At 41.2% G+C, this 144,179-nt stretch overlaps 1 protein-coding gene across 2 annotated transcripts; it reads right to left on the bottom strand.

The window, feature by feature from the left end:
• Positions 1-42,384: 42,384 nt before the first annotated feature.
• Positions 42,385-114,714, bottom strand: LOC126297761 (uncharacterized). 2 transcript variants are annotated; one of them, XM_049988935.1, is made up of 5 exons: positions 113,851-114,714; positions 112,962-113,078; positions 100,444-100,513; positions 49,087-49,161; positions 42,385-48,968 (listed from the first exon to the last, which is right to left on the bottom strand). In XM_049988935.1, the coding sequence occupies exons 2-5, from the start codon at positions 113,076-113,078 to the stop codon at positions 45,820-45,822; spliced, it is 3,411 nt and encodes a 1,136-aa protein (XP_049844892.1). In that variant the 5' UTR covers positions 113,851-114,714; the 3' UTR covers positions 42,385-45,819. The 2 variants fall into 2 exon arrangements, with proteins under 2 accessions (XP_049844892.1, XP_049844893.1); XM_049988936.1 differs by lacking the exon at positions 113,851-114,714 and adding an exon at positions 113,352-113,513.
• Positions 114,715-144,179: the final 29,465 nt, after the last annotated feature.

Here is a 144,179-nt window from a genome sequence, read left to right as displayed (position 1 = left end):
GAAGGAAGTGGTTAGTATCTTTGATGTGGGAGACTAGGTCTTGGGCACTTGGTTGGAGGTGTTGGTCAACAACAGTGAGAATCTTGCGGTGGGAGCACAATAACCAGCTACAATGGGGCACCTGGTATTGTTGGGCTTGTGGATTTTGGGGAGCATGTAGAAGGTGGGTGTGTGGGGTGTTGTTGGGGTGAGAGGGAAGATGGACTAAGGTGAAAATTTCTGGGCAGGGCCTATGGATTTTAGGAAATGTTGGACTTAGGGATGTGATCACTCTGGCAGACCCTGTAGCTGGAGTAGTCATACTGTTGGTGGAGGCCTTCCATCAAATAGTCACTGCAACTCATCACAACAGTGGTGGAGGCTTTGTCTGCATGGAGAATGATTAGGCCTGGATCTGTTTTCATATTGTGTATGGCTGTATTTTCCTCTGCAGAAGTGTAATGCTGTAATGAGAACTGCACAGTAAAAGTAGCTTGTGGAGGGAATTGAGGTGGTTTCGGGGTGTCTGTGCCATGGAGAGGTGTTCTTGCACTACCACGTTCAAGAGGCATAGGGACTGGAAGAATCTGAAAAGCTGAAGGTCATTGTGAAAGAGGGGTGGGGACCAGAGAAGAGAATTTTTATGGTTAGGCTGTTGGAAAGGTGGGGGATTCCATTTGTCAGACGGCATTTAAGGAACAGGATGTGGCACTGTGTTTTAGCAAGGGAAAGGGATGTTTTTCCAAACTGATGAAGAAAGATAAACAAAGGGTCCATTGGGGTAGGGATCATGTTCGGAAATGGGAAATAATGTAGGAAATGGGTGAGCTTTCAGGAATTCTTTACCTGCAACTTGGTCTCATCATTCTTCCCCAGGTCCCTTCCTAAGAACACTAAATCACAGTAGAAGAAAGGACAGCCACTCACAATCTGAAAATAGATCCAGACCTAATTGTTCTCCCTGCTGACAAAGGTTCAAACATCACTGTTTTGATGAGTCACAGTGAGTACTTGATGTAAAGCCTCTGCCAACTGTCTGACTGCTCCACCTACAAGCTCTGTCAGAGTGATCCTATCCTCAAAGTCCATTATAAACTCTGGTCCCTACTGAATCCATATGCCTTTCTCAGAACCTGTCACCTGAGTCCATCTTCCTCTTCAACCCAACAACACCACATACATCCACCTTCTACATGCTCCCCAAAATCCACAACCCAACAAACCCACGCACCCCACTGCAGCGTTGCAAGAATTTCTGCTCTTGTTGACCAGCATCCCAATGAATTGTCCAAAACCTAGTCTCCCTCATCAAAGATACTAACCACTTCCTTCACAGACTTGCCACCATCCCTAAGCCTTTACTTCCTGGATCCCTACTCATCACTGTTGATGCCACCTCCCTATACAACAATATCCCTCATACTTAAGGCCTTTCCAATAATGAACCCTACCTCTCCCAACACCCTTCAGATTCCAAACCCACCACTTCACTTCTTGTACACCTTACCAATAATATTCTGACCCATAACTACTTTTCCTTTAACAGCAAGGCTTACAAACAAATCTGTGGCATAGTCATGAGCACCCACATGGCACCCTCCTATGCCAACCAAAAAATCAGCCATTTAGAGGAAACCTTCCTAGCCTCCCAAAACTCCCAACCCCTAGCCTGGTTCAGGTCCACTGATGATACATTCATGATCTGGACTCAGAGCCAAGATATCCTATCCACATTCCTCCAAAACCTCGGCACTCCCTTCTCACATCCATTTCACCTGGACCTCCCCTACCCAACTTTTCTGCATGTTGACCTCCTCCTCCCTGACAGCTTAATCCACACCTCTGTCCACATTAAAACTACTAACCACTAACAGTACCTGCATTTTGATAGCTGCTATCCCACCCACAAAAAAAACAGAAACCTTCCATACAGCCTAGCCACCCACGAATGACTTATCTGCAGTGACGAGAACTGCCTTGCTCAGTATGCTGAAGGCCTCACAAAGGCCTTTGCAGACAGACAATACCCCCAAACCTAGTCCACAAACAAATTTCCCATGTCATATCCTCACACACTGACAATCTTCCCACAACCCCAAAGAATCTGCTACAAAAGAACGCCCACCTTGTCACCCAATATCAGCCTGGATTGGAACAACAGATCTATATCCTTTTCCAGGGATTTGATTGTCTATCATCGTACTCAAGATCTTGTTCACCCTTCCTAAAGTGGTGTTTTGAGCCCACCCAGTCCCCAAAACATCTCAGTCATCTATATGCCACTCCCACTCCCACCTCTTGCCACAAGGTTCATATCCTTGTGGCAGACCAAGATGCAAGACATGCCCAATCCACCCACCCAGCACCTCCTACTCCAGTCCTGTCACAGGCTTAGTCTACTCTATCAGAGAGAACGCCTTCTGTCAAAGTACCCATGTCATATACCAACTCTGCTGTAAACAGTGCACAGCCTTTTATATTGGTATGACTACCAACCATCTGTACACCAGGATAAATGGCCACTGCCAAACTGTTGTCAAGAACAAGAAGGCAGCTACAGTAAAACACACACACACACACACACACACAAACAAACAAAACACATATGACCTTACATGGTGCCAGCTAGACCAGCAGTGCCAATGCTATTGCAGCAAGACTGGTTGTAGTGGGTGTAGAGTATCAGGTGGGTGGGCACAACATGCTGAATTACAATGGCTGCTTTGCAACCCTAGTGGTCAGAGTCCTTCCATCCACCATCAATTTTTCTGAACTACACAGAAATGAGTTGTTATTAAACATGTCCTCCATTCCTGTAATTGTCCTGACTCAATCTCAGGTAACCCATTGTCCCTGCACCCTACATACAACAGTTTCCCCCTTCTCCATCCTTTCATTCCCTTCCAATTCATGTCCCAACATCACCTTCAGTATGCACCACTTCCACCAGCCGTTACAATTGTAGCAGCCCATATACTTGCCACCCTCCCTCCTGCATTCATAGCCGGTGAATCAGCTCCCTCCCTCCGAGCTGCTAGACATCCAACCCCAGTCCCTCTTCCTGCCTCCCTCTACACACCCACCTGATACTACACCCACTACAACCAGTCTTGCTGCAATAGCATTGGCACTGCTAGTCTAGCTGGCACCACGTAAGGGCTGGCTGAGTGTGTGTGTGTGTGTGTGTGTGTGTGTGTGTGTGTGTGTGTGTGTGTGTGTGTGTGTGTGTGTATTTTACTGTAGCATGTCCAAAAGCTACTAAGTTTGCCTTTCTTTTGTGTGGGCCTATTGACAATTCAACATTACTTCTTATCAGTTAGTGGTCTCCTTTAACTGTGGAATATTTATATTGTATACATAATGAAGTATGAGCAGAGTTTTTGTTGATTAAATTCAGATTATGAACAACAATAATACATCATAGCACAAAAATTTAAAATCTCAAGATTTTGTTGTAAAAAGTGCAAATTTTGTGATTAAGTATCCTTCAGTTCTAGATTCTTAAATTATGTTGGTGTTCAGTGCACTTGCACTGTTGGTGTATTACTAATGACCTAGGTAAACATTAAAGGTTGCTGTATGTGAATTTCACAAGTGCTGCTGAAAACCACATCTTCAACACAGTCTCTCACATGTAACACTAAAGTGCCAATAGTTTTATGAATAATGTGACTTATGGTGTCTTTACTATCATGAGCTGAGGTGATACACAGTGCAGGCATATGCATTAACACTACTGGGGTTAACCTCAATTACTTCACTGTGGAAAAAAAGAAAAAGAAAACCATTTTACATAAACCATTCTAAAAATATTTTTCAGTAATGACACACTAGATGATGTTAAGATTCAAAGGTTTTCAATAAAGTGACAGTACACTCCAAGTACATATTTTTCAACTCTTTCTGTTACTTTGTGCAAGTAAAGTCAGCCAGTGGAACAAAATATTTTCTACAACACAATAATTTTTGCTTTGCTTTGAATGTTATTATGTTAAAAGAACAAAAGAGAATAGAAATATAATGAGCTTAAAACAATAAGGTTCATTCCTATGTAAACAATAACTTTTGACTTATGTCTTTTGATTATTCAAAAGTTACCAAATATTACTGATCAAAGAGTGCTGGAAAAAAAAAGGGTCAGCACTGGAAGAAAATGACTGAAATAAATGCCTACATAATTTCAAAAAATCAAAAGTTTATTTTGAAATCTGCCAACCAAACATTCAGAATGCCGTCAATGAAGTACACAGGAATTACTCAGTTCACAAAGGGTCATGAACTCAGTTCATAAATCTTACGGTGCCTAGAGCCAAATGAATGCAAGTGCAGTTTTGAGTGTAAGGAACTGAGTGAAGCACTGAATGGAATTGATGGTTCTCTGTTGAGATAAAATTAAGGTATTCCAAAAGTCCAGCAGCTGCTGAGACCTAGCAACAGATAAAAGTACTAGCTCTGATTTCTGATGTATTACTTAGAGGCCAAATGAGATAACTCCACAGAACAATTATTCTGCAATTGCTGCCCCTCTCAGACAGGGTACTATGATTAAGTGATATATGTGGATGCTGATATGGATTCTAAATTTGAAAATGTTTTAGATGGTAAGATTTTCAAGTATAATTGTGGGGAAAATCACAAACAGTATTAGGTAGTAGTGTAGTATCCACAGAAAATTGCCAAGTCATGTGACTTTGAACCATAACAAAGCAAAAGTTATGAGACAAGAGATTTTGGTCACCTGGATTTTGGAAGTAGGTTACATAAAATGCCAGAGGCTCCTAAACACATCAGGGAGCACAGACCAGAGGCACCAGGGTGGTGATGGTCAAGTATAGTGATAGCACTATAAGCTGCAAAAACAAGAGTGATATAACTGCAGACAAGCAGAAAGGGTAAGAAAGGGATAAAGGAAGAGAGTCTTTGGAAGGGGCACCTATATTTCATGAAGAGCCTACAGCAGGACTAAGACATGATTTAATGACAGATGCCTCACTCCTCCCACTCAGTCTCTGAAGCATAGTGCACAATTAGAAGCAATGTGATGGTGAGGGCCCTTTGAAATGATGCCATGGTGGTGGTGGTGGTGGTGGTGGGGGGGAGTGGGTGTAAAGGGGGGGGGGTCTGAATAAAACTCGGAAGCAGGACACTTCGAGAGGTCTATTGCAATCAGAGTAGGAAGTTGAAGGTAGTATCAGCCAGGGCAGGTGAAGAGTGTTATCTGCAGTAGTTGCAGCACAGATGATGGTATCCTAGTCATTAAGCTAGGGACTTCTGCTTGTCATGCCATGCCATGAGATCTCACGTCATGGGTGCGTGTTCATTTAGCAGTGATGGTTTCATTTAAAGCAGATGGAACAGCACTTGTAGGTCACCATCTCTGTGTAAAGACTTGGTCTTTTCATGGGTACAGTTCCTTTAGAGCAAGTTTATCGTGAGGTGAAACTCTTTTCTGAATAAAGTCAGAGCTTATAACCTTGAAACCTTACCTACTGTAATAAGGAAATTTTAACAACATAGTCAGATCAAGAATCCCTCTCACTTAGGCCAACTGATTACTTCGCTTCTTCCAAAAAGGGTTACTCTATCCGAAGAAACACTTACATTGGGAACATGATGGTGGGGATTAAGGACACGAATGAGCTTCATTATCACCAACAAGAAGTAATTTCTTTGTCACAGAAGTTCCTGCAAACATCACCTTCCATCTTCTGGCGTGAAGTACACTGAAGCATTTAGTGGTAAATGTGGTGGGGAAACAAGAAAACAATCATCATTGTAAAGTTCTGCCATTGTAGTCCAGTCAACAAAAAAATGAAAGGGAAAAAATTCATGTAGTCACAAATTTTTGTACAGCGTACAGTGGGAGGAGGAGGTGGGGGGGGGGTGTCAAGAACAACATACTAAAAAAGCTAACTGGTGGAGTCTCAGTGTGGGGGTAGAGAGGTGTGTAAAGTTCACCTCTTTCTGTTATTCTTGAATATCTTGACAACAGTTGCTTCTAGTGAAAAATTTTTCTATACAAAATTAAACTACATCAAATTTTTTTACAAAAAAAGTTCTATCCATTTTTCTTTGGAAATAATAGTCTCCATGCTGCAAGGGACATAAAAATGCAGGTTATTGAAAATAGTGTTTTAATGGTACAAAAATAACATTTATTTATTAAATGAAGTGGTTTAAGAATAAATATTAAAGGTGTGTACCACAGCTAAAAACCGTACAGCTGTATTAATGGCTTTAGTGAATAAATTGTGTTCTGGGGGTGTAACAGGGTGGTAAAGGGTGGGTAAGATGGAGGTTAGAAGCATAAGGGAAGGTTGGACACTGGATTGTGGTCATGCACTTCCTTCTGTCACAGGTCTGGAAACTGAAGAGAGAGTAGGTTATTTGCCTTTCTCTCTATTGGATCATGCCACAAAAAGCAACTGCAGGATATTCCACAAAGCTATACTGACCCTTCCACAGCTTGCCTCATGAATCATTGGCAATGCAGTGTGCAGACATGATGGGAGTGTTTATTTTGCACTAAGTGCATTAACATTACATGGAATACACATATGAATTACTAACAATACTCACATAAGAAATACATATGGGCACAATCTAAGTAAATCTCTGCGCACTGTTCTACACTGTTAGAGGGAAATTGATTCTTAGTCATCTTTTATGGCAGCTGTGACATCTTCCAGGAAAGGTAACATTCCTCACCATGAGCACTGCTCACTTATCAGCTTACAGACGAACCATACCTCCCCAGCATTTCCTGTTCACTTCTCTCATGTAAGTAAACAAAAGAGCTTCCCTGAGCTTGTGTTTATATAGTGGAGTTATTTTCAGTTTACTAAGTGAGTATTTATTTGCAGCTGTTAATTAGCTACTAAGTGCCATATAATACCTCTAGAACAGTTAATTAGCTGCTCTGTAAAAACACTCCACAGCTGGAGCTGTCAACTATCGCATTGAAGAATTCATCCTAAGTGTAACATGCTGGCAATATGTTTTCAGTAACGTTGATTTCACTGTGCCCACTATCGGCAGCTGGAATACTTTTCACAAGATGAGCAGTACTGAATACATCACCTCGCCTAGGCTCTCTCAACATCTGAAGATGTTCAAAGGCTCAAATTTGCTGTCTCTGCACTAGAAGTAGGTTATCTAGGTGTTATGGAACATCAGATATACCAACACAAGTCAAGCAAATCATTACAGCACATTACTGATCTCAATTTGAACACAATTAGTCATATTCCATCAGAGGTATTGACACACCCACCTTGCAAGATATACTGTGGATGTGTGGTAAGTGGCTCCACTCAGAGCAGCTCACTCCACAAGGGCCAGCAATTCCTTAATGGAAGAAATTTATGCAGTCTATCTTTAACACAAGTAACGGTGACAGAAGTGCAGTGACTTTCTCATCATTCATTAACTCACCACCAAGTGACTAAAACATGTTTACACGATTTTACAATAGGCCACTGACAGAAAGCAGTCAGTCGCCACATTTACCAATACAATCCCTTTTCCATGAACACTTATCATATTTCCTGGAGGAACACTACAACAGCTGTACATGATAACAAAGAATCAATTTCCCCTCTAGCAATGTTCATAGATTTACATAAAATGTGTCCTTATGTTTTTATTGTGACCGTATTATTAGAAACTCAGGTGTGTATTCAGTGTAGTGTTAACACACTTTGTGGAAATGAACACCCCTTCCTTGGGATTACATTCAGCTGTGAAAGGGTAAAAATAACTTTGTGAAATACCCTGCAGCGGCTTTTTGTGACTTAATGGGGTAGAGAGAGGGTGGGAACTTACCTGCTCGCCAGCCGTTGTGGCAGAGCGGTTCTAGGCGCTTCGGTCCAGAACCGCGCGATTGCTACGATTGCAAGTTCAAATCCTGCCTCGGGCATGGATGTGTGTCATGTCCTTAGGTTAGCTAGGTTTAATTAGTTCTAAGTTCTAGGGGTCTGATGACCTCAGAAGTTATGTCCCATAGTTCTCAGAGCCATTTGAACTTACCTGCTCACTCTTCAGTTCACAGATCTACAAAAGAGGGAAGTGCATATCATAGTGAAATATTAATTTCATAAACAAGATCATTTCAAATGTACACACCTTTTGTAGGCACAATTCTGACTGTGTGTTTGACAGTTCTAAAATTTTTGTTATTTATTTCATAATAGAGGGACAAAGTTTCCAAACTTTTACAAAAGTCGGTAAATGCACAGATGGAAGTTAAATGTTTTGTTAATATAGATGTACACCCCCTCAGATGTATAGTCAGGATTGGAAACTGGTGTGGGCTTGTAATTAATACATGGTGCTCAGGCTTAGAAAAAGAAACCATATCGGTTTATATGCTCATGGGGATACCATTGTGAGGATTGCCAGGAGGATGACAGAAGATAACTCCTATAGCCCCACACCCCTCTTGAAGGAGAAGGGAAAATTCAAAGATGAAGGAACTAAACCATTTAGCATCTACTTTAAGCAGTAGCTTGGAACAGAAAAGAGAGATATTTTTTGGTTGCAGCTCCAAGAGCTCTCAGTCTCACCATTCAGGTGATATGGCAACGTAATTTTATTTGCAAGGTTGCTTTGCTGATGATGATTCAACCTATATCAGCATGAACCACTCAATTCTTGTCGCGTCAGCTGTAAGGTGATGGATGAAATAGGCAGACACTTTGTAAAATGTAAATAATAGAAATTACTCATGTTCAGGCATGGGGCACCTTGTACATCTCCTCCCCTCTCCCTGAAAGCATCAACCTTGGGTGAACCCTACAGTCTCAGGGGGGCTGTAAATATACAGGATAAAAATATCTGATTTTCATTTAACAATGCAATATTTTAATTTCATTTAACAATTCATACTTGGATTGTGAGAATAATTGTTATGTCACTGTGCAATGTCTACATTTGTCAACAAAGGACTGTGACTGTGGCAATGTTACAAACATAACTGAAGGTGCTTTCAGACACACCTTTGAGAAGTACAAGCAACTAAAACACTTGTATGACAATGATTAGGATACAATGTAAAAATAATCAACACATTTTTACAGGTTAAGTTTTTAAATTTTTTTTACTTTTATTTATTAATGAAGGAAGTGAATGATTGTTGTTGTTGTTGTTGTTGTTGGGATGTTTAAGGGGGACTAAACAGCTAAGGTCATCAGTCCCCCATTCCAAAAAAAAACCGGCGAAACAAAATTTACGGAACAGGTAAAACCCCAAGGGGGGAGGAGACGCCCCTCCCCCCAGTCACTGAAAGAACACCAATGTGACAGCGAACACTAGAGACAAGAAGAGTACAACGAACACGGGGCAGAAAGAAACGGAAGAAAAGAAGAGGGTCGGAGACTGGTTGACTGACCATGGGAACAAAAATTGGGAAAGAGTCAACCATCCGAATACACACATTAAAATCTGCGACCAATGAGACACTCGAGGACAAGATACACAGAAAGGAAAAGGGACAGGTCCCCCCTAAATGGAACCATAAAAAGGACTACCACGGATAAAATTTAAAACGTCGTCAGCCATGGAGGCATCGTCGCATAAAACCAAAGGCAACGTGCCCGGGAGATTAAAAGTCTGCCGGAGGGTGCGCAGGCGGGGACACTCCAACAAACTATGGGCGACCGTCAACCGGGACCCACACCGACACAGGGGGGGATCCTCCTGACGCAAAAGATATCCGTGCATCAGGTAGGTATGGCCGATGCGGAGCCGACACAGGATGACAGAGTCCCTGCGAGAAGCCCGCAGGGAGGACTGCCACACATCGGTCGTCTCCTTAACAGCCCACAGTTTATTCGGAGAAGTCAGGCTACGCCACTCGTCACGCCACATCTGAAGCACCTTACGGCGCAACACCAGCTGCAAATCACGAGCCGGGAGGCCGATCGCCAAAGTGGGGGCGTCGACCGCCCCTTTGGCCAGCCTATCGACACGTTCATTCCCCGGGATGCCAACGTGACCTGGCGTCCAAACAAAGACCACCGAACGACCAGAGCGGGTAATGGCAAAAACAGACTCCTGAATAAAGGATACCAGAGGAGAAGAGGTATAGCAGCGGTTGATAGCCTGGAGGCTGCTCAGGGAGTCACTGCAGATGACGATGGACGTACCTGAGCAGGAACGCATATGCTCAAGAGCGCGCAATATGGCCACCAGCTCTGCAGTAAAAATACTGCAGCCAGCTGGCAAGGAGCGCTGTTCAACATGGGCAGTGTGAGCAAAAGTGTAGGCAGGACGACCATCCACCAGGGAACCATCAGTGTAGACAGGCTCACAGCCTGAAAATGAGGCGACGAGCGCAAGAAAACGGTGACGGAGGGCCACATGCGGAATCGAGTCCTTGGGTTCCCGTGCCAAGTCCAGGCGGACGGACGGACGGCTCATACACCAGGGAGGCGTGGGTGCACAGGCCCGGAAGGGCGGCAGAAGAGGGAACGACCCCAGTTCAGACAGCAGGGACTGGACGCGGACAGCAATGGAAAGCCCAGACCTAGGTCGCCGGTCGGGCAGAGGGAGAACCCTGGCAGGGAAAAGCAGGCGATGATTGGGATGGCCCGATGAGCAATGCACATGGACAGCATAGTCGGCGAGCAGTCGGTGGCGGCGAATCCGCAGCGGGGGAACCCCGGCCTCCACCAGCAGACTATCCACGGGGCTCGTATGGAATGCGCCAGTTGCAAGCCGAACCCCACAGTGGTGTATGGGGTCCAACAACGTCAACACTGAGGGCGATGCAGACCCATAGGCCAGGCTCCCATAATCAAGCCTGGACTGCACAAGGGCTCTGTACAATCGCAACAGCATGCTGCAATCTGCACCCAAAGACGCATGGCTCAGGCAGCGGAGGGCGTTGAGGTGCCGTCAGCACTTTTGCTTCAGCTGAAGAATATGAGGAACCCATGTGAGCCGGGCATCAAAGACGAGTCCTAAGAAGCGGCTAGTGTCCACCAATTCAAGTAGGTGACTGTAAAGTTCCGGATGAGGGTGGACAGTCCGACGCCTGCACAAGTGCATAACTCGAGTCTTGGCCGCAGAGAACTGAAATCCATGAGTCAGAGCCCATGATGCCGCCTTGCGAATGGCTGCTTGCAGCCTGCGTTCGGCGACTCCTGTAGTCGTTGAGCTGAATGAGATGCAGAAGTCGTCGGCATACAAAGAAGGAGACACCGACGACCCCACAGCTGCAGCCAGACCATTAATGGCCACTAGAAATAAGGAAACGCTCAACACCGAGCCCTGCGGGACCCCATTTTCCTGTATATAAGATGAACTAGAGGCGGCACCAACTTGCACCCGGAAAAAGCGGCGCAATAAAAAGTTTTGAAGAAAAGCTGGGAGCTGACCACAAAGACCCCACTCGCGCAACGTAGCAAGGATGTGATGCCTCCATGTTGTGTCATATGCCTTCCGCAGATCAAAAAATACAGCAACGAGATGCTGACGGCGGGAAAAGGCCGTACGGATAGCAGATTCCAGCCGCACTAAATTGTCCGCAGCAGACCGGCCCTGATGAAAGCCACCCTGGGATGGAGCGAGGAGACCGCGTGACTCAAGGACCCAACACAAACGCCGCCCCACCATACGTTCGAGCAATTTGCACAAAACGTTGGTTAGTGTAATGGGACGATAGCCGTCCAACGCCAGAGGGTCCGCACCGGGCTTCAAGATGGGAACGATAACACCCTCTCGCCATTGCGACGGGAACACGCCCTTGCTCCAAATGCGGTTAAAGATGGTGAGGATGTGTCTCTGGCAGTCCCTGGAGAGATGCTTCAGCATCTGCGCGTGGATGCAGTCCGGTCCTGGCGCTGTATCAGGGCAATTGGCGAGGGCAGCGAGAAATTCCCTCTCGCTGAAAGGAGCATTGTATTTTTCAGAACGACGTGTGTGGAACGATAACGGTGTCCGCTCGGCGCGCTCCTTTAGAGAGCGAAAGGCAGGAGGGTAAGTTGCAGTCGCAGCGCTCATAGCAAAGTGCGTGGCAAGGTGGTCAGCAATGGTGGCAGCGTCCGTGCAGACAGCGCCGTCCAGGGAGATTCCAGGGACACCCATAGGGGTCTGGTATCCATAAATCCGCCGGATGCGGGACCACACGAGCGACGGGGAGACACGGGAGCCCAAGGATGAAATGTACCTCTCCCAGCATTCCTGCTTACACCGTGCAATAAGACGACGGGCCAAGGCACGGATCTTCTTAAAGGCGATGAGGATCTCCAGAGACGGGTGCCGCTTATGATGCTGGAGAGCCCGCCTACGGTCGCGAATAGCCTCAGCAATCTCCGGCGACCACCAGGGGACAGACTTCCTCCGAGGGAGTCCAGAAGAGCGAGGGATGGCAGTCTCGGCTGCAGAAATAATTGACGAGGTCAAGACATGGACCGCCTCGTCAATGTCACTCTGTGGGAGAGAAGCAATGGTGGCAGCGGAAGTAAAAGCCGGCCAGTCAGCCCTGTTGAGAGCCCAGCGGGGCAGGCGCCCAGAAGAATGACACTGGGGCAGTGACAAATAGATGGGAAAATGGTCACTACCACACAGGTCAGGATGCACTCTCCAGTGAAGGGATGGGACAAGTCCGGGGCTGCAAAGAGAGAGATCGATGGCCGAGAACGAGCCATGGGCCACACTGAAATGCGTGGGAGCACCGGTGTTCAAGAGGCTAAGGTCGAGCTAAGCCAACACATGCTCCACAGCGCGACCGCGGTCATCGGAGACAGTCCCACCCCATAGAGGGTTGTGGGCATTGAAATCGCCCAGAAGCAGCAATGGCGGCGGGAGTTGAGCCAGCAGCGCAGTCAGGACATGTCGGGGGAGTTGCCCATACGGAGGAACGTAAACAGAGCAAACAGTAATAGCCGGCGAGAGCTCAATCCTGACAGCGACTGCCTCTAAAGGCGTCAGAAGGGGTACTGGTGAGCTACAGACAGAGTGGTGAACAAAGAGGCAAACTCCACCTGAAGCTCGTTGACAGTCAGTGCTGTTCTTATAGTATCCCCGATAACCGCAAAGGGCAGGGGTCCGCATTGCTGGAAACCAAGTTTCCTGAAGAGCAATGCAGAGAACAGGGGAAACACTCAGAAGCATCCGGAACTCAGGCAGGTGGCGGAAATAACCGCCGCAATTCCACTGGAGAATGGAAGCAGGAAGGGGCTGGGAGGGCGTGAAGGCGACTAAGAGGCAGACGGCGCCGCAGAGTCAACGGCCGCCACTGAGCGAGAGTCAGCTGTGTCCATAGGAGAGGTCCCCGAGGGTTCCGTGAGGGCGAGATCCGCAGCAGAGGCGAGGATCTCCACCGCATCCCCAGAGCCGGAGCTATTGACAGCAGGCGGTACTGAAACTGCCGGAGCATCCTTCTTCTTGGACACGTTCCGTTCCTTTCTCGCGTCTGTCCTTTGGCTTAGAGGGCTGGGAGAGTTTCTCTGAAGGAGCGTCGGAGGCTGACGACGACGCAGAAGCCCTACGACCAGCAGGTGGATGAACCTTCAGCCACTGGCTGACATCCGGCAGGGTAGCAGAAGAAACGGAAGAAGGGAGGGCCCCGAGGGACCCCTTCCGTGAGAGAGGAGGCAGCAGAGACGACGGCGGCGGAGACGACGCCGGCAGAGAAGGGGGAGGGGGAGGGATCGAGCCCCCTGGTTTTGGAGCAGATGTCACTCCTGAAGCATGTGCGGGGGGAGTGACAGAAGGGGGTTTGCCCCCAACTGCTAAGGGGGCAACAGAGGAAGGCTTGCCCCCAGACACGAGGGGGGCAGACAGAGATGTACGGCCCCGAGGGCCAACTGAAGGCGGCACAGAGGAGGCGACAACTGCCACCCGCGAGGGCGACGATAACGTAGCTGCAGCATAAGAAGTGTGAAGAGGGACAGGATGCAACTTTTCAAATTTCAGTTTTGCCTCGCGATAAGTAAGCCGGTCCAGGGTCTTAAATTCCATAATCTTCCGCTCCTTATGAAGAACGGGGCAGTCCGGCGAGCATGGAGAGTGGTGTTCCCCACAGTTGACACAGACAGGTGGAGGCGCACATGGAGAATCGGGATGAGAGGGGCGTCCGCAATCTCGACATGTGGCGCTGGATGGGCAACAGGAGGACATATGCCCAAACTTCCAGCACTGGAAGCACCGCATTGGGGGAGGGACGTATGGCTTGACGTCACAACGGTAAACCATTACCTTGACCTTCTCAGGCAATACAGAACCCTCGAAGGCCAAGATAAAGGCACCGGTGGCCACCCTGTTGGTCTTGGGTCCTCTGTGCACACGACGGACAAAATGCACACCACGTCGTTCCAAGTCAGCTCTCAGCTCGTCATCGGACTGTAACAAGAGGTCGCGATGGTAAATAATCCCCTGGACCATATTTAAGTTACTGTGGGGAGTGACGGTAACAGGGATGTCTCCCAGCTAATCACACAAGAGCAACGCCCGTGACTGGGCTGGGGAGGACGTCTTGAGGAGGATGGACCCATTCCTCATTTTAGACAAACCCGCCACTTCCCCAAACTTATCCTCCAGGTGTTCCACAAAAAACATAGGCTTTGTCGAAAGAAAGGAGTCACCATCAGTCCTGCTGCAGACAAGGTATTGTGGTACATAAGGCTCCTGCTTGGCACTAGATCTGCGTCCCTCCCATGGCGCAGCCAACGAGGGGAACGACTGAGGATCATATTGTGCAGCATCGAATTCAATTCTGCCTCGCTTAGAGATGCTGTTGGCAGTGCGACCACCAGATTGGTGAGATTTATTGCGCTTCATTGCGCCACATCCGCCCAGATGCCACCTACTCCGAACGAGGGCTCTCCCCAAGGGAGCCACCCAGCCAAAGCAACGGGTACTTGGCCGATATCCCATTGCCCGGAGTCCCCGTGCCCCAGACAAGATGGGCACATACTCCTTGGCATGCATGGGGAGGAAACAGCTCTGGCATCTGTAGTGCGATCCCTGCGTGGTCAGGGGGCTACCACCAAGAGGGTACATGACGACCCCACCACAACGGACTGGCTACCGTGCTGGATTTTAGGTGTTGAAAGGGTCCACAGTTGCCGTGGGCGCTAAGAAGGGGATTGCGCACAAGACGAGGAGGCAACCCAGAAGACATGGGGTGTAAATCCCTCCACACGACAATAGATAGCATGCAAGATGGAGGTGCACGATGGACCAATAGAAAAACACCACGTAAGGCATCCTTCCCCAAATGGCACGCACTAACAACGGAAATTTTGAAAATGGCAGGTCAAACCCAAGTGGGGACCATCACATAAGGCCGAAACTTTGGAGACTCCTTTTAGTTGCCTCTTACGACAGGCAGGAATACCGCGGGCCTATTCTTACCCCCGAACCCTCAGGGGGAGAACTGAATGATTGACTTCTAGCATTATTAGAGAAGGTAACACACCCATTGTAGTTTGTAATAGAATAATAGCCACATGATATTGAAAGACCTCCATATCAGACTGTAGTCAATCTGTTTCAGAATGACATGAGTACATAAGTGCCCCATGTCCTTACAGTGTGTGTGTAACCATCAGACTGGCACAAATATATTGCCAACCTGACTTGAAGGTAGACTGAAATAACAGAACAGAATTTTAAAACATGACTGTGTTTTAACTTAATCATTGAGGGTTTTAACTCAAATTTATTTCAAGTTTGGTACCACCACTGATTATGTCATCTAAGTAACATTGTAACTATCTAATTGAGCCAGTAAACAAACTAAAAATATATTCATGTGCAGAAGGCATCAAGTCAGCTACTTGATTAAAACTTACTGAGCATCAACCAGAATCACATGTGAAATTAGATATGTTTGACTAATGGAACTATTAAATGACAACACTAAAACATGTTGCTTCTCATTGTATTGATGTATCTTATAAATAAACAATAAATCATTTACAACAAACACCTGAAGGGTTATTTCTTCAATAAAAATGTACTTGATTGGGAAAGCAAGGTAAATAAGTCCAGGTAACTGAACAGATAAGAGTGTAAATATAACCCTTGGCAATAAAACAATATCAGATGAACAAATAAGCACAATAATATAGGACTACTGTTTGAAAGTCACAAAAGCAAGAAATTCATAAGACAAATACGAAATAATAGTTTTAATTAAAGAAAACAATCCTAAGCAAGATTATAAAATTACAGCTCATGACATTAGGAGAATAAATGTCATCTTAACTTTTGTGCTGTAACTTTGTCAAGGCACATGGAGAGCTGAAATGGCTGTATGTGTTCTACAAAGTAAATTGCTTGTGAAACATCAGTATATAGTCACACTCAGTATTAGAATAGTAAGCAGGGTGGGAGTCATTGCAGGAACAGCTATATTAAGTAAAATATAGTAGAATTCTGTGATATGAGTGGATGCTCAATCTAGTGATCTAAGGATGCTCCTTTACCATCAACTAATCCAAGGACTTGAAAAATTCAGTGTTGTTAGTATCCAGAAGAACTGATTAGGTGGGACATGCACTGAGAGAGACTTTCAATTCTGGGGTGAATAACAGGAATGGTTTGATAGTGGCACTCCAAGTTATTTTTCTCTGCTATGGGCTGCATGCAAGTGATAAGGGTTCTGAGCTATAGACCTAGCATCAGCTGTAGGAATCTCATGGCATTTTAAGGAGGTTGCCAGAACTTCTTTCTTTTGTTGAAACAAACCTGCAGATTTGTCTAGAATGGAGTACAATACATATTGATCTTCTTTACCCAAGTGTTCAAGTTTCCTTTCAATTTCCACTTTTACAGGTGATACAACTGACATAGAATTTATGTAAACTGTTCTTTCAGGCTGTTTATTTTCTTGATATGCTGTTATCTGATCAGTACTCACTTCATGCACTTTGGCAAGTATGGTGCCCTGGGGAATTTTTAACATCTCCTTCCAAAATTAACTAGGCTCACTGGCAAAAATGCACACCCTTCTGCCATATTCATTCGAGACAAGCTGCAATTCACATGCATGCATTTATCATCTAAAACTACAGTTCTTGTTACTGGACCCATCAAGAAAATATCTCCTCTTAAAACATTTTCATTCTCTTCTATCCAAACAGTTTTACCAGTTTAACTTCAGTGATGTGGCACGTGGTTCAAGGGGTTGTTGGAATGTGCTCATGCAGTCTGCACTACCTCACATTCTTATAGTGGGAACATTGCCAAAATAGTGGACATTTCCCCCACTTTGGACTTCTTGTTTTCTGAAGTTAATACACCTTGAAAATGGTGCAGGAAATCATTGCCTAAAATACACTCCTGGAAATTGAAATAAGAACACCGTGAATTCATTGTCCCAGGAAGGGGAAACTTTATTGACACATTCCTGGGGTCAGATACATCACATGATCACACTGCCAGAACCACAGACACATAGACACAGGCAACAGAGCATGCTCAATGTCGGCACTAGTACAGTGTATATCCACCTTTCGCAGCAATGCAGGCTGCTATTCTCCCATGGAGACGATCGTAGAGATGCTGGATGTAGTCCTGTGGAACGGCTTGACATGCAATTTCCACCTGGCGCCTCAGTTGGACCAGCGTTCGTGCTGGACATGCAGACCGCATGAGACGACGCTTCATCCAGTCCCAAACATGCTCAATGGGGGACAGATCTGGATATCTTGCTGGCCAGGGTAGTTGACTTACACCTTCTAGAGCACGTTGGGTGGCACGGGATACATGCGAACGTGCATTGTCCTGTTGGAACAGCAAGTTCCCTTGCCGGTCTAGGAATGGTAGAACGATGGGTTCGATGACGGTTTGGATGTACCGTGCACTATTCAGTGTCCCCTCGACGATCACCAGAGGTGTACGGCCAGTGTAGGAGATCGCTCCCCACACCATGATGCCGGGTGTTGGCCCTGTGTGCCTCGGTCGTATGCAGTCCTGATTGTGGCGCTCACCTGCACGTCGCCAAACACGCATACGACCATCATTGGCACCAAGGCAGAAGCGACTCTCATCGCTGAAGACGACACGTCTCCATTCGTCCCTCCATTAACGCCTGTCGCGACACCACTGGAGGCGGGCTGCACGATGTTGGGGCGTGAGCGGAAGACGGCCTAACGGTGTGCGGGACCGTAGCCCAGCTTCATGGAGACGGTTGCGAATGGTCCTCGCCGATACCCCAGGAGCAACAGTGTCCCTAATTTGCTGGGAAGTGGCGGTGCGGTCCCCTACGGCACTGCGTAGGATCCTACGGTCTTGGCGTGCATCCGAGCGTCGCTGCGGTCCGGTCCCAGGTCGACGGGCACGTGCACCTTCCGCCGACCACTGGCGACAACATCGATGTACTGTGGAGACCTCAGGCCCCACGTGTTGAGCAATTCGGCGGTACGTCCACCCGGCCTCCCGCATGCCCACTATACGCCCTTGCTCAAAGTCCGTCAACTGCACATACGGTTCACGTCCACGCTGTCGCGGCATGCTGCCAGTGTTAAAGACTGCGATGTAGCTCCGTATGCCACGGCAAACTGGCTGACACTGACGGCGGCGGTGCACAAATGCTGCGCAGCTAGCGCCATTCGACGGCCAACACCGTGGTTCCTGGTGTGTCCGGTGTGCCGTGCGTGTGATCATTGCTTGTACAGCCCTCTCGCAGTGTCCGGAGCAAGTATGGTGGGTCTGACACACCGGTGTCAGTGTGTTCTTTTTTCCATTTCCAGGAGTGTAGCATCAAGCTCATGGCCATGTTTCTAAACCACTTCAAATATGAACTGATACTTCCATCTATTTCCATTTCCACATATTGAAAACATATTGGATAAATAACCTTTTTTCCCAATCCCCTCGGCCCACAATGCGGCAGTTTTAATTCTCAACCATGAGTAGATTTGATGAACAAAACACTTACGTGTGCATCTGTATCTATAATAAAGGTAGACTGTTTACCATTGATTTTACCTTGCAAAGTTACATTTGCCACCTCAGTGAGCCCTACCTCTTACTAGATTCTCTTTGTAGAAGGCAAGGGGCAGTGTCAGAACCACTCCCACATGAATTTCCCATATTCACATTCCTTTTTGCACCTCTGTAACCTATCTGATCAGCTGAGCAATGCTTTTAAGATCAACAGTTTGCTCTCATGTGTCCAGTCTTTCTACAATAGGTGCATACTGGTGCCAAACACTCAGGAGGCTTGTGACCTGGGCATTTTCAATGAGCGGAGCACACTTCGGCAATGAATGTATGTTTAGCAAAGTTTATCCTGGTGAGAGACTGGACAAATTGCCATGATTCCTCACATAAAAATGCAAGTCATACAGCCTTACTTAGTGTGCTCTGCAAAGCACACTTTACCTCAGCACCTATCTGTGGGCCAATCCCACGAATAAGTACATCTACACTGCAACCTTCAGCTTCACTGAGTAGTACATCATTCCTTTTATTACTTGCCCCTAGTACATGTGTATAACATCACACAGCTCATATTTGGTCAGCAAAGTGGAATAAATCCTCTCTGGAGTTTTGGTATTGGGTGGAAAGTTGGTTGACTGATTGATTGCGATGGGTTATGGGGCCAAATGAAGAGGTAATAACAATCACTAAAAACACACAGTAAAGGCATAAAAGATGAGACCAAATCTAAAAAAAAATGGAAAAAAGAGGGCCATCATGGGACACAGACCGAGAAGACTGTAAAAGAAGTCCCAACCACAACCAACCTGCCCCTGCTCCAAGACTACAGTAGAACCTTATGCCTGGAAATAAAAACCACTTTCACAGAGGAAACTGAGGGCCAGTTCAATCATCCATGGATCATCAGCTAATATTAAATTTAAGGAATTGGGAAGACTATATCTAACACGAAGGGCCGAAGAAAGGAGACATTCCACCAATATGTGAGATATCGTCAGTCTGGCCCCACACCCACATAGTGGAGGTGGGTCATTACATTGGCGGAAACAATGGCTGAGCCAGGTATGACCAATGCATAAACAGCATAAAACAGTGGACTTCTTCTGAGAGGAGTGGAAGGAAGAGTGCAAAACTGCAGTAGACCCCTTGATTTTGCAGAGTTTATTACTAAGAGCAGTAGTGCTCCAGATGGCATTCCACTTTTGGGCAAAGAGAGATTTGACTTAGATCCACATATCCATGGTATGAAAGGAAATGGAGGACAAGTATCTGCTTCTCTAGCCACACGGTCAGTCAGTTCATTCCCTGGGATGCCCACATGACTTGGGGCCCAGAGGAAGAAGACAACTGAACAAGCGGCATGCTCAAGGGCAGAGAGAAGATCATGGATAGCAGAGACCAAAGGGCGATGAGAGTAGCTTTGGTCGATAGCCTGCAGGCTGCTCATGGAGTCTGAACAAATTAAAATACAGTGGAAAGAGACACAAAAAGGGGGCTCTGTGAATGGCTTGAAGCTCTACTGTGAACACACTACATGATCCCAGCAATAAATGGTGTTCAAAGTCAATAGGAAATGTGAAAGCGTATCCCACCTTATCGATTGTCTTAGAACCATCAGTGTAAAAGATGGTGGCACCCTGGAACTCTGCAAAGATGGCACATACAAGACCCTGGTAAACCACAGGAGCGACAGAGACCTTAGGACCCTGGAATAGGTTGGCCCTAATCCGAGGTCTAGGCACCATCCAGGGGGGGGGGGGGGGGGGGGGGGAGTATGGGAGCAGAGTTTAAGGGTGCCACCATCTTTTACACTCATGGTTCTAAGATAATCAAGAAGGTGAAATACACTTTCACATTTCTTGCAGTCCAATGAGTGGAGATGGACATCCCAGCAGAAAGAAGAGAGATGCATGCCAACTGGCAATCCCATACGTGCGGGTGTTAGGAGGGAGACACAACTCATTGGCGAAGACCACAGGGTACAGAGAATGGTCAGGGAACTGGCAAACGGTGATTGCATAAGAAACAAGGAATTGGCTCCGTCAGATGCGTAGAGGGGGAATCCCTGCTTCTGTGAGGAGACTATCAACACAACTAGTGTGAAAGGCACCAGTAACCAGATGCATCCCACAATGATGGACAGGGTCAAGGAGTTTCAAAGTGGAAGGAGCTGCTGAGCCATAAACCTGACTACCATAATCTAGTCTGAGACAAGACCAAAGCATGGTAAAGATGGAGAAGAGTGGAACGATCTGCACCTCAAGATGTGTGGGCCAGGAGGCGGAGAGCATTAAGCTTCCGCATACACGTAGTCTTTAGGTGGCGAATGTGGGGCATCCATGTCAGCTTGTTATAAAAAATAAGTCCCAAGAAACAGGACTGTGCTACAACATCAAGGAGCTGGTTGCCTAAATAAAATTCTGGATCAGGATGTACTGTGGGTCAATGACAATGGGAGAAAACTGGAAGCCATGGGCAGTGGCCCACTCAGAGGCCCATTGTATGGTGCATTGGAGCTGGTGCTCAGCAGATGCTACTGAGTGCGAGCTGCATCAGATGCAAAAATCGTCAATGTACAATGCCGGGGTAAGCAGAGGCCCAACAGAGGTCACAATCCCATTGACAGCAATGAGGAACACTTAGCACAGAACCCTGTGGGATACCATTCTTGTGAGTCTGAGGGGCACTGAGTGAAGTGCCAATTTGATCACAGAAGAGCCAGTGAGATAAAAACTTGTGGATAAAAATCAAAAGGGGACTACGGAAGCCCCAGACATGGAGAGTAACTAAAATGTGATGGCACCATGGGATGTCATATGTAGGTCAAGGAAGACCGTGACAAGGTGCCGGCGGTGAGTAAAAGCCTGTCAGATGGCTGATTCCAATCAGAGTAAATGGTCAGTTGGAGCTCGCCCTGCCTGGAAGCCACAATGATATGGGGACAAGAGGCCCCGAGATTCGAGTACCCAACATAATCTGAAGCTGACCATCCTTTTGAGCAATCTACCAAGTACATTCATCAGGTGAATTGGCTGGCTGCTGTCTAGAGACGTTGGGTTTTTCCTGGGCTTAAGGACAGTGATCACTACACCATCTCGCCATTGTGACAGAAAAGCACCCGTGAGCCAAATGTGGTTGAAGACCCTGAGGAGCTGTTGCCTCTGGAGAATGTCTAAGTGTTGGATCATCTGGTTGTGGATGGAATACGGGCCTGGGGCTATGTCTCGTGAAGAGACAAGTGCCTCCACCAATTCCCGTTCAGTGAAGGGTGCATTATAGGGCTCAACATGGTGTGGGATGAAACAGTGAGGAGTCTGTTCAACTCTGTGTTTCTGCTGGAGAAAGGTAGTGGGGTAGGAAAAGGATGACGATGCCATCGCAAAGTGTGTCACAAGGTGTTCTGCAAGGACCAATGGATCAGTGCACAGAACACCTTGGAGGTTCAGACCCTCGAGAGTTGACTATCGTTGGTTGCCCAGAAGGCTAGTGAGCTTGGACCAAACCTGCGATGAACAGGCATGTGTCCCCATGGAGGAAACATATCTATCCCAGTGTTCCTTTTTACTCTGCTTAATACGGTAACGAGAATTAGTACGCAGACGCTTAAAAGAGAGGCGGTAGGTCTGTGAAGAGTGTCGCTTAAATCACTGCAGTGCCCGTTGGCAGTCCTGGACAGCAACAGGAACATCCTTTGTCCACCACGGTACCAGTCGATGGGAGGGAAGGGGGGGGGGGGGATCTGTGGATAGGGGGACAGCAGTGCCAGCAGCATGAAGAATAGTGGCAGAGAAGCCTTGCATGACTACATCAATGGAACTCGAGAGGGAGGTGTCAAAGTTCACAGCAGACGTAAATAAAGGCCGAAACGTGAGAAAATTTCAGTGGTCCCAGACCCTCCTCAAAGAAGAAGGAAAAATTCAGGGATGAAGGAACTACGACATTTAGCATCTACTCTAGACAAAGGCTCGGAACGTAAGAGAGAGATTTTTTGGTCACAGCTTTGAAACACCTCAGTCTCATCAGTCAGGTGAGATGGTGACATGATTTAATTGGCAAGGTGACTTTGTTAATAATGATTCGGCCTATTGTGGCATGAACCGATCAGTTGTTGCATCGGCTGAATAGGTGGACTTTTTGTAAAATTTAAATAATAAAAATTACTCCTGTTCGGGACCTGGGGCATCTTGTACATACCCATTCACGTTGGTTTTTCCCATTTCTTTTTTATTTGTGACATTAACTACAAAGAAAGCTACATTATTGTTCATTTTGTACAAAAAAAAATAATGTACTATAACATAAGACTTTATTATTATACTTCATATACAGATTTGATAAGCAGAAGTGCTAAATAGCAACAAATGCTATTGAAATACAATACTAAACACACTATTGATCACTTTCAACAATGTCCTTATGCTCCTTCTAGAATGTTAAAATGTCTTCTAAGTTTTAAGACTTAAGTTGTCCTTTCCCTTACTGACCACATTATTCTTTTTCAAGATGGCTCCTTTCCTCACTTCCTGGCTGCAGATTTGGATTTATATATCACAAGCTTTGCAGAACAGACAATAATACCTTCTTCTTAGACTTTGTCTAAGACATCACTCACTGAGCAGCTATTTTTGAAAATAACTTAGATCATAAGGCTTTTAGTGCACTGGACTTGAGATCCTTTGCTTCCTAATCTTTATTTAGTATCTTGACAGTGCCATATTGTTCGTGCACTTTACAGTATTCAGCCAATGAAAGAACATCTTCCTTTTTTTTCCATCTACTGTACCAAACTATGTCAGGATTATAGCTGTGACCACGAACAGGGACATAATGTACCAGCTTACTAAATTGTCTGCTTTCTTCCATGAAGGTCATTAGTGTGCACATCATACTGTATTTCTATTTTAACTGGTAGAGGGGACAGAAAATGAATCAATTTCATTTGGGCCATTTTCTGGCTGGGAAGCCTCAAGGTTTCTGAGAAAATCCAATAGGGCAAAGGCTACTTGGTAGCATCCTTTCGGTCCTCCTGTTTCTAACCAAGCATAAAAAGCAATTCTGTTTCGAATAGAATACATCAGCTATGGAGAGCTTTCGTATTGGCTAATTCTGTTGTATATCAAAACATACTATAGGCACATGGATTTTCCTCCTCCATTAGTGGTAGAACATCTTAAGACGAAGCTTCTGCAACCTGTGGTCTGCTATTGATTGATTCTTTTTCTCCAGATCTTATTCATTTTGAAAGTTTGTCTTTGGACATATTTGATGTTGCTTGAAATGTTGGGGGCACATAAGGGTACAGCCTGGCCATCTTCTTCTCTTATGCTGTACATTATCAAAACTGTTTCTTTCTTGATGTTCTTTCTCCCAGATAAGTTCGAGCAATAATCAGGAGTTAACGTTGTTGTGTAAACCACTAATTTATTTCTATCAATACTGGTGGCAAGTGTTTGCCTACAGTTATTTCTTCCTTTCTTATATGCAGGAAACACTTACACATTACCATCAACACTGATGCCCTAAATTGTTATTTTCCCTCCAGGCCTCTCAGAAGCAAAGTACAGTTTACGTTTATACACTTCTGCTTCAACTGATCGAGTACAAATACCAAGCTATGCAAAAATTCTTAGTTTTCAACACCAAATAACAACTTAAACACTGGCTTTTGACAAAACTGTTTCAACATATGATACATGACAACACGATGGAGTTGTAACTGTGGTAACACTGGCAGTACAGGTGTGGCAGCAGCAGTGGCAACAGCGGCGGGCAGGGATACCTCAACTGTCAGCAACATACGGGCGTCGTTGAGGGTTGCACGTAAGTTGCCTTTAACCTTTCAATGGACACAATTGAGGCACACCATAGAGACACACAGTTAAAGTTTTGTCATTTTGTTGTAAAGCGAGCTGAGGATCCGAGTATCGAAGCAGTATTGGGGCTGGCAAGTTTCGATTGCGTGTCTCGGAAGTGTCACTCGTAGCTAAGCCATACAGTCCTGAAGCTGCTGGATGTAAGTTGGGACACTGGTAGTAGCGGGGAGAGTCATGAAGGAAGTGTCAGGTCAGCAGCACAAGGTTGAGGATATAAAACCAGTACTTGGTAAAAATGTTTCTGTCACTGATAAGTCAGATAGATGAACAGTATTTAAAAATCACTTTCTGACCACAGATGGTGAATTAAATAAAAGCTTGCATTTATACAGGGAATCATATAACTCTATTGGAAAATGGCTTTCCAAGACTGATATCTAAAATACTCCTCCGCAATACTGACAAGGAGGGAGATTGAGTCAATAATTTAACTGCCAAGCTAGTGTCATCAGGGAACAGAAATATTTTAGAATCACCTGTAATACTAGATGGATATGATGGAGTACATAGCAGAATGATAAAGTACTGTGCTGCACATGTTATCCCTGTGCGTAGCCATATTTGTAGAAAATAACGTAACACTAAATCACAGTAAGACTCAGTCTTTAGAGTTTCTACCACACAGTTCAACAAAACCTGACATTTTAATTACACAGAGCACGCATATGATTAGTGAGACTGAAGAGTTCTAATTTGTAGGTGTTCACTTTGATAGCAAACTGTCCTGGAAAGCCTATGTTCAGGATCTTGTTCAGAGACTTAATGCTGTCATTTTTACTATCAGAACAGTATCTGAAGTAAGTGATAGCTCAACATTAATAGTAATCTACTTTGCTTATTTTCATTCACTTATGGCGTATTGCATTATATTTTGGGGTAACTCTTCCCATTCTCAAAATGTATTTGTGGCTCAGAAATACAGGCAATAAATGGTGTAAGTTTCTGAACCTTTTGTCAGCGCCTGTTCATTTGTCTGTGTATTCTACATTGACCTCTCAATATATATAATCTTTAATAGTATCAGCTTATTCCCAAGAGTTAGCAGCTTTCACTTAGTTAATACTAGGCAGAAATCCAATCTGTATTTGGATTGCAGCTCCTTGATCAGTGCTCAACAGGGGGAAATGGAGCAACAGGCACACAAACACAACAACCAGTTTGGCACACTGGCACAGGACACAGGTGCAGGCCCAAGTGTGACAGTCCAATTGGATGCTGGGCTAGACAAAACATTCCTGGACAAGGGCAGCGGATGCATGGATACGGAGGCATCCCAGGTCATGCAGGCAGTCAAAATCTGGTTTGCAGATGGAAGGGGGCGGTCATGGTCTTTGGAGCCATGGGTGAGCACAGAGTCGGAAATAATATTACACCAAATGTGTAGGTCTGGGCAATGGATCTGGTGGTGCTGGAGGAAATGGTCGAAATACCGGTTCTGATGTAATTGAGCTAGTGTGGGGTCAGCACTGAGCTTCTGCAAGGGCCTCATAATCTAACAGAGGAGTGGCTGGGGCAGTAAGCAACGATGTTATCAATGCCAACTACATGGCATATACCAGCAGGAAACTGAACCACATACTCATGGTAAATGAACTATTGGGGAACATTTTGGGAAGCATCTTTCTGACAACACTCTGTCATAAGAGGGTGATCATCAGTAAAGACAGTGAAAAGGTATCCCTCAACAGAAGGGCAGAAGTACTTCATTGCCTCACATATGGCAAGCAGTTTCAGATTGAACATGGCCCATCAGTGTTAAAGTTCGGACAGCTTAGCCAAAGAGAAGGTCAGCAGGTGCCAGTGGCCCCAAAGTGCTGTTGGAGGACCACACCGATCGCACATTGACTCGCAACAGCGAGAGGGGGAGAGTTGCTGGGTGTGACAGGAGGGCCATATTGGGGATGTGCTTAGTGCTCTCAAAACTGCCATAATAGGTGGTGTCGACCATTGCATGGATTTGGGACTCATTGTCCAGTTGCCTTGCAATATGGCAGTGAGAGGCCCCTGAAAAGAGGACGTATTTTTAAGAAAACCACAAAAGAAATTAGGCGTGCCTAGCAATCTGTGAGGCTCTTATATGTTGTGGGCCATGGAAATTCAAAGATTGCATGGACTTTCTCAGGTAAGGGTCAGAAGAGGAGATGGGTATGCCCTAAGAATTCAATTTCGGCTTCACAGTGATGCATTTTTCTAGTTTGAGAATGGCCACTCCTCTGTCCAGGTGCTCGCGGTGTTTGGGTATGTCGTAGGAGCATACAAGAATATTCCCCCAGTAGGGGGAGAAAAAAAAAAGTGTACCATGGAGGATATTGCCTAAGATACATTGCTAAGTTTTTGTAGTGTTACGTAAGCTTTCAAAAAAAAGTCCGAAATATGTGATAATTGCTGTCTTATCAATGTCCTCTGGTTTGACTAGGATCTGAGAGGCAGCTTTCATGCAGTCTATCTTACTAAACATAGTGGCACCAGAAATTTCTTCACTATAGCTTAATAACAGTGTGACAGAATAATGGTTGGGAATGGTTCTCACATTGAGCCGCCAACAATCACTGCACCATGTCACGTCCTTATGTACCAAATGAAGTGCGGAGACCAGGGGCTTTTGGATGGGCAGAGCATTCCAGCAGTAATGCAGGTTCCCTATTTTTGCCCGTGCAAACCTACAACTGTCTGACAGAACAGTACATGCCTGGCAGTGAACCGATGGACCCAGAGTGGTTGCAGTGCAATGTACAGCACCATGTCGTGGAGCACCCCAGGGGGGGGGGGGGGGGGGGGGGGGAATGGGGGGATGGTGACATCAGCCGTGGTGAAAGTCCAACGCAATTCAACACCACAGCTGAGATCAACAGATCAACATGAGGGAGATGTGGACAGTAGGTAGTGATGACAGAGCCATTTGTAGCAATGAGGGAGGGAGGGGGGTGGGGCTGGACAAGTGCAGGAGCTTGAGCGGGAAGATGGACAGGTCCAAGCAAGTGTCAAAGAGCTAAGGGATTGGTGATGTGGGGTTACGTTCTTCCTAATCCAATACTACAATTATTGACTGGTTATAAAATAGTTTTTTGGTTCTCATTTCTGGAAAAGCGTCTACTGCATGCTGTCCATACCTTTCATTGGGTGCAACTGTTTTGGAGTCTGTATTTTACATCTCTACCACAGTACACCTTTTGGAAGCTTTAGTAGCTACCTGCTGTCACCGTTCTTGGACACAAATCTCTCTGCAACAATGTTCAATTTTCTCAGTGACCCCGAAATCTTAAGCTCACTCATTGAAGGAATGTCCACTTAGCAAGTGTTTATGTTAACTGTTTGTATCCCTGTGTTGTTCACAGCTCACTAGTCCAATAAACAAAGACAAAAAAAAAAAAAAAAAAAAAAAAAAAAAAAAAAAAAAAAAAAAAAAGGAGAAAATTTGTGGGGTCACAATTTTATTTTACAGTAGTAAGGAAGTATGCCACAAAGAGTTGTGACCAGTGGAGCGTGAGAAGGGGAAAGGGGGGGGGGGGGGGTTAAAGACACATCTCCAAAACTGCAGCTTCTAGCGAAAATGTTCCCCAGTACTAAATTAAACTACATTAAATTTCCAGTAAAAAGAGGACCTATTCATTTTTTCTCTAAGACTAACAGTTGTTGCAGAGGATGGAAAAACCACAATTATTAAAAATAGCATTTCAATAACATTGATGTTTGTTGTTAAATGAAGTGGTTAAGAACAAATGATGGGCATTTCTTCAAAAGTCGATAAATGCTCAATTGTTCAAAATTCATATTGTTATGGGGTACCTCCCACATACCAAAATTTCACAAGTTCTACAGATTGTCCTAGCAGATGACATTCCCCTTCCAGTTGCACCTAGATGCTCTCAAAAGCACCTGCACAATAGTGGACACCTACTGACAGGAACATCTTTCCCCCACTTTCAAAATCTACTTACCAGGGCTTCTGTCTGTGTGCGGGATAGGCATGTGCTGGTAGTGAACAGTCAATGCAGCATCTGCACAAATACTACTACTTTAATTGTGGATTGGGGCTTCCAATGAGGATCCCAGGGTCGCTGCATGATGACTATTCGAGAAGAAATCAGGAGAGTTGATCCTGTGCATTGCTTAGGCAGACAGCTTGTGAGTGCCACAGTTTTCCGAGCAGGACCAGTACAAACCAGCAGTTTATTGCTCATGTACCGTATCCCGATTTATGGAGGATGTTAATTCCACATGCAGCAACACATGTAAATGTCCTTTATGTTGGACTGCTTTGTACCAGTGCCAAGTGTCTACGTGGAGTGTCCCATTCAATTCACATAGTTTTTGATCTTCCTTCACACACAGCAGTGCCTAGTTACTGTATCTCTTTTAATTTAATTTGTCATTTCTAGTGTCCTCTGCTTGGGACAAACTTTCAGTGTTAATGCAGAACTTTCCAACTTGTGTAAATCTTAGTGAAGGCTCCCACCTACGAAAGTAACATGTTTGTGTTTCTGTACCAGAGGTTATGAACTGAGAACCTTTGCTGTGCAAATTACACCTCAATTGTGTATAGATATCTTTCCTTTTATGATATTGTTAAATAATATGTAGTGGTTTGTCTACCTTGATAAATAGCTTGTTGTTGTTGTTGTGGTCTTCAGTCCTGAGACTGGTTTGATGCAGCTCTCCATGCTACTCTATCCTGTGCAAGCTTCTTCATCTCCCAGTACCTACTGCAGCCTACATCCTTCCGAATCTGCTTAGTATATTCATCTCTTGGTCTCCCTCTACGATTTTTACCCTCCACACTGCCCTCCAGTACCAAATAAGTGATCCCTTGATGCCTCAGAACATGTCCTACCAACTGATCCATTCTTCTAGTCAAGTTGTGCCACAAACTCCTCTTCTCCCCAATTCTATTCAATACCTCATTAGTTATGTGATCTACCCATCTAATGAACATTCTTCTGTAGCACCACATTTCGAAAGCTTCTATTCTCTTCTTGTCTAAACTATTTATCGTCCATGTTTCACTTCCACACATGGCTACACTCCATACAAACACCGGGTGAAAACTTATTAAACCCCGGAATAATATAGATAGAGAGGTAAAAATTGACACACACGCTTGGAATGACATGGGGTTTTATTAGAACAAAAAAAGTGCACAAAATGTCCAACAGATGGCACTGGACAGCAAAATGTCAGTGACTGTGCATGACAATTGTGTATAAAAGGAGCTGTAATGAGAGTGAGAGAGTGAGAGAGAGAGAGAGAGAGAGAGAGAGAGAGAGAGAGAGAGAGAGAGAGAGAGAGAGAGAGAGAGAGAGAGAGAGAATCAGATGCACCAGCACTCGAGCATGTTGCTGTTACCTGAAAAGGAACTTTTAGGGAAGCTGTATTATCACAATGGGGAATGTGCTAGTTCAGCATTACGATCCTATCACCATAGGAAGGGGATTTGAACGGGTATTCCAGTCAACATTGTCAAAAGCTTTCTCTAGAAATGCTAGAAACAAGTGCTAGAAACGTAGGTTTCCCTTTCCTTAATCTTTCTTCTAAGGTAAGTCGCAGGGTCAGTATTGCCTCATGTTCCAGCATTTTTATGGAATCCAAACTGATCTTCCCCGAGGTTGGCTTCTACCAGTTTTCCCATTCGTCTGGAAAGAATTCGTGTTAGTATTTTGCAGCTGTGACTAAAACTGATAGTTTGGTAATTTTCACATCTGTCAACACCTGCTTTCTTTGGGACTGGAATTACTATATTCTATATTTAGCCTGTCTCATACATCTTGCTCACCAGATGGTAGAGTTTTGTCATGGCTGGCTCTCCCAAGGCTATCAGTAGCTCTGATGGAATGATGTCTACTCCTGGGGCCTTGTTTCAACTTTGGTTTTTCAGTGCTCTGTCAAACTCTTCACGCAGTATCATGTCTCCCATTTCATCTTCATGTATGTCCTCTTCCATCTACGTAACATTGCCCTCAAGTAAATCACCCTTGTAGGTTACAGTACGCTTGTTCGCCCAATGCTTGAATACTGCTCAGCAGTGTGGGATCCGCACCAGGTAGGGTTGATAGAAGAGAGAGAGAAGATCCAACGGAGAGCAGCGCGCTTCGTTACAGGATCATTTAGTAATTGCGAAAGCGTTACGGAGATGATAGATAAACTCCAGTGGAAGACTCTGCAGGAGAGACGCTCAGTAGCTCGGTACGGGCTTTTGTTGAAGTTTCGAGAACATACCTTCACCGAAGAGTCAAGCAGTATATTGCTCCCTCCTACGTATATCTCGCGAAGAGACCATGAGGATAAAATCAGAGAGATTAGAGCCCACACAGAAGCATACCGACAATCCTTCTTTCCACGTACAATACGAGACTGGAATAGAAGGGAGAACCGATAGAGGTACTCAGGGTACCCTCCGCCACACACCGTCAGGTGGCTTGCGGAGTACGGATGTAGATGTAGATGTAGACCCTCTATATACTCCTTCCACCTTTCTGCTTTCCCTTCTTTGCTTAGTACTGCTTTTATATCTGAGCTCTTGATATTCATACTAGTCTTCGTCTTTTCTCTGAAGGTCTCTCTAATTTTCCTGTAGGCAGTATCTATCTTACCCTTGGGGTTTATGCTTCTACATACTTACATTTATCCTCTAGCCATCCCTGTGCTTAGCCATTTTGCATTTCCTGTCTATGTCACTTTTGATACGTTTCTATTCCTTTTTGCTTGCTTCTTTTACTGCATTTTTATGTTTTATCCTTTCATCAATTAAAACCAATATCTCTTCTGTTACCCAAGGATTTCTACTAGTCATCTTTTTTTACCTACTTGACCCTCTGCTGCCTTCACTATTTCATCTCTGAAAGCTACCCTTTCTTCTGCTACTGTATTTCTTTCCCCTGTTCTTTCAGTTAATCGAGGTCCCATCTTAAATTCCTACCTTTTTACAGTTTCTTCAGTTTTAATCTACAGTTCATAACCATTAGATCATGGTCAGAGTCCACATCTGCCACAGGAAATGTCTTACAATTTGAAATCTGGTTCCTAAATCTCTGTCTTACCCTTATATATTGAATCTGAAACCTTCCAGGGTCTCCAGGCCTATTCCACATATACAACCTTCTTTCACGATTCTTAAACCAAGTGTTAGCTAAGATTAAGTTATGCTCTGTGCAAAATTCTACCAGGCGGCTTCCTCTTGCATTCCTTACCCCCATTCCATATTCACCTACTGCTTTTCCTTCTATCGAGTTACAGTCCCCCCCACAAGTATTAAATTTTCATCTCCCTTCACTATCTGAATAATTTCTTTCATCACATCACACATTTCTTTAATCTCTTATCTGTGGAGCTAGTTGGCACATATACTTGTACTACCGTGGTAGGGGTGGTCTTCGTGTCTATCTTGGCTACAATAATGTGTTCACTATGCTACGTGCGCTCTTATATATATATATATATATATATATATATATATATATATATATATATATATATATATATATATATATATATATATATATATATATATATATATACTCATGCATTACCACTATTTGATTCTGTGTTTGTAACCCTGTATTTACCTGACCAGAGGTCCTGTTCCTCCTACCACCGAACTTCACTAATTCCCACTATATCTAACTTTAATCTATCCATTTCCCTTTTCAAATTTTCTAACCTACCTGCCCAATTAAGGGATCTGACATTCCATGCTCTGATCCACAGAATTTCAGTTTTGTTTCTCCTGATAACAATGTCCTCCTGAGTAGTATCTGCCGAGAGATCCAAACGGGGAGCTATTTTACCTCCAGAATATCTTACCCATGGGGACGCCCTCATCATTTAACCATACAGTAAAGCTGCATGCCCTTGCGAAAAATTATGGCTGTAGTTTCCCCTTGCTTTCAGCCGTTCACGGTACCAGCACAGCAAGGCCATTTTGATTGATGTTACAAGGCCAGATCAGTCAATCATCCAGATTGTTGCCCCTGCAACTACTGAAAAGGTTGCTGGCCCTCTTCAGGAACCACACATTTGTCTGGCCTCTCAACGAATACCCCTCCATTGTGGTTGCACCTACAGTACGACTATTTGTATTGCTGAGGCACGCAAGCCTCCCCACCAACGACAAGTCAATGGTTCACGGGAGAGGGTGAAGGGAGGGGGGGGGGGGGGGGGGCACAATAGGTTGACATGTAAAAATAGTATTTCAGATGGAAAATAAACAAAAGACAGAAGATAACAGCAAGTGCTGAAACATGTTTGGGTAACAAAACCATAAACGGTGTCTTGCACAATGTGGAGTTTCTCTCCAGTTTTTCTTGGCAAACACAGTCAATAAGAAGAGCTAAACATCAAAAGATGAACAATAACACTGAAATAAATTTAAGTTTTCATTCTGATGTTAGCTGTAATCCCATTTCATTTTGCTGTAATTTTTACAATGTGCTTCACACAAAACCAGCCTCTATAAACATACTTCAAAATTATCTTTGTCATCATCAGTGTGATAACACTTACATAATTAGAACATTCTACATTCTGCCAAAGATTCCCTTTATACGAATACCATTTCCTGGAAGCATGTAGACTGCAAAGCAGTTACCCATTCATAATTATTAAAATGTGTGTGTCTTTCCCACCATGGATTCCCATTTGAGTTCAAGAAGGATATCCGCAATACTCGTGTATTGATCGAATCTGAGTGAGAAATCTAGCAGCACACTTGTGAAATGCTTCAGTCTTCCTTTAATATGACCTGATGGGAATACAAAATCAGTACTCTAAACTGGGTCAAACTCATGTTCTATACGCTGTCTCCTTTTTGGATGAGCTACATTTTCCTAAATTCTTTCATGAAATAGAAGTGAGCTTTCACTTTTCCTACTACTGTCCTTATGTGCCGATTCCATTTCATATCGTTTTGCAATTTTATGCCTAAATAGTTAATAGCCACAACTGTGTCAAGCAGGACACTACTGATGCTTTATTTGAATATTCGTTTATTGCTTTTGTTATCCATCTGCATTAACTTACATTTTTCTACATTTAGACCAAGCTGCCATTCATCACGCCAAATTGAAATTTTGTCCTGCTCATTTAGTATCATCCTAGTTGTGCAACGACTTTACCTGACCGTACAACACAGCATCAGCAGCAAACAGCCACAGAATGTGGCTCATCCTGTCCATAAGATCGTTTATGTACGTAGACAATAAGAGTGGTCCTATTACATTTCCTTGGTGCACTCCTGGTTATACCCTCGTCTTTGACGAACACTTGCCATCCAGCACAACATGATGGATTTCATTACTTAAGAAGTCTTCAAGTCTTATCTGGGAACCTAATCTCTCTCCTTGAACCAGAAATTTAAGAATATGGAAATGCATTACTTTCTTGCCTCAGAGAATTTAAATCCACAGCAACTGAAGTACTACAAACTGACAGTCCTAGTTACTAATAATGCTTCCTTTAAAGTTATTGGCAATGTGAACAGTTTTTTCTTGGTAACTAATGTTCTTTCCATATGAATGAAATGGGAGAGGATAAAAACAGAATTTCTTTGGTGATGTAATGAAAAAAAAAATTGTATACCATAAGAGTTCATTGCTTCCTTTCATGATCTGATGTGACAGTGGTGTATCTGTATGTCTTTATAGGGTGGTTAACAGCAACATCAATTTAAAATTGTTAGCAAGAAAATGTTACGCAAAGTTCCACACATACATGGAGTTTTCAGCTTTAAATTCAGGTACTATGTTAGTACATTATATAGATTTTAGTTTTGTCAACTACTTTAATTTTCAGATTAAAAATAGTCATAAACGAACATCAACAACGGAAGAGTGAAAATAAAACTGCCGTGTCCACAGATGAAAGCACCTATTAGTCTTGTGTGTGTGATCTTATGGACAGCACCCTTACATCCTTTCAGTATTTATACAGAATTCAAAACTGACTCATGAGAAATTTATGCATATGTTCTCCAATGTTTTTCTGTTCACTTCTTATACAGAGCACAACAGCGCCAAGAGCTGGACAGATTCTGTCGCACATGAAGTATAATTTTGTCACTTACTTAGCGAAACCTTGTATACATTCTCCAAATAATTTCTTTTTGTGTAGAGAAATTGTGGAAGTTCTAAGAGACAAAAGTGGAAGTTCTAAGAGACAAAAGTGGAAGTTCTAAGAGACAAAAGTGTCAAGATGTAAGAGGAAATATGTCTTTATTTCCAGTAATGATTATTATTTTTACACATTTAGATGTATAAGCATATTCACCACAATTTGTCAGCAACAGTTTTTGGTTCTCAGACGGTTACAATATTAATTACCAAAGAAATGTGAGGGGATCTATACTTTTTCATTTTTCATTACAGTGCATTAAAACTTATTACATGAAATACTTTTCTGTAAGACATAGGTGCTGAGTATTCTTCACATTTAAGAACAGATGATTTTTACAATGCTAAAGGAACATATGACACACAATATTACTATGAAACAAACAGTTACAACTTATACAATTTTGTACATCGCTGAGGCACAGCAACTGTATCAGAATACAGCAGTTAATAGCATCAAAGAAATTATTACATAAAATATCCACAAACAAATGTTTTACAATTTAACAAATCTACTGGATACTGGGTTTAACTAATGCTGGGCAACAGCTACATGAATTGACAATCTTAAGAAAAGAGCTGTGCTTCAGTATCTCTTAGAACATTCTACCAAAGGAAAAACCTAGAGGATCATAAGACACACACATCTATACTTTCAGCTTTTCCCAGGCCAGTGCCATTACATCAGTGGACTGCTGCCAAAATACTGAGAGTTGGGTTGCTGCAACTACCTGGCAACATGCCCTACTGGCATTCAAGAAGCCTCTTTCCCGGGAAAACACACACAACCACCAGAAGGAATACAACTTAAGCCAGAGGGTACTACTGTTATTTCACAAGAGAAACAGGATATATTACGTTACAGCAAATGGCAACTGGAATGTTTAATGATGAAATAGCTGCCAGATGTTCACAACAAATGAGCAAGGAGACAACAATTAAACACACTGAAACTACTACTCATTAAACAGTCAATTGTGCAGGCAGCAGCAAATATACAATCTGTTTAAATGTTATATTAAGCTTCAGTGGCACCCAGTATTAGTCAGACACAGTCTGTCACTGTAATGCAGTCAACATGGGCATAACAAAAAGACTGGAATAGCAATATTAAAATAAATCAAGTGTTTAAGAATGAACACGAAGCAAGTAATTATCAATGTAATTTTAATTGTGCTGAACTTCTGTGGTGGTATCTACCACATACAGGGTGTTAGGGGTGTAAGTACACATATTTCTGTTAATTACTGAGGACACTGTACTGAACATTACATCAGTATTTACTTAATTTGCAAACTAATAATTGTATATATTGCGAGTATAGCATTTTTAGATTGGTTAGTACCACCAATTACTCCAGTTACTTGTGGCACAAGAAAGCCATTACTGTTTCTTTTCCCCTTGGTAGCAGGTCGGGTACTGAAGTGTGGACACAAAATAGATAGCCTATACTGACATGTGTAATCCATTTCACAGTGTGGTTATCGTGCAGAATACATCAGGTTGACATAAGGTAGTAAATTATCTACTGTGTTTGTTGGAAAACAGACACAGAAAAAACAACTAACACACTGAAGTGGCTAAATATTAAGGTCTCAACTATCAAAACATATGTACGTACATCCCTAAATCCCTAACACCCTGTATAATGATGGAGTAAAGCACAAACAGACCAACTGTATAAAATTTCTCAGTTATTCAAAACTTAAAAGGTTTCGGGCACCTATGCCCAACATTGCTTGCTTCAAAGCACATAGCCTCAATTTTTTTTATAAATTATGAAGTGTTCACATGCATAGGGGAGAGGGAGAAGGGGATAGTCCAAAACTGGTATGCACATCAGAAGTCAGTGTAACACCAACTTTTTTTTGCCTGCCAATAAGTAACCTTCCACATAAACCATTCTCTTTGCTTTAATTTCAGCATGGAAGGTAACATTAATCACTAAGACGTTTCACACACTACAGCACGAGATTACATCTGTTAACAGAAGAGACTAACAGCCATGAATGTAATCTGCTAATGTGGACATTGATACACGAAACAGGTTACTACTTCCAAAAGAAAGTTACAGCAGGCACTGTTTAAATAAAATTTCACCATAACATAATAATTCACGCAACATAAAAATTATCATTAGACTGTTAACCAAGAAGACAGCTGCTACACAAATTATAAATGTAAAATCTCAGTGGCTCCAAAAGATCAGGTATGTGTTAATAATGGATCCAAACTGTTCCCAGTTTATACAATTACTACACTGTGTAACAAATGGAGAGCTGAAGCCACAGTAAGAGCCAACATTACTCCTTCATTAAGCTGATACAATCTGCTGTATCTTTTCAATACCTTGTTGTAGTAACAAGCTTGAAATGCTCCTATATCTGTTTTCTGCACAAATTAGTACCAATGAAAAATGTGTTATAATTTTTACACTTAGTCTTGGAATACTGAAGAAAAACTGTCACGGAGTTCATTTAAACAGTGAGTAATGGTTGTTACATTTAGTGAAAATTTTCTATTCAAAAATGTTATTTTTAACACACTTTAGGAAAGTGTGGACAGATAATGTTTGTATTTTGAATATTCTGACAGTTACCCATGCCAAACAAAACCTCTCTCAGTAGGTATTTATACTTTATGACTTATGAATTCTTCTCATGGGAAACATAATATGTAAGGTTTACTATATAAACATTTTACTGTCCTGTAAAATGCCCCACAAAAAGTCTTTATGCAATTACCTCTACATGCATATGTCTTATACAAGATAAGAAAGAACATGTGATGAAGGTGGTTGTCAAAGAATGAAGAAAGTAAGAGGTAGAAAGCTATCTAACACTAGATTAAGTATAGCAATACAACTGGATTTTATGCTGTATATTATGTCACACACATTCACATTTACTTCAAATTATTATACATTAAAATTGCTAACTAGTATGTGTTTACAAAATTCAGTGGTGTCAGATACAAAAATTCAGTTATCACTGCTAGTAAAGAAGATAAGACTTCTTTCATTCTACTCTCTGCCATATACTTGACACTTAACCACTCGAACATTACCATAAACTGTTCAAGCTATAGTCTGATTGAAATTACTTCTTAGATGAAAACTTCACAACTTGAAACCAAGTTCCTCCAGTCAGACCTCTCACCACCACTTGTGAACTGTCTGCTGATGCCTATGTGCCATAACAAAACTCCAGATCACTTGCAGTGTTCAAAAAGTGCAAAGTACATGGGCTGTACATTATTGAGGCCTGCCCACATTCTGTCACCAACCACAGCTGACAACAATCCATTCTGAAAACACTGCAAGCTCACTCGCTGTTTAAATTAGGGTCAAAGGACAGCTGCTGTGGCAATGTCGCATAGGGCATGTGACAGGCATCAACAGCAATTAAGACTATAATTTGGTTTCTTGAATCTGTCACCAGTGCCAAAATGTTTAAATACAATGAATGAATCAATATGTATTTGGATCTAACTTCAATTCATCAGTTAATTATTGGGAAGGAATTTGTCTATATTTGCAAAAATACAAATAATTCAGGATTTCTCTACCCACTGGACCCTCCACCACCGTCTTCTTCTTCTTCCTCCTCTTCCTCCTCTCCCCCTTCAGTTTTCTCTGCCTCCTAATACCTTTTATTTCTCTTTGTTGATATCTATCTACTGTTCTGTAATTGGACATTTCTACAAATGGCAATCACAAAATTTCGACAGACGACTATTGTGCAAGGAAGGGAAGTACAAAGGAGCCGTGGCTAACTGGAGGAATACTTAAATTGATTGATGCAAAAAGGAAGTACAACAATGTCCATGATAAAATAGAACTACAGCAATATTTCTCACTTAAAATGCAATAAATAAGAGGTTCTGGGAAACTAAGCTGAAATGGCTGCATGTAAAATGTGAATAAACGAAGAGAAATGGTCATCAGGGCAGATTCAGCACACAGAAAAGACATTCCATGAAATTAGAAGCAAAGGAGTCAGCATTAAGAGTGCAAGAAGAATTCTACTGTTACATGCAGAAGTGAGAGCCAATAAGTGGAAAGAATACATTGAAAGCTTCTAAGAGGTGGCAGCATGATAGAAGAAGAATAGGAAGTCAATGTGGACGATACAGACGATAAAGTATTACAGTCAGAGTTTAACAGAACTTTAGAAGACTGGTGATCAAATAATGTTGAAGATACAGCCAACATTCCTTCGGAATTTCTGAAATCATTGGGGTAAGTGGCAAGCAAATGACTATTCAAGTAGGTGTATAAGAATATAAAGATTCCAAGACTTACCAAGCGGGAAAGCGCCGGCAGACAGGCACATGAACAAAACACACAAACACACACACAGAATTACTAGCTTTCGCAACCGATGGTTGCTTCTTCAGGAAGGAGAGGGAAAGACGAAAGGATGTGGGTTTTAAGGGAGAGGGTAAGGAGTCATTCCAATCCCGGGAGCGGAAAGACTTCCCTTAGGGGAAAAAAAGGACAGGTGTACACTCGCACACACACACACACACACACATATCCATCCGCACATACACAGACACAAGCAGACATATTTAAAGGCAAAGAGTTAAGGGCAGAGATGTCAGTCGAGGCGGAAGTACAGAGGCAAAGAAGTTGTTGAAAGACAGGTGAGGTATGAGCGGCGGCAACTTGAAATTAGCGGAGGTTGAGGCCTGGCGGATATCGAGAAGAGAGGATATACTGAAGGGCGAGTTCCCATCTCCGGAGTTCGGATAGGTAGGTGTTGGTGGGAAGTATCCAGATAACTCGGACGGTGTAACACTGTGCCAAGATGTGCTGGCCGTGCATCAAGGCATGTTTAGCCACAGGGTGATCCTCATTACCAACAAACACTGTCTGCCTGTGTCCATTCATGCGAATGGACAGTTTGTTGCTGGTCATTCCCACATAGAAAGCATCACAGTGCAGGCAGGTCAGTTGGTAAATCACGTGGGCGCTTTCACATGTGGCTCTCCCTTTGATTGTGTACACCTTCCGGGTTACAGGACTGGAGTAGGTGGTGGTGGGAGGGTGCATAGGACAGGTTTTACACCGGGGGCGGTTGCAAGGGTAGGAGCCAGAGGGTAGGGGAGGTGGTTTGGGGATTTCATAGGGATGAACCAAGAGGTTACGAAGGTTAGGTGGACGGCGGAAAGACACTCTTGGTGGAGTGGGGAGGATTTCATGAAGGATGGATCTCATTTCGGGGCAGGATTTTAGGAAGTCGTATCCCTGCTGGAGAGCCACATTCAAGGTCTGATCCAGTCCTGGGAAGTATTCTGTTACAAGTGGGGCACTTTTGGGGTTCTTCTGTGAGAGAACCTCTCACAGAAGAACCCCAAAAGTGCCCCACTTGTAACAGAATACTTCCCAGGACTGGATCAGACCTTGAATGTGGCTCTCCAGCAGGGATACGACTTCCTAAAATCCTGCCCCGAAATGAGATCCATCCTTCATGAAATCCTCCCCACTCCACCAAGAGTGTCTTTCCGCCGTCCACCTAACCTTCGTAACCTCTTGGTTCATCCCTATGAAATCCCCAAACCACCTCCCCTACCCTCTGGCTCCTACCCTTGCAACCGCCCCCGGTGTAAAACCTGTCCTATGCACCCTCCCACCACCACCTACTCCAGTCCTGTAACCCGGAAGGTGTACACAATCAAAGGGAGAGCCACATGTGAAAGCACCCACGTGATTTACCAACTGACCTGCCTGCACTGTGATGCTTTCTATGTGGGAATGACCAGCAACAAACTGTCCATTCGCATGAATGGACACAGGCAGACAGTGTTTGTTGGTAATGAGGATCACCCTGTGGCTAAACATGCCTTGATGCACGGCCAGCACATCTTGGCACAGTGTTACACCGTCCGAGTTATCTGGATACTTCCCACCAACACCTACCTATCCGAACTCCGGAGATGGGAACTCGCCCTTCAGTATATCCTCTCTTCTCGATATCCGCCAGGCCTCAACCTCCGCTAATTTCAAGTTGCCGCCGCTCATACCTCACCTGTCTTTCAACAACTTCTTTGCCTCTGTACTTCCGCCTCGACTGACATCTCTGCCCTTAACTCTTTGCCTTTAAATATGTCTGCTTGTGTCTGTGTATGTGCGGATGGATATGTGTGTGTGTGTGTGTGTGTGCGAGTGTACACCTGTCCTTTTTTTCCCCTAAGGGAAGTCTTTCCGCTCCCGGGATTGGAATGACTCCTTACCCTCTCCCTTAAAACCCACATCCTTTCGTCTTTCCCTCTCCTTCCTGAAGAAGCAACCATCGGTTGCGAAAGCTAGTAATTCTGTGTGTGTGTTTGTGTGTTTTGTTCATGTGCCTGTCTGCCGGCGCTTTCCCGCTTGGTAAGTCTTGGAATCTTTATTTTTAATATATTTTTCCCATGTGGAAGTTTCTTTCTGTTTTATGTATAAGAATATATGAAGACTGGACACGTACCATCCAACTTAAGAAAACTATCATACAGTTAGCTTAACAGCTCATGCATCAAAGCTGGTGGTAATAAGAATTTATAGAAGAATGATAAAGAAAATTACGGATCTATTACATGACGGACAGTTTAGCTATAGGGAAGGTAAAGGTTCCAGAGAGGCAGTTGTGACATTGAGTTCGATTATCGACACACGATCTTCACGATCTTCATAGGATTTGTTGAAATAAAAAAATTGTTCAACAATGCGAAGTGATGTAAGATGTTTGAAATTCTCAGAAAATTCGGCGTAAGCTATAAGGAAAGATGGATAATACACAGTATCTACAAGACTGAAGAAGGAAACACTAAGAATGAGAGACCAATAATGAAGTGCTCTGATTAAAAAGTGTGTAAGACAATGATGCAGCCACACCCACTGACTGTTCAATCTGTACATTGACAATGCACTGATGGAAATTAAAGGAGTGTTTACGAATGGAATTAAAACTTAGGGTGAAAGAAGATCAATGATAGAATTTGGTGACGGCATTGCTGTTCTCACTGGAAACTAGAAAGAATTACAGAACACACTGAATGAAATGAGCAGTCTACTGCTCACAGAATACAGACAGAGTAAACTGAAAAACGACTAAACTGGTTAAACGTAGCAGAAATCAGATCAGTGATCAAATTAACATCAACTACGGGGACTAAAAAGTAGAGGAAGTAGCGGAATTTTGTTGCCAATGTAGCTACCTTGCTGCCTTGGCAGCAAAACTGCCCACTGTGGACAACACCAGGACATAAAAGCAGACTAGCACAGGTGAAGAGAGCACTGCCGGGTAAAAGAAGGCTCCTAATAACCAACAGCGATCTTAATTTGAGGAAGAAGTTTCTGAGACTAGGTCTGGCACACAGCACTGTACAAAAGCTAATCATGGACTGTGGGGGAAGCTGAGAAGAAGAGAATCCAAGTGTTGGAGATATGCTAAAGAATGATGCTGAAAAATCAGATGGACTGATAAGAAATCAGGAGGTTCCACATAGAACTGACATAAGGATAGGAACATGCGGAAAACACTGACAAGGAGAAGGAAGCACGATAAGGCATGTGTTAAGATACCTGGGGATAACTTCCATGGTACTACAGGGAGCTGGAGAGGGTAAAAACTGTAGAGGAAGGTTGTGATTTGAATATCTTAACAAATAATTGAAGAATTTGGGTATAAGTGCTACTTTGAGATTAAGAGGCTGTCACAGAGATAATGTCATGGCAGGCCACATCAGATCAGTCAGACAACTGATGACATGACCAAAAATAGTTTGAATTACTTTGTGTAAGTGGTGCTCCACAGCTTCAGAGTATTTGAAAAAGAAAGACATGGCTGATATGAAACTTCCTGGCAGATTAAAACTGTGTGCCCGACCGAGACTCGAACTCGGGACCTTTGCCTTTCGCGGGCAAGTGCTCTACCAACTGAGCTACCGAAGCACGACTCACGCCCGGTACTCACAGCTTTACTTCTGCCAGTTCCTCGTCTCCTACCTTCCAAACTTTACAGAAGCTCTTCTGCGAATCTTGCAGAACTAGCACTCCTGAAAGAAAGGATGTAGCGGAGACATGGCTTAGCCACAGCCTGGGGGATGTTTCCAGAATGACATGGCTGCTAAGAAGCTGCTATACAACCATCCATTCAATGACTAGTTTTGATAGCTTGAACATCATATGTTAAATATAATCAGTCATGCTGGCTTTGTAGGATGAGCCTTTGTCATTACATGCCATGAATCTTCAAACATCACAAGCATTTATAAACATACTGCCGCCACTGGCACAGTTCAGTAATAACATGTGCAATGGCTTGCCCTAGTAATCCAGTATGACTGGTGGACACACAGAGGATCATATGACATGAACTAATCACTGAATAAGTAGTCACTGACTATGTAGCCACACTGCAGCTTCTATGTGGTCATGTCTTCCTATTCTAGATCATAATACTCTTTTCAATTCTCATTATTTCCTCTCCTAATCCAGCTTAATTTTCCACTATCCATAACTTACCTCATCTCTGAACTTAAGCTGGAACAGCAATTACTAGTGTACCATCTTTGGCCACTTGCCCACCTTTTCCCTCACTTTTTCATCACACAAAAATGGAAGCTAGGAAGGAAGATTACTGTTGAACAACCTGTCAACTATATCATCAGATGTAGCACAAACTCAGATTACGGAAGAAAATCAGCCATAATCTTTACTAAATCTGGATGGCCGAACAGGGATTTGAACGTCATTATATAGGCTGCATTCCTCTTAGTGTATGTTGCGAGTGACATATCCACCCCCCCCTCCACCATACCAAACCTCCCACCAAATGAATAACTTTTTCCTGCCAGAACGAACATCTATTTCCTAAAGCTAGGAGTGCTGTCCTCTAGTTTTGTAAATTTCAGTTGAGAATAATAGGAGTTGTACATCCCTAAAATAAGTAGTGCCTTGTCTTTCTATCTCTCTTATTCATATTTCAACTTTATTATAGAAAATAAAATAAAAATTCACCCCAGTCACCACACACACGGTGAACATGTTTAGGTAAAGAAATCAAGAAAATGTGTTCATCCATAAAAATGATAAGATCCCATTCCAATCATTAAAAGCTGCTAACACAGTTAGTGAAGAGTGCTACAAACAAAGGGATGTAAAAATGCATGTCTCATTAAGCAATGAGTTGTATTTTAAAGTTAACAGTTGACAGGCTGAATTTTTTGGGTAATGCCTAATGGTATAAGAAGAAAAATTCCATTCAGGAGTGACAGATGGTGTAAGCAGTACTTACCTTTAGGAGGCTCAACTCCTAAAGCAGTTACAAGAGAGGTACAAACATTAATCATGACAGTACTCCTTGCTCAAATGCAGAAAAAGAGCATTGTTGGGGGGGGGGGGGGGGGGGGGATAGGTCACCAAGAATCTTGCTTACTCAGTAATTCAGTGCTGAACGCCTCCAAGGCAAACTGTTTGCCTGAGTGTATTCGTGTCTTTTAATCTTACTTTACTACACGACTCAGGATACCCTACCGGCTCTTTTATAGCATCGGCCATTTGGATCTCCTCACTCAACACCAATTTTAATGAAGTCTGGAATAAAAAATTGCTCTGAAACACACTCTTTCACACTACCACCTCTCCCTCCTCCATTAGTGCTTATTAAAATTTTTAAATCTGATTTCTCTCCTTCCCAGCCCTATTTTACTCTTTTTTTCTATCACCTGCTGATTTTCTTTTCTCATCTCTATTCACCTTTACTTATGACACCATCATTCCCTTGTCTCATAACTAAACTGAAGGTAGCACAATGTCTATTGTTAATATCATCAGTCCCCCTTTCCGACATATGGTTCTTCATCTTTGCCTCCCTTTCTCTGGGGTAGGTCTGTCTCTCAACCTTCATTCTTATTTATACCTACCCACTCTTCTAGCTCCAACTATTTCTTCTTCCCTACACTGAAGAAGGAATCTGTGGTTGTGACAGCTAAGAAACACTATTTTCATGTGACAAGGGTGCTGAGAGTTATGCCTCATGAAGATAAGTGCTAGCCAACATATCTGCATCCCTGTGGATTTGATGTTAGTAAATTTTCTTTCATGCTTTGTGACAGCTGACAATGGTGAAAGATTGTTTCCACAACAGAAGAGAGCACAGAGATATAAAGAAGCAGCAACAAAGAATCCAAAATATTGAACAGTGGGTTATTAATATGAAGTCACAATTCAGGGTAACATATGCTACAAATCAGTTTTATCAATAATTAGCAGTCTCCCAATTATAGTTGGTTAAAATAATATTTAACCAATGTTTTAGTCTTAAGAATATCTTACACACACACAAACACACACACACACACACACACACACACACACACACACACACACACACACAACCACTTCTAATCCTGTGGGAACTTAAAATAGGTCCACTTTCCAGACACTCAAAACCACTACGCGAGATTTGCAAGTTCAGAATTTTTTTTCCCACAAAAAGACGTCAACATTTGTTACGTTAGATTCATTTACTTAATGTCATTACTCATAACTGTGCCACAAACTACTACTGCACTGCTCATTTCTAAGAATATCAGCCTTCCTCTTCATGCTCTGTGCTACCAAATACTTAAGCCACACACATCTTTCAAAAAGAATAATTAAAAAGCTTATAACTGGGTGGCTACATGTTTCCATGGTCTACTGCCTGTGAAATTACACTTAAAGTAACTTGTAAAATTCACATTCACACTCTTACCCAATCTCTCCAATCACAGCATATGGCTACAGCTACAATTCCAACACTCTCCAGCCAAATGTGTAGCACCAAAAATACCAAGTTTCAAGTAGGAGCAGACAGTTTATTTTCCTTTTTAGTTCTTCATTAGTACTCAACGATGAACAAATGTAGTCCTACGTTTCCTTGTCTGTCAAATTTTCATTGATCTTTGGCTACTTTGGAATACCAAATGTACCCAAAATAGATTCACTGTGCAGTCACTTCTTGACCTTTACTTTCTTCCTTAGTCTTTCTTCTTCTAGCCCTGCTTGTGCGTTTGGTACTACCTGCTGAATTCAGTTTTTTGTTTGGCACACTTCCTCCTTTATTGATGTCAGTGGATATATCCTGCGAAGAAACTGAAGGAACTTCATTTTCAGTACGCTGTTTGCTATCACCTGTGTTTCCCACAGTAGTCTCATTGCCAGTAATGAAGCATTTCCCATTTCCTTGTGAGCTTATTCCTACATCTGAAGTTGATATTGCCTGTGGTGCACCCTTCATTTCTTTGTGAAAGTTGACACCTTTGGGGCCAACCACAGTTTTCTGTCCTTTCTTTGGACTACCTTTATTTGTTCCATTGTCAACAATTTGAGAACTATTTTTCTGAAGAACTACTGCTCCTTTCACTTTCCCCTGTTGGCAACCTTTGTTTAGTTCAACAGCTGCAGCATGTTTAGCACACAGCGAGTTAACATCTTCATGAAATTTATCAGTAGTTTCTTCACACCTGTCATGAGATGTGCCTTTGATATTATTATCTGATTTTGGCACTTTCTTTTCATTAGCCATTGTACTTTTCTCTTTTGTGGCTTTGCAGGATTTACTTAATGTTTTACTAGTTTTAACTGAGCATGTAGTAGGTACTTGGCTGGTTTCTGACTTCCGTGAGGCCTGCGAAACACTGTTAGAGATATTTTCTGTACTGTTGTTAGGATCGAAACCTTGTTTGTTAATGGGTGCTGAACAAGCATCAGATGGGCTTTTTACTTTTCCTGGCTGACAGCATTTGCCCCCTTTGCCATTTAAAGGACCCTTTCCTCCCAGTTTACATATGTTAACAGGGGATTTCGTTTCACCCTCCTTTTGATTTTTACTTGTGCTGCAGCTACCTGACTTAAAAGCTTTAATTTGGTCGTCCATTTCTGTCATAGTGCTTTTATCTTTTGCTACTTTATACGATGAACTAGAAGGTGTAACAGTTTTCAAAGTGAGTGAAGAAGGTGCCTGATCACAATCAGATTTCTTGGAAGAAAGTGGAACATTGTTTGTAACATTTTCTGTGGCACTGCTATAGCAAAATTTGTAACTGTTAAGAGCTGGATAATGGTTCTTCAGAAGAACCCCAGGTGGGCGTTTTGCTTTTCCACACTGACTGCATTTACTTCCTTTACCTGAATTGTTCTCTCTTCCTTCTTGGTAAAATGGATTTGGATATATTTTATTTTCTTTGCGAGTTTTGCTGCAGTTACCTTGTGTATAACATTTTGATTTCAATGCTCTTTTTTCATCCATTTCTCTAAACAGATTCTGTGTCTGTGCAAACAGCTGCCCTCTTGTTGATCTACCATGTGTTTTGCCATTTCTGGTTGGTTTAACACTGTTAAATGAGGATGTGGTAGCCTGATTGTATTCAGACTTTTGCAAAGGCTGTAAAATGTTCTCAGCAGATATATCTGTATTAGTTCTAGATGCTAGTTTACCTTCTGCAGCGACACTAGCAGCATGCTTACAAGCTGCTTTTATGGTGTTCAGTCTGCAATAGGTTATGGGAGCCTTTTTAAAATGAGATAGTAACTGAGCTTCTACAGCTTCCAATTCATCAGTTTTATCACCATTATAATCTGCACACGACGTTTTTATAAGCAAATTCAGAAGATTTGCAACAGCTGAAGTTTCTTTCTGCTCCATTCGTGGAGTAGCACTGCTTCGTGAGTCCTTTGTGCTCGAATTTGAACCATTATCTTTACTAGCTGCACTTCCTGTTGCTCGAGCCATGGGAATTCTCTTTGCTTTTGTATAATTAGCATTCAGTGTGTTACGAAATATGTCTTTCACATCTGTACCACGTGACAGCTTATGTTCTCTCTCACTGGGTCTTCTCTGTAGGTTCTGTGACAGAAAGCTGTCACTAGAAACATTTGTTCTTGAGGCATTTTTGAAAACATGTGCCCCATTAAATTCAGCAGTTGTATACCCTGGATGTTGACTTTTGTTTTCACAAAGCAAAGCCTGAGTGTTTTGTGATATGCTGTGACTGCCACATGTAGCAAAGTTCAAATTTTTACAAGCATCTGGAGCACCATATAAACATTTATTCCATGGCTTAGAAGATAACAAAAGTTCTTTTTGTCGTCTTACTGTCTCAAGTTTCTGCTCAATACTTTGTTCAGACAGTGATTCAGCCTGGAAATCTGAAACACTAGATTCTTGTTTTTTACCACACTTAAAATGCAGCACGTGTTCTAAATCAAAATCAGGACTAATTTCATCACACTTGTATTTTGCATTAAGCTTTTCTGATATTATGTCATCAATGTCTGCAACATCTGATTCATCCTCAACAGCATCAAGGTCATGCAGACTGCTGCTTAAATCTTTCTCCATCACTTCTTTATCTTGTACTTCTGAATCATCACCCTTGCGGATCTCTAAGCATTCCAACAAGACCTCCTCTGGTTGTTGATCAAATGAGATAACATCTTGGAAATCACCTACATTTAAATCATTCAAAAATTTCTCAAAATCATTTCCAAGAAGTTCTTCCAATGTGATCCGATCAGAACACAAATCTTTAGCTTCAGTGAGACAGCTAGTTGATACTGGCTCCTCAGGTAATTTACAAGTATGCTGTGCAGTTCCAACATTTGGCTGTCTTGATTTTCCACAATTCTGGGCACCACAAGACAGTGCGGCTTTGTTCTCCACATGGTTGTTATGCAGTAAAACACTTTCCATAGCATTGACAGATGGCTGCAGCTGTTCTGGGCTGATATCAGTTTGTTTTATTTTCTCCAAGTCTTGCTCCCCAGAACACACTGGTAATTTGTTATTACCTACCACCTTGGTGGTGGGCTGTTCTGAGCCTAGATCTGGTGTATTAAGTTTGTCGAAGGATTGTGCTTCAAAGTATTGTGGTGCTGAAGATACATTTACTTGTATTTTCTGATTACTTTGAGTTTTTCCTGCGTTCCTGCAGCTCATTAGTTCTTCATCTGCAGTTGCACAAGCAACTTCTAATGATTGTATCATTTTAATAAGTTCTTGTTCCTCAAAGTCTAAAGAGCCAAGATCCAATCCTTCAATGTCAAACACATCAGCATTCCTTGTAGCTGCTCCATCTCTCGAGGCATTTTCTGGAAAATGAACTACACCATTAAAATTGTCGTACATAAATGTGTTATGTAAGTTACATTTCTAGCACAAGTAGAGTATGAATTACATTCATTCATAGTACTCCTTAAGTTTTCATACCTGAATTTTCCAGTAATCGTGGACCACGAGGAGTAATGGCTGAGGCAGAGCCACATGAGGCAAGAAAATCTACATCTGAAAACAAAAATACACCAAAGACTCAGTCGCTCAAACTGACAGAAACAAGATTATTACAAACTATTAATAAAATGAAGTGAAATGTTTTAATGGAATCCATACAAGGCTGTAGTCCTATCTTTTAGTTATAGTATACAGAAATATCATGGCAGCTTAAAGTGCAGGATGTTTCGATCTGTGGCTGTGTAAGACACTGTTAATCATCAGGCCTGAAATACCACCTGTTAAAACAACAAACAACACTGTCAACCAATGCAAACACAACTGGTGCTGTAGCACTAGTGAATGCTTTGTGTACTCTTGCTGTTCTCTATGGATGTTGCTTGTTATTTTCTTTTCTTACACTGAAATTAGTAAAGAGACTACTCCTGGTCTAGGACAGTACGACCCTTACAAGAACAGAAGGCACTGGTGATTCTTATGTCCATTAGGTCTGTTCTGCTTTTGCAACAACAGAAAACTTTGTTTTGCTCACATCTGACAGCCACGTTATAGGTTAGTCGACTGGTTGGTTGGTTTAAAAGAGGGGGGAAGGGACTGAACTACGAGGTCATTGGTCCCTTGTTCCTAATAATACAATGCGACAAGTGAAAGACTAAAACAGACGAGACATATAACACAGAATGGAAAGAAAGGAAAAATTACAAAAATGAAGGAAAGGCAAACAAACACTAAAAGGAACAAAAGAGGACAAGAAAACATCAGAGTAAAACAAGAAAGCAGAATACAGTGGCTGGCCAACCACAAGCCTCTCTGCAACACATTAAAACCTCCACCCTAAAACCACGAGGGTGGAGGACACAGAGGGACAAAGAACACACTTAGATCAAATGATAAAACCCACCCTCACGAATAAAACGTAAAAGTAAATCAGCCAATGAGGCGTTGCCAGATAAAATGAGCGGCAATGAGTACGGTAAACCAAGATTTCGTCGCTGGGCAGTCAAAGCGGGACAGTGCACCAGAATATGGGCCACTGTCAACCGGGCACCACACCAACACTGATACGGGTCTTCACGGCGCAAAAGGTAACTGTGGGTCGCCCCAGCAAGGCCAATACTGAGCCAGCAGAGGACAACTGATTCCCTGCGAGAGGCCCGCACCGCAGACTTCCACACGTTTGTAGTCTCCTTAATGATACACAGATTGTTGTGCGTACTGTTATGCCATACCGTCTCCCAAAGCCGAAAACCCCTAAGTCAGAACACAGGTCAGGTTCAGAGATGCCCATCTCCAGAAGCGGTTTCCGCATAGCCTGTTTGGCCAGCCTGTCGGCAAGTTTGTTGCCTGGGACGCTGATGTGTCCTGGGATCCACACAAACACCACTGAACGACGGCACCAGTCCAGGGCAGAGATGGACTCCTGGATGGACGCCACCAAAGGATGGAGAGGGGTAGCACTGGTTGATAGCTTGTAGACTGCTCAAGGAGTCAGTCCATAGAAGAAACGATTCCTTGGGACATCAACGGATATACTGAAGTGCACGAGATATGGCCACCAGCCCTGCAGTGAATACACTGCAGCCATTGGGCAACGAATGCTGTTCAATATAGCCTCTGTAGACGAAGGCAAAGCCAACATTTCCATCAGTCATCAAACTGTTGGTGTACACTACTTCAGAGCCCCCCAGAACACTTCAACAATCAAGAGGAAGTGACAGCGGAGAGCCGCAGGGTTAACGGAGTCCTTAGGGCCACAGGAAAGGTCCAGGTGAAGCTCTGGCCTACAGCTACACCGCGGAGGTGTACGTGAATGGACTTCAAGGAGAGGTGGTTAAGGGAAGGACTCCAGTTCAGACAGAAGCAATTGCACGTGAACCGCAATCGTTAGCCCTGACGTGGGCCACCTATGCAGGGGTGAACTTCCACGGTTGGGAAAAGAAGATTTTAATTAGGATGTTCAGGAGAGCTACGAATGTGTGCAATGTAACTGACGACCACTTGCGCACATCTGATCTTCTATATAGGGACTGCAACCTCCACCAGTACGCTTGTCACCGTACTCGACCTATAAGCTACTGTCGGTAGACGAACTCCACAATGGTGCAATGGATTGAACAAACGCAGTGCTGAGGGCACTGCCAAACCATAAATCACACTCCCATATTCAAGGCGGGAGTCAACAAGGGCACCGTAGAGCTGCAGCAGCATGGAGCAATCTGCACCCCCATTGGTGTTGCTTAGGCAGCTGAGGGCATTGAGGTGCTGCCAACACTTGGGTTTAAGCTGACGAAGATGAGGAAAGCAAAGTCAAACGAGTGTCGAAAACCAGACCTAAGAATCGATATACCTCATTAAGGTAAAGTGCTGGTTCCAGATAAATGGTATGACAACAGAAATGCACAAACATGTCTTCATGGCGGGAAACTGTAATCCATGGGCTAGAGTCCATGACTGCGCCTTGTGGATGGCTCCCTGGAGGCGAAGCTCAGCAACACCAGTACTGTAGCAGCAGTATGAAATGCAGAAGTCGTCTGCATACAGAGAAGGTGAGACGGAAGGGCCGACAGCTGCTGCTAGACCGTTAATGGCCACTAAAAATAAAAGATACACTCAATACAGAGCCCTGGAGGACTCCATTCTCCTGGATATGAATAGAACTATGGGTGTCACCAGTTTGGAAAGTATGGAATGACTGGAAGTTCTGGATAAGAATCGGGAGCGGGCCCACGAGAGCCCACTCACACAATGTGGCATGGATATGATGTCCCCAGGTCATGTTGTATGCTTTACGTAAGTCAAAAAAAGATGGCAACCAAGTGTTGGTGTCTGGAAAAGACTGCTTGGATGGCAGACTCCAGGGACACAAGATTATCAGTGGTAGAGCAACCCTGGCAAAAGCCACCATGATATGGAGCCAGTAGGCCATGTGACTCCAGAACAGAACAGAACCCAACCCAACCGCTTACACATCATACATTCCAACAGCTTACAAAGAATGTTGGTGAGGCTGATGGGCCGATAGCTATCTACATCGAGCGGGTTTTTACTGGGTTTGAGAACCGGAATGATGGTGCTCTCCTGCCATTGTGATGGAAAGACACCATTGCACCAGATCCAGTTGAAGATGATGAGGATATTGTCACTTGTAGTCAGATGAGAGTTGTTTAATCATCTAACTGTGGATCCAATCAGGACCAGGAGCTGTGTTGGGGCAATGTGCAAGGGCACCGAGGAGCTCCCACTCTGTAAATGAGGCATTATAGGATTCACTGTGGCATGTAGTGAATGAGAGGACTATCCCTTCCAGCCGCCACTTGATAGTGCGAAAGGCTGGGGGTAATTCTCCAGCACAGGTGCTTGGCAAAGTGCTCGGCAATCACGTTTGTGGCGGTAGATAACATTTCATTTATGGTAACACTGGGAACACCTGTTGGGGTCTGGTACCTGAAAACATTTTTGATCTTTGCCCAGACTTGGGAAGGTGATTTATGGCACCTAACGGTCAAGATGTATCTCTCCCAACACTCCTGCTTCTGTCATTTGAGAAATTCACGAATTCAGGCATGGAACAATTTAAAAGCTATGAGGTGGTCCAGGTAAGGGTGCCTCTTATGCTGATGTAAAGTTTGCCAACGCTTCTTAACAGCTTCAGCAACTTCTGACAATCACCAAAGGACTGCCTTACACTGGGGTAACCCTAAAGAGCGAGGGATCGTATTTTCTGCCACAGAAAAAATTGTAGTCACTTGCTCGACCATCATATCGATGTTACCATCTGTGGAGATTCAGTGGTGACAGCAGAGGTGAAAGTTTCCCAGTCCGCCTTGTTTAAAGCCCAACAGGGCAGGTGCCCATGGGCCTGATGCCGGGGCAGTGACAGGAAGATGGGGAAGTGGTCACTACCACACAGGTCGTCATGTGCTCTCCAATGGATAGATGGGAGAAGTCCTGGACTGCAAATTAATAAATCAATAGTCGAGTACCTACCATGAGCCACACTGAAATTTGTGGCAGCCCCAGTATTTAAGAGGCAGAGGGCAAACTAAGACAATAAAGTTTCGACATCTCTGCCTCGGGCAGCAAACATGGTGCCACCCGACAAGAGGTTATGGGCGATAAAATCTCCTAGAAGCAGGAAAGGTTTACGGGGTTGGTCAATCAGTGCAGCTAATACATTCAGGAGGTACTGCATCATCTGGAGGAAGATATACATCACACACAGTTATACCTATGCGATCCTTATTCTGATAGCCACTGCTTCAAGAGGGGTTTGACAGGGCACAGTGTCAGTACAGACCGAGTTTAGTACATTAACGCAAACTTCACCTGACACCCGATCATAGTCACTACGGTTCCTGTAATACGCCTTATAGCCGTGGAGAGCATGGGTCTGCATTGCTGGGAACCAGGTTTTCTGGAGGTCGATGCAGACACCAGGTGTAAAGCTGAACAGTTGCCATAGCTCAGCCACGTGACGGATAAAACCACCGCAATTCCGCTGGAGGATGATATCATCATGAGACTGGGAAGGCATGGAACATTGAATGAGGCAGTTTACACCTCAGAGTCACCTGCTGCTACTGACTTACTGCCTGAGCAGTCTATAGCCATTGTGTCTGAGTGTCTGGCAAGATCTAGGTCCTAAGCAGATGCCAGAATCTCCAAACCATCCTTAGATGCAGAGCTTGTAGGTATCGGTGGCGTGGTTCCACCTCAATTTCCTTGGTCTTAGGGGTCTCCTTTTTGGATTTCCCTCGGTGCTCCTTGGGTTTCCCTGGCTGGGAGGAGTTCACTAGCTCAGTCTCCGGGACTGAGGATGAGTGTGAGGCCCTACAACCAGTCTCTTTTGAGCTCTTCAACCACTGACGGGTGTCATCTTTCCCACTAGCAGAAACCAGGGAAGGGAGTTACCCACGGGACCCCCATCCTAGCGAGAGAAGCTGAAGAAACCTTACACTTCTCCGGTTTAGAAGTGGGGACGGACGACCCCAATGCTTGGGGGTGTTGGGGGAGGGGGGGTGTTGCTCCCAAAGTAGGTGGTGCGGGAGCAACAGATAGGGAAACACCCCCCACCATCAAGGGGGCAGGTGTAGTCTTCCGGCTCTGAGAGGTGACGGGTTGGCAGAGCTGATGGTACAAAAACTGTTGTAGCGATGGTGTACGACAATGTCATACGTACAGGATGCAGCCATTCAAATTTTCTCTAAGCCTCAGTGTAGGTCAGTCGGTCCAGGGTCTTGTACTCCATGACTTTCCTTTCTTTCTGGAGAGTTCTGCAGGCTGGCAAGCAAGGCGACTGGTGCTCTCCGCAGCCAACACAGATGGGAGACAGGGCACATTGAGTATTGGGATGTGATGGGCGTCTGCAATCTCAACATGTGACGCTGAAAGTACAGTGGGAAAACATATGGCCGAACTTCCAGCACTTAAAGCACTGCATCGGGGAGAGATATGGGGCTTTCCATCATAGCTTTAGACAATCACCTTCAACTTTTCGGGCAAGGTGTCAACCTCGAAGGGATGGCACTGGTGGCAACCTGATTATTCCTTGGATCTCAGTGGACACACAGGACGAAACGTACACCTCACTGCTCTAACACCTCACTCATTGTCATATTGCAAAAGAAGGTCCCTGTGAAATATGATACCCTGCACCAGATTTAAGCTCTTACAGAAACATCCCCCAGCTTGTCACAAACGAGTAACATCCATGACTAGCAGAGAATGCTGTTTTGATCAAGACTGACCCAGATCTCATTTTGGAAAACCCCTCCACCTCCCCAAACTTTTCCTCTAAATGCTCAACAAAAAATTGAGGTATCTGGAAGATTCCCATCAGCTCTCGAACATACAAGGTACCGGGGCCAATAAGATCCACTGCCATCCTTAGCCTTAGTTCCTTCCATGGTGTGTCATCCACCCTGATGCACCTCCCCCCCCCCCCCCCCCCACCACTGCGACCTGGGACCATTCCCACGTGCGCCACCCAGCCGCAGTAAAGGCCACCTGGCGGGATGGCCATAGCCGGTAATCCCGATGCCCCAGGGGGATGGGCATCTACCCCTTGACATACGTAGGGAGTTAATGGCACAGGCATCAGCAGAGTGATCCCTGTGTGATTAGGTGGCACACTGCATTACCAACTATATATATTTCTCAGGCAATTTATCAACAAATGGTGCTTTTACTTACTAATCTTTTTACAAATGTCACTCTGCAAGTTTTGAGAATCCCTTGGCTCTTTAACAGATCATTTTCAGGAAAGTCAGCTGCCAGCAGCAATCATCAGCAAGTTGAATGAGTTTCAGCTTGCTCAATTTTCTTGGTGGGTGACTAGTCCTTAATTTGTTTTGCATCATATGGCAGATTTGGGTACAAATTGCTTAAAGGAGCATGTCTGCTGTATTATTTTTAATATTATTGTAAGGTATGACTAAGCGCAGATCAGTACTGGAAACATCTGTAGTAGGCTTTTGGTTACTATCTTCCTTAACATTTTGCAGCTGATTTACTGAATTCAGATATGACAAACCCTCTTTGAGGTAAGTGTTGGCACATCCAGTAACAATACTGGAGAGAACAAGTGTAAAGTCTAAAATATATGATAACTGAAACATGCTCAACAATGTATTTAGTTTACTCTTGGGATTGTATTAACAGTAGTTTATGAGGCCTTGGACGTAATTGTCAGGTTGAAAAATTTGGTTGGTTGGTTTAAATGCGGGAGAAGGGACCTAACTAAAAGGTCATCGGTCCCTTGTTCCTAATAAAACAATGACACAAGGATGAGAATAAAACGGACGAAACATATAACACAAAACGGAAAGAAAGGAAAAGCCACAAGAACGAAGGGAAGGCAACGAACACTAAAAGGAACAAAAGAGGATGAGAAAACAACAGAGAGATGCTAGAAACCGAAGAGAGTAAAACATGAAAGCAGATTAATTACAGTGGCTGGCCAACCACAAGAATAAAAAGGGAAAGACAACCACTCTGCAACACATTAAAACCTCCGCCCTAAAAGCACTATGGTGGGAGGACATGGAGGGACAAAGGACATGCGTTAAAACCTACATAGAAGTATAAAACCCACTCAAGGATAAAACTTAAAACTAAAGCTGCTATGGGGGCACTGTCGCCCAACACTGAAGGCAGGGTGCTGGGAAAGTTAAAAGTCTGCCACAGAGTGGCTACAAGTGGGCAGTCCAGCAAGGGGTGGATGACTGTCATTTGAGAGTCACAGCGACACTGTGGTGGTTCCTCGCAATGGAGTAGGTAACCATGCATTAGCCAGGTATGGCCAATGCGGAGCTGGCAGGGGACAACTGATTCCCTGCGAGAGGAGTGCATGAAAATCTTCCACACATTCGACGTTTCCTTAATGACATGCCGCTTGTTGCGCATACTGTCATGCCATTCCGTCTCCCAAACCCTGATAACCATGCAGTGTAAGACAAAATGCAGGTCAGCTTTGGAGATGCCCATCTCCAGAAGCAGTTTCCGTGTTGCCTGTTTGGCCAGCCTGTCGACAAGTTTGTTGCTGTGGTTTCGGACGTGTCCTGCGGTCCACACAACACCACGGAACGGCGAGACTGTTCCAAGGCGTAGACGAACTCCTGAATGGACAGTACCAGAGGGTGTCAAGGGTAGCACTGGTTGATAGCTTGTGGGCTGCTCAATGAGTCAGTACACAGAAGAAACGATTCCTCAGGGCATCAACGAATATACTGAACTGCACAAGGTATGGCTACCAGCCCTACAGTGAACACACTACAGCCATTGGGCAAGAAATACTGTTCAATATGGCCTCTGTGGACAAATGCAAAGCCAACATTGCCATCAGTCATCAAATTATTGTGCATGACTCATCAGGGCATGAGCGGATGTACTCAAGAGCACGAGATATGGCCGCCACCTCTGCAGTGAAAACACTGCAGCCAACTGGCAAGGAGTGCTGCTCAATATGTCCTCCATGAACATATGCGAAGCCTACGTGACCAAACCACTTCACAGCCTCTGAACACTTGAAGATTCGAGAGGAAGTGACAGCAGAGAGTGGCAGGATTAATTGAGTCCTTAGGGACATGCGAAAGGTCCAGACAAAGCTGCGGTCGAGTTGTACACCATGGACGCGTATGTGAATGGACCGCAAGTATAGGTGGTAAAGGGAAGGACTCCAGTTCGGAGAGAAGGGACCCCACACAAACCGCAATCGTTAGCCCCTATCAGGGCTGCCAATGCGAGAGATGGACTGCCATGGGTGGGAAAAGGAGATAGTTATTCGGATGCTCAGGGGGAACTATGAATGTGTGCTGTGTAACTGGCAAGCAGTTGCACGCATCTGGTTTGTAGTGGAGAGACACAAGCCTCCACCAATATGCTGACCACCAGACTCGCTTGTCGCTAATCGAACCCCCACAGTGGTGCACAGGGTCAAGTAAATGCAATGCTGGAGGCACTGCTCAACCATAAACCACACTCCCATAGACAATTTGGGATTGGACAAGGGCTCTGTTGAGCTGCTGCAGTGTGCAGCGATCTGCACCCCAAATTGGTGCGCTCAGGCAATAGTGGCCACTGAAGTGCTGCCAGCACTTCTGCTTAAGCTGACGAAGATGAGGGAGCCACGTCAATTGAGTGTCTAAAACCAGTCCTAAGAATCGATATGCCTCCACTACAGTGAGTGGACCATCATTAAGGTAAAGTGCAATGCAGATAGCAGGTGTAAAGCTTAACAGTTACTGTAGCTCAGACAGGCGGTGGAATAAACCATCGCATTTCCACTGAAGGATGACGACATGAGACTGGGAAGGCACGGAACATTCAGTGAGGCAGCTTACGCCTCAGTCACCTCCTGCAACCGATTTATTGCCTGAGCTGTCTATATCCACTGTGTCTGAGGGTCTGGCAAGATATAGGTCCTCAGCAGACGCCAAAATCTCCACCTCATCCTCAGCTGCAGGGCTTGTAGGTAGTGGTGGTGTGGGTGCCGCTACAATTTCCTTGGTCTTAGGGGTTTTCTTTTTGGATTTATCTCGCTGCTCCTTGAATTCCCCTGGCTGGGAGGACTTCACTGGCTCAGTCTCCAGGACTGAGGATGGGCATTAAGCCCTACGAACAGCTGCTTTTGAGCTCTTCAGCCACAGGGGGGTGTCGTCTTTCCCACTAAAAGAAACCTGGGAAGGGAGTGACCCAAGGGACCCCTTCCTAGCAAGAGAAGCCAAAGAAAACTTACGGTTCTCCAGCTTAGAAGTGGGGACGGGCGTCCCCGATGGTTGGAGGGGTGTTGCTCCCGAAGCAGTTAGTGCAGGTGCAACAGGGAGGGGAATGGCCCCCACCATCAAGGGGGCAGGTATAGTCTTCCGGCTCTGAGAAGTGACCTGGGTTGCCGGAGCCGATAGGGCCAGACCTGTTGTATCGACAGCGTAAGACAATGTCATACGCACATGATGCAGGCATTGAAATTTTCTCATAGCCTGAGTGTAGTTCAGTCTGTCCAGGGTCTTGTGCTTCATCATTTTCCTTTCTTTGTGGAGAATCCTGCAGTCAGGTGAGCAAGACAAATGATGCTCCCCGCAGTTGACACAGATGGGAGGCGGGGTACATGAAGTACTGGGATGTGACGGGCGTCCGCAATCTTGGCATCACACCGGTAGATCACCACCTTGCCCTTCTCAGGCAATGTGTCACCCTCAATGGCCAAGATGAAGGCACCGTTGGCGATCTGATTATCCTTGGACCTCAGTGGACACAACGGATGAAATGTACACCTCTCCGCTCTAAATTGGGGTGCAGCTCATCGTCGGACTGCAAAAGAAGGTCTCTGTCAAATATGATACCCTGGACCATATTTAAGCTCTTAGGTGTGGTGGTTACAGAAACATCCCCCAGCTTGTCACAAATGAGTAACTCCCGTGACTGGGCAGAGGATACTGCTTCGATCAAGACTGTCCCAGATCTCATTTTGGACAGGCCCTCCACATCCCCTACCTTGTCCTTTAAATGCTCAGCAAAAAACTGAGGCTTCATTGTCAAGAAAGATTCCCCCATCAGCTCTCAAATATACAAGGTACTGGGGCAAATAAGATCCGCTGCCACCCTTAGCCTGATGTTCCACCCACGGTGTGGCCAGGGAGGGGAACGGTTTGGGGTCGTACTTCTGTGTGTTGAATTCAGCTTGTGAATGCTTAGGGACTGCTGGTGTTTCATCACCAGCAAGAGATGACTGACTACACTTCATAGCATGTCATCCACCCTGATGCCACCCACTCCAACCAGGGGCCCTCCCCACGGGCGCCACCCAGCCGCAGCAAAGGCCACCTGGCAGGATGGCCATTGCCGGGAGTCCCGATGCCCCAGGGGGATGGGCATCTACCTCTTGGCATATGTGGGGAGTTAATGGCGCAGGCATCAGCAGAGCGATCCCTGTGTGGTCAGAGGGCTCCACCATAATGGACTGGTTACTGTGCTGAATATCGGGTGCAAAGAAGTCCATGGTCATCGTTGACGCAGAAATCGACACTGCACAGTGCATGGTGGAAAATGCACCCAGGAAGGTGTCCTAACCCAAGAGATGGATAATAGGTAGGACTGCAATGCGACGACGAGAAAGTGGGCTAAAGATCTCGAACGATGGATATGATGCACCTTGTAAGGCGCCCTTCCCCAATTGGCTCGCTCTTCGGGAAAATTTTGAAGAATGAAGATCAAACCCTACAGGGGCCACCACATATTAAGGCTAAAACGTGTGAAACTCCTTTTAGTCATTTCATATGACAGGCAGGAGTACCTCGGGCCTATTCTAATCCCCGGACCTGCAAGGGGCTTAAAGAATTTGCTGTGATCACTTACTGTACCTTCTAATGGAGGGAAAAAAAAAAAAAAAAACTGTGTACTGAATACTGTCATCAAATGCTAGAAAAATTCAGTTACATTTGGTAAATGCAGTGTTTAGGATTGTAATTGGTGGTGAAAGAAGCTGTATGTATTTGTAGCTTTCCAGATGCTCTTCCCCCAAAAATGGAAGAGAGTTACATATGGCAAAAAGAATTGTCTCCACAGCCTTTGCATGCAGTAGCCGTATCACTACTACTATTGTGAATTAGGGCAAGGCAGTAGTGTGCGACTTATGTTTTGTAGTCTGCCTGAGCGAATTCTTCGAACATACCAACGTTAAACAACTTCCTCATCCATTCGATCACTGTGATAAAGCTGTAAACGATTTCTGCCCCTCCGTCATAATAGGAGATGCCAACCTCAGCTGTAAATTTGAGTCTCCAGAAACAGATAAAAATATCTGCATATGGCATATACCAAAGGGCCTCCCAAGAAAGCCCATGGCAAAGCCTTCCAGTGGCGTGGGAGTATACTGTAGTGAAATGAACATCAGTGAGAGTAGTCCAAAAATATGTGAAGGTCTGAGTTTCTAATAATCACAATTAAGATACAGTATCAAAACTTCCAGCATACCTAATACTTTTATTTGCAAATTACAGATGATGTAAATGAGAAAATCATTTTCTTTGGAAGAAAAAGTTTAAGGAGTTTAACTTCATTCACCTTTAATCATGTTCAATATAGCTTAAGCATGTGTTCATATCACACGAAAATCATAAGTGGCATCTGCTACAGTTGTGTTACAGAAATGAGTCCTGCCTGTCCAGATTCAAACCACAGCCAGCACATGTATGAATGTGGCGTTTAATAGCATAGGATATATCCCACCAATTGCAAGGTATGTAGTAATGACAGCAGCACTGGCAATGGTGGTGGTGGTGGTGGTGGTGGTGGTGGTGGTGGGCAGTGGCAAGGGGAGGAGGGGAGGGGAGGACTGTTTTCTTATATTTTACCATAATCTGTTTCTCCTCCAGCACCAGATTACACAACATTATCACTTTTGTAGGTGTTTTGGTATATGGGCCCCATGGACTACAATGGTTCATTGCATGGTAACTGCATTTCATTTGATTCCTTACCACCTCCTGCAGTTTCTCTGCAACAAAAATACCTGCACATCAGTGCAAATGTTGACAGTATGCACTGTTTGTATTGTTTGGAAACAACTTGTTATGGTACTTGCTGCAGCTAACAGCAACATCCCCATTACTTTTAACCCTCAAGCTTGCATTCTGCAAAGCTCAGTTCAGTCACTGGTTAGTTTTTCTTGAGGTGTCAGCTGTACATTAACAGTGATACACAGCAGTATGGATAAGATTACTGATGATAAACTTGACTAATACGTATCTCACGTATGGCTTCACTGACTGCAATGGAAGAATGCACCAACGGTGTGAATGTTTTCATTCATAATAGATCACAGTACTTTCGCACCTGTCTGAGGATTATCACATTACTCTGCATCTTGTTGTCTTTTTCACTGTTGTGAAGATATTTTCATGTAAAAGTAATTGGTTAAAAAAAGTGAATAAATCATAATGACGTGCAATGAGCTGCCACCAATAATGGGTACTTTGTAACAAAATATTCAGATAATATCATTGAATAACTTCCAATACTTTGTCAGTGGAGTGCCTTTCCTTTGGCTTAAGTTTTTATTTCTCATCCTAAATTTCACAACATTTTATCCTTAGTGCAGCAATACAATTATGTGAGTGGGGCCTCAACAGTGTCTGCTGAGACTGTGAATAATGTAATTAACACACAGTAAAACAGTACTGTCCTAAAAATCTATACAACCAACTCATTCAGTGTCATGTAAAAATATCTTGAAACGGTAACACTGCCAAGAATCCCTTCCTTCTACAATCATCCAAATCTTCGTAAAAACTTGTCAGTTTCAGTCTCTTTAACATCTAATGCTATCAGGTAAGGAAAAGATAGATTGCTACTTACCATAAAGGTGACATGTTAAGTTGCAGATAAGCACAATTAAAAGGGGCTTACCCATTAGCTTTTTGTCAAAGCCTTCATCAGGAAAAGAGAAGCAGACACCATTCAATCACACAAGCAAGCACACCTCATGCATCCATGATCGACATCTCCAGCAGTTCAGACCAGAACTCCCAAAAATGCCAGAGATAGTGTGTGTGTGTGTGTGTGTGTGTGTGTGTGTGTGTGTGTGTGTGTGTGTGTGTGTGTGTGTTTTTCTCTCTCTTTTTCTGAAAATGGCTGTGGCTGACAGGTAATGTGTGCCTTTTAATTGTGCCTGTCTGCAACATAACATGTCATCTTCACGGTAAGTAGCAATCTACCTCTTCCTTACATTGGTGCTATTCCAACCTGGAGATTTCATTGTTTAATGTCATTAAGTGTCACTCCCTTGATAGCTGAACCACTGTCCACTGCCCTGGGTCCCCTTTACATCTCAATATCAATAGGAACAGTTAGCAGTGTCCAATTTGTCAACCTACTTTCCTGTAACTACCTTCAGCCAGTTGCACAGTGTCATATTCACAAATATTACCTGTATTTGACAATTCCAACTGTAATTAATGGTGTTAAACAGTACAGTGTCACATTATGGAGGTACTTATCTCTGCTGATTTAAAGCTTTATTCATTTTATGTACATGTATGTGACTACCAGACCACTTAACATGATGAGCAAGGAATCAATTTTTGTCACAGATTAATACAAATTTTAAGAAACACACAAAGAAAGGCTTTATTTTAAATTCTGAAATGGATGTTGTCTAAAAACTCCCAGTTACAGACACAACAAACACAGCAAGGGGTGTCCTTTTCAAGTAAAAATCACCAGCCTCTGCGAGTATGCAACTTGCCACTTTACATTACACTTACCATAACTGAATTTATGTTTTTAATACGTATACCTACATTTACAGTCACCAAGCCATTTTATCGCACGCGTGTGTGTGTGTGTGTGTGTGTGTGTGTGTGTGTGTGTGTGTGTACGTTTGCGCGTGCACGCCACAGTGTACTTTGTACACCAGTCACGTTTCTTCCATCATATATATGTGTGTGTGTGTGTGTGTGTGTGTGTGTGTGTGTGTGTGTGTAACGAAGTTTCTTTTCTTCACTTGCTGACCTCATTTTTTGTATCTAAAGTGCGCTTAACATAAAATAACTGCACCACAAAGTGTTTCCTATGCTTTATCTAAGATATAACAACTATAACAACAACCACCATCATCACCAGAAGAGCACAACCAACAAGAATGCATCCACAGCAGAAATGGTTGGTAGCAGGCAGAGCTATCTTACTGAAATGTCATGGCATAAGAATATCAGTTCATAATAGCAGCTACCTTCCCCCTCCTCCCTCCACCTAATCTACTGCCTCGAAATTTAATGAGTGAACAGTTACAAAAAATTCTGAACCATAATTTAGACATGAATCAGTGTAGGTATAGGAACAGAAAATGATAAAAGGACAAGATATATAAGGGGGCAATCAAATGAAACCCAGTCACTAGTGTAAAGTCACAGTAACAATTTTATTAACTCAAAAATGTAGTTACATACAGCACACATAATCAAAAATAGTCGCCAAAACTGCTGGTACATTTATTCTATTGCGACACTAGCCATTCAATTCCATCCTTGAAGCTAGTAAGCTGCTGTCAGATCCAGGCTTAGACCCATTCATACACTTCGTCATCTGTTGTGAATCTATGTTGGCAAGTAGCTTGTTTTATAGATGCAAACACATGAAAGTCACACGGTGAAAGGTTTGGGACTATATGGTCGCATTTCCTACAAACAGCTGCAATGTCGTCTTCACCGCATTGGTCGTGTGTGGGCGGAGGGCATTATCATGTAGGAGGATACCACCATTGGACAACATGCCTCGGCGTTTCGACTTGATGGCTCATCTAAGGTTCTGTAAAGTGGCTTGATAATGCTGGGCATTGATAGTGGTTTCCTGTTCCAGGAACTCAACAAGCAGTGGGCCTAGAATGGTGTGCATGATCTTTGTTTTCTTTGGATGTGGTGAAGTCACACATTTACACGGCATGCTCGTATGCTTGCTTCCCAGTTCAAAATGGTGACACCATGTTTCGTCACCTGTGATGGTATGTGACAGAAAGCTGTATTCCTCCTCATGATAATGTTGCAGATGACAAAGACAGCGTGTTTGGCAGTCAGTTGGTGAACACACTGTGTGCAGATTTTTCCAAAGTTCAAGTGTTGATGCATTATGGTGTGGGCAGTGTCCACCCTAATATAACCCATGAATCTCGTCTACAGTGATTCTGCGGTTGTCCAAGACTGAAGCATTCACTTCCGCAACCATTTCTGGTGTAATGAGACAATGAGGCTACTCAGTGTAGGGAAGCAGCATACTCACGCCTTATAAAATTCACATCAGTCTTTCCATTGTGTGCCAGCCTAGTCCACTGTAACTAGCTCTGACGTCAAATATTGCACAATACTTTAAAATGAACTAAATAACCTGAAACATTTCTAGCATGTCAGGAGTAATATTAAATCGATGTGTGTTGAATATCAGTTCAACAACTTTAACCATTTTTGAAATTCGGATTTTTTCTGTAAAAATTATTGGCGCAACAGGAAAGACCTAGAAACTTAAAAATTTATATTTTGATCCCTTTGCATAACAATTTAGTAGAAACTATTCTGCATCTCACAAATTAAAATTTTAGTTGAAATTCATGATTTTCTGGTTTTTGTCTTAGAAATTAAGGAAGCAAGATAGATTAAGTAGGCGAATAAATAAAGTTAGGATGTTGAATTTAAGTAGAAGGGAGATCCGCTATAATCATAAAAATGTGATAAGTTTCAATAGAATAACTATAATACTATAGCTATAGCGTATCTCCAAACAGCAAGTTCAGAGCTCGTCTACTGCATGTAGTGTAATTAAATTAATTATCTCCCCCAAAATATTTGACTTAGCCACGTCAGACTTTTATTATGATTACTTACTTGTGTGCTGATTGCACAATTAAATTGAAAGCTTCATCGGCCATCAGCAAAGGAAGCAATGGTTTATTCGATAACTTAAAGTGGTGCATTACTAGGCCAGCGGCTAGTCGGGAGAGCAGATTTGATCAGGCGTTCCCTTAGCCGTCCGCACCGCGGCTTTATATGTAAGAATGCTGCGCGAGAAAAGGAAGGCCCCAGTTCTCTCCAGGCGCCGATTAGCACACCACCTGTGCCGGGAGTCGCGTCGCGTCGGTACCGTTGATATAAACAGCCTCGGATGCAGTAATAAGTTACTTGAGATACGTGTAATCATGAAATAGTTTTCAAGTGAAGTGTTAATTTTGGGATGACGTTAATGATCTATCTTTAATTTGCGTATGTCGTACTTTCACGTGCCACCACAGGACAGACATTCTACCATTATTAGCATGGCGTTTGATTAACATTATCATCAAATTATGGTGAGCATTTACTTAAACATTTAATTTGAACAGTTATAGTTGCATCAGCGCATTAGACTCTAAACTGCTCTGGTAGTTGGATTGTGTGGATTCTTTTTGGTCTGTGACTTTCAGAATATAGTGAGCATTTTAGAGAGAATGGTTTTTGATTATGAATCCCTGACAATCTCCTAATTCCTCAGAGCTATAAAGCTGTAGCTATAAATGTATTTCTCAGATGAAGTTGGCACTAGGAATTCCAATTACAGGCTTCACGTTTTGCTAATCACTTCCTGGTTGCCAATATTTTAGTTAGAGCGCCAGTGTTGAGAACGACAAACAACAGCATTAAATAAAAAAAATAGGAACATTAACAGTTATTCCACCCGCCGCCCCACACTAGGACAAGCATCTTCTTCCAGTGACTTGTGCCCCCTCAAGGAATCATTTGTGCCATTCCACAACACTTTAATGACTCAGAACTGTACTCACTGTACACAGCCTTCAACCATTGATACATTTCATGGCCTCCAACTCCCTCAGACGCCAAAAATGGAATTACTTCTCATTGTTACAGCTTACTCACCTGTATGTTCAGTAGTGGATGATAACTTGTGTGACAACCTTCCCTTCAGCGTAAAACCACACTGGCACTATGTAACATGCAACATCAAATGGTGTGCACGCGTCAGTCTCTCTACCAATAGATGATGTTACCATAACTGCAGTTACGAGGTGGCACCTTACGTGTAAGGCAAAGGTAGACGCACTGACCAGGTTTCGTTTGAATGAACCTCATACTTATATCTACAAAAAATCACATTTTCAAATCGACTGCATATATTTTTCATCTCGCTATTTGCGCTTTCCACATTTTTGAATAAACCTCATACAAGAACTAAAATATAACTAGCCAAACAAAGCTTGAAATTACCAGATTGGTCTATAGCTTCACAAATCTCAAACAGTAAATATATAGAGGAACCAGAATGAGATTGGCAAAGAGTTGTGCAAATAAGGCACAAAGAGTCACCAATAAGTTTCTGGAAATATAAGGAGTAAAGCTGTGAGTACCGGGCGCGAGTCGTGCTTCGGTCGCTCAGATTGTATAGCACTTGCCCGCGAAAGGCAAAGGTCCCGAGTTCGAGTCTCGGTCGGGCACACAGTTTTAATCTGCCAGGAAGTTTCATAAGAAAATATGTCGTCCATTCAGAAAAGTGCCAAGTATCCAACTTAACAGGCTCACTGTATGTTGAAACTTAAAAATAATAAGTCTCAGATCAACAATAACACTTTGTTTCTTATTAAAAAGGAAGGAGGCTGTGATACTTAAGAGCTTTACATCAGTGACACTGAAGTTGTTAGAGCACTAGTCCAGTCACAGAACGAAGAGGTAAGGAAACAGCAAGAGCCTGTTTAAGGAATGTTATCTCTTCATAATAATAATAATAATAATAATAATAATAATAATAATAATAACAAGGAAAACCACAATAAAATCCAGATGGCTCGGCTGCAATTTTAATTGTACTCCTAATTATGAGTGCTGTGACATGTCACAGCCCTTATGTGTTTGGCATGTAGTTTGACATGCAATGAGAGAGTGCACCATCCTATGACGACTCACAAGAAACACCAGGATAATGCATTCAGGAAAGTACAACATAATAAAAAAAATTAATTTTTATCATACATTTTTTCCATTTGAATTGGAAATATAACGAAAACTGAATCTGCAAAATAGTGCACACCATCCTGTACTGCAGGTCAGCATGTTCTAGTGACACTGATCATACAGTTGTCCACCAAGGTGTACATTTTTGTCAATGTAGGATTATGGAGCCCATAACTAGAGTACATGTGTGTGGCCAGCAGACTGAGAACGAAGAAACATTTTACATCAAAAGGGGCAATAATTATCAATATGTGGATTTAATTCTTGATTTAATGTGTGTCCATACTAGTAAAACTGCCAGCAGTGAACCTGAATGAAACATGGCACTTAAGTTCTTTAAATCTACCAGAGAAAATGCCCTGTCAGCAACCAGCACTGACAATGTTTTAACTGAATGAGATTTTCACTCTGCAGCGGAGTGTGCGCTGATATGAAACTTCCTGGCAGATTAAAACCGTGTGCCCGACCGAGACTCGAACCTGGACCTTTGCCTTTCGCGGGCAAGTGCTCTACCATCTGAGCTACCGAAGCACTACTCACGCCCGGTACTCACAGCTTTACTTCTGCCAGTACCTCGTCTCCTACCTTCCAAACTTTACAGAAGCTCTCCTGCGAACCATGCAGAACTAGCACTCCTGAAAGAAAGGATATTGCGGAGACATGGCTTAGCCACAGCCTGGGTGATGTTTCCAGAATGAGATTTTCACTCTGCAGCGGAGTGTGCGCTGATATGAAACTTTCTTTCAGGGGTGCTAGTTCTGCATGGTTCACAGGAGAGCTTCTGTAAAGTTTGGAAGGTAGGAGACGAAGTACTGGCAGAAGTAAAGCTGTGAGTACCGGGCGTGAGTCGTGCTTCGGTAGCTCAGATGGTAGAGCACTTGCCCGCGAAAGGCAAAGGTCCAGGTTCGAGTCTCGGTCGGGCACACAGTTTTAATCTGCCAGGTAGTTTCATATCAGCGCACACTCCGCTGCAGAGTGAAAATCTCATTCTGGAAACATCACCCAGGCTGTGGCTAAGCCATGTCTCCACAATATCCTTTCTTTCAGGAGTGCTAGTTCTGCATGGTTCGCAGGAGAGCTTCTGTAAAGTTTGAAAGGTAGGAGACGAGGTACTGGCAGAAGTAAAGCTGTGAGTACGGGGCGTGAGTCGTGCTTCGGTAGCTCAGATGGTAGAGCACTTGCCCGCGAAAGGCAAAGGTCCAGGTTCGAGTCTTGGTCGGGCACACAGTTTTAATCTGCCAGAAAGTTTCAATGTTTTAACTAATTATGTATATGAAGATGTTTGTAAATTTTGGGTATCTCAGACCAATGTGCATTGTTCACTGAACTGCAACACACAGAAACACTTCAAGTGTGAAAACCCATAAGAGTAGGAACTTCCACTAAAGAAAACTTGTTAATTTAGATAAAATGGCTTTTGATCATTGTATCTCAACTAACAAAAACTTTGAAAAATTTCTAAATAGTTCCTAGATGTCTTTAATAAAAATTTCCACCTGAAACCTGGAGCAATAAAGCTACAAATTAAAGTGGATAACACAGCCCACAAAAATTTCCAGTGTAACGGAATTACGCCTACACAGAGAACAAAAATGTAATAGAAATACTGATTAATTGAATATGTTAGACTATATAAAATTATACAGGGTGAATCACCTAAAACTTGCACTGCAAATATTGTGGAAATGGAAAGTGCTATTGATGTGCAGTTTTCACACAGTAGATTGGTAGTCCAGCGGCTTGTACTGTTAGCCAATAAACAGATTGCAATAATATTTTGTGTATTTTTGTGTAAACACACACATCTTTAAATGGAGTAATTCCTACTGACATTAACAAACAAAGTATGGCAAATTAGAAGGTCAGTGATGTTTCTTTTAAGATTTTAGTGCAAGTTGTTTACGAGATATCATATTTTTAAAAGTTTCCACTCCGGCATTTGTTTGTGCCATTCAACCAGTGTAGTTGCTGGATAAGGTGTTGTTTTGTTTGCTTACAGTATGCTTGTGTGTTCCTTGACTGCATTCCAACTTGCTAGTCAGTCTGTTACAGTCTAAGCACTAGGTCGTGAGTAGACTGTGTGATTTACTAACGCAGAAAAAGTTGGCATGCTCATAGTGTATGGAGAGGGTAGGAAGAATACAGTTCTTTCTTCTAAGGCGTATGCAGCAAGATTTCCCAACAGATTTCATCCATCTCGGCAAGTATTTATCAACCTCTTCCCAGTAATGTGAAAGAGGTAGTGTAACAACTATACAATGTAACAGAAAGAAACAAGTTACAACAGAGTGCTTTAATAAAGTATTTATAAATGTAGCAAAATCTGATGTCGGTGTAACAGTTTATCACAACAAACTAAATCTCTGTTTGACAAAAACTCTGCACACCTAACAAACTTTAGAAATTTTTGTGAATGACGTAGAAAAAGTAATCTCAGCATTAAAGAACAACAATTCTGCAGGTTGGTGTGGGATACCCACTAACATTATAAAAATAGTACACAACATAAAAGCTCATCCACTATATCAAGTAATTAATATTTTGAAGAGGGCTGCTTCCCAGAGGTATTGAAGAATGCAGAAGTTAAACCACTTTGCAAAAGGGGATCAAACGGGAGATAAGGGGAAATTATCATCCTGTCTTAATTCTAAAAGTCATATCTAAAATATCTGAAATAAAAGATTCTGTAACTCAAATATGAAACTTCATCACAAAATATTCCATTATGCTAAACAATCTGTATGGTTTTGAACAAAGGACAAATACCATATGCAGTACACAGTTTTGTTCAGAAAATAAGCCCATCATTACAAAAGAGCAATAAAGTGGAGGAATGAATCTCCCAAAACATCACATATGCTTTTTAATTCTGTAAACCACAATTTGCTCATTTAAAAACTTTATATTTGAGAGAAGAATGGCATTGGGGGCATGACATAGCATGGCTAAAACCCTACTTATCAAACAGAATGCAAGGATTTTGCATTACTTTAAATTGGGTACATTATTATTCTGACTAGGAAATAATATCTCAGTGTACTACAAGGCTCCATACTAGACCCAATCCTATTTGTGTCCTATGTTAACCATTTCCCATCAAATATCAGCTACCTGTCAGTTCTGTTCATAGATGATAGTTGTGTGTTAGCTGAAAGTCATTCTTCAGAAAACACTAAATCTTTGACCATTCTCCTCAGTTCTTTAAAAGTGGTTTCCACTAAATGGGTTTTGGGTCAATCCATACCAAGTGGTCCAGCACTGGTTGCTTGACCATCTCAGAAAAATGTTTTATTTGGTGGGTGAATTCCCCAACATTTAATAGTCACAAAAATATTTTTTTTTAAAACATTGTTTATTATTTTGAAATGGTGGCCATATTTGTTCCAGGCCACATGTGTTTTTTCCTATTTGCAAGCATCTACATTTTTTACTATTATTCAATAGTGGATTGTCCTAAGCCTTTCAGATAAAAAGCATTTAGTCCAACACACACATAGCTACAAACTAACATCATTATCACCTAGCTGAATGTATTCTTTAATATATTTGCAACAGTTCAAGGTTATCAGCCACAAATTAAGAAAACTCAGTTTTTGAACACTAGTTTTCCAAAGAAAGATTAATTTCTCAGCTTTAATATTTTTCTGCTATTACAGTGTATAGTATAGTTACTTTTTATAGAGTATTGATGGTGAGCAACTTACACTTAAAAAATACACTATTTTAAAAAACTGATTTTTAAATAAATTTTCATTTTGTGGGCTTCAATATCTTTGTTGGGGGACCAGATAAAAATCTGAAAATTTCACGGTTAATAGACCTTTATGATATCAAACTTCAGTACAAATTTCAACTTTGAGATTCAACTGGAAGTTATGGGAAAAGATTACACACACAAGTCAAAAAACACATTTTTTAACATCTGCAATATCTGGTAGGCTAATCAAATAAAGTATACCAATTGCATAATGTAACACACCACATTACACTAGCTAATGATTATTTGTTGAAACAATGCTGTGGTAATTTTTTCAGCAGGATAACAATTGCATCTGCAAGCCTAGACAAGCCTGATTGTTGTCTTCCCTCTTTCACCAACAATTGTCTACTCACACTTATTTAGCTAGAAGTTCTTGAAGTGTGCAGTTAAAAAATTGTGTCTCAGTGTTCTGTTGGTGTTGTTATTAATGAATCATATCATAAAAGTGTGTATGGAGTGTATCCTATGGACATTACTTTAATCGAAGATTACAGTGAAGAAGAAAAATTTCATCACCTTTTTGGTCAGTTTTGCATGGACCCTTTTGAGAAACATAAGAAACCTATAACAAAAGGTCTGCGACAAATAACATTTGATTATTATTCTAAAAACAAAATCCTTTTTGTCAATCTCATACCAGGAAAATCATTGTGTCCAACATGTTATTCCAAGATGTTTGTAATTCACAAGAGAAAGGATAGTGAAACCTCAGATACATAATTTTGTGACTTATCAGCAACCATTAAAAAAAAAATAGATACAGCTTGCAACATCCTGGGTATATTGCCTGCTAGTAAAATTGGAAAACTAAGTCAAGATAAAAGACCAAGTGCCTTGAATACAAAAATTGAGAAAGTGGCAGCTACAGTCTGAAAGAATTTGGAAGTTTCATTTCAAAATATAATTTCTACTAAAACAGATGGAAGTTCTAAAACTTCACCAACCAAATATCAGATGATTTGATCGAGAAACTAAAAACTAAATGCAGTACTTCACACAAAGTTCAATTAAGATTATCAGTTTGCTGCCTAATTCTTGGAGTCGATCAAAAATTAGTGATGAATTTAATGTGTCAGAATGTCTTGTTAAGTTAACAAGGCAATTAGTAAAAGAACAAGGAATTTTAACAGCATTACAAAAGAAAAGTGCATCTAATTTGGTAGATGAAAACACAATCAATAAAGTTAAGTATTATGATGATGACAGCAACAGCAACCATTTTCTTTCTGTGAAAGAAAATTGTTCTAAGATTCAAAGACAAGAAAGGTTAATATTGTGTAATTTAAATGAACTATTCACTAACTTTAAAAAAGAAAATCCTGACATTAAAATTGGAAGATCAAAGTTTTGAGAGTTGAGACGAAGATTGTGTATTGTTGCAGGGGCATCTGGCACCCATAAACTTTATGTTTGTTTGTTTGTTTCATCAGAACGTAAAGTTGATGATAGATGGACCCAATCCTAGAGTTGGCTATAAAAACCTTCTGGAAGTTATGGCATACAATATTGACAGTTGCAATTGTATGATCAAGGGAAAATGTGAAGATTGTCCAGGCAAACAAGCCTTACTTGACAGGTTTGAAGAATCCGAAGACGACAATTTGATACCTGACAATATAAAATACAAACAATGGGTGACAAGGCAGAACTGAAATGGTGACAGTCATAAAATCACGAACAGAGTATGCTGAAGTGTTGGTGGATAACCTTGAAAATCTGAAAATGCATCATTTTATTGCAAAAGCTCAAAGTAAATTTTTGAATGACAAAAAGCAAACCTTGGCAGCTGATGAATGCTTAGTTCTTGCTGACTTTTCAGAAAATTATTCCTTTGTTGTTCAAGATGAAGTACAAGGGCACCACTGGGTAAATAAACAGGCCATAGTTCATCCATTTGTATTCTATTATAAAGATGAAGATAAGCTAATGAGACACAGCTTTTGTGTCATAAGTGACTTACCTTGAACACAACACTACAGCAGTGCACATTTTTCAACTAAAATTAACAAACTACATTAACCAGCACCACCCCTTCATAAAAAAACTGATTTTCTTTTCGGATGGGGCAGGAAGTCAATATAAAAACAAACAAAAAAATTATTAACATTTCTTCTCATAAAGAATAGTTTGGGTTTGATGTAGAATGGCATTTTTTCGCTTCATGCCATGGGAAGAATGCTTGTGATTGTGTCGGGGGGTACAACAGAGCGAGCTGTGACAAAAGCAAGTCTGGAGTGGACTAATGACAATCATATATCATTACACCTCAAGAAATGTATGAATTGTGTAAAAAACATATCACAGGAATTACCTATGTTTTTGTACAATGCGAGGAAATGAAAGAAATCTATGGCAGTGTCTTCAACGAAAGGTACAACACTTGTCAGAATATTAAAAGGCACTCTATCTTTTCACTGTTTTATACCCAATTCACACAACTTAATGAAGTGTAAGATCACATCAACTTCACTGATAGTGAACTTCATCAGAGTGGAAAACTTCTACAACTGGTTCTTCAAAATAAAGACATAATGGCTTGTGTTTATGAAAAACAGTGGTGGATTGGTTAATATATATTAATAATATTGACTGTCAAAACCAAGATGTACATCATGTATTTTATCACCCTCCAGGACCAAGGATATCTTTTTAAAAAATTGTGAAGGATCAAGTTGGATGCCACTTAAAAATGTACTAAGGAAGCTGTCTCCCACAGAATTTACAACTGTGACTGGGCGAACTTATAATCTAACATCCAAACTGAGTGAACAAATTTCTCAAATGTTCAATGAGGAAACAACAAGAGAGCAATATAATGTTATTGGTATGCTTATTTTCAATAAAAAAGTAAGTAATCATAGATATGATTAAATTATATACTGTAACTGATATATTTTATTCCATATACCTAGATATAGCAGATGTTAAACATGTTTTCAACTCATGTTTGTAATTTTTTTTCCATAGCTTGTAATTGAATCTCAAAGTTGAAATTTATACTGAAGTTTGATATCATAAAGGTCTATTAACTGTGAAACTTTCAGATTTTTGTCTGGTCCCCAACAAAGATATTACAGATCACAAAACAGAAAAATTTTAAAAAGTCAGTTTTTTAAAATAATGTATTTTTAAGTGTAAGTTTCTCACCATCAATACTCTATAAAAAGTAACTATACTATACACCGTAATAGCAGAAAAAATATTAAAGCTGAGAAATTAATCTTTCTTTGGAAAACTACTGTTCAAAAACTGAGCTGCTTTAAATTGTGGCTGAAAGGCTTAGGACAATCCACTACTGAATAATTGTAAAAATGTAGATGCTTGCAAATAGGAAAAAAAAACACATGCAGCCTGGAACAAATATGGCCACCATTTCAAAATAATAAACAATATTTTCTTTAAAAAAAATATTTTTGTGACTACTAAACATAGGGGAATTCACCCAGCAAATATAAATTTTTTATGAGATGGTCAAACAACCAATTGTCTTTTTCTTGGACCACTTGGTATGGATTGACCCTTGTATCTTAACATATCAAGACGCCAGAGACGCAATTCAAAACCAAACAGTCAAAATAAGACACATATTTAGGACTCCTGATGCCCTTGGTCAAAAACAAAAATTGTCATGTCTGATACAATAGCAATGACAACAAGATAACTAAGACTATTCTGTTTTGTGATGTGCTTAAATAATTATTTGTTTCACAGCAAAAAATGGCCTTTCTGGTGAGCAATTGGAAACAGGAGTAGTGAAGTATATTTGAAGAGCTACACTATGCAATCAAAAGTATCCGGACACTTACAAGTTTATGGTGCCCTCCATCAGTAATGCTGGAATTCAATAAGGTGTTGGTCCGGATGGCACTCCATTCTTCACGGAGTGCTGCACTGCGGAGAGGTATCTATGTTGGTCGGTTAGGCCTGGCACGAAGTTGGCATTCCAAAACATGCCAAAGATGTTCTATAGGATTCAGGTGAGGACCCTGTGCAGTCCAGTCCATTACAGGGATGTTATTGTCGTGTAACCACTCTGCCACAGGCCGTGCACTATAAACAGGTGGTTAATCGTGTTTAAAGAGGCAATTGCCAAAGCCGAATTCCTCTTCAACAGTGGGAATCAAGAAGGTGCTTAAAACATCAATGTAGGCCTGTTCTGTGATAGTGCCACGCAATACAACAATGGGTGCAAGCCCCCTCCATGAACAACACGACCACACCATAACACCACTGCCTCTGAATTTTACTGTTGGCACTACACACATTGGCAGATGACGTTCACCGGGCATTCGCCGTACCCACACCCTGCCATTGAATCACCACACTGTGTACCGTGATTCGTCACTCCACACAATGTTTTTCCACTGCTCAACTGTCTAATGTTTATGTTCCTTGCACCAAGCAAAGCGTCGTCTGGCATTTACCCGTGTGATGTGTGGCTTATGAGCAGCCGCTTGACCATGAAATCCAAGTTTTCTCACCTCCCACCTAACTGTCAGAATACTTGCAATGGATCATGGTGCAGTTTGGAATTCCTGTGTGATGGTCTGGATAGATGTCTGCCTATTACACATTACAACTGCCTATTACACATTACGAACCTTTTCAACTGTTGGCGGTCTCCATCAGTCAACAGACGAGGTCGGCCTGTATGCTTTTGTGCTGTATGTGTCCCTTCAAGTTTCCACTTCACTGACACATTGGAAACAGTGGACCTGGGGATGTTTAGGAATGCGGAAATCTCACTTACAGACATATGACACAAGTGACACCCAATCATCTGACAACATTCGAAGTCCGTGAGTTCTGCGGAGCACCCCATTCTGCTCTCTCACAATGTCTAATGACTACTGAGGTCACTGATATAGAGCACGTGGCAGTAGGTGACAGCACAATGCACCTAATATTTAAAAAAAATGTAGGTTTTTTGAGTGTATCTGGATACTTTTGACCACATAGTGTATGTTCAAATTTGGGTAAACCTCCTTTAAGTTTCTACCTTTTAGCATCTTGTAGAGTTCCAGAAGAGAGTAGGACTATTTTCATTCCTTGCATAAGAGATGTAGCTTTTGAAGTTCTCCAAATGCTGAGTGCAAATATCTTAACTGTAAACTTCCTCATGCCTAGATTTCAAGTGGACTTAGCTTCTTAAACTCTGACAAAAACATAAATAGTTCACAGGAGTCCTTATAAGAAGAAACTCTCATTCATTCAGTTCTTCAATCAATTTATCCAGAATAAAAAGGGAGGATATCTCTATCTCATCTGATCACTTGCTTCTTCAATGTCGGGATCAGAGACATAAGATTTTTTTGGATGCATTTCTTATCCTGAACTTTACTTGAATTTTATTAAGATTACAAAGTGATTCAAATTTTTTCTGACAGAGATCTTTAAAACTTCAATCCTATTTTCATTTCTTCAAAGAAACCAGCCTTCGTAACTGTACAATTTCAGAACAGTGGCTATGACAATGTCTACTGCTTGTGAGTGTTAACTTACACTACTGAATCTTTCAAGAATTTAATTCCAAATTATGGGCATAAAATTGCATAGATTGAAAAGGGGGGGGGGAGGGGGAGAAAGGAAAGGAACTACTGATGTGAGTTGCATTGGGACTTAATATGTGGAATCAGTGGTGATGAGTGAAAGTATTGTGGATTCCGCATGGTGCCTGTTCTTTCAGACTTGTTCGAAACAACAGACACTACACGTTCTTATAATAGTCATAAAAGATATCTCCAAACTACACAATTTCTTCATTATGCCTGTAGCTTCAAATTTCAACTAAGACTTTTCACTCTCATTCCCAATTATTGAAAACAGTTTAGTTAGTTTAGTTTAGTCATGTTTCGTTTTATTTTAGGGCACAAAAGCAACTAAGGTCAGAAGTGCCCACGTCTGAACCGTAGAACATGAAGGCAAAATAACTACAAGCTAAGCCCAACCAACAGAAGGAAAGAGATCTAGAAATAGGGACTTCGAGGAAGGTCCATAAAATACACCATAAAGATAATGGAGGTCCTGACCTAAAGATTAAATGTACTTTGCCATATTGCTACAATGGATAAAAAGTAAAACGCGTTTGACAGCTCAAGCTCCATTCACTAAACCGGCTGATAACTCAAGACAGCAAATATTTATGAGAATGTAAGTAGTTGAGAAAAGGGCATTCCTTCAGGAAATGGTGAACTGTCGAAGGTTGAGTGCAATGAGCACAAAGTGGTGGGAGATCACCACTTAACAAATGGCAATGGCTAATACACAACCTAGCTAAAATGATCTCACAGCAAGAGGGCCAATAGGAGGTTGTCCAAGCCACTGGGAGAGGTTTGATTCCCTGGAGCTTGTTTCCATGAAGTGAATACCAGTGGTGATGCCAAAGTGACACTACCTGCTGGCAAACAGCAACTCATAGATCATTGGAGGGAATGGAAGAACTAGTGGGCCGAGGTACTAGGACTGAAGCCTTGGCAGCAGCAGCGGCGGCAGCAGCAGCAGCGGCAGCAGCAGCAGCAGCAGCAGCAGCAGCAGCAACGGCCTCATTTCCCGTCACACCAACATGACCAGGGACCCACATTAACATTGCAGTGGCTCCATCAAGAGTGATCAAGTGGAAGCTTTCCTGAACCCATTGCACTAAGGGATAGACAGTGAACAGCACACAGATGTTCTGAAGGGTACAGAAAGTCAGAGCAGATGACACAATTGAAAAGCCTGTGTTGCTGGATGTACTGTGTGGTCTGATACAGGGCAAAGAGCTCCACTGTAAATACTGAGCAGTTTTCTGGAAGCTCATAAAATCATTGATGCCAATGATGAAGGCACACCTGAAACCACGGCCTGTCAGAGCCATTAATGTATACAAATGTACCATCACAAAGTCCCATGCAAAGGGCGAGAAACTTACAGCGATAGAGCAAGGCTGGAGTAGCGTCCTTAAGAAGCAAATTAAGTCCAAGAGGAACACGGGCCCATGCACAAAGCAAAGGTGGTGAAGGGTTCACATCCATTGGGAAAGTGGCAGACAGCATGGAATTAAGTTGCAGGAGCAATAGCCGAGTGAAATTCAGGAAGTAACAGGGAAGAGACTGACAACAATGCTCTGATGATTGCCTTATTTTGTTCAAGGCTCTGCAAGCTACTTCTCTAGCAAACAATGAGGTTGGTGGAGAGGAATTTAACAGTCAAGTTGTCTTTACTCAAAAATGTGCTCAAATGACTCCATCACTAATTAGAACTGCTGAAAAAAAAATTAAAATTCCTTACAAAATGTCAAAAAATGATGTTGCACAGTTACAATATTTTGCTGCATTTGAACCCAGGAGATTCAGTGTGTGCACTGAACAAGGAATATAGTAAGCATAAGGAGAGAGAAAGAGAGAAAGAGAGAGAGAGAGAGAGAGAGAGAGAGAGAGAGAGAGAGAGAGAGATACATAGCTTTGATCCTAACTTGCAAGATGGAGTAAATAAATGACATATTTGGTGCATTATTGTAACTGTGTTCTCTACAGTTCCTTATGTCCAGTCAATGTGTCTCAAATAAGTGAGGGACTGCATATGTGGGGTCCTGACCATCAGGTCTTGGATTGGATATAAATTCAACAAATCCCTCTTCTGTTAATCCCAGTAGTAAACTGACCTAATGTAGAACACAGTTTAACTGATCATTGTGCACAATACCAGGACTTTAGTCAACAATTACAAAATAATATTTAGCTGCAATAATTTCTGCCGCTATTTCAACTACTCTATTCCCCACGATTTTCATTACATCCTCATATGCTGTAAAAGACAGGTACAAGGTTTTCCCCTTTCCAGAAACCTTATACTGTGACGTGGCTAACAAGAAATATATCATATTTAGAGACAAGTTCATTGCACATTAAAAATTTACCATTATGAACACTTACTTCATCGCTATGGAAAAGCAGTCCTCAAGAAAAAAGTTTTGTCACATCAGCAATAACCAACACATTATGCCCATATTGCACTTCATTTTCAAGTGTGAGAACAACTTTCTATCTATCCTGATCAGAGCCAAGCCACCTCCACCTACTGATAACAGTGCTTTGAACTGTTTTCATGAAATACAATAACCTCTGGGTGCTCCCAGTCTGAGTCCTGAGGTCCTGCGAAGTCTCATGTTCACCCAAACAGAGTACATGACAGACAAAATAATATTCCCCAGCTCTCTGCATACATTAAATACTCTCTATCAGTAATTTCATTGTTTGTCAGCTTTCTCTGGAGGAGGAGGAGAAAAAAAAAAGCACTGCTGCAGCTTCTTGTGGTACCACTTATAAACTGATATTTTAATTTTGAAAAATTACTTTATTTTCTTTCGTCCCATTCATTGTGATACAGTCCCAGGTTTATCAGTTTTTTCCTCACAAAAGAATCAGCACTGAGTGTGAAATGTTCCACAACAATGATGGACCTCCAATTTTGACTTCCGTTTGGTGGAAGTGTTTTTCCTTCATCTTTGGTTTTATTTGGCGAGTTTCTTCTTCGTCTTCTACAATTTTACTTGGGTAGAGTGTTTCTTCTCCACCTGAATTCTCTGCGATTTTATAAAAACGTCAAGTTTTAGAACTTTCTACTACTACTAAAATTTATGTTGCAGCCGTAACAGTTGTTTCAATTAAGATTCAAGAGCACAACATTGTCTTTCAGACAAACTTCAGTTTTTAAAGAAAGTTAATATCTTAAGTACTGTATACAGCTAACTCACAAAACAGCTATGCATTTAGTGCCCCAACTATGGGGAGGGAGAGAGAGAGAGAGAGAGAGAGAGAGAGAGAGAGAGAGAGAGAGAGAGAGAGAGAGAGTTTTTACTTCTTATTTATGAAATGGGAAAAACAATGTCAGCAAAGCACAAGAGACAACTTTGATAAAAGTTGCACAATGACGCTGGTGAATACAGTACCCGCAAAGAAAAAGAAAGAACAAATTAGAAAAAGATTGGAAAACATCAAGGAAGTGCAGGCTTAAACAAAAATATGTACCGACTGAAGATAAGTTTCCATATATATAAATGATGTTTCCTTCCCAAACAACCAACCTTCCAGCCTCTCAAAAAAAATCAGCAGTCATAAAAATGCTTGTATGGGAAAACCTGCCTCAAAAAAAAAGGTTGCAAATAGATTTTATTAGAAGATAAGAAAACCTAATCTTGTACACTTATACGTGATGATGTGCTCAAAATACAAAACTTTTTCACAAGTGATAAAATTAGCAGGCTAGTACCTTTTATGAAGGGTGTAAAACCTATTGTAGACCTAGCAACTGGGAAATTACCTTGCGGGAAGATTACATGAATGTGACAGTAGAGGAAGCTTTTTTTTTTTAACGCAAGAATATCCAGATATTGACATCAAGTTTTCTACTTACACCTTGTGTAAATTCTCTCATATATACATATTCTGAGATGAGGATGAACAGCCATATTTCGAAAACCTGTGGACACACAAATCTTAAAGACACTATAGGGTCAGAACCAGCTGTTGAAAAGATCATGCCAAGAACATTTATACAGTTGCAGTTTAAAGCTGCAAGAAGGATATCAGCAAAATACAGGTATGCTTCAATCGCACCGAGGGCTTGTTAAGAAAAATGTGAAATGCAGATTGTGCGTATGAGACACAGCAAAGCTTTCTTAAGATGATGAAGCTGTATTCTACATACAGTCTGAGCAACTTCTTATACTATTCTCCCAAATCCAGACAGCGAACATGTCAGGAACAACATATGTTAAGAATTTTTAGGAAATTTAGACAGTTTTGATAGTGAATGCGTAGTAATCTGCATAGCTTTTTTGTGGTGCATTTTTTGAATTAAATAATTAGGTACTCAGGACTTTAAAGTAATACTGTACTGAAATTTATCTTATTTATAGGTATCAAAACTTTCCTACATTGTTATTTCAACCGGAAGTGAGGACTAAATATGTGAAATACTGATTCATCTATAAATTAATATGATAAAATTAATTTTAAGTAGTAAAAACAGATTCTGCTTCACTTAAGACCACCTGTGACAATTCCTTGCCTCATCCGTAACTGTCTTCGATTTCAATTTTTATGGAATTTCATCACATAGAGAATTATTGCTTTCATACTGTGAATTCAATGTTTTCAAAAGAAAACAATGGCATAATTCACAGAGTTCTTGTAAAATGGTGGGCATTCAATGCTATGTTCATTTACTGCCCCACCCGTGACAAGATTTTCTATATCTACGTATATACTCCGCTAGCCACCAAGTGGTGTGTGGCAGAGGACACAATTTGCGCCGAAGTCATATTCCCCCCGTTCCACTCGCAGATCGCGCGAGGGAAAAACTACTATCTGAACGCCTCAGTACGAGTATTATCCTTACCTTTGAATGGTGCTCACTGTGCTGTTTGAAAGATGATGGTAATAATATATGCTCTACATCCTCGGAGAAGATCGGATTTTGGAATTTAGTGAGCAGCCCCTCCCGTTCAGCGCTCCGTCTATCTGCAAATGTGTCCCACTTCAAATTTTCTATAAGTTTTGTAACATTCTCACAATGGCTAAATGTACCAATCACGAATCTTGCTGTTCTTCTTTGGAACTTCTCAATCTCTTGAATCAGACCCAACTGGTAAGGGTCCCATACAGACAAACAATACTCTAAGACTGGTCGAACTAACGTATTGTAAGCTATTTCCTTTGTCGAAGGACTGCATTGCTTCAGGATCTTACCAATAAACCGCAATCTAGAGTTCGCCTTACCCGTTACTTGTGCAATCTCATCATTCCATTAGAGATCATTTCGAATAGCCATATCCAGATACTTTACGGATGTTACCACTTCCCAAGACTGGGCATTTATTTTGTACTCTTACATTAATGGGGATTTTCGCCTTGTTATACGCAGTAGGTTACACTTACTAATATTGAGAGATAACTGTCAGTCATTACACCACGAATTTATTTTCTGCAAATCCTCACTGATTTGTTCACAACTTGCTTGTGATATTACTTTCCTGTACACTACAGCATCATCAGCAAACAGTCTAATGCCGCTGTCACTACCATCAACCAGATCATTTATGTAAATCGTAAAAAGCAGTGGACCTATTACGCTGCCATGGGGGCACACCTGAAGTTATGCTTGTTTCTGTTGAAGTCGCCCCATTCAGGACAACATACTGCTCCCTGCCTTTTAAAAAACTTTCTATCCAACCACATATGTCATCGGATAGACTGTAAGCGCACACTTTTTGGAGCAAGTGACAGGGCAGAACTGAGTCTCACGCCTTTCAAAAGTCGAGAAATATGGCATCAACCTGGAGCCAGTATCTGGAGCCTGTTTCATATCATGCACAAAGATGGCCAGCTGTGTCTCACATGACCGCTGTTTCCTAAAAATGTGCTGGTTTCTGCAGATTATCTCAGAGTCTAGAAAGGTCATTATGTCTGAACACAAAAGGTGTTCCATGATTCTACAACAAATTTATGTCAGTGAAATTGGCCAGTAATTATGTGCATCCGATTTTCTAGCCTTTTTATAGATTGCTATGACCTGGGCCACCTCCTAGACTCGTGGAACTTTCAACTGTTCCAATGATCTCTGATAGATGATGGATAAGAATGGAGCTATATTTATAGCATAGTCAACATATAATCTTATAGTGATACCATCTCGGCCAGACGCCTTCATGGCATCTAAGGATCTTAACTGTTTTACAATCCCAGTTACACTAAACACTATGTCAGCCATCCTTGCATTTATTCTGTATATGAAAGGGGGGGAGGGGGGGGATAGTGCTGCAGTCCTCTACCGTAAACGAGTTTTTGAAAGCTAGGTTTAGAATTTCGGCCTTCTGTTTCTCATCATCAGTTACATTACCCATACTGTCAGCAATTGAAGGTATTTGTAGCGTTCATAGATTTTACGTATGACCAAAAATTTTTGGTGTAACTTTTAGTATCTGCATATAAAATATTGCTTTCAAATTCATTAAAAGAATCTCTCATTGTCCTTCTGACAGCTGCTTTCATTTCGCATAATTTCTGTTTGTCAGCAGGGCAGTGCCTACGTTTACAACGACTGTGCGAAATTCTCTGCTTTCTCAGCAACTTCCTAATATGTTTGTTGTACCAAGGTGGATCCTTTCCCTCCCCTATATTTTTTCTAGGCACATACTTCTCTAGCACCTAGTGGACAATACCTTCAAATTCTGACCAAAGACGCTCAATATCTTGTGTCTTGCAATGAATGCTTGGAGCTGACTATGAAGATATTCATTAATGACACTTATTTGTTTTTCCAAACTCTACACTGTTTCTTTGACTTTTTTGCAACTTCCACTGACATGAAAGCCACAATGACATTGTGGTCGCTAATACCTTCATCTAGATTAACTTCCTCAAAAAGATCAGGTCTGTTTGTCGCAAAGATATCTACTATGTTCCCATCTCAAGTTGGTTTTCTAACCAATTGCTCAATGTTGTATGTCGAGATTGCTCCTAGAATAACTTTTCATGAATCTTTGCTTCTGCCCCCTGTGAAACGCATAATTTTCCCAGTCAATGGATGCCAGATTGAAGTATCTACCTATAACTAATGCATAATTTGGATATTTACTTCATATGTACTCAAAACTTTACCTGAAATGTTCTGCGATGCTTGTTGCGGATGTTTTAAAGACTATTAACAGCTCACTTAGTAAACTTCTTATACCCTGATTTAAAGAGAACATAATTTTTTCCCCTAAGGGAAGTCTTTCCGCTCCCGGGATTGGAATGACTCCTTACCCTCTCCCTTAAAACCCACATCCTTTCGTCTTTCCCTCTCCTTCCTGAAGAAGCAACCATCGGTTGCGAAAGCTAGTAATTCTGTGTGTGTGTTTTGTTCATGTGCCTGTCTGCCGGCACTTTCCCGCTTGGTAAGTCTTGGAATCTTTGTTTTAAATATATTTTTCCCATGTGGAAGTTTCTTTCTATTTTATTTATACCTTTTGTTATATTAGTTTGAACGTACTACAACTTTCCTATCCATAACAATGGACTCCCCAAAGTTAACAATGCCATACTGATGTGGATGTACAACACCATTTTGACCACATTGTAACAATTCTATCAGCTGAAAATGAAATGTTCGTGAAAGCACTCTCATAAGTTAAAAACAAACTAATTAACATCACTATACCAAACTATTTCTTACCTCTGCTAGTAATAACAAGGATAAACAACACAATGTGCATGTGCATTAGCTAATCTTCCCCAGCGGGTGAGAGATTTAAATTTAAGGAATGTGCACAAGATATGGAAACTAATCTTCATTGCTAATGTGCATCATTTAATTTTCCCCCATGAGCAGGAGATTTAAATTTTAGTAACTTGTTTGATACCCATGCTTTTTATAAAATTTTACACAAATATTGCAACCCCTTAAAACCTGCCACCCTGGAAAGTCATCCAGATTGTCAGCCTCCAAATACAGCCCTGGTCAAAACATAAGCAGATTTAGATTATTCACAAGAATCAACACACAAAAGAAATTGACTCCGTCAAATTCTTACAGTTAAATTTGGATACAAATTTGAGCTAGCAGGTATTCATTGATTACCTAGCTAACAAAGTAAGAAACTTAGCATTTGCATTGCAAATATTATCAACTACAACTGACATGGACATCTGTTATTAGATATGGTACTGTGATTCTTCAGTTTCTTCTGGAGGAATTCATGACAAAGTAGTTTATGGGTAAATAGTAGGCTGTCAGTGCTCAATGGGCACAATACTTTGGCAAACAATGACATTCCCATCATAGGGTGTGCAGGCAAACTGAATGACTAGTAGCTAACACTAGGTTTATGCATCCTCCTCTCCCTCTTGCCTGGCATTCTGTATGAGGTCCACACCCAGGCGTATCCTCTCTCCACTCCCACTACCAAGTTGTTTGGATACAAACCCCTATTTGTTCTATCGGGGAGAGATGTCGGGACCTTGTCGGCCATTGGTGTACCTCAACACCATGCAGACAATTCATAGAGATATGCACCATGTACGGATGAGAGTTATCCTTTTGAAGAATGGCACTACGATCCTATCACATGAGAGATAACACAGAAGGGTGCAAGCTGTCCATGACATACTATTGCACTGCCAAAGTACCCTCAATTACTACCACATATTATCTGAAGTCATACACGATGGCTCCACACAGCATGATACCAGGAGTACCACCACTGCCTCTCCAAAAGATTATAAAAATGGGACCTTTCATTGAGTTTCCACCATACCCATGACAGTTATCCAGGATAGTGCAGTACTACAGTTTATCACTGGACACAGTACTACGCCATTCATCAGCAGTCCATGCTTTCTGGTCACAGTACCACTACAAACGCAGCTGTTTGTGTTGTGTCAGCAATAACTTATGTGTAGGGCGATCATTCCCTAGTCCAGCTACTGTTTGTCTCTGAACTGTGGTACAAGATGACACAAACTCTGAAAGTGTTTCCATTACTTGTTCTCAGATGGCAAGTGCATGTGTGACTGGGTTATGATGACTTTGGCACACTATACGGCGATCAACATGGTCAAGTGGAACCTTTATGACAAGTCCATAAAGCTGAATACTGCACTATTTGAACAGCTAGCCCGATGGAGACAAGAGTATGAAGTATCTGCATGCCCTTCAAAGTGATCACTAAACATCTGATACTTTTCATGTCCTTAGATGCCCTAGCAAACTTGGTAACAACATTAAACACAAATCACATCTAGTGCCAATTGCACATTACATACCAGTGTCTGGATACTTTTGATTCAATAGTATAAATATAATAATTCAAAAATTCAATATGGACAGTTGAAAAGATAATTTTATTTTAGATGAGAACTTAAAATATTTTATTGTACTTTGCTCCTAGTCCATGTGGTGCATTTCTTGGTTGGGCCCACAGCTGTGTTCTTCACTTTGTAGCAGAGAAGCATCTACCAATTATTATTATTATTATTATTATTATTATTATTATTATTATTATTATTATTATTATTATTACTACTACTACAACTACTGTAGTTTGCCAGTTTTACAGCTACATAACTTTCTGCATTGTATGACATGTCATGTGTAAATCTATAAGAAGACTCAAATATAGAAAAAAAATTGTGATGAATTATGAGAAATCATTTTGTTTCCCTGTTGTGGACAGTACAATATTAAATGTAATTGTGGAGGCAGTCAAAATTAAAGCATTGCCTTAAGGGGCACCACTGCTCTCTATTGCAGCAGTCCGAGGACATCAGAGTTCAAAACAATATTGGGAAAAGGCTGACTGTGCAAGCCCCATGAAATATATTTTATGGAGCTATCTGACAACCAAAGAGCGTAGTAGGCTCACTCCAGATCAAGATAAACACCTAAAAGGGGATGTTTATATAGAAAACTTGATTTTATAATTACTTACAATAGGGGCAGATGGTCAAGGGCACATAAACAACTGAAGATCTCTCAGCATTTTAGGCAGCATGGAATAATGCTGTCTAATTATTGAAAATGGTAAAAAATAGACGACAGTTCTTGAACAAAAACTATTCTTTGAAATCAGCGACTGTGTAAGAGACTTCCAGGGGACAGCAGAAGGCAGCCTCTTACTGTAGCAATGAATAATATGCCTACAGATAAGCTCTGTTGAAATTATGTTAAATTTGTAAGTATTTTGCTGGAATTAATGTCACTGCCAGCCAGGACTGTCATCAAGTAATTTTGGAAACTGTTTTTTTTTCATTAATAGACATTGTACCATCTGAGTTTATGCACCACTTCTAATGACATTTTGAATGGGAGATCGAAGTGCAGTAGCTAACAGGCTGCCATTGAAGCTAGCCAGATTTCGGTAGGGAATCATTAGTAGTGTTACAAGTCATATTGATAACATGATTCAAACATACTTTGACACACTCAGCAGTGACTCTAGTTGTTTCATCTTTCTTCAGAGTCTGAACCACCTCTCAACTGGGGCAGATTCAGAAACAATATGGTTAAAAATTAATTGACACTTCCCACAGTGTTTATAGAGACAGGAGACAATCATGAAAGATTAATTGTACAAAATGACTACACAGCAGTGACAGAGTGTGCGTTTGCTTACCTTGGTAGAAGACAATGCTTCTAATGATACTGAGCAAAGTCACTCTGTGTTTAAGACAATGAAACCAAATTCAGTAAGATTTGAATTCAAATTCTCATCTGGTTAGCCTAATTTAAGTTGACTATGAAACTCTGCACAATGTTAAACTTCTTCCTTCCAGTAAGAAGAAGCCATCTAAAGTTTGTCAACTAGTGTAAGGTATATTCTAAAGAAAAAGTTAGGAAGGTAAGTAACAAGAGTGATTTCACTGCATAGTACTTTACATGGTGGTAGATACAGGGAACATGTACTAGTAGAAGTACATTTTACTCATCTGTGGATCACTTTTACAAGAGATATTGGGCATGTATTTAAAAACAAAAAATATAATCCATATATGCAGGCATTTACACACTTGCAGGTATAGTATGACAATGATGGGAATGTAGTTAGCGGTGGCCCTGCAGTAGTAACCAGCCTAAAATTTGCCAGCAATAAGACATTAGCGTTATACATTACAGAGATTTGGTTAACATTTTCAGAAAAGAAAAATGGAAAGAGACAGTACTGGAGTGTGTTGTGAAATGGCAGGTGTTTTATTATTATTTACTAGAGTTACGTTCTTTACCAAACCAGGGCATTATACAGTTGCAAGTTACAACAGCACAATCTGATGTGCTATACAGCAAAACACTCATTAAAGTGTAGTTACATCTTCAGTAATTTCCCTCACTACCTCACACTGCTTGGCTGTGAGCTGACATGGCAGATGTGTAATAATGAGACATCCATCCTGAGAGTTTGGAAGAATCAACATTCTTTAATCTACAATATCCAGAAATTTCCTATTGTGCCAGCAGCCACATGTACCATATTTACATGAGTATAAGACCACCCTGAATATAAGACGAACCTCTTTATTTAAGAGTCCTTGAGAACAATATTTACACATATCCAACTAATCAAACTTACAAACTTTTTACTGATGCAAGGGATCTGTCCAGAAGGTTAACATTACTTGTAAATTAACGCCATCATTAACTGTCTGTGTAATGCTAATACAAGGAGAAATAAAATATAAAAATGTTTATGTTAATTTCTAGCTTCACTGCCTTTTTCCATTTACTTAGCCTGTCATTATTTTTAATCATCAATGTCGTCATCCTAAAAGGATCTGTGAAAGTTACATTTCTGTTGTCACAAATATTTGGCTGTTTCTTCAAATATGTTGCGATTTCTGAGGTTGTGGTTACTGTGGGACCCAAGAAAATGGCTTTTTTTTCCTCTTCCTGAACACATAGCGGAGTTCGCCTCTATATTGACGTGAGAATGTTACACTGTCTCTAGCTTCCAAATATGTTGTCTGCCTGCTGCTCTCCCACTGGCCATGTAAAACCAGTGGCTCACAAACCACCAATCATTCCTTTCATACATCATGGTGAGTGACAACAACATTGCTGTACAAAACACATAAGTATGCTACTGGACCCCATGCAGACTTTAGAGTCTCCTGCAGACATGTATGCTATTATTGAGTATTTGCCCAATTTCGAAATCAGTTTGATTCAGGCAAACTGGAATTTATAAATACAGTAGATGTTCATAAAAAGCCAAAGTATGCTGTATATATTCCCATGGTTGGCTGCACAACGAAATTTCTGCCTACTCAGCACTCCTCTCTCTGTACTGTTCGTAGTTCTCAGCCAAGCTAGGTTGCTGTCCCCCATCAAACTTTCTGTAGTGCTATGCTTGAGCAACATTGAAACATGGATAACAATATCTTCCATGGTGCAAATTTTATGTACAAACAGCAACTAATGCATAAATAAAAGACTGAAATCACTATTCAGTTCAATTATCGATCTTTTGCTCATCCTACGATGTAGTGACATCTTTGCAAAAACAGACATAATGCCTTATGGGACAACAGCAATCAGTGAAATTATAATGTTACTTAAAAACCGTCTTGATTGCAAATATTTTTATTCATATGACCGGTTTTGGTTCATTCAGAACCATCTTCAGATCTGTAAAAATAATGATACTAATTTACTATTTCATGGAAGCAAATCTTTTTCATCCTATCTAATCAACATCAAATGTACCAGAGCGTACCTGATATTTCAGTTACAGGAGTAACCCGTCCAAATTCAGCAGTTTTCACATGCTACGTCACATAAAATTGGTTGGCAGAGTGCACGTCATTTATATTAATTATAACACTATTACCGACAGGTGGCGTCTGGTACATTTGTTACATTCCATTTGCACATACTATATTCAGTAGATCTTTTTTTCTATTAATTAAAAATACTTAATTCAAATATGTAGATGTCAAGGTTAAAATCTGTACTTGTCAGCATTAATAAAAAACAGTAAAATTATCATTTCTGTACGATCTAAAAAACATAGGGCGATTTATATATCTATGGTGATGGTGTGAACTTGTTTTCCTCTACGGTCTGCTTCCGTATTTCCCGCCATTTCGGTGTTGTGCCGCGGTCTGCTCAGTCGTCTGATGTCCATCGCCGCGGGCAAGAGGGCCGCACAGGAGGGCCCCGTCAACGACGCCAGGCACTGCACGCGTCTTCCGGCTTCTCCACCGTGCACCATCTCTCATCCCTTGGGCTGGATCTCCACACGCAACAGTTGTCATCTTAGTAGGTCGTCATAAATGCTAAAATAGGCGTTATGATTGAATTCGCTTTGCTCGTTGAGGATTAAATCCGGATCTTTATTTTTGTGGGTGTATATTTCAATCTCTTCCAAAATGTTAAGAAACCGTCCCTTATGGGCTCTATGCAGGATGTATAAATTGTGTTCAATGTTCGTGACTGAGTGCTTTGCCGCAGCCATATGCGCCCCACAAGCTGTTTTGTTTTGAGAGTAGGTGTGCTCCCTGAATCTGGTTTCAAAGTTCCTACCAGTCTGCCCTATATACTGTTTACAGCAGTCATTACATTTGATCTTATATACACCTGAATCCTGAAATTTATTCCTACTATTACATATTCTATGCCGGAGCTTCAATTTTAACGTGTTATTTGTTGTCACCCACCGCAGTACAAATGGGCATATTTTAATTCGATGGTATACAGGCTACTAAGATTGCCACTAAGCCAACAGGAAGTAGGAAAGGAGTTAAACAAGTGGCCGTAGCGAACGGATATACGTGTAAGCAGGTGATGAATATTTATAGGAAGATAAAGAAGAGGCAAATGGAACTAATAAAAGGAAGTCAAGTAGCAGTTAAGAGGAACAACAAGAAAAAATATGTAGCTCTCACTTACAATGGAAGAATTACAGATAAAATTGAAAGATGCTTTCGTAAATCCGACGTTAAAATAGGGTTCCGAACAAATAACACGTTAAAATTGAAGCTCCGGCATAGAATATGTAATAGTAGGAATAAATTTCAGGCCCTATGTTTTTTAGATCGTATAAAAATGTTAATTTTACTGTTTTTATTCATGCTGACAAGTACAGATTTTAACCTTGACATCTACATATTTTAATTAAGTATTTTTAAGTAATAAAAAAAAAGATCTACTGAATATAGTATGTGCAAATGGAATGTAACAAATGTACCAGATGCCACCTGTCGGTAATAGTGTTATAATTAATATAAATGACGTGCACTCTGCCAACCAATTTTATGTGACGTAGCATGTGAAAACTGCTGGATTTGGACGGGTTACTCCTGTAACTGAAATATCAGGTATGCTCTGGTACATTTGATGTTGATTAGATAGGATGAAAAAGATTTGCTTCCGTGAAATAGTAAATTAGTATCATTATTTTTACAGATCTGAAGATGGTTCTGAATGAACCGAAACCGGTCATATGAATAAAAATATTTGCAATCAAGACGGTTTTTAAGTAAAATTGTAGTGACATCTGTTCATATCATCTCCATAGTAGGTCTTTCCACTGTAATTTATTCTCGCAATAATTACAGTCAGTTTAATATGATTTATTTAGTTTGTTAGCCATTTCTTCTAGATTAACTTTCCTTCTCATTTCATCTGAACGTCACCATCTTGCTCTAAAGTAGATTAACAGCTGGTAACAATTTTCTGTGGTATTCTAACGTGTATGTTGACCGAATTTCTCATATGCAACCCACTTGGTAAATCAATTTTTCATAACCAAATAAAATGACAGAATCAATTAATGGTTTTTGATGGACAAGATTTTCACCTTTGAAAGTTACCTTCACCTAAAAATCAACATAAACGTATGTATTCTGTACCAATACATGTATCACATCATTCATCGAATCCTGTTCAAATACAACAAAAGTTAGTAAGTTGTCGGAATTTAATGTTACTTCCTTCCATGTTTCACAAAACTGTCAGTTTTTAAGCAGAGCATTAAGTAGTAGTTGTTGCTAGTTTATTATTTCTTGCGTATTCCTAGCACTAATGCTGCGAGACAAATGTCACATGATTGTTCTTGGAAGATTGATACTGTACTGAGCACTTCGGTGTATCGGGAAATCTCAATCCTATTCGAATACAAGTATTGATTGGTTGCCTGGTTGGTTGGATGATTAAAGGGACCAAACTACTATGTCATCAGTCCCTTTTCCTTCAACACACAGGTCTACATGACTGTGTATCAGGGATGGTCTACCGCATTTAACCCAGAGGGAGGATACCCCCAAGGTCCACCAAAGGTCAACGAAAACCAGGTAAGGGACAAAAAAGAACAAAAAGGATATATAGGGACTAAGACAGGCAATCTGCCCTATCTAAGGAGCAGTCAGAGCCCCCACAAGCAGAATGCAATGAGGGGATATACTCTCCCTCCCCCCCCCCTTTCTACCACTTACCAGATGTGCCCCACTCATAAATGGCCTACGAATGACTATCAGCACAGACACAGAAAAAGAACCACAGATAGACATAAGATGAACAAGTCGATTAGACCATATGAGAGGGTGGGAGGAAGAGTAAAAGAGCAGGATGGGTGAGGGTCAGGGTGGACCACCAAGCTCAGGCAACCGCAGCCCAGTCTGGGCAGATGCGGCAACAGTGTGTTCTGCCAACCTCTCAATGGACTGATAAGGTTAAGTTAAAGACAGTGGTAAAAGCCCCTTCATGAATAAAATGTAAAACTAAGTCAGCCGCTGAGGCATCATCTCCTAATACCAGGGGTAGCAGGTCAGGAAGATCAAGAGCCTGCTGTAGGGTAACTAGGTTTGGATAGTCCAGCAAAATGTGGACCACCATCAAATGGGAACCACGACAGCAGACTGGGTCCTTGGGACAGAGGAGATGACCGTGAATCATCTAAGTGTGGCTGGTGAATGTAAGTATTGTTTGATATGCCCTACCCCATGGGATTGTTCAAAATAAATTTATACAAAACGTCAATAGCCAAAGCTTCATCTGTAAATGTAAGACGACCCCTATATTAATCTATGAAACAATGTAAGAACGTTGACCTCAGCAGCAACAGTTTAATCTGCAAATATGATTCAGATTTTTTTGAATGATGAATTTGGAAAAAAAAATCTTATAATCAGGTAAATATGGTAAATGGTTTTCTTTACTCACCCTCTCCCCACTCCATTAAATGAGAATACCATGGAATGGTTAACAGTGTAGAAACAAAAGTGACACTAATTATTCTTCAGAGAGCAAGTAGTTGAAGGTACTGTGATAGTTGATGCATGAATTAGTGTCTTGGCACAGACAGGAGGTCTAAGTACTGATACCTGAACAGGTGGCTGTTCAGTTTCATAGAAAATCACAGTAATGTTACAGTAATCATATACTGGAACTGGCTACCAGCAAAGTTGGTTCTTTGCATCTTGTAAGTCATGTCAGAAGTGTACCTACATTTTAGAATATCATGGGCCACTTAATACCTCGACCCCAGAGAACAAACACTGTACTATAGGACGGTCCTCAAGAAAATGAGCCAAAATGGCCACATAATTCTTGGTAGTAATGTGACCTCACAGGATAGCCATGGGGCCCATGAAATAGCACAATATGGCTGCCCATACCATCACCCAGCCCCGACCATATTTTACTCTTGGGATGTAAACTCTGTCACAAGTTGGAAATGTGTGAAAGAAGGCTCATCTAACGAAACGACTGTTTCCATTACGTCACAGAGCAGGTTTTAAAGCTTTGGTACCACATTTTCCTGTTACGAGCATTTGCATCACTCGTTTGCAATTTCGTAATTCCAGCTTGCCCTGCAATTCCCAGCTTCTGGAGCTCCCTTCAGGTCATTTTCGCACCGACATGGTTCACAACTGTTTAACACTCAAGTTACGCGACTTTTGCAGCTGGCATCCTCATACGTTGCCACAATCCTCTTCAATGATGACATCCATCACAATCAGTCAACAAACACTTTCATCCATGTTGTGCCTTAGTGGTTGATGTTTTTCCACGTTCCCTGTATGCATTATAAATATTCAATTGGTGCCTCTTGAAATGCCAAACACTTCGGCTACTTCGGTTATAGAAGCACCCACCATATACACACACCAATAATTTTCCCACATACTGAAGTAATGATCTGACGACTACACTGTTCTGACCAGAATTGACACTTGAAACGTATTTATGATAATGCACACGTGCTGTTCAAGATCAAACAACAGTGTAACCTGCAGACCGATTAGCATGTGCATTTATGTTAAAGCACACATTTCTCAGTGTTTTCATATTTTTGTTCAGCCCCTGTAGGTGTTTAAGACATTTCCTGAAAGCCCTGGTCCCGCAACATTCATTGACAAAAATTGTCCAGCATAAGGTTGTTGCAGTATCTTTTGAGACCGACTGCTCAACAGCTACAACAAAACTGATAGGCGATGTTCCAGATGTTCACTAGAATATGTAGGAACAGGTCAAATCATATACAGAAAATGCTTACACAGCAATAATTTCCTAGGATTCTTTTTAATTTGAACAAACTGCATGTGGTTTCAAGAGTGAAGCAAAACCTATGAACAATCAAATTTTAAGTTTTCTATGTTCCATTAGGAGAAATAAAACTGGCGTTCTACGGATCGGAGCGTGGAATGTCAGATCCCTTAATCGGGCAGGTAGGTTAGAAAATTTTAAAAGGGAAATGGATAGGTTGAAGTTAGATATAGTGGGAATTAGTGAAGTTCGGTGGCAGGAGGAACAAGACTTCTGGTCCGGTGACTACAGGGTTATAAACACAAAATCAAATAGGGGTAATGCAGGAGTAGGTTTAGTAATGAATAGGAAAATAGGAATGCAGGTAAGCTACAACAAACCAAATAGTGAACGCATTATTGTGGCCAAGATAGATACGAAGCCCAAACCTACTACAGTAGTACAAGTTTATATGCCAACTAGCTCTGCAGATGACGAAGAAATTGAAATGTATGATCAAATAAAAGAAATTATTCAGATAGTGAAGGGTGACAAAAACTTAATAGTCATGGGTGACTGGAATTCGGTACTAGGAAAAGGGAGAGAAGAAAACATAGTAGGTGAATATGGACTGGGGCAAAGAAATGAAAGAGGAAGCCGCCTGGTAGAATTTTGCACAGAGCACAACTTAATGATAGATAACACTTGGTTCAAGAATAATAAAAGAAGGCTGTATACATGGAAGAAGCCTGGAGATACTGATAGGTTTCAGATAGATTATATAATGATAAGACAGAGATTTAGGAACCAGGTTTTGAATTGTAAGACATTTCCAGGGGCAGATGTGGACTCTGACCACAATCTATTGGTTATGGACTGTTAATTAAAACTGAAGAAACTGCAAAAAGGTGGGAATTTAAGGAGATGGGACCTGGATAAACTGAAAGAACCAGAGGTTGTACAGAGTTTCAGTGAGAGCATAAGGGAGCAACTGACAGGAATGGGGGAAATAAATACAATAGAAGAAGAATGGGTAGCTTTGAGGGATGAAGTAGTGAAGGCAGCAGAGGATCAAGTAGGTAAAAAGACAAGGACTAGTAGAAATCCTTGGGTAACAGAAGAAATATTGAATTTAATTGATGAAAGGAGAAAATATAAAAATGCAGTAAATGAAGCAGGCAAAAAGGAATACAAACGTCTCAAAAATGACATTGACAGGAAGTGCAAAATGGCTAAGCAGGGATGGCTAGAGGACAAATGTAAGGATGTACAGGCTTATCTCACTAGGGTTAAGATACATACTGCCTACAGGAAAATTAAAGAGACATTTGGAGGAAAGAGGACCACTTGTGTGAGTATTAAGAGCTCAGATGGAAACGCAGTTCTAAGCAAAGAAGGCAAAGCAGAAAGGTGGAAGAAGTATATAGAGGGTCTATATAAGGGCAATGTACTTGAGGACAATATTATGGAAATGGAAGAGGATGTAGATGAAGATGAAATGGGAGATACGATACTGCGTGAAGACTGTGACAGAGCACTGAAAGACCTGAGTCGAAACAAGGTCCCCAGAGTAGACAACATTCCATTGGGACTACTGACGGCCTTGGGAGAGCCAGTCCTGACAAAACTACCATCTGGTGAGCAAGACGTATGAGACAGGCGGAAATACCCTCAGACTTCAAGAAGAATATAATAATTCTAATCCCAAAGAAAACAGGTGTTGGCAGATGTGAAAATTACCGAACTATCAGTTTAATAAGTCACAGCTGCAAAATACTAACGCGAATTCTTTACAGACGAATGGAGAAACTAGTAGAAGCCGACCTCGGGGAAGATCAGTTTGGATTCCGTAGAAATGTTGGAACACGTGAGGTAATACTGACCCTACAACTTTTCTTAGAAGCTAGATTAAGGAAGGGCAAACCTACGTTTCTAGCATTTGTAGACTTAGAGAAAGCTTTTGACAATGTTGACTGGAATACTCTCTTTCAAATTCTGAAGGTGGCAGGGGTAAAATACAGGAAGCGAAAAGCTATTTACAATTTGTACAGAAACCAGATGGCAGTCATAAGAGTCGAGGGGCATGAAAGGGAAGCAGTGGTTGGGAAGGGAGTGAGACAGGGTTGTAGCCTCTCCCTGATGTTATTCAATCTGTATATTGAGCAAGCAGTAAAGGAAACAAAAGAAAAATTTGGAGTAGGTATTAAAACTCATGGAGAAGAAGTAAAAACTTTGAGGTTCGCCGATGACATTGTAATTCTGTCAGAGACGGCAAAGGACTTTGAAGAGCAGTTGAACGGAATGGACAGTGTCTTGAAAGGAAGGTGTAAGATGAACATCAACAAAAGCAAAACGAGGATAATGGAATGTAGTCAAATTAAATCGGGTGATGCTGAGGGAATTAGATTAGGAAATGAGACACTTAAAGTAGTTAAGGAGTTTTGCTATTTGGGGAGCAAAATAACTGATGATGGTTGAAGTAGAGAGGATATAAAATGTAGACTGGCAATGGCAAGGAAGGCATTTCTTAAGAAGAGAAATTTGTTAACATCAGGTATTGATTTAAGTGTCAGGAAGTAGTTTCTCAAAGTATTTGTATGGAGTGTAGCCATGTATGGAAGTGAAACGTGGAGGATAAATAGCTTAGACAAGAAGAGAATAGAAGCTTTCGAAATGTGGTGCTACAGAAGAATGCTTAATATTAGATAGGTAGATCACATAACTAATGAGGAAGTATTGAATAGGATTGGGGAGAAGAGAAGTTTGTGGCACAACTTGACCAGAAGAAGGGATTGGTTGGTAGGACATGTTCTAAGGCATCAACGGATCACCAATTTCATATTGGAGGGCAGCGTGGAGGGTAAAAATCGTAGAGGGAGACTAAGAGATGACTACACTAAGCAGATTCAGAAGGATGTAGGTTGCAGTAGGTACTGAGAGATGAAGAAGCTTGCACAGGATAGAGTAGCATGGAGAGCTGCATCAAACCAGTCTCAGGACTGAAGACCACAACAACAACAACAACAACAACAACAACAACATTTTCCATTCTAAAAGACAGTGTTGCTTTATGCAATTTGGTTTGAAAAATGTTAAATGCTGGTTTAATAAGGTAGGTTGTTGCCTCTCAGGAACAGAGTAAGGAAGAAAAGTTTGAAACAGTACCATTGTTCATATTAATAACAACTACAGTAATAACAAAATAAATGCAGTCTGTCTTCATTCAGATCTAGTTCGAAAATTCTGTTCTATATTGAATAATCTGGAGGTTGAAAATGTGAACTGTGTTTGCATATTTAAATGTTTATATTATAATATTCTGTGGGCTGTTTCACACTAACAAGGGGAAGGAATCAGACGTGTCCATCCAATTTAACTCGTATTTGGCAGGTCGCTAGAGTAAAACCTAAAATGAAAGCTCCTAAGATATTTTGGCTGAACACCCCACTGTTTTTGAGAAAATGACCCCTAATGTTCATGATACAGAAACAACTCAAAACTGACGGGATTGGCATATAATTGAAAAGTGGGCATTTTTCATCATTATTTATGGGGTTAGTTAACACATATTTTCAAAGACATCAAGGGAAGAAACTTTTAGGTCTGATGCATATCACAAGGTAAACCCTGTACAATGAAAGTGCCACTGGTGTAGCAACCAACGCAGTGCCACTGGTGTAGAACCAAGGCATCTGGCATCTGAACAGAGAACCTTTGTGCTATTCCCAAATGCTTTCTGCAGTTTCTGCAGTTCCTCCCCATCCCCACCCTCCTCCCCTTTTTAAAACCATAAGTTGCCAATTAATTTGTCCGATATTGGATTCCTGGGATGCACAAACTAATACAGTTATGTATGACAGCACATTTATCAATGGCAAGGGTCAACAGATCTATACGGTAGAAGTGTTACAGCAAAATCACACACCTGTGAGCCAAATGTATGTTGTTTACTATTATAGCCAAGTAATGAACTTTATTCCAAGGCCTCAAAATTGCAATCTGCTCCTGGAAACTAGCACGAATTGCAGAACTGCACAGATATAATAATGATTCACAGCATAATGTGTGTTCAACTTACAGCACTAATTTGTCAGGCAATGGTACCATGTATGTGATATACACCACAATTAATTCCCAAGAAAGAAATATTTTTTAAATGTTAATCAAGTCTGTCTTCTGCCAAATGTAGTTAAACAAAGATTACATTCCTTAGATGCTCTTTGTGCTGCGGGTATATTTGCTTTGAATGTTTCTATCACAATTACCATCCATCTAGTTGTTTGAAGGAAATTGAGGACATGTAACACAGTAAGTGAAAGAGCCATTATAAAGCAACCATGATTTAATTTTTAATTTTTTACTAAACCAAGTTATTTGAGAAATTTATTTTCCTTCTTGTTATTATTGCTTATTGATTTACTAGCCTTAGTAACCTCCTATGCCTACCAATTTTGAAACAAAAAAAAAGAAACTGCAAAATGCATTTGGAAGTGAAAATAGCTTCTCTTCTTCCCCGCCAGGTGCCTTGGGCACTATCCCAGTGGCACTTTCGTTCAACGGCATTTACCATATGGTTACATAAGCAGTAACCTAAAAATTCTTTCCTCAATTTCAATTAAAATGTGTGTTTGCTGGCCCCAACATTCAATTTTCAGTTATCTCTTGAGCTCACCAATTTTGAGTCAGTTGCATGTCATGAACTTTAGGGGTCTTTTTCTCATAAGCGGAGGGGCGTCAAGGCAAAATATCTTAGAATCTTCCATTTTAGGTTATACATAAGTGACCTGCCAAATAAGCCAAGTCAGTTGGCCACATCTGAGACATCTTTTAAGACAAAGTATTCATCTCTTAAGTATCTGTTATTAGGCAATGTGGTGTACAGTCTCCAATTCCTTGTGTACTGGTATTAATACTTTTAAGCATACTGAACAACTGCTTACACAGACACTTACTGGTTAACTATATTTGCTATTAAAACTGGTCAATTTTAAAAACTGGCATGCAGTCTACTGTTGAAAAGTTGATTTAATTCACTGTCAAACAAGTGAACAGTGGAACCAAAAAACTTTTTGGCACTTCCCCAGGGAATTATAAGTATTTTAAATGAGGAAATGGCTGATATTCTTCTGTTTGAAAATTCCCACTTAATGGAGCCCAACAGTTCCACCACTTTTGTTGTTACACTGAAATGAGTAAGGCTGCAATTCCTGGACCAGCATGCAGACTACATATGTGGTTGCACAATATAAAAATTTTGAGTGATAAAGGAAATTTGAAGTACAGGCATGTGATACCTCACTGTGAACAGGTCATTAATTTACAATTAATGCATGATTAGCACCACAGAAACCTTCCGCCACAAATGCAGTAACAAGTACTGTACATGAAACGAATTAAGACGAGGCAAAAAATCAAGTTGTATTCACTGTAAGTGGATCACCAGTAGCAATACTGCAACTTGTTTTGTAGCCATACACTATTCTTTTGAAGGTTTTTCTAAATCTGAGTAGTTTGCATCTTGCCATTTGAGTAATGTATTAGTGAGTCTGTATATTTGGTACCTGCACAGTTCTAAAGTTGAGAAACACCACCAGAGCAGCTTATACACATTGCCAAATTTTGTGCTATTAATACTCTAAAATTACGTGTGGGAATAAGAGTGAATATGTTACCTATAAATTCAGGAAGTGGTACAAAAATATAAAGTGAACACATAGCCTGTATATTAGGAAACAAGCAGAAAACATCACTAGTTCTGGCTTCCAGTCACACTGCATTACAGGGCATATTCCATGTTCATGTAGACAAATTTTATTTTTGCATAGTTATCTATTGTCAGTACACAGGCCATTATTCTGTAAGTCAGCTACCTATACTACCCAGCTGTTTATATAAAAGATGTTAATTCAAAAGAAAAATTTTGAGATAATTTTTCTCCTTGTAGGGACTTTGATATCTTAGCTGCTAAAAGGAATTATATGCTATGGCAGAATTTGATTGAAATTTAAAATGACAATACACGGCTACGAGTCTTAAAAGAGTTAGGAACTTACCTTACAAAACCCATTTCTTTGCAATAGAAGTACAACTAACTGTGAATCCGATTAGAGACAGCTAATAACTACAGCCTTTGAAGCCCACATTCCTATTAAAGGACTAACATTAATGTCAGAAATAAGAGCTTAATATGTGGCTCCAAAACAACTTAACAGTGTCAGAAAAGCTTTGGTCGTATGTAATAGAAAGAATGAAGGTAGTCTCTCGCAAATTGGCACATTAATATCTATATGAGGTTAGGAAAATTGTCTGCATGTAACTGATTAATTACTCCTTATCAGGAGACAAGTTTCACTTTTTTGTACCAAATCATGTTCTGCAATATTTAAAAATGTAATTTTAACAAATTACACTAAAGGCAGCGTACTTATTATTAAAATAAAATTAAGAAATAATCCTCTGCAAAATTTTAGAATACAACACACAATATTTTGACATAAATATTGAAACATTTGTGCGCAAGCAAATGAACTTCTTAACCTCATCATTGTAAACTGTAACTGTGGAAGATGGCTATAAACAAGAAGAAACAATAATATTTTGCACACAACATACCTGAAGCTGGATTCTCCCTCCCTGTTTGAACAATTACTTCCACGCCATTCTCTACCAGTGGATAAGGGCACTGAAAGCCAACAGATATAACATGAAGCAATGTATTCCATAATTTTTTAAAAGTTCCAAAATATTAACGTACAGACTGCAGGTGCCCTTTATCATTATGGAATCAATGTGTGTCAAACAAAAAGAGAGATTCTGGACTTTATCGTTGCCCATGTAGAGCACAGTTTTTAATCAGATACTGCTCACCTTTTCAGTGAATTACTTCTATATGTATCAGTTTAGAAACCACTGAATTTTTATGCCAAAAAATTCACTATGAATGACACCATTACATATGGCAATGTTCACTGCACCCCACTATAGAATATGCACATATACTGATGGAAAGACAATGAGGAACCAGAGGGGGACCAGGATGGGGTAGGGGTGGGAGGGTGTAGTTGGCATAGACTCTTTGTAATCTGAAACATGCATGAAAGTGCATTCATCTGAAGCCCTAACTGTCAGCTCCACTTGATAGTTAACTTCTCTGAGGTAAAAGACAAAAACACCAATATCCACAATTAAAATCCGTCCAAGTCATTACTTTTACGTGATAGTAAGATTGAAAAGAATGCCATAAGGAATGCATGGGATTGTTTCATAATTTACAAGAAATAATTAAACTAACTGCCCATTAGCATATAATTACAAAATTTTGTGTACTGCATTACACTTCCAAGCGCTATCTCATGTTGTCAATCAGCTGACACAGTGAAGTCCAATGTGCACACGCATGAAGTTTAAGCATTTAAACATAACGAAACAGTATCAAATCATTAATTTTTTAATAACTTGCACTTCATATCAACAGCTAAACTGTTGAAGATGTAATTTGTTACACAACAGACTATCAAAGGAAAGAAAGGAAAGGGGACTTTAATTTGTTGACATTGAATATTTTATAACAATTCCAGTTGCACAGTTCTTATGATAATTTTTGAATAATGCCTATTTTGCTGACAATGAAACAGTTCCTTCTTTATTCTACATCTACATAGATACCTTGCAAACCACCGTACGGTGTGTGGAGGAGCATAACCTGTACCACTACTAGTTATTTCCTTTCCTGTTCCACTTGCAAAGAGAGTGGCGCAAAAATGACTACCTACATGCCTCTGTGTGATCCCTAATTTCTCGTATCTTATCATTGTGGTCTTTATGTGTAATATATGTTGGTGGCAGTAGACTCATTCAGCAGTCAGCTTCAAATGCCAGTTCTCTAAATTTTCTCAATAGTGTTTCTCAAAAAGAATGTCTTCTTCCCTCCAGGGATTCGCATTTGAGTTCCTGAAGTATCTCCGAAACACTTTGTTATTCTCTCTAGTTGTCGCGAGAATGCAAAGTGTCTATTGTATGATGAAAACAAACATTTTGCCTACACCAAGCACATCTGATAAAAGAAAAATTAATGCACTCAGGCACTTCACAGTAATTACTAATTTTACCTGGGAGAAATGGTTGTGGCCATTGTTCTGCATATTGTGCACATACCAGACACACTTCATCAAATTCATAACATTGGTGACACAAACTGACAGTGCAGAAGTGACAGAAGTTTAACAATATTGTTCCACTGCTAAACCTGGAATGACAAAGAACTAATGAAACTATATCACCCAACAATTTTGTGAAAATTGCTTCAGACTTGAAAATTTTTCTTATCAGGGGGCTGACACACTTTCAATTCTGGTTGGAATCCGAATTACATTAACAGTCTTTTTGTAGTCATCCTAAAGACCAATGCATCATTATGTCCCTTAAGTATCCACTGATACTTAACACTGATGTATACGAATGTGCCATAGCATTCATTGGCTGCACAAGTGTGTGGTGTGTGTGTGTGTGTGTGTGTGTGTGTGTGTGTGTGTGTGTGTGTGTTTCCTTCTCTCTCTCTCTCTCTCTCTCTCTCTCTCTCTCTCACCCCCCCCCCCCCTTTTTTCCACTTTAAATGACTAAGTGTGATTTCACACAGCATTTCAGTGAATAACAAGAAGCTCTGTCTTCAAATCAGCTACAAATTTTTCTATAGAATTACCTATTAATGACATCTCTTCTATATGTTTATTCAAGGTAAACTTCATAATTTTGTGACTTCCTTTTCCATATAATTTCCTGAATCTGTCTGAACAAGTCTAAGCAGCCTGGAAATCAGTAATGCTCATCTCACTTGCAATTAAGGGCACCCAGTCTCTTTGGTAATGATGCACTGATTTTCATGAGCAGTTCTAAATCTTGCAAATAGTTTCTTTTATGCTTTTGCAAGTTTCATTCTGGCACATATTTCGTGCTTTGTGTAAATCTTTCTTCCATTTGTAAAACTCGTGTTCTGATTTTGCAAAACGACACTAGCTTTGTACACTGTATGTATTAAAGCTTTCTCTCTCTCTCTTTGTTTCCCTAAAACTATTATAGCCTTTTCTTTCACACAAAGCTAATACTGTATATGTTTTCTTCAGGCTTGAAAGGTACTCTATTTTTGTTCTAGACTTCAATCTGCACAACAATCACAATTTGTATCACAATTCACAGAATCGTCAGTTATTGCCTGTTTGTTCTAATGCTTCCACAATGTCTAACAAAATGTCACTATCATTTAAATGAATGCCCAAGAAATTAACTAACAAATAATACATAGCTAGGTCTTTTGGAGGCATAGATGATTTCGGTTGCATATCACATACTTCATATTTCATCTTTGCAAGGTCGTAAACATTAACTGGATTCCACATTACTGAGAAACTCTGAAACGTGCACAAACATAGATGCTATTAGCAAGCATAAACAATGAGATCATGAAGGAAATTAGTTGTTTTATTTCCATTGTTAACACTTAGCAATACCACAAAGGCAACTGCTGATTATTATAGATACGAAATGAATTGCAAATGTGAGTGCACAGTAACTGTGAAAATCTGATTCAGATAAACTATCAACCAAAATCAAAATTTGCTTCACAAATTATGATCACATAGTGCCATGTTCTCTGTTTACTGATGTGCCATCAGTCAAGGATATGTGCCTCCCATGTTGCGCATGTGCTATCTGCTACAGCAACAGCAAAGGTATACATTTCTCCAGATGCCTTGCAAACTAGGAATCTGGCAATTTTCAACAGTTTCTAATAATACTTACTCTGTGTCTTAGATAAAATTTTGACATTTCTTTAGGTGTATTCTTCCTGTATAAAAATTTTTTTGTCACAATTTGTAGCAAAAACCGGCACTTTAATGTGTGGACGGGGTGATCATAATTTGCTTATGCGGAAAAATGTCCTTGCACCATCCCTGCAAAGCAGGTTATGACACCACCTACCTCGACAGAAAATAATTAACTTCCAACTTCAATTAATCTCATAATTTACTGAAAAAATATTATTCAAAGTTGCAGTTCCTGGACATATACTCTTATCTTGTGGCATTTCAATCTCATAATATGACTGCAATAATCAACAGTAAAAAAACATGCTGGTTATGATCAACTGCAATTCTAATTAATATCTAGGCAGTCATACTAATTTTGGGATACCAGGCAGCATTAATTCCGTCACACCACCAAGCAGTACATAGAATAGTCAAAATCTATAAACTGAAGAAAATGATAACCATGCAACAAAGGCCAAGTCTCTCTTAATGGAACTTGACTAAATGCCCCAGCAAATACCAGAGATTAATTGCACTGAAACTTACTACGAAGATAAAGGTACGCCAGTTACAGTCGCAGTGCACTAGTTTACCGAAGTGCACATGAAATGCCCAAATATTAGGTAAGCCAGATTTCTATAACAGCCATCAAATCTTGTTACAAAAATGAACTGATATACAGTGTCATTCATGAAAAGTCACTTCACACTCAATATCATCAGATTTTAAGTGTTTCTTACCAGCACTACAACATCTAATTTCACAGGGAGTCCCAAATCTATCAGCATTTCAACAGAGCTTGCAGAATATCTACTTTCCCCAAATTTTTCAAATGTACTGGAAAGCTGTGGGCAAGGGTGAAATGGCGTGGAGTAAGCTTAGCAGACGATATCTGCTGGTTCTAAAGCATTTTCTTGCAAGGAATGCTCCCACTAAATTTCATAGGTGCTTCGTGACACTGTGTTCCAATAGTTTTTATTTCCTTTGCTTTTTCTTCCAATCACCTTCACTTCTGCAATGGAAAGGAAGGAAATAAGGAGAGAACATTGGAGTTCAAGGACCCATCAGTGGTAAGCTCATCAAAAGCTCTGATAGGACAAGGACACGAAAGGAAATGGGCTGTAGTGCTTTTAAAAAAAAAGAGTCTATTGATTGGTGGGAAATCGTGGATAACTTAAATCTGAATGGTTAAACAGAAGCTACACAAAACCTGTTTTTTGTTTTTTAGTAAAACTGGCAAAGGAGGAGGAGGAGGAGGAGATATCAACAGCTCCCTTTTAGTTGCTTGTTTTACAGCTACTGGAAGGTTTGATGTGTTTAAATACTTCATTAGAAGTACTTTATTAGATTGTAGAGAACAGCAGCCAAATAGGTACCCTATGACATAATGTGCAATTATTGGTGTTTGCATGTGCTTCTATTCCGTGACAGCGCAAGTTCTCCACACTGGAGCACACTCACACGGCTGATGGACAAGAACGTTCAAGACAAAAATCTAGGGTTTTGTACGTGTGACTAACATGGAGCCATTAGGCAAGTTTAAGGTGAGCATAAAAAACTATTATGTTCTCCTTATGTACTTAATCTTAACAGCTGGAACCCAAATCTCTTATTATATATGCAAGTTCTGAGGTGAGGAGACAAAGTCATAAGTCATTCCTACTTACATGAAAGATCCTCTGACACATGAACATAACAATACGCCTATCGCTGATTTCAGTCTGCTGTTGCATATTGGAATAGTGTTTGTTCTTATGTTGGTGCTTTAGAGCACAAAACAGCTGAGGTCATAATTGCCCATGAATAGTGTTTGTAGCCACATATAATGAACCCTCTGCCAGGCACTTATATGTAATTCGTGGAGTATCCATGTATATGTAATGACCTTTCAGGAGGGAGAAAATCTCAGATGTAGGAACCAACATCGATTTCAACAGCTGATGTCGCACTAATTGAGCTCAAGACAACCATCCACATGACTCCTAAGGCAGTAGGCAGCAGCTGCTACGTTCCGAGTCTTGTTTCTTAAATTCCTGACAGAACTCAATAAATATGTACAATGTTACTTAGTCAAAAAATATGAGCTTACAGGAAAGCTATATGATTGTAGTGCACAGGGAAGTTGCAATAAGACCTGCATTGTTGTTGTTGTGGTCTGCAGTCCTGAGACTGGTTTGATGCAGCTCTCCATGCTACTCTATCCTGTGCAAGCTTCTTCATCTCCCAGTACCTACTGCAACCTACATCCTCCTGAATCTGCTTAATGTATTCGTCTCTTTGTCTCCCTCTACGATTTTTACCGTCCACGCTGCCCTCCAATACTAAACTGGTGATCCCTCGATGTCTCACAACATGTCCTACCAACCGATCCCTTCTTCTAGTCAAGTTGTGCCACAAGCTCCTCTTCTCCTCGCCAATTCTATTCAATACCTCATCATTAGTTATGTGATCAACCCAACTAATCTTCAGCATTCTTCTGTAGCACCACATTACGAAAGCTTCTATTCTCTTCTTGTCTAAGCTATTTATCCTCCACGTTTCACTTCCATACATGGCTACACTCCATACAAATATTTTCAGAAATGACTTCCTGACACTTAAATCTATACTCGATGTTAACAAATTTTTCTTCTTCAGAAACGCTTTCCTTGCCATTGCCAGTCTACATTTTATATCCTCTCTACTTCAACCATCATCAGTTATTTTGCTCCCCAAATAGCAAAACTCCTTTAATACTTTAAGTGTCTCACTTTCTAATCTAATTCCCTCAGCATCACCCGAGTTAATTCGATTACATCCCATTATTCTCATTTTGCTTTTGTTGATGTTCATCTTATACCCTCCTTTCAAGACACTGTCCATTCCATTCAACTGCTCTTCCAACTGCATTACTGAACCAATAAAATATTTAAGAATATCTGAGTCTGGCATGATTTAAGGTGGAACAAGAACCTGTATTAACAACCGTCATTCAATCAGTTCTGTAGTATTAATCATAAGTTTGGGGCTCTTACCAGGGAGGATTATTAGATCATACATGGCACTTTAAATCGCCCCTTACAGGCTTCTAGGAATTTTAGAGGGGACGGAGTAGACAATATTTTGAATTGGAACCCATGTTTGGAAAGGCCAAGGTAATCCAATCACATAGCCTCCTCTATCTATGGATATGACTCCATTGAACTTTTTCCTCTGGGGTCGAATGAAGAGTTTAGTTTATGAGACTCCTGTAGAGACAAGAAGAAGATGTGGTGACATTAATTGTGGTCACTACAAGACAGGTTGCAGAGACACCAAGTGTCATAGTGTGTGATCATCATCTTTCATTGATACAATCTGTGCACAGAACCTGGTGGTCACCATACCGAACCTTACTTTAGTGGATCAGAATGCTACCCTCATTTGAAGAGGACAAAACATGATTACTATAAACAACAGTGTTTGTGGAAACTGATTAAGTTTCCTTTTTGTTTCTTCAGTTTTTAATGAGTGCAATTGTGAAAAAATTCATGTACTGAGTTATGCCTAACAAATTTAAAAGTGGTTGTGTTCCCAAACTGTCTTCAAATAGCTCTAGCATGGAAATGGTAGATTTCCAGACATGGGTTCAAAGTCAAAATATTTTCTACTCAGTAACCTCTACAAGTCCTAAAAGTTTGTAAGGAGAATTTCAGAGCACCATGTGTAGCAGATTTGAAGAAGGGAGGAAGACTGGGATTTAGGTCATTAGAGATGGAGCACAAGCTCAGATTGTGTCAAGGACAGGGAAGGAAGTCAGCCATGCCTATTCCATGATTTAGGGAAATCATGGAAAATCTAAATCAGAGCATTTGAAGGACAGTTGTGTCTTTTTTCATACATTCCTTTAATTTAATAAATGTTTGAGCACCATTACGATGCTCACCCAACTTCAGTGGCAGTTGTTAGAAGAGAGGCAGTATGCATGAATGGGGTTATTTTTAAATGCGGAGACCGTACAAGGTGTAGAAGTTTGCTTCCGCTGTTTAATGATAGATGGCCACAATGGTGAGTAGCGGTCGAAAGAAACAGATCACAGACGCCAGGCAGTAAGCTTGGACCTCAGTCAACATAACCTGATTCAAACATTAGTCAATTTGTGTCTGCACCATAAAGTTGTTCTTGATTGAAAATATCAGTTTACAAGCCTAACTCTCATCATTTGTGGGAGGTGTTACTTTTTTGTTTCAATATGAAGAAAACAACAGCCGAGTCTCATCGAATGCTCTCAAGTACGCACAGTAAGGACACTATTAGTGAAAGAATGTGCTGCGAGTGGTTTCAACACTTCAAGGACGGTGATTTTAACATCTTAGACCAGCATAGTGGTGGAAGAGAGAATATTTTCGAAGATGCAGAATTGGAAACATTGCTGAGTGAAGACTCACGTCAAACTCAAGAAGAATTGAGACAAATAAAGGGAGTTACACAGCAAGCCATTTCAAAACATCTCAAGGCTATGGGCATGATTCAGAAAGAACGAACTTGGGTCCCGTGTGAGCTGAAACCAAGAGACGAACTGCATTTGTGTGTTTGTGAACAGTTGCTTCAGAGGCAAAAATGGAAGGGATTTCTGTATCGCATTGTGACCGGGGACAAAAAATGGATTCATTATGATAACCCTAAATGCAAAAAATCAGGGGGATATCCCAGCCAAGGTTTCACATCAACAACCAAATCAAATATTCATAGTGCCAAGATTATTCTCTGCATTTGGTGGGACCAGCTCGGCATCATGTACTATGAGGTGTTAAAACCAAGTGAAACAATCACAGGTGCTCGTCATCTAATGCAATTAATGCATTTGAGGAGAGCATTAAAAGAAACGGCTGCAATACAGCAAGAGGCACGATAAAGTGATTTTGCAGCACAACACTCGACCCGGCGTTGCAAAAGAGGTCAAAACGTACTTGGAAACATTAAAATGGGAAGTCCTACCCCACCCGCCATATTCTCCAGACATTGCTCCCTCTGACTGTCACCGGTTTAGATCAATGGCCTGGTTGACCAACACTTCTGATCTCATGAAGAAGTGACAAATTGGATCAATTTGTGGATTGCTTCAGAAGATGAAAAAATTTTTCGACGCGGGATTTGTATACTGCCTGGAAAATGGGAGAAAGTAGCGGGCAGGGATGGAAAATACTTTGAATGATACATGTGTAACCAATTTGTTTCATTAAAGCCTCAAATTCTGGAGGAAAAACTGCGGAAACAAAGTTGTACACCTTGTACTTTCAGAAAACAGTCCTGCAAAGTGTGTTGAACCCTAGTTTCTTTTTCTTTTATATTCCCCCAAACATTAATCTCATGTAACAGCAACAACAATCAGGTGAAATTGAATTTGCGCATAGGTTTACTGAAAGCAGTTTCTTCAATGTAGCATTTGTAACACACAGGGGGGGGAAAAAAAAGGGGAGGTGGACCTCTGCTGCCACTTTTATCACCGACTGCACCACCTTTTTACTAGAAGCCCAAACTGCACTTGTCAATTTTATCTGACTGAATGGTAAGGTTCAATACTGAACCACTTTCATTATTCCAAAATTTCTCACAGTAATGTTAATCATATTACATGTGGTTTATTTTTACCAATAAATGCTGAAGATTTTATTTACTGATATCGAATTAATCAAGCTATGGATCCAGTCAAAAACCTAATCTGATAAACCTCTTGGTCCTGCAAGGTTCGCAACTCACATAATACTTTTAACTTCACCACTGTTTACAATTTATGATTTCTGTAGGCTACATTCAAGCAGTTTCCTCATTACTCTGTCTTCCAACAAATTTGTGGAAAATTATGATTCTTAGAGTATCCAATTTCATCAGTGTTATATTACTAGTCCATTATCAATTTGAATGAAGATATATTCTATTAGTTTTGCCTGGTACTTTTCCTGAACACCTATAAAAACATGGTTGTAAAACTTCTTTCTGATGGTAACCAGTTTCTTACTCATACATCACTACCACCTATGAAAGAAAGATACAAATTAAATTCTTACTCCTGCTGCAAAAACAGGATTTCGCTATTCATGTTAACTTTTTTTAAAAGGAACCTGCAAACAAAAACTGGGTGCTTATCTTGTCAAAATTGCAGTTATTGCCGCCTCTATAGCAGAGCAAGCCCTCAATCCATGATTAGCCTGCTCTACTCCTGCAGATGGAAAATATTTTCATTGGCAGTACTTGGCCATAGCATGAAGAGAAGTGATAGTATAATCTTCTGGAACGCAGAACCTTCTGCTAATATTCCAGGTTAACTAAGAAATGTCTATGTGTAACTCATCTGATAAGGTTATGCCACACTTTGTAGTCACCCCCCAGGATAAGGGTGTCAACTTTGTCAACAACCCAGTTATAGCACTCTTTCCAATCTCAGAACAGCTGCATAGTTGTGCACACTTGTACCATATTTCATTGCCTTTTGCTTTCTTTTCATTCGATATTCATTAGTTATGCATAAGCACAGTACAAGCACTCATTACAACCATCCACATACTACACACAACCATCCACATACTATATAGACATACACTTTACACTTCTGGTTAAGAGAATGGCAATAGCAAGTCTCTACACTAGTACAGCAGTGCAAGATTTCAGAATTGTTCCCAACACTAAGCAGGTGTGAGAAGGAAGGTGGTGTTAGGAAGCTCCTGATAAATGAATGGCAAGTGGATGGCAGGGGAGAGGGGGGTATATCACAATAATGGATTTTCTTTCTTCTCAACTGAGCTTTCGCACAAGCAGTAGTACAACCACATTCTTTAAACATCAATAGTTTTAATGCACTTTGAAATATTGTGTGTCTTGGAATTTGTGATTTACAAAACTCATTTAAATTAAATTCCTGAAATTCCCTGATTATTCCAGATGAAATGCAATTCCCTGGGAATTCCAGGTTTTCCAGAAGAATCACCAGCCTGAACACGTGACTTAGTTTTAATTAAGGCCATTTTAGCTAAGCACATGCATAACTGGATAAGAATAGACCAGGGAATTACTATGTCCTTGTTGAATTTACTTATACTGATTTTGAAACACAATCTAAGGGAGGATGATAAGGTGAGAAATTCAATCCCACTCCTAAAAGTAAGTACCACATGATAGGTGCAATTCAAACATATGCCTTTAGCACATTTTTATATTTTCTTTCAAAGAAATAACAATATTATCAATAATCATCTCATAACACATTGTCACAAACACTATGTAAGCTATGAATAATTTCAACTGCAGTGGAAATCAGTGTCACTTTCCTCTGTCAATATTAATTTCTAGGGAAAGCAGAAACACACCTGAATCAATTCTAGCACTCTTTCCAACCTCAGAACAACTGCATCATTTTGATACAATGAACAAGTCAACATTGGTGCAGTGCTGTAGGTAAAAAGTCAAATTCATTTAACATTTACAACTCCTCACGATTTCTTAATTATAAATGAAATTACAGTAACTATGACAAGTTCTTAAATATCTTCAAAGAACTAGCATTTCTGAACAACTTTCTAATCCCGTGTGTGGGCCACAGTAAACTCATTTCCACACATACAATATAATGTGAAGTGTCGTAACATCTCCAATTTCTCAATAACTCTCACTTTCTTGCAGACTCCCTATTTTAATCTTAAGAAATAAGTCATTTTCCTAATCTCATGTAAGCATTCAGTCAATCAGAGCACTAACAAATTTGGCAAAAATTGATAATTCTCATTTGTGGCCCTACCAGTAAGTATTGCATAATTCACATAACATAACAAATGAACTCCAGGAAAAATAATTATTCAAAATTTGATGGCAGTACTTCCATTTATTCATTTATTTACCCCATGAGCTTTGTTTTGATTAACTGCCACCTCACACGATACTTGAAGGAACAATAATTGTTGGTTATCATGCTTTCTACCAGAAGGCGCTATACACACACTATGATCTGCAAAATAACTATTTCAGCTTTAAATTTGCACTCAAATCAGTGATTGACAGTTTAAAAGGGCATTTAACGAGCAACAATATTTGGAAGTTTAATATTAAACATCCTGAGCACCTGCTCAGGGTGGTGTCCCAACAACATAACATTGCAGTACAGTTTATACTCCACAAGATTAACTGCTGCTAATATGTATCTGTTCTCAGTGCATCCACTCAGCAAATTAATAAGTAAGCAAACACACAGGACGACACTTCTAAAACCATTTTTCGAAAAAGCATGCATTTTTAATGAAATTTCTTATAAATTAGTTTGTCAATAATAGAACTCACATTTTAAAAATAGAATGGAGAAATTAAACTGCAATTTACGTACATTACATTAGTAATATTCCATAGATCCCACTAAGAGTGGTCTCTGGGAAACAGAAACAAGTCTAGTTATAAATTAAAAAATTTAACCAAAATCCTTAATTTTAGAGCTTGCTAAAGATGCTCTTCAATAGGGTAGGAAGAGTTGTCCAACAAAGTTCATTAATTCAGTCGAACACCACATTATTTACATGGGATTTTACACGTCTGACAAGTTGTTGAATATATGTGCACCCATGTACCTGACTCCTTTCTATACTAATGTTATCCCTTTCAAGTCATATTACAGCACACTGCTTCATGCTAAAATATTACTAATCAGAAAAACCATATTAAACAACAAAACTTCAACTTCTGTTGGTGTAAAAATGTGACGAAAATTAACTGACACACAATACCCAAGCTTCTGTAAGTTTGAAATAAATTTTATGAAACGAATTCAAAGGCTAGTTTCACGTGGTTAAAACTGAAAGAAGTTAAAATCAATAAAGCACACTTATGTACGCCCCAAACACTTTACATTGGAATTTGCTACATTAATTACTAAATACTTAATAACTTTGTGGTACACACAACTGAAACACTGTTACTTTGACAGCGCTTCTGCATCTACCAATTGTAGAACTATCACACTTAGAATGAGTAGGCGTTTAAGGGTGGGGGAGGGTGTTCAAGTGAGAGGGCATACATGTGTCACTGCCATCCACCCCCACCACCTACTCTTCATTAAGAGTGATAGTTTCACAGCTGCTACGGTGCAGAAGACACTGTCAAAGCAACAGCATTAAAGCAGTGTTTACAGAGTTATTAAATGTTTAGTAAATTAGGTAACAAACTCGAATTCAGGGTGCAAATGCTTTCTTTGACACTGTTCTAAAGAGAGATTTCTATACACACAGCCTGTGACAGTAATAATTCTAAAGGAATGCTATCTTTGAGGTACTAGTTACAGTTTATCGGTATACATTACTGGAACTAACAGTTATATATGACATAACTCACTTTTGGATCCGGGCACATTAAGCATGCCTCTGATAAGTTCAGATGGAAAAAAAGTAATTTAGTGGTGACTCCATTCTCAAGGCAGACTGGGCACAATCCGTAGTCTCCCAAATCCATCTGTAAATGAAACAAAACTAACTCAACTTCACAAACATATGTATGTGATATATTGAACATATGAGATCGTTCCTAATGTTCCATTTCCGCAGAATCCATATTCCACAAGCTTCACGCATTAGTAAAACACGGAAGTAAATATAATTCCACAATGCCTTCAATTACCGCACTACGTTTGGCATCTGTCATGTATTTGTACATGTACATGGCAGGTATAACGTCTTTCATAGCAAACAAAAACTGATACTATTTAAAGTGACTAAAAGTCCTTACATGAGCTGCTAATTCCTTCCTTAACGATAGAATATTTAACAATAAATGCGACTTGACAGAACAAATATAAATTCAATGGCCCTATTAACAATACGCGAGGCAGATAAAAAAAAAACACTGGGATTCTGAAGTACTCTAACCTACATGCAAGCAAAGCTCTGAAAAGCACGAGCACCTAAGATAAGTCTAATTTACGTTAGCTTCTGAAATCAATCACTGGTTGTATTTAATTCACTACATACGAGAAATCACGTACTCGACATTGAGGTTAGAATTTCCTCACTTTCACACATACGACTTTTTTTTATAAGTTATTGATGATATGTTATTTTTGAAACACGGCTGAAAATTACCCAACTGAAACAACATGTCCCGCGATGGATACGTGAACAAAGTAACTATATAAATGAAAACTAAAAGACGCACTACCAAACACTCTACCTAGCTTCTCCTCCCTATAGGAAATTCTAATCATATGCAAACAACATTTTTTACTCACCTTTTAACACTGCATGCAGCTTAAAAGATTTTATTGGTACGATACAACGCGGCACAAATAGTATTTATACGTGGATGCACTATAATTTCAACAATAACTGCAGCAGTACATAATTAACACTGGCATAATGAAGTCCGATAATTTAATAACATTGTCATCAGTCGTCGTAAAATGCTTAAATCGTACATTGGTAACATACACTAAGTATTATTACCACCCTCCGCAGTTCTGCTTTCTCAACATAATTGTATATAAACACGTAAGTGGCTACACGTATTGAACTAACATTTTCACTCGTTTATGCAGTTCGCGTAGCCACACATTCACACAACACGGCCACAGGTATCAAAATCTACCAACAATGTCTACCCTCCGCCGATAACCTACAGGGTTGCAACAAGTACGATGGGGCGTGTAAGATCAGAGACAACTAAAAACCGAATCGCAGCCCTCTCACGACAACATGTCAAGAAACACGGAAATTGAACAGATTTATTTTAGCAATTGCATATCTTGCCTCGTGTATGAAACCGGACTTTCTGTTACGAGTTGAAACATAAATTTTTACCAAATTTTGTTCAGTATTCAATAATTTCACACACGGGCAACAAATGCACATCGATGACTACAAAATTAATCCATGTGCTACCGACCATTTCTTCCCACTCAAATGGGAATATATAGGTGTGTAGGTGAATCATTTTGTCGAACCACCCCCCCCCCCCCCCACATTGTCTCATAATCAAAATTTTTGTTCCCATATTCTTAGGGCTAGTAAAACTAATTCAAGTGCTTTCGCAAATGAGACGAATTTAGATACGTGCGCCTTGGGCTACCATCGCCCCCACAGCGAAGACACAACGTAAGGGAACGGTATCATCAGCTGCGCCGACTTATAAAAAATATTGGGGGGGGGGGGGGGGGGGAGGGGCATAGAGGGGGGGTCCTGCCCCAGAAAGTTTTCTAAATTTTACATGAAAATAGTGAGTTTTAAAGTTTTTAAAGCATTTTAGAGTCATATGATCAACATTAGAAACCCGAAAACTAGACTCTTGATAACTCGACACTCGCAAGCCTGACACATTTTTTGGCTTGGAAAATGAAACAAAGCATAAACACGCACAGTATTTTCGTAGGAAGCTAATTTAACTTACGGTAATAATCATGCTTATAGACTGTTACGGAGCATTGAATATATAACTCTGTAAAGACTGAAATTATATTTAAATAAATCCTAAACTATCATTAGAAGAATAAAACATAAAATATTTCTGTCGCACAGTAATAGCGCTTTGATTAATAAATGAAAGAGCTAATTTAAGCTTACTTTGAATAAGGCTCAGGGTTCATTAAATAAAAACAATATCTCATAGTTATTGCTTTAATACAGTTAATAAAGGTAAAACAGTTTGCCTAAAACTTTCGGTCAAAAATATTTAAATAGCGGGTTTTAATTGGATCTTACAACCAAAAAAATTTAAGTTTTTGAAACTAACAAATACAGTACTATAGTAATGTAGTAATACAGTACGAAACTAATACCAATATTTGACAACAGAAAATTTAACATTATGTATGTATTTATGGGTAGCTCTGAGGGATGTAGTAGTGAAGGCAGCAGAGGATAAAGTAGGTACAAAGACGAGGGCTGCTAGAAATCCTTGGGTAACAGAAGAAATATTGAATTTAATTGATGAAAGGAGAAAATATAAAAATGCAGTAAATGAAGCAGGCAAAAAGGAATACAAACGTCTCAAAAATGAGATCGATAGGAAATGCAAAATGGCTAAACAGGGATGGCTAGAGGACAAATGTAAGGATGTAGAAGCTTATCTCACTAGGGGTAAGATAGATACTGCCTACAGGAAAATTAAAGAGACCTTTGGAGAGAAGAGAACCACGTGTATGAATATCAAGAGCTCAGATGGCAGCCCAGTTCTAAGCAAAGAAGGGAAGGCAGAAAGGTGGAAGGAGTATATAGAAGGTTTATACAAGGGCGATGTACTTGAGGTCAATATTATGGAAATAGAAGAGGATGTAGATGAAGACGAAATGGGAGATACGATACTGCGTGAAGAATTTGACAGAGCACTGAAAGACCTGAGTCGAAACAAGGCTCCTGGAGTAGACAACATTCCATTAGAACTACTGACGGCCTTGGGAGAGCCAGTCATGACAAAACTCTACCAGCTGGTGAGCAAGATGTATGAGACAGGCGAAATACCCTCAGACTTCAAGAAGAATATAATAATTCCAATCCCAAAGAAAGCAGGTGCTGACAGATGTGAAAATTACCGAACTATCAGTTTAATAAGCCACGGCTGCAAAATACTAACGCGAATTCTTTACAGACGAATGGAAAAACTGGTAGATGCAGACCTCGGGGAGGATCAGTTTGGATTCCGTCGAAATGTTGGAACACGTGAGGCAATACTGACCTTACGACTTATCTTAGAAGAAAGATTAAGAAAAGGCAAACCTACGTTTCTAGCATTTGTAGACTTAGAGAAAGCTTTTGACAATGTAGACTGGAATACTCTTTTTCAAATTCTAAAGGTGGCAGGGGTAAAATACAGGGAGCGAAAGGCTATTTATAATTTGTACAGAAACCAGATGGCAGTAATAAGAGTCGAGGGGCATGAAAGGGAAGCAGTGGTTGGGAAAGGAGTGAGACAGGGTTGTAGCCTCTCCCCGATGTTATTCAATCTGTATATTGAGCAAGCAGTAAAGGAAACAAAAGAAAAATTTGGAGTAGGTATTAAAATTCATGGAGACGAAGTAAAAACTTTGAGGTTCGCCGATGACATTGTAATTCTGTCAGAGACGGCAAAGGACTTGGAAGAGCAGTTGAACGGAATGGACAGTGTCTTGAAAGGAGGATATAAGATGAACATTAACAAAAGCAAAACGAGGATAATGGAATGTAGTCAAATTAAATCGGGTGATGCTGAGGGAATTAGATTAGGAAATGAGACACTTAAAGTAGTAAAGGAGTTTTGCTATTTAGGAAGTAAAATAACTGATGATGGTCGAAGTAGAGAGGATATAAAATGTAGACTGGCAATGGCAAGGAAAGAGTTTCTGAAGAAGAGAAATTTGTTAACATCGAATATAGATTTATGTATCAGGAAGTCGTTTCTGAAAGTATTTGTTTGGAGTGTAGCCATGTATGGAAGTGAAACATGGACGATAACTAGTTTGGACAAGAAGAGAATAGAAGCTTTCGAAATGTGGTGCTACAGAAGAATACTGAAGATAAGGTGGATAGATCACGTAACTAATGAGGAGGTATTGAATAGGATTGGGGAGAAGAGAAGTTTGTGGCACAACTTGACCAGAAGAAGGGATCGGTTGGTAGGACATGTTTTTAGGCATCAAGGGATCACAAATTTAGCATTGGAGGGCAGCGTGGAGGGTAAAAATCGTAGAGGGAGACCGAGAGATGAGTACACTAAGCAGATTCAGAAGGATGTAGGTTGCAGTAGGTACTGGGAGATGAAGCAGCTTGCACAGGATAGAGTAGCATGGAGAGCTGCATCAAACCAGTCTCAGGACTGAAGACAACAACAACAACATGTATTTATTCTATATTTTATAACGATTTTAATATTGCTCTAAATGCCATTATTAGGGCTAGAGCGTCTTTAGAAAGGTGCAAATTTCGACCATCTGACTAGGTTACTGAATATGAAGAAGTTGATGACTGGTCGGATATCCAAATCATCCAAAACATCTCGGTGGGCATGAAGAACAGCCAAATTGTGCAATCACTTCTGTCCATCTCGGTGGGCATGAAGAACAGCCAAATTGTGCAATCGCTTCTGTCCTATTGTTGATCAGAGATATGACTTCAGACGTCTAAGGGCGCTAAATTACCGTTCTGCTGTTGCTGTTGTGATTGGATGATGATGATGTTTGGTCTGCGAGGCGCTCAACTGTACGGTTATCAGCGCCCGTACAAATTCCCAACTGTTGGTCAGACCAATTTCGCCACTTTCATGAATGATGATGAAATGATGTGGACAACACAAACACCCAGTCAGCTCGAGGCAGGTGAAAATCCCTGACTCCGTTAGGAATCGAACCTGGAGCCTCGTGCTCCGGAAGCGAGAAAGCGACCATGAGACAATGAGCTGCGGACTCATGATTGGAGCTACTTGGAGAACCTTAGTGCACTTTACTACTTCACATAAAGTTTCTCCAATTGCAGGCTCTTGTGTAATGTACTTTCTTACATCACACATGTTTTTTAAGACCCGTTGTTTCTCATTAGCGATATCGGCTAACATATTTGAAGTGTAAGAACAGTCTATCAATGTCTAGATCATTTTTGAAAAACTCAGTTGATTTTTCCAAATTTGTATCACCTCTGTTTACTAATAGCAAGCACTCTTGTTCAACTGCAATGACCTGTATGAGTCCAGTTGAAGCAAACCGCTCAGTAATTCAAGATTCCACCATTTCACAAACTTCAATGTAAGTAGCTTTGTATTATTCCTTTGGGATTTTGAACGAGTGTGGTGAGCTGGCTTCGTTGTTTTCATACTTCTTCAGTATACTTTAATTTCGAGGAAGCATAGGATCATCAACTTGTGAAGGTTTTTCTTTTAAACACAATTCCCAAAAGTGTTCAAAGCTATCCACCTTCCATTCAATATACAAATCAGGCCCTCATATATTTTTTCCAGATCGGCAACACTTACATGAGGGCATTGAATTTTTTCATTGACATCCTGTACTGGGTTCATTGCATGGCAATAAAGACATAAAAAGAAATAAGTCTTGAATTGTAACATTGACTCAAGGTAGCCTGCACATTTGTAACATGGCTCTGTTTTGTCCTCTGCAGAAAATGTTTCAAAAAACTCTAGAAGTTCTTCAACGTTTTTCAATATTCTCAAGATATTAGAAGCTCACATAGTCCATCAAGTTGAGCGAAGGGCTCATCGTCTAGCTTGATCGTTGTTGCTCTCACAGCGTATTCTTCTGAAAAGTCCCATCCTTCTGTTGGATTCCCTTATGGTGTTTATTAAGTCCCTGGCTAAAGCCATAGACGTAAGACGTGTGGAGACTGTCTACAACTGCCAAGTCTAAACTGTCAGCAGTGCAGTGCACATAACGTGCTTTTGGCTCTATGTCCAAAACTAGCTTTTGTAGTCCTTTGAAGTTGTCTCTGATATTCGAAGCACCATCATAGCACTGTCCTCGTAAGTTATCCATTGACAAATCAAGACTAGCGAAAACGTCTTTTAAAATCCTAAACAGAGTTTGTGATTCAGTGCTCGTGGTCTTGTATAAGCCAATAAAGTCTTCATTGATGATTAAGGAATCATCAACAGTACGAATACAAAACGATACTTGTTTGTGAATCGAAGAATCACTTGTTTCGTCAACCATAATAGAAAAATATTCTGTCTTCTTGATGGAAGCCAATACCTTTCTTAACACAGACTTTCCTAGTAGATCAATGATGTCTTTTCAATATCATGGGACGTCCATTTATACCACGAATGTCCTAACCAATCTTTGAAATCAGGTATATCATTATTTTGGAGTTTCAACAATTGAAAAAAAAAATAGTTTACATCTCTGTGTCGTCTAATTGCTAGTTCTTGTCGGCATAGAAATTACACGGTAGTAAAAACTGTCTCAAGAGCTAAACGGTCTTTCATCATATCACTATCTAACTGTTCATTCAATTGGGAGGCCACACTTAGATTACTAATTGAATTTAGTTTCAGAACACCTTCTTTATGCATAAATATATTTTCATGAAGACGGAAATTTTCAAAGCATTTTTGCAGTTAGAAAACTGTACTGAAGTAAATACATCTTCTTTTTTGAAGAAAATTCTAATAGAGTTTTAACATCTGCCTTTTTGCAGGTTTTGTAAAGCACATTTTCGGTAGATGCTTCATATTATACCGTGCATATCTGATCAACCAAAACTGCTGAAATGATCTTCCCTTACCAGATTGTTCAGGTTTCAGCTGTGAATGGTTCTCGTCTGAAGACGACGAAGCAATTAATGACACAATAATTGTTGGAGGTTGACTTGCAGTGTCATCAACTTCCAAGCATGCCTTCTTGGTAACAAATTTATCCACTGCAAACTTAATTCACAATACACTAAGAGACTAAAGTAAACGAATAAAATGTAGTCATATAAAATAGTCCACTAGACACTAAAGTTGTAACACTAAACATGTCTGCAGCATGCACTGAACAAAACTACCCACACTGAATGACTGCGACAGCAGGGTGGGCTTTATATAGCCATGGTATCATAATGTCTCAATGCGTCAAGGCAACATGAGGCAGTGTGTTCCAGGTGCTTCTGTTCCAGTCCTTTTGATGTCGCCACAGAAGCAGCACTGACATGCCGTTGCCCAACTTCCCCCGAAGATTCGCCCACCTGGACAAATTCTAAGTGTGCTCGCAGCACTGTAACATTATCATGATTCACGTCACTCATTTTCAGTTAACCTGCTTACTACCATAATAATTATTTGTTTTAACTCATTAATGAATGTATTTTAAAAGGTAACTACTGTCAAGCACGGAAAATAAAAAATTCCAACATAATTTTGTGATTTTACAAAACATAATATAACTAATAATTCTCTTACATAAACGAATTTTTGACGGGGTTCGGGCCCCCTCAGGCCCCAGTGTGTAGGTGCTTGTGGGTATTGCACAAATCGTAGTTTTCAAAAATCTCCTGAATTTCTTTTTTTACAGTGTTATACAATTTGATGACTAGGCAGATGTGTATGCAGGGACCTAGAGTAACTGATTACTAAATGGAATACGTGTATATGAATTAAATTTCAGACATGGTAAGACTCTTTTGTGTTGTGAGAGAAAAAGACATATATGTTTGATTTTTATTGATGCTATTCCCAAGTGTGGTTATGGCAGTTGGGAACTATAATTAAATACATAATGAAAGTCTTAAATTAATGTAGTACATTAAAATGGTAGAGAACTGTTTAATACAACTGATGAACTACTGACTTATTTGTGAAATATATATATATGGTACAGTCTTATACGATGTGATGAATATGCAGACGTGCATGCAGGGACCTAGAGTAACTAATTACCAAATGGAATACATGTATCTGGATTAAATTTCAGACATGGTAGGACTGTTTTGTGTCATGTGAGAAAAAGATTTGTAGGTTTAATTTTTATTTATGCTATTCCCAGGTGTGGTTTTGGCAGTTGGGAACTATAATTAAATACATAATGAAAGTGTTAAATTAATGTATTACATTAAAATATTAGAAAATTGTTTAATAAAACTGATGAACTACTGACTCATTTAGGAAATTCAATTATGATCTATTATAACATCATTGAAAGAGTAATATACATTAATGCTAAATGTAGGTGACTATAGTTTAGCATTTTTATACTGAAGAACAGGTGCAATAAAATGAAATTTTGGAAGAGATTCAAATATCATACAATTGTAAACTCAGATTTTGCAATGATAACATTTCACAGCTTGTACTGTATAATTAGAGATTCATTGAAAGATAAAGCAATAGTCAATAATCCATAGATTCAGATGGTAGCTTTGAACTGTCTGTGGAACCACTCTATACTTTGTTACACTTATTAACACCAGTCACCATGAAGCATTACTACCAGGAAGTCGGGGTTTCGAATAAAATTTTCTGGAGCATAGTTATTCAATAGCTGAACCACAGCCTTTTGCCAATTCATGTATTCTAGCCAACCTTGTAAGGTTTTAAATCACCATTTATGGATAGTTCAATTTTATAGATACAAACACACTATAAAACCTCAAGTTTTTTATTTGATTAACATTCTCCATTAGGGAGTAATATTACGCTGTCCACTCATGTTAATGTGGCCACCTGTCAAAAGCCTGAATAACCATATTTTGCAGTGCAGACCACTGTGAGACGTGCAGGAAGAGAGTAAACGAGGTTCTGAAAGGTACCAACAGGGGTGTGGATCCATGCTGACGCCCGTGCTCTGGGCAGTTGCGCTAGGTTTCTTGAATCAGGAACCATAGTGGGAACAGCCCAATTGAGGTGGTCCCACAGCTTTTCGATTGAGTTTGAATCCAGGGAGTTTGGTGGCCAGGAGAGTACAGTAAACTCATGCTGGTGCTCTTCGAACTACACACATACACTGTGATCTGTGTTACACATTGCAGTGTCCTGCTGGTAGATGCCATTGTGTTGAGGAAAAACAAACTGCATGTGGTGGTGGATATGGTCCCCAAGGATAGATACCTACTTCTGTTGATCCATTGCGTCTTCCAGAATTACGAGAGCACTCAAGGAATACCATAAAAATATTCCCCAGACCATGACACTCCCTCCTCTGACCAGTTGTTACATGGTGTTTGCTTTCAGACGTTTCACGTCGTACACGCCAACAGCTAACTTTCTGATGGGGCATAGAAAGTGATTCATACTGACGCTGTCAGTAGCCTCTTGGTCCATCTGGGTGGTCAGTTGCTCAATGGTTGCACTTCTATTTGCCCACACACAACTCCACAAACTTCATTCAACCATATCACCTATGGCCCATTGTGCATCACAGTTTCCTCAACGCCAGTTTTGAATAGCACCATTTTGCCATGAATGGTATACTTCAACCACTGAAACACATGAACGGTTTATAAACTCAACCATTTCGCAAATCCTTCCACCCTTGGGCTAAATACCAACGATAATCCCCTTTTAGTCATCAGATAAATCAGTCTGCTTACAAATTATGAGAACGACCTCAATTTTTTCCACAGCCCACTGACATGATTTCTATTTCTTTCACTGCTGGTGCTGCCAACTGCCGTCTGTAAGTGGTTACTGCATTTTGACATCAAACATAGGCACTGGTCACATCAACTTCGTTAAGGCTGAATTATTTTTTATTTGCGTTTTAACGAAAACTTTTATTCATCAGTTACAATAAAAGTTAAGTGTATATAATAGTTTTTCACTTTTTGCTTGCATAGCTTCGAAAAATAACCCATCCTTCTGGAAGGACTTCAGTTGAATTAACGTTCACTTAACACAATGTCTCTATTCACTCATCAGATTAACACTGTCTGAGTATTTGATACAGGACAGTATGAGACAAGAAACTTGAAGTGGTACACTACATTTAATGCACAGTGTTTAGATTTTTCAACATTGGAGACAGTGAGACTGTTTCTTTTTTTCCAGAACGGGACCTAGAGGCAAATCTGTGACTTAATGTTCCACCTTTTCATATGTAGAATCATTTTTGCGATTTTAGATGGCCTTCCTCTTTACATACCAGCATTGCAGTTTGATTCCAGAACTACAGTGACGATTCTTCAGCGAAATGCCTTGTGGTCCAATTATCACCATCCTCCCTGTAGCCTGCCATGCATTGTGCTCAGCTACTTTGACAAAAAGTGCAATAATGGGGAAGTACCATTTCTTACCACTTTTAACACCAATATCGATTGTAATTAGGTTATACTATGTAACTAAATCTGTGATTATGAAGTGGTTGTTCTTTACTATTTAAGGTCATTGATTTGTGAGAGGAAAGTTAAAGTTTGTAATATATGTATCTCAAATGCTAAAGGATGTTTAAAAATGGTGAAATTTCATGATATATGTCTGTTCACATTGGAAAATTTATTTGTTGGAAGCTGGTTCATGTTTAGGGAACTTGTCTTGTTAAGTTTAATAGCTGTAGGGAGCGTCCCCCCCCCCCCCCCCACCCCCCACTACGGAAGTGGCTTCGCGCACGTAAAAGGTGGTTTTGGCGGTCGATCTGGGCGGCTACTTTGTGAGAACACTATGCAGTCAGTGACTAGCCATTGTACGATAAACATCTTGGGTGCCAAGTGAATCATTTGGAAGCCATTTATATGGAAATTTGCTTCGGATGTGGTTTCGCTGTTGCATGGTGCTCTTGGTATTATGGAATGGCTCTTAAACAAGAAGAATCCATCGCCAAGAAGAAATTGTAAAGATACTTCAACATCAAGAGTGTGAGACCAGTTAGCTGCCACGTTGCTTGCCACCACTATTTCGCCACTGCTTTGTTTGCAGCCAAACTGATCGTTTAGTAGGAGTTCTTCTGCTTTGTGTTATTGAGGTGGGGGACAGTTTAAGATACTGCTGCAAAAATAACATTGATTGAACTTAACCAAAACAACAAAATAATAACTTTTGGGGGCCACTAATATTACCCTGGCTTTGGGATTAACACCATTTCCGGGAGTTTTCAGCATGTAAAGTTTTGGTACAGTATTTTAATATGCCCAATACATGACAACATCTTACCATAAATTATACAGCATGGGCTACAAATTTTCTAACCAACGTACCACAAAACGTTGCACCACTGTTCGGAGACTATTCCATAGTGTACTATATCTCCAAAATATGCTATTTATTGCCTGCAGTAGAATAATTAGCTTAACCACAGTGCAGTTGGTTGCAAATTACTAAATATTGTTGCTGTTTCCAGAACTGTGGAATATAATTTTAATATTTCTGTGTGGTATGTATTAAATAACTTCTTTGATACACAAATAATTTTTTGGAGGTTCATCCCAGCACTGATGTAAGATGCAAGTAACATTTCCTCAGTATTACTGAGTCTAGTGCACAGGATTGTGTAAAAAAACAACTGTTCTTAATAATTGTTAGCAGGGGTATAGATACAGGATACGGTGGGTGGGATGAGGTTTCAACACCTCTCGAAAAATGAAGCTGCTTTCTGTTTTTTAAAGTGCGTTTAAAGTCGCTTACACAATATTACAGTTATTAGTTCTAACGAATATTAAATTAAATTTTGCCCATTGAAGCCTTACAATGACTGTAATGAGTGTTAGATTGCAAAGTTTGGCAGTCATGTGAAGTGGCACAATAGAGTAAATTGCAGTGATAAGCTGAACTTCGGCTCTCTACTAGTTGTCAATACACTTCGTGGTGACTATTTTTACATTTCAACTGCTGCCCACTCCAGTGATCCAACTGTGGTACCACTATAGTAGCATGGCGAATGCATGTTGTGTGTGTCAACACAAAAGTAATTAGTGTAACGAGTGTGTTTGAACATGAACAACTCTATGAGATTGTCGCAGAGGATGCCAAGTAGCGCTGTGGTGTAGTGGTTATGATACTAAACAGTTGCATGAAGAATCGTGAGTTCAAAATTCACTTGGACTGTAGAATTTTAATTTCTATATTCGGTTTGAGTACATTCTAGAGGTATCCAGAAATGTCAAGAACTGTAGCTCTATATATACTATATGTGTTCTGGCCGGAGGCAGTTCACTCCCCGCTCTTGTATGTGCAAGTGCTGAATAAAACTTCATTAAGTGAAGTTAGTGCTCGTCTTTCATCTAATTACACCTTCTTCTACTTGATATTATTCTGGTGGAGACGCTGGGTATTGGAACTTGTACTAACGCATATTACAGACGACTCAGTGGCTCACATCAGGCCATGACAGAGCCGCCGTTTACGTTGCTAGAAACCCGAGTTCGAGCCGGGTTCTCTGTTGACGATGGCCATGATCAAAGCAAGTGGCTGAAGATATATGAGCGTATAGCCAAATTTAACAAATGGGATGATACCGTCTGTTTGGCTAACGTAATTTTTCTACTTGGAGGGCACTGCCAAGCAATGCTATGACAGCAACAAGGGAAGTTCACAACCTGAGAAGTGTCCCAGGCGGAACTGCGCAAGTATTTCGGTGACACACAACGACAGAACTGCAAGGCTGAAGATAATTTAAAGTGCACGGCACAGTGTCCAGGAGAAACTACAGCATCCTACATTCAAGACGACTTGGACCTGTGTAAAATAGTGGATCCTAAAATGAAGGAGGAAGAATAGGTTGCACCTCTCAAGAAGGGTGTTGCTGAGGACATGTATCAAGCCCTACACCTGAAGGAGGTTTCGACAACATACGACTTCATAAAATGGTACCAGGTCGAGACAATGCTCAAAAAAAAAATTACACGCAAGAAGTTTGAACGGCTTCCAAACGTCGCATCGATGTCTGTGATGGAGGAAGCAACTGATTTCGCAAGTGTTCATCGTCAGATAGCGAGAGAGGAAGTTCAGAGGGCACTTGAATTGTACAGCGAGCAAAAAACCGAGACGCTTCAAGAGTTCATAAGGGAGAACGAGGAACAGACATTGAACCCAATCTCTCGTCCCTCATTTCCTTTTAAATGGTGAAAAAGTCGAGACGCAGGTCCAATTACATTCCTACAATGCCACATAAGGAACCGGTTTGGGCACCAAGGAAGAACTGACGTCTGGAGGATCCAAGATAACCAACCAGTATCTTACCACTGCGGACGACTGGGACATGTGGTGTGCTATTGTCGAGGAAGGCAGCGGATATTCGATGACGTCCGCGCCATAAGACAGCAGACTGATCTTAGTCAACGCCAACTCCGGGACGACAAAGATGAACAAGAAGATGTGGGTACAGGACGATGTAGGTCACCATCACTGCAACATAGCCGCTGGAGAGGAAGCTCCCCAACAAACCGATCAAGGTCTCCATCGCCGTTTAGAAGCTCCAACCGATCACCTAGCCGCCGCAACCTGGAAAATTAAAGGCTGCAACCTTTCTTGGAGGTGAGGCCGCCAAGAGAAAAATCCTCCGTCGTCGATTACTAGAAAAATGATAGGAAACTATGTCGATATCCTCATGGATGGTCGACCAGACCTTGTGGACTATGTAGCATCATATTCAGTCATTTCGGTGAAGTACCGTCGGCAGTTACAGAAAACAATATTCGTCGACAACAAAACATCTCTGCTGAAGGTGGCTAATGGGCAATGTATAAAACCTACAGGAAGATGTGTCATTCGTGTGGGTATAAGTGGCCATACACAGCCATTAGAATTCATCGTCTTACGAGAGTGTAGTTATGATATCATTCTCGGATGGGACTTTTTGAAAGCTTCTCTGGCAATTATTGATTGTGGTCACGCGAAGATTATGCTAGACGAGATGAGATACTGTGGGAAGGAAGATACTCATCCGAGTGTGTGGAGGCCATGTGAGCTGGAAAAAGTGATCATTCCTGCAGTCGGCGCTAGAAAGGTAACTGTCATGTGTCATGCCATGCAGCATTCCATGGATCTTGTAGTGCAATGTAAGAGAAGCATACCACTGAAGTATAAATTGGTCATCCCAGCCTCTGTCGTCTCGTTTAAGAACGGATTCGGTGAACTGTGAATAGTTAACTGTCGCCGAGAACTACAGATCCTTCCAAGAAGCATGTGCGTAGAAAACGCTGAGCGGTTAATTGAAGAACAGCTGAGCGTCATAGAAAGCTCCCATGCCGAGTCTGTGGGCGAAATTAGCGCTACCAATACGAGTCGAAATCTTCTAGCTCGACTATCACCAGATATCACTAAGGAACAACATAATTAGCTACTTACCATTCTTCAAAAGTTCTCTGAAGGCTTCAATCCACAGGTGAAGACCAAATTAGACAAATCGATGGTGAAGCACCGGATTAGCACTGGAGACCATCAAGCAATAAGCCAGAGAGCATACCCTGTGTCAGCAACGGAACGTCAAATAATTCGCGACGTGGTAGAGAAAATGATGAACAATGACATCATTCAGCCTTCGCAGAGCTCATGGTCGTCACCAATGGTCCTCGTCAGGAAGAAGGATGGCATTTGGCGCTATTGTGTTGATTACAGGAAGCTTAATAAGATAACTTACCATCTTCCACGAATTGACGATACACTAGATTGTCTGAAGGGGGCTAAGTTTTTCTCAACTGTCGACATGTACTCGGGATACTGGCAAATCGAAGTAGATGAGGCTGATCGTGAGAAAACTGCATTCATCACCTCTGAGGGGCTGTATGAGTTTAAGGTAATGCCTTTTGGTTTGTGTAATGCACTATCAACTTTTGATAATATTCTAAGGCACCTGACGTGGACGATGTGTCTTTGTTATTTGATGACATTATAGTGTTCTTAGAGACATTTGATGAACATATAAAGAGATTGAAGGACGTTCTTAAGTGTCTCCAACAAGGCGGACTGAAACTTAATACAAGAAAGTGTCTCTTTGGAGCAAAAGAAATAAAAATACAAACGTGTGCGGCCAGATCCAGAAAAGGTGAGATCTAGAACGGAATTCCCTATTCCTAAAGGTATTAGAGATGTCAGAATGTTCCTCGAATCATGTTCTTCTTACCATCGTTTTATCAAAGACTTTTGTATCAAAGCCAGGCCACTCCAAGAGTTGTTAAAAGCTGATGCTGAATTTATCTGGGGTGGTGCCCAATAGGATTCCTTCGATGTGCTGCGTAAAGCTCTGACGACTGACCCTGTACTTGGTCTGTATGGTGAGAGAGCACCTACAAAACTACACACAGATGCCAGCGGGCATGGGATCAGTGCTGTTCTGGTGTAATGTTTCTAGGACACTTACAAAAGCCGAGAGAAACTATTTAACTACAGAAAGAGAATGTCTTGCTGTGATCTGGGCCATGTGCAGGTTTCGACAGTATCTCTATGGAAGGCCATTCACAGTTGTTACAGATCATCATTCACTTTGCTGGTTGACAGGTCTTAACGACCCAACAGGACCAGACACCAGGTGGGCACTACGTCTTCAAGGATATGACATTACCATAGAGTAGAAAAGTGGAAGAAAACACCAAGATGCCAACTGTCTCTCAAGAAACCCTGTACACGACCATCAAGACTTTGATGAAAATAGTGACTGTCTCGCTGCACTCCAGGACGCCAAGTCATCTCAAATTATGCTTGCCTCAAATCAATCATAGTATGTGAAAGGACAATTCAAGGTAGTTAATGGTTTACTTTGCAAGAAAAACTTCGAACTGTTTGGAAAGATTCCTAAACACATGTGCTTACATGTTCTACAGAAATTCCATGACACACCTGAGTCTGGACATTTAGGATTTATTAAGACATACGACAGAATTCGCAAGAGATTTTTCTGGCCAGGTGTATTTCGGAGTGTCCATCACTATGTGTCACACCGTTGAGATTGCCAGAGGAGAAAGGCAGTTCCTCAGAAAGCACCTGGCCCACTCATACCAATTCCACCAGCTGAAACGCCTTTCCATCGCTTTGGGATTGTCCTCTGACGGTTTCCAACGTCTGCTAGTGGCAATAGATGGATTATTGTTTGCACTGATTATCTGACGCGCTGTGCCATTACAAAAGCCGTGAAAACAGCAGAAGCATCCGAGGTAGCCAAATTCATTGTGGGAGATATTGTGTTAAAAGAAGGTGCCCCAAGGTCGTTAATTACGGATCGGGGGAAAGTTTTTCAATCGAATTTTGTGACAGAGATAAACCGTCGGTGCAACATTCCTCATCACATGATGACTGCCTACCATCTGCAAACTAACAGGCATAATGAACGCCTTAATAAGACCTTGGCCGACATGCTATCAATGTTCGTCAATGTTGAGCAGAGTAACTGGGATGAGGTGCTACCTTTCGTGACGTTTGCCTACAACACCGCCAACCAATACAAAACAGCATTTACGCCATTTTTCCTGGTGCATGGACGTGAGGCGACTACGACGATGGACACTATGTTTCCGTTACATCCTGATGACGTGGTCGACGACTACATCGACCAGGTGTCAACCAGAGCTGAGGAAGCTCGGCAGGTACCTCGACTCCTCACGCTGCAGGCTCGAGACTCGTCGAAGGTATGACTCGAGCCACCGCCCTCGTCTGATTCCTCACTCCTGTTCTAAAGGTTGGTCTCTCCGAGAAGCTCCGCAGACGCTACTTTGGACCTTATGAGGTTGAAAAACACTTGCCTGATGTTGCGTATGAAGTTGAAGATTTCGATCCCGACACAAGACGACGAAGACGACAAGATACGGTCCACGTCCTTAGAATGACGCCCTATAAGGATCCTAAAACCCAGGGCAAATTCGAAGCTCCAGAGAGAGGTAACAAGCCGAAAGGTGAGCGTACCGGGAAAAGAAGTTCTAAGGTCACCGCCAGGGCGAAAACCAGTCGTTGGCAGTCGGAGTATGCAGGACCAGTGGCTCTTTCCCAGACTAGGACGACGTAACACTGAGACGCTGTTCTCTTAAGGAGGGAGCAATGTTAGAGCAGAAGCCAATTAGCACCGTGGTGTAGCGGTTATGATACTAAACTGTTGCATCAAGCGTCGTGAGTTCAAAAGTTCCCTGTCCTGTACAATTTTAATTTCTTTATTCGGTTCGAGTACATTCTGGAAGTATCCACAAATGTCAAGAATCATTGCACTGGAATGTTCTGTAGCTGTATATATAACGTATGTGTTCTGACCGGAGACAGTTCGCTCCGTGCACTTGTATGTGCATGTGCTGAATAAACCTTCGTTAAGTGAAGTTAGTGTTCATCATTCATCTTATTACACCTTCTTCTACGTGAAAATATGCTTTCACACAACCCTGTTACTTCTGGGTGTAACTTACACCACAGCTGCTGATTATCTGTGTGAATGCACTCCTAAAGTGGCATCATTGCGTAGCAGACAGATAACATCCCCTAGCTTAGAGTCTGCACAGGATACGGTGACAGATGTGCAGTGACAAATTTTCGTTTAAAGGGTTGGGCGAATTCCTTTATTTGTTTGGAATGGGAAGCTAACGCTGTCTGTCAACTTTTGGCCTCTCAGCAACGCGTAGTGATGACAAAATCGAGACGCATACCTGCATTCTTTCTCAAACGATTTTACAGATACTATTCGATTTAAAAAAATCATTTTTGCGTTACTTATAGCTTTATACGTCAGATTCATGATGATGTGCCCATAATTTTGTTATTGGTTATAATTATTGTGATATTTGCACTTACATAAGACACACGCAAAATTCGAAAAAGTTTACAATGAAAAATAGGGGTCGCTATGATTTTCATTTTGGTGCATAGTACATAGAGAGTTGAGTGGAGGTCTCCATCTGTCACCAATCTCGAGAAGAGTGATCTGATGTAGCACACGCATCTGCGATCGTGCGCGCCAGCGATTTAGCCAGAATGAAATACCCACAACATTCCTCGTTTTTCATAAACAGTTTGAGATATCGAAATGATATTTTGACAAATGGTAGCACCGAAAGAGGAGAGTGTTTTGCCATATGGCTATTATGCACAATTTAATTGTCTTCTGTGTTACTCAATTAACTACAGACTTCTTCGATCAAAGAATGTAATTTTTAAGGGTCATCAATAGCCGGGGAAACGAGAAATGCTGTGGGTTTTGTAGCAACATAAATGAAGACACTACACCTCTATTTTTGTTCCGAGAATGTGATTTGATGTTACTCCTTCGTTCTTCACTTAATATACTTAATATACCACTGTTTCAGGATTCCCTCGCAACTGCATCTGCATAACATGTTAGTAAGGCGACTTAGTGTAAACTCTACTGCAGTGTGACAAAATAAGCAAATTTTAACATGGCAACAAGAGAATTGTAGGTTTTACTTAAAATTCGCCACTGGCTACGTTTCTCCGAAAGTTACAAATGTTTAACAAGTCAGGCGAAAATACATCGCTGCTTTTGTTGCATTTTCAGTGAAATACTTTTAGAAACTAACCAAAGCAGACATGGGCTTGAATTTAGAACGGCACTTGCACTCCAGCTCTTGGCATAGGACCCACCTGCAACCCACGCCACTACCGCTCTCCCCACCAATGCCCTGTCGATTGCGCATCTACCGGCCGTATAATTCTGTGCACACGCTTCGTCCCTTCTCAATGTGGCGACATAGGTCTCTTTCCTGGTTTCTCTACACCTTAGATTCTATTGAGTTCACAGCTTAGTGTAGTACAGACAACTTATATCGACTTCTATCGGTATCTGTGGAGTGAAACTATGGCGTCTGAGATCACTAAAACTTGAAACAAAAAACCTGGTTTAAACATGAGAATGATTACTAAAAACTTGAACACTTTTAATGCTTTCGTCTTTAAAGCGTCTCAGCGTTAAATTTGTAGTGCCTCCCACACAACAGGAATTGGGGTACAGAGTTTTCATTCATATATTGAGTGGATAATCGTCAATTCTCTGTGCTATATTAGGTTTTTTGCGCTGCCTGCACTATTTAGCTCTTATGACATGATATGTGTCGAAAATGTCCAGATTATTCATATAAAAAAACGGGAGATATGAAGCCTTGCCCTCTCCCCCACTGCCCACCCACACCTCCTTCTGGAAAAATTTCTGTGAATGCCTACGAATATATCTAATACGTAAGTTCGACTTGTTTTCAGTGGTATAACAATACGTGGTTACTGTGTGTTCTGGGGTCACTGACCAGTCACCGAGAATTTCTATGTTTACTCGAAGTTTAAAAGATGAATATAATATGTGGAATTTTTAAAACTTTTCACCACACTGATAGCAACAAGGGAATTGCAGTACTTAGGGTGAAAGATTGTGTTGTTTGCCCTGTTCACCTGACCTGATATTTCGTGTTAAGTTTTTTTACTTATATTTTAGAAATCGAAGTGTTATTAAATAATTGTGTTAATTTAATCATGCTAACCTTACATGGATATAAATGTAACTTTTTGCATAATCTGTTTAATAGTAAGTTTAGGCTGTTACATTTTACATAAACCAGAAATAGTACATTTCTAGCGGTCAGTTAAATTCACTGAAAGTAAGAGTAATGTTCCAGAAGACAGAACCTTTGGGGAACATCACATTGAGAGTGGAAATGTGACTTTAGACATACTGTAATGTATAGAGTAATATTCGTAAACGAACATAAAATGTTTCTTTACTCAGTTATAGAGATGTTGTCTAGTGGACAGGGGAAGGTACAGACAAGCCATCCTATAGTATGATATACCTCAATACCATATATAATTTTGCTTTCGAGTCATATTTCATTTCGATAATAGTTCCACCTGGCTGCCTATCCTTCCCTGATACGCCACACCTACAAATTATGGCTTAGGACACGTAATTTTGAGAGTATTTTAAAATTGTAGTCATCTGGAAAGCAGTAAAAATCAATAAAAGGTGAAGGAAACTGAAAACTATTGATTATGGAGAAATCATGTAATTTCAGCATGGCAGACCTTTACTTCTGCCACAAGCCAATAGCAGTATAGCTTGTTCAGTGGAATGTTATGGAAGGAAATCTCCACAGTGCTGACATTTGCAGCTTGTTTTGTGAACTAACAGCTAACTGTAAGAGAAATGATCCAAGGAAGTAACAAAGTTTCGTGAAAGTGAGTTGGACTTACGTTCATGTTCACATCTAGTACTTATGTAGTTAGTTAGTTACTTTCATGTTGCATAGATCATTTTGCACGATAAATCGTCATGATGTGGAACGAGTCATTTTCCATTCATATTGCAAATTAATTTGTACTCTAAACACCACCATATTATTATTATTATTATTATTATTATTATTATTATTATTATTATTATTATTTCCCTCGAAATGAATGTAAGATATACAGATTGAGTTAGCAATTCCTACCCAACGCCTTTCACATGTTACAAACATAGAAATTCTTCTATGGAATAGAAGGAGTTGTCAAGGTGATACTTTTTCAATTTATTTTCTGATTTTATCTTGCTGTCTGTTAGACATTTTATATCACTGGGTAAGTGCTCAAACATTTTTGTTGCAGCATTGTGCACCCCTTTCTGTGCTACAGACAACCTTAATGTTGAGTAATGAATGTAATGTTTTCTTCTAGTATTATAATTATGTACCTCATTGTTCCTTTTGAACTGTAGTGGATTATTTACAACATGCTTCACGAGGGAACAAATATACTATAGTAGTCAGAATGCCCAACTTCTTAAACAGGTGCCTAAAAAGACGATCGATGATGAGCACCACATATTAATCTTAGAACACGTTTTTGGACAACGAATACCTTCTTTCTTAAAGATGCGTTCCCCAGAACATAATTCAATTTGGCATTAGTGAATAAAAATAAGCAAAATATGTCAACTTACCGATTTCTCTACCACTAAAATTTGCTACGATTCTAAGTGCAAATGTGACTGAACTTAGTTGTTTTAAGAGTTCCAAAGTGTGTTTTTTTCCAATTTAAATTCTCGTCACTATGGATACCTAAGAATTCTGAAGTTTCAATCCTATGTATTATTACATGACCATGTGTTACACTTACCACTGGTGCAGTACCCGTACAAGTTCAGAACTGAATGTTTTGTGTCTTTGTGAAATGCAGGGTGAAACTATTCTCAGAAAACCAGTCAATGATAATTTTGAGTACTTTGTTCAACATTTTTTTCCATTTCTGTATGTATACTGGGAGTGATTACAATACTGGTGTTGTCTGCAAAAATAACTAATTCTGCTTGTTGTACATTAGATGGTAGATCACTTACATATATGAGAAACAGTAGTGGACCTAAGATTAAGCATTGGGGAACCCCATATGAGATTTTTTCCCAGTCAGAATTATGTCTCTGGATTCTGTTGGTCGAATTACTACTAACTACAACTTTCTGCATTCTTTTGGTTATACAGGGTGGCACACGAAATGTGTTACCATTTTGTTTTTGAATATTAGCTTTATTGTCAATACAATCTGAAAGGAACATATACTACAATGAAGAGCCATCCATGGAGATTTGTTCCAACTCAGCACATGCTCAATATGTCCACCATTTCGTTTCCTAACTTCCTTCAAACGAACATTAAAGTTAGTGATTACCCTTCGGTACATGTCTTCCGTAATTTCACTGCAGGCTTGAAGAATACGTCTTCTGAGCTCCATTAAATCACGTGGACGTTTAGGCAAAATTTTTTCCTTTATGTACCCCCAAAGAAAAAAGTCACATGCATTGAGGTGTGGACTATTGAGGGGCCAATTTTCTCCGTTATTGAAGCGACCTGGCAACCTGTGTGAAATGATCCGCATGTCGAAATGCTCATGTAAAAACTCCAACACAGTGTTTGCAGTATGTGGCCTTGCTCCATCTTGCATAATCCACTGCATGTTGAAGGGCAAGGCTCTAGCAAGAAGCTGTGGAAAGAAGCTATTGCGAAGCATGCTCAAATAGCGCTCGCTGTTCACAGTTTCTTCAAAGAAAAAGGGTCCAATAAATCCGTGACTGGAAATTGCTGTCCACGCTCTAATCATCGGAGCACAATGTAGTCGTTCATGAAGCACTTGTGGGTTTTCAGTGGCCCAAAAGCCTACATTTTGTTTGTTAACCACACCGTCTAAATGAAAATGCGCCTCGTCTGAAAACCAAACGTTGTTGAGAGTTTCTTCCCTATCCACCGCCCACTGAGCAAACAGTAGTATCTGCTGCTTGTGTTCTTCAGTGAGCTTCTGTGCACAGGTCATCTTGTATGGGTATATATGGAGGTCACTTTTAAGAATGCGTTGAATGGAGCATCTGGATATTCCCAGTTGCACTGCTGCCTTTCTACACGATTTCCCGGGACTTCCCTCTACAGCAACTCGTACTGCTTCAATATTCTCCGGCGAACAAACGGGCTTAGACCAAGGTCACTTCGCTTCCAATACTGTTCCTTCCTGTACAAATTTATCGTACAACCTGTGGATGGTCTTCTTGCAATGGACTCATCGTGTGTTACACTGTTGTCGAAAACGCCTCTGAGTCACAACAAGGCTTTTCGTTTCATGAAAAAGTAACACAATTGCGGATCGTTGCTGTGCCGTCAGTCTTCCATTGTCAGCCATTGCAGCTTACTAGTCTCCTAGCGGCAGTATCGTGAATTTCACGTCATTTCGTAACTCATTTGTTTTTCCAAGCTCTGCTGGTACTGTTGTAGAGATCCCAGCGGCATATCTAATGTGCGTCGTAAATTGTGAAAGAAACAATTTGTAACAGATTTCGTGAGCCACCCTGTATACGACATTATTGATTGGTTGGCTATGTCATCAATCCCACGAAACTTCAATTTATCTAGGAGTATACTATGATTCACACAGTCAAATGCCTTGGTTAGCTCACAGTGCTGTTTTATTAATTAATGTTTGTAATATCTGGTGTGTGAACATGTAAATGGCTTTCTCAGTAGAGCAACCCTTGTGAAACCCAGACTGTGATTTACTGAGGATATTATTGTTGCCAAGGTGAGACACTATTCTAGAATACATCACCTTCTCAAAATTTTGGAGAATGATGTTAGCAGTGTGCTCCCTGCCGCCGTTGGATAAGCAGCTGCAGCAGCAAGTCGTATAACCCTAGCTTACTTGTTTGTTAGATAGTTTAATTAATTTCTTTGCGTGTTTTTGGGTACTTACATTGTTTAATTCATATATTTCGGGCGTATTATAGTATTTGAGGGTTGTAGCATCGCGCCTTAGTACCTGAATAGTGTAAATTCGCGTAGTCGTCTGTCTTCTGTTTTTGTTTTGATCGGCCAGTGTCGGTTGGTCAGTCAGTGTGCTCCCTGCCGCCGTTGGATAAGCAGCTGCAGCAGCAAGTCGGATAACCCTAGCCTACTTGTTTGTTAGATAGTTTAATTAATTTCTCTGCGTGTTTTTTGGTACTTGCATTGTTTAATTCATATATTTCGGGCGTATTATAGTATTTGACAGTTGTAGCATCGCGCTTTAGTGTTTACTTCGTAGATTCTTATTTAAATTGCGTGTGAGTTTCGTATAGGAGGTGCAATTTCGAGTTTAATTACTGTAATCGTAAATTCAGCAGATTGTAGCGCAGTCGTTAGGCATTTGTACAGGTTAGTTGATACATTCTTTGCGTGTTTCGCTTGCGTTATCTAGGCACGGACTCGTGTTTCGGTAACTGTTGTTCAACATCGATAAGAATGGACAGGGACTGCGATTGCTGTGTTCGGATGAGCTGCAATCGGCGCTGACTTCGGTCGCGCAGCTTGAGGCTGTTGCCAATGGGCACCACTGTGGGGAGCCGGACTTGAGTATCACGGGGATGTCAACCTCGTCCCGTTTGTCCCCAGATAGGTCTGCCGCTGTGGTTGCCCCTGTTGCTGCCCGCAGTGGGGCTGAGCCCTCGCCTGTGGTTGATTGGGAGGTCGTTCCAAGGCGTGGCAGGCAGCGAAAGGCGTCCCCGGAGGCTGATCAGAAAGCCTCCCCGGTGCATCTGACAAACCGGTTTCAGGCACTGTCTCTGGCTGAGCCAGATGCAGCTGCCTGCCCTGTTTCAGAGGATCATTCTCAGCCTTCAAGGTCCGGGCAATCGCAGAGGATGGGCTTACTGGTAGTTGGGAGCTCCAATGTTAGGCGCGTAATTGGGGCCCCTTAGGGATACGGCGGCTAAGGAGGGGAAGAAATCCAGTGTGCACTCCGTGTACATTCCGGGAGGAGTCATTCCTGATGTGGAAAGGGACCTTCCAGATGCCATGAAGAGCACAGGGTGCAGCCAGCTGCAGGTGGTGGCACATGTCGGCACTAATGACGTGTGTCGCTTTCGATCTGAGGAAATTCTCTCTGGATTCCAGCGGCTATCTGATTTGGTGAAGGCTGCCGGTCTTGCTTATGAGATGAAGGCAGAGCTCACCATCTGCAGCATCGTCGACAGAACCGACTGCGGACCTTTGGTGCAGAGCCGGGTGGAGGGCCTGAATCAGAGGCTCAGACGGTTTTGCGATGGTGTTGGCTGCAGATTCCTTGACTTGCCCAGTAGGGTGATGGGCTTTCGGGTTCCGCTGAATAGGTCAGGAGTTCACTACACTCAGCTGGCGGCTACACGGGTAGTGGAGGCTGTGTGGCGTGGACTGGGCGGTTTTTTAGGTTAGAAGGCCTCGGGAAAGTACGGGGTGGGCTGCAATGTCAAAGGGTGCATGGCAAATACAGGACGTGCTTGGATCAAGGAACAGTCGGAATTGTAGTTGTAAATTGTCGTAGTTGTGCTGGAAAAGTCCCTGAGCTTCAAGCGCTAATAGAAAGCACAGAAGCTGATATCGTTATAGGTACAGAAAGCTGGCTAAAGCCTGAAATAAGTTCTGCAGAAATTTTTACGAAGTCTCAGACGGTGTTCAGGAAAGATAGATTAGGCAGAATTGGTGGTGGAGTGTTTGTGTCTGTCAGTAGTGGTTTATCTTGTAGTGAAGTCGAAGTAGATACTCCGTGCGAATTGGTATGGGTGGAGGTTATACTTAACAGCCGAACTAAGTTAATAATTGGCTCCTTCTACCGACCCCCAGACTCCGATGATACAGTTGCGGAACAGTTCAGAGAAAGTTTGAGTCTCGTAAAAAGAAAAATACAGAGCTGATAGAGAGCATCATGACTGATACAGGGATTAGTGATCACAAGGTCGTTGTAGCTAGGTTCAATACCGTTTCTTCCAAATCCATCAGAAACAAACGCAAAATAATTTTATTTAAAAAAGCGGATAAAGTGTCACTAGAAGCCTTCCTAAAAGACAATCTCCATTCCTTCCGAACTGACTATGCAAATGTAGACGAGATGTGGCTCAAATTCAAAGATATAGTAGTAACAGTAATTGAGAGATTCATACCTCATAAATTGGTAAGAGATGGAACGGATCCCCCGTGGTACACAAAACAGGTCCGAACACTGTTGCAGAGGCGACGGAAAAAGCATGCGAAGTTCAGAAGAACGCGAAATCCCGAAGATTGGCTAAAATTTACAGACGCGCGAAATTTGGCACGGACTTCGATGCGAGATGCCTTTAATAGGTTCCACAACGAAACATTGTATCGAAATTTGGTAGAAAATCCGAAGAAATTGTGGTCATATGTAAAGTATACACGCGGCAAGACGCAGTCAATACCTTCGCTGCGCAGTGCCGATGGTACTGTTACCGACGACTGTTATTGAACGCAGTTTTCCGAAATTCCTTCACCAGGGAAGACGAATGGAATATTCCAGAATTTGAAACACGAACATCTGCTAGAATGAGTTTGTTAGAAGTAGATACCTTAGGGGTTGCGAAGCAACTCAATACGCTTGATACGGACAAGTCTTCAGGTCCAGATTGTATACCGATTAGGTTCCTTTCAGATTACGCTGATACAATAGCTCCCTACTTAGCACTCATATAAAAACCGCTCACTCACCGATAGATCTGTACCGACAGATTGGAAAATTGCGCAGGCCACACCAGTGTTTAAGAAGGGTAGTACCAGTAATCCATCGAACTACAGACCTATATCATTGACGTCGGTTTGCAGTAGGGTTTTGGAGCATATACTGAATTCAAACATTATGAATCACCTCGAAGGGAACGATCTGTTGATACGTAATCAGCATGGCTTCAGAAAACATCGCTCTTGTGCAACGCAGCTCGCTGTTTATTCGCATGAATTAATGGCCGCTATCGCCAGGGGATCTCAAGTTGATTCCGTATTTCTAGATTTCCGGAAAGCTTTTGACACCGTTCCTCACAAGCGACTTCTAATCAAGCTGCGGGCCTATGGAGTATCGCCTCAGTTGTGCGACTGGATTCGTGATTTCCTGTCAGGAAGGTCGCAGTTCGTAGTAGTAGACGGCAAATCATCGAGTAAAACTGAAGTGATATCAGGTGTTCCCCAGGGAAGCGTCCTGGGACCTCTGCTGTTCCTGATCTATATAAATGACCTGGGTGACAATCTGAGCAGTTCTCTTATACTGTTCGCAGATGATGCTGTAATTTACCGTCTAGTAAGGTCATCCGAAGACCAGTATCAGTTGCAAAGCGATTTAGAAAAGATTGCTGTATGGTGTGGCAGGTGGCAGTTGACGCTAAATAACGAAAAGTGTGAGGTGATCCACATGAGTTCCAAAAGAAATCCGTTGGAATTCGATTACTCGATAAATAGTACAATTCTCAAGGCTGTCAATTCAACTAAGTCCTGGGTGTTAAAATTACGAACAACTTCAGTTGGATGTCAACCTCGTCCCGTCTGTCCCCAGATCGGTCTGCCGCTGTGGGTGCCCCTGTTGCTGCCCGCAGTGGTGCTGAGCCCTCGCCTATGGTTGATTGGAAGCTCGTTCCAAGGCGTGGCAAGCAGCGAAAGACGTCCCCGGAGGCTGATCAGAAAGCCTCCCCGGTGCGTCTGACAAACAGGTTTCAGGCACTGTCTCTGGCTGAGCCAGATGCAGCTGCTTGCCCTGTTTCAGAGGATCATTCTCAGCCTTCAAGGTCCGGGCAATCGCAGAGGATGGGCTTACTGGTAGTTGGGAGCTCCAATGTTAGGCGCTTAATGGGGCCCCTTAGGGACATGGCGGCTAAGGAGGGGAAGAAATCCAGTGTGCACTCCGTGTGCATTCCGGGAGGAGTCATTCCTGATGTGGAAAGGGTCCTTCCGGATGACATGAAGAGCACAGGGTGCAGCCAGCTGCAGGTGGTGGCACATGTCGGCACTAATGACGTGTGTCGCTTTCGATCTGAGGAAATTCTCTCTGGATTCCAGCGGCTATCTGATTTGGTGAAGGCTGCCGGTCTTGCTTAAGAGATGAAGGCAGAGCTCACCATCTGCAGCATCGTTGACAGAACCGACTGCGGACCTTTGGTGCAGAGCCGGGTGGAGGGTCTGAATCAGAGGCTCAGACGGTTTTGCGACCGTATTGGCTGCAGATTCCTTGACTTGCGCCATAGGGTGGTGGGGTTTCGGATTCCGCTGAATAGGTCAGGAGTTCACCACACTCAGCTGGCGGCTACACGGGTAGTGGAGGCTGTGTGGCGTGGACTGGGCGGTTTTTTTAGGTTAGAAGGCCTCGGGAAAGTGCGGGATGGGCTGCAATGTCAAAGGGTGCTTGGCAATTACAGGACGTGCTTGGATCAAGGAACAGTCGGAATTATAGTTGTAAATTGTCGTAGTTGTGCTGGAAAAGTCCCTGAGCTTCAAGCGCTAATAGAAAGCACAGAAGCTGATATCGTTATAGGTACAGAAAGCTGGCTAAAGCCTGAAATAAGTTCTGCAGAAATTTTTACGAAGTCTCAGACGGTGTTCAGGAAAGATAGATTAGGCAGAATTGGTGGTGGAGTGTTTGTGTCTGTCAGTAGTTGTTTATCTTGTAGTGAAGTCGAAGTAGATACTCCGTGCGAATTGGTATGGGTGGAGGTTATACTTAACAGCCGAATTAAGTTAATAATTGTCTGCTTCTACCGACCCCCAGACTCCGATGATACAGTTGCGGAACAGTTCAGAGAAAGTTTGAGTCTCGTAACAAATAAATACCCCACTCATACGGTTATAGTTGGTGGGGACTTCAACCTTCCCTCGATATGTTGGCAAAAATACTTGTTCAAAACCGGTGGTAGGCAGAAAACATCTTCCGAGATTGTCCTAAATGCTTTCTCCAAAAATTATTTCGAGCAAATAGTCCACGAACCCACGCGAATTGTAAATGGTTGCGAAAACACACTTGACCTCTTAGCCACAAACAATCGAGAGCTGATAGAGAGCATCATGACTGATACAGGGATTAGTGATCACAAGGTCATTGTAGCTAGGCTCAATACCATTTCTTCCAAATCCGTCAGAAACAAACGCAAAATAATTTTATTTAAAAAAGCGGATAAAGTGCCACTAGAAGCCTTCCTAAAAGACAATGTCCATTCCTTCCGAACTGACTACGCGAATGTAGACGAGATGTGGCTCAAATTCAAAGATATAGTAGCAACAGCAATTGAGATATTCATACCTCATAAATTGGTAAGAGATGGAACGGATCCCCCGTGGTACACAAAAAAAGTCCGAACGCTGTTGGAGAGGCAACGGAAAAAGCATGCGAAGTTCAGAAGAACGCGAAATCCCAAAGATGGGCTAAAATTTACAGACGCGCGAAATTTGGCACGGACTTCGATGCGAGATGCCTTTAATAGGTTCCACAGCGAAACATTGTCTCGAAATTTGGTAGAAAATCCGAAGAAATTGTGGTCGTATGTAAAGTACACAAGCGGCAAGACGCAGTCAATACCTTCGCTGCGCAGTGCCGATGGTACTGTTATCGACGACTGTGCCGCTAAAGCTGAGTTATTGAACGCAGTTTTCCGAAATTCCTTCACCAGGGAAGACGAATGGAATATTCCAGAATTTCAAACACGAACATCTGCTAGCATGAGTTTCTTAGAAGTAGATACCTTAGGGGTTGCGAAGCAACTCAATACGCTTGATACGGCAAGTCTTCAGGTCCAGATTGTATACCGATTAGGTTCCTTTCAGATTACGCTGATACTATAGCTCCCTACTTAGCACTCATATACAACCGCTCGCTCACCGATAGATCTGTACCTACAGATTGGAAAATTGCGCAGGTCGCACCAGTGTTTAAAAGGGTAGTATTAGTAATCCATCGAACTACAAACCTATATCATTGACGTCGGTTTGCAGTAGAGTTTTGGAGCACATACTGTATTCAAACATTATGAATCACCTCGAAGGGAACGATCTATTGATACGTAATCAGCATGGTTTCAGAAAACATCGTTCTTGTGCAACGCAGCTAGCTCTTTATTCGCACGAAATAATGGCCGCTATCGACAGGGGATCTCAAGTTGATTCCGTATTTCTAGATTTCCGGAAAGCTTTTGACACCGTTCCTCACAAGCGACTTCTAATCAAGCTGCAGGCCTATGGAGTATCGCCTCAGTTGTGCGACTGGATTCGTGATTTCCTGTCAGGAAGGTCGCAGTTCGTAGTAGTAGACGGCAAATCATCGAGTAAAACTGACGTGGTGTCAGGTGTTCCCCAGGGAAGCGTCCTGGGACCTCTGCTGTTCCTGATCTATATAAATGACCTGGGTGACAATCTGAGCAGTTCTCTTAGGTTGTTCGCAGATAATGCTGTAATTTACCGCCTAGTAAGGTCATCCGAAGACCAGTATCAGTTGCAAAGCGATTTAGAAAAGATTGCTGTATGGTGTGTCAGGTGGCAGTTGACGCTAAATAACGAAAAGTGTGAGATGATCCACATGAGTTCCAAAAAAATCCGTTGGAATTCGATTACTCGATAAATAGTACAATTCTCAAGGCTGTCAATTCAACTAAGTACCTGGGTGTTAAAATTACGAACAACTTCAGTTGGAAGGACCACATAGATAATATTGTCGGGAAGGCGAGCCAAAGGTTGCGTTTCATTGGCAGGACACTTAGAAGATGCAACAAGTCCACTAAAGAGACAGCTTACACTACACTCGTTCGTCCTCTGTTAGAATATTGCTGCGTGGTGTGGGATCCTTACCAGGTGGGATTGACGGAGGACATCGAAAGGGTGCAAAAAAGGGCAGCTCGTTTTGTATTATCACGTAATAGGGGGGAGAGTGTGGCAGATATGATACACGAGTTGGGATGGAAGTCATTAAAGCATAGACGTTTTTCGTCGCGGCGAGACCTTTTTACGAAATTTCAGTCACCAAGTTTCTCTTCCGAATGCGAAAATATGTTGTTGAGCCCAACCTACATAGGTAGGAATGATCATCAAAATAAAATAAGAGAAATCAGAGCTCGAACAGAAAGGTTTAGGTGTTCGTTTTTCCCGCTCGCTGTTCGGGAGTGGAATAGTAGAGAGATAGTATGATTGTGGTTCGATGAACCCTCTGCCAAGCACTTAAATGTGAATTGCAGAGTAGTCATGTAGATGTAGAAATGGGTCGGTAGTTACTGGTGTCTCTCTTATCACTTTTCTTAAAGAGTGGTTTAATAGTACTTGTGAATACGCTGAGGTGACAAAAGTCATGGGATATCTCTTAATATTGTGTCGGACCTTCTTTTGCCCAGTGTGGCATGAGCTCAACAAGTCGTTGGAAGCGCTTTGCAGAAACACTGAGCCATGTTGCCACTACAGCCGTTCATAATTGCGAAAGTGTTGCCGCTGCAAGATTTTGTGCATGATCTGTCCTTTCGATCATGTCCCATAAATGTTCCACGCGATTCATGTCAGGCGATTGAGGTGATCAAATCATTCACTCGAATTGTCCAGAACGTTCTTCAAACAAGTCGCGAACAGTTGTGGTCTGGTGACATGGCACATTGTCATCCATTGAAGTAAGGTCCATGAACGGCTGCAAATACTCTCCAAGTAGCTGAACATAGCCATTGTCAGCCAATGGTCGGTTTACTTGGACTAGAGGACCCAGTCCTTTCTGTGTAAACACAGCCCACACCACTATGGAGCCACTACCAGCTTGCACAGTGCCTTGTTGACAATTTGGGTCCATGGCTTCATGGGGTCTGCGACACACTCTAACAATACCATCAGCTCTTACCGACTGTAATTGGTATTCAATTGACCAGGCCACGGTTTTCCAGTCGTCTAGGATCCAACTGACAGCATCACCAACCCAGGAGAGGCACTGCAGTCAATGTCGTGCTGTTAGCAAAGGCACTCACATTGGTCATCTACTGCCATAGTCAGTTAA

The sequence above is a fragment of the Schistocerca gregaria genome, chromosome X (assembly GCF_023897955.1).
Source record: "Schistocerca gregaria isolate iqSchGreg1 chromosome X, iqSchGreg1.2, whole genome shotgun sequence".
NCBI classification, from domain to species: Eukaryota; Metazoa; Arthropoda; class Insecta; order Orthoptera; family Acrididae; genus Schistocerca; species Schistocerca gregaria.
This window is presented reverse-complemented; position numbering and strand designations above follow the sequence as displayed.

Excerpts from the sequence above, each read along its gene's own strand:
- LOC126297761 (XM_049988935.1), bottom strand. The coding sequence starts at position 113,078 with ATGGATTTGGGAGACTACGGATTGTGCCCAGTCTGCCTTGAGAATGGA. Across the intron at positions 100,514-112,961 it reads TAATGTGCCCGGATCCAAAA|TGCCCTTATCCACTGGTAGA; the intron begins GTGAGTTATGTC and ends GTTGGCTTTCAG. Across the intron at positions 48,969-49,086 it reads ACGATTACTGGAAAATTCAG|AAAATGCCTCGAGAGATGGA; the intron begins GTATGAAAACTT and ends TTCATTTTCCAG.